General features: G+C 32.0%; 1 protein-coding gene and 1 long non-coding RNA gene across 4 annotated transcripts; both read right to left on the reverse strand.

Annotated features, from left to right (window-relative positions):
* Nucleotides 1-3,807: 3,807 nt before the first annotated feature.
* On the reverse strand, nt 3,808-67,308 carry LOC127736232 (neuronal acetylcholine receptor subunit alpha-10-like). Of its 3 annotated transcripts, none has more exons than XM_052246821.1 (6): nt 67,179-67,308; nt 12,343-12,387; nt 11,489-11,598; nt 7,177-7,712; nt 6,094-6,266; nt 3,808-5,099 (listed from the first exon to the last, which is right to left on the reverse strand). In XM_052246821.1, the coding sequence occupies exons 1-6, from the start codon at nt 67,209-67,211 to the stop codon at nt 4,938-4,940; spliced, it is 1,059 nt and encodes a 352-aa protein (XP_052102781.1). In that variant the 5' UTR covers nt 67,212-67,308; the 3' UTR covers nt 3,808-4,937. The 3 variants fall into 3 exon arrangements, with proteins under 3 accessions (XP_052102781.1, XP_052102780.1, XP_052102779.1); XM_052246820.1 differs by lacking the exon at nt 12,343-12,387 and adding an exon at nt 66,512-66,556; XM_052246819.1 differs by lacking the exon at nt 67,179-67,308 and adding an exon at nt 13,026-13,166.
* Nucleotides 59,298-62,948, reverse strand: LOC127736235 (uncharacterized). Its single transcript, XR_007998878.1, has 3 exons — nt 61,856-62,948; nt 60,804-60,958; nt 59,298-59,757 (listed from the first exon to the last, which is right to left on the reverse strand). It is a non-coding gene; the product is annotated as an uncharacterized LOC127736235 (long non-coding RNA).
* Nucleotides 67,309-124,489: the final 57,181 nt, after the last annotated feature.

Raw genomic sequence — 124,489 nt, forward strand, 5'->3', positions numbered from 1 at the left:
AAGGTAGATACGAAAAAAAAACACGATGTGAGGTTCTCGTACGAACTTTTCTTATGCATGTGGTATTAAAAATGAAAAAGTTAGCCCCATTCTTTAATTTTAACTTCTGTCAAACAGATGAGGTATATATAATAAAATTAAATAAACAGGTGTTTTAATTTAATATATCTTCATAAGGCAGAAATTTAGGACATGAAATGAATATCGGGGTTTGCTTAGTGCCAGGATATACGCTTATCAACAGAACACAGGATTTGCCTGCTGCAAACTTTATGGCAAATGTTATGACTTATCATTTTTACGGAAGTATAGTGCTGTAAAGACGAGCCGTCCTTAACTATGAAAATAAGAAACGTTTGGAAAAGTTGGTTGTTTGATGAAAGTTTGTTCATTTCAATTTCTATTAATTTCGTAGTTTTTGTCGCCATGAAATTGAAAATGGCATGGAATTTAATTATTACAGTTATTATTCTGAAAACATGTTCTGCATATTCGAATACTAACAGGGATATACAGAACGATTCATTGTCACAAATCGAGGACAAATTGAATGAACAATTCATACGATTAAAGAACGATCTGCAAATTTGATTTCTGCAAATGGAAGAAGATCTTAAGCATAAACTGTTCACTCTAGAAGAAGAAATGACTGTGAAAACCCGTCGTATATACCATTTGGAGGAAATAATTAACGATGTTGAAAAACGAAACAACAAACTGACCAATCAGCTGGAGCAGTAATCTAAATATTTGCAAAAACTAACAAATCAATTCGGTATCATTGCTAGAGAAGAAAGTAAATTAGAAAAAGATTTTGGAAAAATGAATGCTACTGTCTATAAGAATAAAATCAAACAGACAGGCTCTGGAAGTAAATGTTTAAAGGATAGTTCAAAACGAGGTAATTTTACATTTTACATATTAAAAAAACAGCTTTTACAGCATGACATGTTAACGAAACCTATTTTTGTTAAATACTGCATGCTCTCTCTCTCTCTCTCTCTCTCTCTCTCTCTCTCTCTCTGTCTGTCTGTCTCTCTCTCTATCTCTGTCTCTCTTGTTCAAACGCCCGCTGTATGGACACTCTGTTTCATGGGTTTTTTTTCATTTTGTTCTGTTGCTGTATTATTCGCGTACACAACATAGTTCATGACGAAAAAATCAAGTTTGGTATGGCAAATTCTTTGGAAAGTTTCACACGATGTCAAATATTTAAGAACAATTTTGACAATATATCTTATTTCTATTTTATGCGTTTTCACATGTTTTCAATAACTTTAGCTTCCTATTATCGATTAGTACTACATTTTTATAATTCCTGGTATAATGAAAAAATGTATCCGTTCACTGTGTTATTAATAATTATTCATTATAGTTTTAGCTATACTCTACAAGTATTTTATTTGATTTTATTCTTATTTCTGACACTACTATTTGAACATTAATATACACTGGTTTTAAACATATAGTCGGGATCAGTTCTAACTTTTCTTAATAAAAGAGAGGCGTAAGATACAAAAGGGACATTCAAACTAATAAGTCGAAAATAAACTGACAACGCCATGGCTAATAAAGAAAAAGACCAACAGACAAAAAATAGTACACAAAAACACAACATAGAAAACTAAACACGAACCCCACCAAAAACCGGGGGTGATCTCAGGTGCTCCGGAAGGGTAAGCAGATCCTGATACACATGTGGCACCTGTCACTGTCAGAATAATCTGTATTATATCTGTTTTAGACAGTAGAAACCGTTCATCCTGGAAGAGTTTCACCTGCTAGAATCAGTTTTAGAGTAGAACTGTCAGAATCGAATCAGTTATAGGGTAGAACTTTCTAAATATGTTCTAGGATAGAACTGTCAGAATCAGTTATAAAGTAGAGGACTGTCTAAAATTGACCTAGAGTAAAAATTCTGTAATTTTTTCTATAGTAGAACGACTATCCTAAAGATGAAAGAAGAACTATTCTCAAGTATGCGCTGGAATAGTTTACCTGACAGTTTCTGACAGATTTTAAAAGAAGATAGAACTGATTCCATCTTTAATATTCGCTTTGTCTTGTATCTTATTAGCAATTTTTGAAGTTGTCCCTTTGTCTCTGGTTTTCCTTCGTATCTTTAGGTTTCCATCTGAATATATGTCATATGTGAATAGCAGTTTAATGTACAATGCACTAACAAAAATAGCAATCGCTGTTTTCCATTCATCATGTTCATATGAACTGCATTGAACAATATAATAATCGTATTAAGAATATGCTGGCAAGGTGTAAATGTTAATATTATGTTAGAATTATATCACAGAAGATAAACTGTTCAAATTCTTTTTTTTATGATGATAATGTTTATATTACAGCTTCAAGAATACTCTACATAATCCAACCAAAAGCTCTATCACAACTTCTGTTGGACTTTATGTATATTTGAGTAAAAATAAAGCGAGTCCGAGTAGGCACCATACTCTTATACATGATGCAGAAAAAACAAACACTGTTACCAGAGTTTTATCTTGATATAATCAAAGTTTGGATTAAGAATAATAACAATAATCAAAAAAATAATCACCCAAATAACTACAGACTAATCCGCCAACAAGTTATTTGGGGAAATCAGTGGATAAAATTTCAGAAAAAAACAATATTATTCCAAAACTGGATAGATAGCAATATAATATACATAAATGATATCATTGATGAATATCAAATTGGATTACTGAATTCTTAAAATTAAAAAAAGCTATACCAAAAGAGTGGATTGATATATTAGCTGAAAACTGTTCAAGAACAACTAATGTTCTTACAGATAATGTTTTGTATGTTTATGACAAAGATAACTTCAAACTAAATATAGATAAATTAGAAACAAGTAAAATTTACAAAATATTAATAGAACAAGATAAAGAAATACAAATAGGCTTTTACAAATGGAAGAGACTTAAATTTCGAAAACATAGAGAATAAAGCTCAAAATATATTAAAATTTGTTCATTACTATTTGAAAGAAAATAAATTAAAAATGTTCAGATGGAAACTCTTACATTTTATTCTTCCAAACAAAGTTTTATTAAGACAATGGAAAATTTGTTCAAACTCAGACTGTAATCACTGTCGTATTACAGAAGATTATGAACACTTTTTTATTACATGCCACTTTCTTGAAAAGGTTTGGGAAGAAATATTTTATCTGTTAGAAAAAGTTAAACTTGGAAAACACATTTTAATTCTAAAGAATTTGATTTGGGGTTACAAAATAAATGATGTACAATACTGTGATATTAATTTTTTTCTCACAGTAATTATGTTTTCAATTCACAAAATACACTATCTGTCAGAATTTAGAACAAAGAATATTAATATTTTCTGTATTTAAAACAGAGCTTAGAAATGGGCTTATTCTACAAAACAAATATTTTAACACTGAAAAAAGTCATATTAGAAAAAATGTTTAGTTGTATTTGAATTATATGATCTGTCAGCATAGTTAGTAATGTTAACTTTGTGTAATAATTAATTTATTATCGAATTTTGTATATTTATTTAACTTACATACATGTATGATGTACATTGCAATATTTATATAATCTGGCAAGATGTATGTACACAGCACAATTATTTTCGATTACAGAATGACTATCAATCTTTCAAATATAACTTACCTACCTGAATAATAATGTAGATAATGCTAATATTCAATCTATTCCAATATTAATTAAAATAACCGTTACCCGGAAACACATGGAAATTGATAATAGGTTATAACCATCCCAAACTCGGATAAGCTATGAAATTCCGATAATAACGCCAGATGATATAAATACTTTATTATAATATAATAGCATTATTTATCTATTGATGTTATATTAATATTTTTTGTAAAAGACTAACAATATGCAGTTTATCTACCTGAAGATTCTGGTACTAATGAAACAGGGACCTTCACTGAGATAGCTGTGTCAGTGGAGTAATTGTTAACAGCGTGTGCAATACTGTTGTTGAATAAAAGAAAAACAAACAAACAAACACTGTAGGAAATAATCCCATTTCAGGAGTTTTTACAGTTCCAAAAGATGGGTACTATACTTTCACGTTTTCGGTTCACGTCTTCTGTCATGCTTATAGAGCTTTAGAAATAATCAAAAATACAGAAGTGAAAGGCGTCATAATTGCCGATTCAGAGGGACCCTGCAATCATGATTTTTCGACAGAAATCATCGTTATATTCGTCAACGCAGGGGAACTTGTTTATGTTCGTACGCATTCCGGACTTTTAACGCGTGGTGACGTTTATAAAAAACAAGCGACACACGTAAATATCTTTTCAATAAGATTGACAGAGTGTGAAATTTTGATAGAAAAGTCAGGAGCGTCTTGCTTTTGTTAGTCTTGATATTTGTTTGAATTTTGGTTCATTTATATGTTTCGGAATTTAGTGTGACGTCCATTTTCGCTGAACTAGTACGCATTTTTGTTTAGAGGCTAGCTTAAGCCCGCCTCCAGGTGCGGGATTTTGACGCTGTGTATAACCATCTGTGGCCTTGGGCTGTTTTCTGCTCTTTGGTCGGGTTGTTGTCACTTTGACACATTCCCCGTTTCCATTCTCAATTTTAACTTTGTCAATAAAGATAAAAATGGCATATAGACACTTTATAGACAAAGCACATACTAGTAAGGAAAAATGAAAGACAAGAATACAAAAAAAAAATACAATGGCACACTCACACAATGAAAATTAGTGAATTACATTTAAGAATCATTTCTACAATTAAACAGATATGGGTTAATATTATATTTTGAAGTGAAACATAATGGCATCTTTTAAGAACGTCTAAAATAACTGCAATAAGAAAAGAAAAAAAGATACGAATAAGTTTAAGATACATTAATTATTTTGAAAATTAGAAATGTGAAACAAAAAATGCAATTCAATCTTAAGTTTATGTAAAATGAGTAAAAATAACAATGCATCCAATGGTTAGTATAACTATGAACAATATCAAGCCTACTCTGTCGATACAGATTGATAGGGTTTGCCACTTTGTGGTGTTATCTAGATCATCTATAGAGTCGTCATTTGTTGTGTTATCATCGTCATGTGCCTAGAAAATACAAACACATTGTCATTCAATATCAAAAAATTGGATACAATATTATTAATTAATTCTTTATCTCAACTCATTTATTTCACAAGTAACAGATGAATGACTTGGTCCAATGAAGACATTGTTTTACTTTGAATGCTTATACGTAAATATAATTCCAAATTGCTTAATACAGTGATCCTGAGTCATTTCGCTCTATTGTCTTTTGATTCTGTTACATTACACATACGCTCGAGGTCAATTGTTTGAAAATCAATAAATACAGTTCCGAAAATTAACTCCCAAAAACGCTCGAGACCTATTATAATAAATTAAATTACAAATTTCAACTTTTATGACGATTTCTAATATGTTACACTTTGAAATAGACTTTGTATTATAGGTTAATGACGCCGTTTACCACAATTACAATGTATATAATACATACGCCCTATGAATAAAAGTGTCTTAGATACAAAAGTAGAATTCTAATATGACGAACTTCTTTCGCTTTGGAAACAAAACCATGTTCTAATTCGAATAAATCATGGGCTGCGCTTGATTAACGTCACAATTAAAATTGCAACGTCAGTTGTATTTTTAAACAACGCCGGGGATAAAAATGGCTGCCTGTCGAACAAGAATTATAGGTCCGCTTCAGAGGATAAAAGTTCTAAATTTTCCTATTAGAGTCGAAATAATTCTATTTTGCCATGACATGTGGTCATTTTAACATAGGTAGGCATTATATTTGTCAACATTTTACACCCCGCTTATGCTCGGTATAAAGATATTGACAAATATAATTCCTGCCCATGTTAAATGAGCATAGAGCATGGCATGAAAGAATCATTTTTTTAATCTAAATTTTCGGAAGAGTTCGCGTTGTAAAAATTTAAGAATTGTCAGATTATTAAATACTCTGCAACAATTTATTTTCATTTACTACGTGATCAATTTTTCAACTGTTTAGTTTTCCTTGCGTTAACAATTCATAGGAAAAGTTTCTTACCTTTTGATTCAGCAGGGTTGCTTTTGTAAGTGTTATTTTTGCCAACGGTTTCAAAATCAGTTTGTTCATCCAGACAGACATTTTTCTGTCACCCCGATAATATATGTTGATAACAGTCACTTGGACAAAGGTCGAAAGACCACACAGTATGAGAGTGAATGTGAAAAACTCTCCTGAAATAAATGTATATTAACTCTCGTCAGTTTGTTTGAATGATAATTGCATTTAATTCCTAAGGCTAGTAAATCGACACACAATAAAGATTAATATAAGAGCAAATAACTCATCAAAGATATTAGGCTAATATGCCACTTGTTAAAGCCAGTAAAGGGGCAAAATTACATGAATTTATAAGCACCATGGATTTGGGTCTTAGCCAGTTTTCTGAATGTTTTGTTTGTAATACTCTTCAACTTTGTAATCAATTTGAGCTTCCAACCGTTTTGCTTCCAGCAACACTAGTGAGACCTGTAGACGAAAAGCGCGCATCGTTCTAGGTTATAAGTCTTATAAATTAAATAATTTTTACGACGAAGATACATAATTTAAAGTTTTCAAAAACAACGTATGTACACAAATGACATACCAAATAGGGACTAAAGATACCAGAGGTACAGTCAAGTTCACAGATCGAAAACAAACTGACAACGCCATGGCCAAAACTAAAAAGACAAACAGACAAACCATAGTACAGATGACACAACATAGAAAACTAAAGACTAAGCAACACGAACCCCACCAAAAACTGGGGGTGAACTCAGGTGCACCGGAAGGGTAAGCAGGTCCTGCTCCACATGTGGCACCCGTCAATGTATAAGATATGTTATATTATTGTACACAATTTATGTGAAACACAACTCCAGTTTCGATTCAGTAGGAATTAAAGCAAATATTAAGATTGTCAGCAAATATTAAACTTTCTAGCTCACAATGCTTAAATAGAGTAGATAGCTATTTTCGTCTTTCTTACTCGCCCAGTTCAAATGCAGTATCCTGTCATTCGCTGACCTTAAACCTTTAAATCAAATTTACCCCCTCATCGCAGACAAAAAAGTGAAAATTATAACTAAGAAGTTTACAAACCTAATAATGGTCGAGCTTCGTCAGATGGTGGTAGTCTATCAGCAACCAATAGCTGGAAAACTGTCAATGAAAGCATGACTGTAACTTCTAATGAAACTTTTTCTCCAGAATCCACCGGAAGTAAAAACCCAAGGGTGGCTAAAAGTGTAATGATTATTGATGGCAATATAATGTTAGCTTCATAATATCTTGGCTTCCTTTTCAGGTATAGGTTGTATGTCAGATCAACAAAGGGATCTGGGTTTAATGAATATTTCGTTATGTGTTTTTCTGCAGGTACTTTAGATATTTCCCATTCCACGTTTTCTTTCAGTGCGGATAAATCGGCATGATCGTTTTCAATGTTCATATCCAACAAGTTTCCAGTGTAGATCCACGATCCGAATTGCAATGGACACATTTGCCTATCGAACGGAAAGTTTGTGACATCAACTTGGCATTGTATTTCTATAACTGTAGGAAAGTTGTAATTGATAGCACCATCGTAACTTACATTTGCTCTGAATTTTTCCAATCCGTAAAGTTCCTCTGACACACTGAATGACAAAAACAGTTAATTATATAAATGCATGATTTTATTTCAGTGAGTATATAGTTTGATTTGTGTAAACATTTTATTAAGTAAACCCTTTATCATATACAATCGAGAATAAACAGAAGACAAGTACATCCAACGTTTCGATCCTGTAAAATATACCGAAAAGTGCATCATTATTTGATGTAGATGCGGAAGCATTCAGTGGTTGTTCCATTAAAGGAACCCTATGAGATTATCATGTCAATGGTAGTAAGACAGATTTCATCAGAAACAAATAAAGGCAACAGTAGTATACCACTGTTCAATAGTCATAAATCGATTAACTACTGTTGCCTTTATATACCGTTGTCCGTCCGTCCGTCCGTTCGTCCATCCGTCCGTCCGTCCGTTGTCAACATGTCGGATAATAACCCAAAAACGCTTTAACCAATTTGCAAGAAACTTTGATGAATTGTTTATATCTATTGACGTGAGCTCCCTTTCATTATTTTTTATTAATTTTAGATTTTACGTTTCCGAGTTATGGGGTTTTATTCATTTAGAAAGGTGGTTTTCTCAGTTTTTTTACGACAAAACTCAAAAACACTTTCACCAATTTGCAAGAAACTTTGGTGAATTGTTAATATCTATTGACGTGAGCTCTCTTTCAATTTTTATAAATTTTAGATTTAACGTTTGCAAGTTATGGGGTTTTATTCATTAAAAAAACGGTGATTTTCCAGTTTCCGGACAATAACTTCAAAAAGCTGTCAGCAGTTTAATGAAACTTTGGTGAATTCTTTATATCTATTGACGTAAGCTCCCTTTCGATTTTTACAAATTTTAGATTTTACGTTTCCGGGTTATGCGATTTTATTCATAAAAAGGGGTGATTTTCCGGTTTTCGGACAATATCTTTAAAGTGCTTTGAGCAGTTTTCATGAAACTTTGGTGACTGGTTTATATCTATTAAGATAAACTCCCTTTAGTTTTTTATAAATTTCTGATATGACATTGACAAATTATCGAACTTTATTCTTTGAGAAAGCGACGGGTGTATCATGCGCTCATGACGCAACTGTTTATTTTAAACTCTAGAGTAACACGCGTGTCATAAAATATATTTAGATTTTTTGTTGTTAGACTGGGTGTTCCCCAGGCTTGTTATTTAATTGTCCAACATGTACTTAGCAGTTTAATATTTCCTTTGATAAAAGGAGTAGGTCCAATAAGACCCCTTTTTGGCCCCAAAACATAACATTTTAACAAATTGTTAAAAATGTAAACGTTTAGCTATTTATTGAAAAATAGAATACTTTTGTAACATAAATATAGGCTGCTTCTTACAATACAATGCACATGCATCATATACTAGCTATAGCATCATTAAGTCGATCAAATTTCTGAAATCTTCAATTTTTTAGCAATTGTGCCGGGTTTTGTCTTAAATAGAAGTGGCCGCACTTGTGTTCAGTCCTTATGTTAAAATAGATTTTGTATTTGATGATAAGACATTGCATATATAAAGATTGAGACTTAACACGAATGCGGCGAATCAGTTAAGACAAAAAACATCCAAAAAGTGACGTTTTATGGCATATATGAGAGATTTTCATATCAAAGCTTGAATTTGAATCAGTTCAAATCTTTTACATAAACTAATTGAATCGACTGAATGAGATACTTAAATGTTTAAAAAATGTTAAAAATCTTTTATCAGATGTACTTCAAATTTGAGGCCAAATTTGGCCCTTACCGGACCTTCACTTTTTCAAATTAAATAAGAAAAAATACCTTTCTATGCACTCTCGAAGTAAAAGTAGATACTTAAAGGTACTAGAAGATACAAGAAGATCTTATAAAATATTTAGCTACATTATTGTTATATTGGGTATTCTGCACACTTGTCATTTAATCGTCATACATGTATTTTACAGTTTTTTTCAATTAACTTTTATAATAACTTTTACATAAGAAAAAAAAGTGTTTGTGTACTATGGAAGTAGACGGAGATACTTAAATATAGAAGTAGAGTCTAATAAATATTTAGTATCTTATAAATGCTAACCATCAGTACCTGATGGGAAGCGTCCGGGGAGTTGATTAAGGGCGACGGAGTTTCCTAGTAGCTGTTGAATTTGCTTGATCATTAGAAGGAGCGAGTGGACAAAAAAATGAAATAAAGTTATGAAATACACGAAGGAAATAATGCGGAATTAAGTTGATTATATCGACAAAATTTATGAACCAAATTCGAATTGATCTGTTGAGGGATCTGCTTACCCTTCCGGAGCATCTGAGATTAACCCCGTTTTTTGTTTTGGTTGGGTTCTTCTTGGTCAGTCTTTGGTTTTCTTTGTTTTGTTTTGCAAACAGCTTTTTTTTCTCTTGGTCCTTTTCTTTTAGCCATGGCGTTGTCAGTTTATTTTCGACCTATGAGTTTGAATTTTTAGCCTCTTTTGACGTAGCTGATAATAATTAAATTGAAATTTTAGTGCGGGCATAGATGTTTGATCGATGAATAATTTTTTATAAAGGTTGACGATCTAAATAAACTTACGTTTAACTTCTTTCAAACATGACATATAATTTGATGGGAGGAAGAGGGAAGTGGGCTATTTAATTTGATATCTTTAAACACAAAATTAATAATCAGCTTGTTAATAAATACCATAACGGAAAAAATAGATATGGTGATTAAATTAATGAGACAAAATCTCAAAATGCACTTGACAACACTGAAAGTAAAAGCAATATTTATCATACTCAGTCCTTTAACACACAGCAAACTCTTTTATATTACGTTCAATACGACTCTTAGTACACTTGAGTGCTATTCTCTGTAAAGATTCTATTATTTTACACCAGCACCTTAAGCATGTTAAATAACACATGTGCAAAGTATTATTAACAAGTTACAGAAACTAACTATAACTTAATTTAAGTTAATTCCATGTTGTTGATTGATCATACTGGTAATTTAAGCAGTACTACTTTTAGGAGATCATATCTTTAGAATAAACATATCATATTTTGAGTTTGGCCAATTACAACTGATTTTTACAGTTTGTTCTAATGTTGAGTTGTTACAACAATGTTCCAGGTTAAAGAAAGGTTGAGCACTTACAAACATGTTTAACCCCGCCATATTCCGTATGTGCCTATCCCAAGTCAGATGCCTGTAGTTCAATGGTTGTAGTAGGTTCATGTCTGTCATATTTGTTTTTCGTAAATTGTTTTGCTATTAATTAGGCCGTTAGTTTTTCTCGTTTGAACAGCGGTATGCTACTGTTGCCTTGAATTGTTCCCTATTTTTCAAACCGGAACCATATTTAGCCGACTTTACCACATCCCTGCAATTTGATATCAATAAATTTACAAAAGCATCAAATCTATTAATTGCTGATGTAACCTCAAATTGTTTCATCCTTTAAGACATAATCAAAACATATTTGGTCAAAAAAGGAATACATGTTTATGGTTTATCAGATATCACCTTCAAAGCAAAATTTTGATTCAGTATATGAATAGCTGCTGTGGCATTTACCCTTTGACTTGGTAACCACAAAAACAATGATGCTTCCCCCTCCCTTTCCATCATAATTATCAAACGAAGTTTGGTAAAGATGTGTTTTTATGCCTCGGAACATTTCCCCTGGGAACCAAAACGTTCGCTCCGGAACAACATTCACCATATTCAAAGCTGTCTGCGCCTTTCCAACTAGCTCAAAAAATGACATCAACACACATAGTTTATCATAATACGACAAAAAGATTTTGAAGTAAAATCATTACCTATCATATATAGTTATGTCAGGTGTCCAAACCTTGTCAAATGGCACAATTAAATCTGTTATATTATCGTAATCGCTGGGATTCCATGTCAGCAAACAATCAATCCAACGCTTAAATAAACAAAATCTTTATTTTCAACTTGAAGAATGTTGTGTTAATCATATTCACTGCAATAAATATCATGAGCGTTTACTCTGTGCCTTTATTTTTTATTTTCTTACTGCTTTGCAGTTTTTATCAAATAGTTCGTTTCTATGTATGTTGGCGTTTGTTTTTGTTGCAGTGTTTCTGTTTTTCCTTTGTTTTCCTCTTAAAGTTGATGTGTTCGAATTCCATCGGTTTTAGTTTGTAATCGGGATTTGTTTTCGCGCAATCAATTTATGACTATTGAAAAGCGGTATACTACTGTTGCCTTTGTTTGCTCTGCTAGTGTAATTTATCAGAAAAATATAATTTGGTAAACCATCACGGAATTGGTGTTTGATTTACAATTTCGTCTACAGTCTAAAAAGCACAAGATGCATTTAAGATGTATATTTTGTAGCTTCTATTTAAAATTCGGCATTAAAATTTTAAAATTTGGTAGTTGTGGTTATAATAGTGGTTGTTGTATTACAATGGTGGCACCAACATAGTCAAGTCCGACCTGCAATCTTGGGGTTTTTGGCGGGCGACCTTGCGACCTAACGTCATATTCAAATGGTACACAAATTCTATATGAATGTTTTGCAAATTTTTAATGTTCTTTCCCGTTTTTTTTATTAAATTTGCTAAAAAGTGACTTGGTGATCCGAGACAAGCTTTAAACGTGACATTGTGACATACTAGAGCACATGATGTAATGTTAAACTTACAAGTCGAATCCAAAGATTAAGCTTTATTATTTGGTCAGGTTCATTCTGTGAATGAAAAAAAAATCAAATAACTTACTAAAAATTACAGCTGATCAATGTATACGTTCACAAATCAAAAATATGTTTTATATTGCACTGGATCATGCTACTTATCAGCGAATTTTCACTTCCAATCATCAACATAACGGATGTCACTAATTGAACCTGAACTGGTTACCCTTCCTAAGCACCTGAGTCTTTCCCCTGTTTTTTTGTGGTATTCTTGTTCCTCAATCTTTAGTTGTCTGTGTAGTTTTTGTGGACTGTTCATAATCCTTTTTTAGATGATTTTTCAGATTGGCAATTTTGATGTCGGTTTATCTTGGACTTATGGTATTTGTTGTCGCCTTCTTATTATCTTCTATCTCTTGTTACGGTAACTTTTCAAATGTAGTTAACTTAATTTACCATATTTCGACATTCTTTTCGTGGATCATATTTTGTAATCCTTCCAGTAGAATGTTAACAAAATATTTCTTTAATGAAATACTTTTTTTTATTTTATCACACATGTTACAGAATGATTTAAAGTCAGCTAACTTGTTTGTAAGTATTCAAATCTATCAATATAAATTACATTTGTCAATTTGTACGATACATGTATTATCAAGCATTATAGTTCTGATTTTTTTTTCAGACCTTACCATATCGATTAACTGTCGTACAGCCAAGTCCATTGTTACATTTACTTGTTCATGTCCCTGACAGTAAGGTCTAATTGATGGATCATAGTCATTGAAAACTGCTGTCGTTAGGTTGATCAGTGTTGATTTACTGCTTAAAGACAGTCCTTATAAACATGAAAATATAACATTTTGACAATCATGATATAATAAATTCAATCATAAAAGAGACTCTGTTGAATATATTGCTATGTGTCAGTCAACTCAAGCATGTGTTTCCTTCTTGGTTCATTTGTTATAGCTTTCACCACTTTTTTGTATTTTCATTACAAAACAAATATTAGAGAGACATTGACATCTATCTTATTTTCCACGGCAGCAAAATCCATCAGTAGAAAAATACGGATTTTTTCAGCAGTGCAACAGATGACTTTTTTATTATTTTCGGCATACATGCTTCCAGGGTTTTCTATTAGACACACACTGTTTTAGGTATCAACTCTCTGAATATTAGTGATATGGATTGATTCATTGTCGTGGGTACCAATTTTAGTGGATTGAGGTAAAATGGTATTTTTTATTTCGCGGTATTGCTTAAGTCTGTGACAAAGCTCATAGAATATTTGAACATTTTAATTCACTGATACACCTTTATCCACGAAATCCACGAACATTAGTTTTCCATGAAATATAATGTATCCACAGTTATTCTTATAATTGTAAACAAATGAAATTTAACCTCTGCATTTCACACACTAAAAGACATTTGATTCGACAAATATGCATGTGTGAAGGCGTTCATATCTAAAAGAGAGGCAAAAGAGGGACGAAAGATACCAGAGGGATAGTCAAACTCATAGATCGATAACAAACTGACAACGCCATGGCCAAAGGATACCAAAGGGATACCAAAAGGATACCCAAACTCATACGTCGAAAATAAACTGACATTGTCATGGCCAAAAACAAAAAACGACAAAAAGACAAACAAAACACAAAAAAAGAAAACTAAAGACTGAGCAACACGTAATAAATGTTGTTAAAATTTAACTATAATACATTGTTATTAGTTTTAACGCAATTAAACGACATGTGTCTATGATAAATTTTTTTGAACACCGACTGACTTGAACATAACTGGGTTATTTTTCTATTATTTTGAAAATCGTGATAAAGAGAGAAAATCTGACTGGAGTAGAATGTTTAAAATATTGATCTCTTCCAATTCTCTATATACGTCAAAACTGTCAAACGACTTCTTATAGGAGTTATTGCCCTTTAATGACAAATTTTAACTTTTTTTTTCATTTTTGCCCATTATCCTGAAAACTTTTATAGATAGAGAAAAACTTTAAAAAGCAAAAATGATCAGCAGGATATATAAATTGAATGGTCGAAATCGTCAGTCGAATACTTATTAGAGTTATTGCCCTTTGATGACGATTTTTACCATTATTTGTTTTGCGTTTTTCCCTTCTATCTTAAAAATTATAATAGATAAATACAAACTTAATTAAGCAAAACTGATCAGCAAGGCAAGATCTACAATTTAGACAAGTGGAGGAAATCGTCTGACAACTCTTTATTGAGGTGATTGTCCTTTAATGACGATTTTTACCATATTTTTTATTAGTTTTGCCTTTTAAAATAAAAATTATAAAAGATAAATAGACACTTTAAATACAAAAATGATCAGTAAGGCAAAATCTACTAACAAGTCAAATTTTGCCGATATAGTTAGTAGACTGTCACTCTTAATAGGATTGATTGCCCTTAAATGAGGATTTATTTTACTCACTTTTGTGTTTTGAGCAAAAGAAGATAGAGAGAAACTTAAAAAACTAAATGTTCTGCAAAACAAGATCAACAAAACAGAGATTTTTGTCATGAATTCCATTCTCGTCTACAATGTTGGAGAGTGTCCTTTGTTGAATATGCATATAGACCAAGGTGAGCGACACAGGCTCTTTACAGACTCTTGTTTATTAAGCAGTCAATGAAAAGCCACACATAAGCTGTTTTGCTATTGGTAATATATTTTTTTTCTGTACATGTATATTGTATTGGCAAAATATTACATATTATTTTGTTAAGAAGCAATTGATCAGGCTGGTTGGCAGTAAGAGTTAACAAAATATTGTGTATATGCAAAAACCTTTTGTGGAATGTCTCACTGAAGAACTTGGAATTAACAGCAAAATTGGGAATCCCACATTCACCCCTACATCATTCACGAAAGAGCAAATTTAAGAACTCAAAAATCCGTCCTTCTACCTTTTGGTATTAACATAAATAAAGGCAAAAGTGCAAAAGTAGTATATCGCTGTTCAAAAGTCATAAATCGATTAAGAGAAAACAAATCCGGGTTACAAACTAAAACCGAGGGAAACACATCAACTATAAGAGGAAAACAACGGAACAACAGAAACACTGAAATGCAACAAAAACAAACGCCAAAATTACATAGAAACGGACTATTTGATGACACCTGCCATATTCCTGGCTTGGTACAGGACATGTTAAGAAAATATGGTGGGTTAAACCTGGTTTTATTGCTAGCCAAAAATCAACGCAGACATTCTTATAGAGAACGAAATATAGCCAGGTCGTCAAGATGTTCGACTAAATATCTTTCTAAAGTTCTTAAAACATTTCTATACAGTAAAAGATTGCATGTAGAAACATTGTGAGTAGGTATATTCAACAGCAGTGTCAACGAGATGTGGTTTCTTAAAAGTTTTAAAGGTCTACTCCAAAATCAGCAATTACAAACTTTACAGTTATGCAGTTCATTGTGTTACGCTTTACACTAATATTCTCTATGCTAAATTGAAAGATCGTCTCATTAAACAGAGCATTTTCTCAAAAAATTGGAAATGTAGATACAAATTCCTTGTTTTATGTCATGACAAATCTTACTTTTTGAAGAACAACACTGATTCTAAAAACAAATATACCGTATATTATATCTTCAAAATGCTGGACATTTTTATCAACCACATATTTGTTGAGTTACATGGATTGGTATTTCGGTAGACAGTCGGTCATCCAACGGGTATTAATAGTGCACTCGCCGACTTCTTGTTATTTTCGTATAGAGCAGGATTCACACCGAACCTTCTCAAAGACAAACAGAAAAAGCATCTAGTTATTTTTTCAATACACTTTCATATAAATTGATGATGATCTGTTAGTCAATAACCCAAATTTTAATGAGTGCTTATCTCATATATCTTTGTAAACTTGAGAATAAGGATATTACCGAAAGTAGAAGGTCTGCTACATATATCGATTTTGTTTCCTCTATATTTACACAGATGGACGACCTTAATCTAGAATCTATGACAAACGTGATTATTTCATCTTTCTAATTGTCAACATCACATTTTTCAGCAGTAGCATACCCTCTGTTCCATTGTATTGCGTAAACATATCTCAGTTAATACGTTACGCTCGTGTATTTTCATAATATACGGACTTCATTCAAAGGCGTGTTCTTTCATACATGTGAGAGGTTTAGTCAGCTATCAAACCAGGTTTAATCAACCATTTTCTACATAAGGAAATGTCTGTACCAAGTCAGGAATATGACATTTGTTTTCCATTCGTTTGATGTGTTTGAGCTTTTGATTTTGCCATTTGTTGAAGGACTTCCCGTTTTGAATTTTCCTTGGAGTTAGGTATTTTTGTTATTTTACTTTTTCCTTACACATACACTGCGCCAACTGAAGTATGAGGAGGAACGATTGAAATTGATACTGCATATCTTTTACGGTCACCATTCCAGGAATTAATTGACCGTTACTATGTTTCGTTGTCTGAACTCACTAGCGACATGTTTTTGCGTTCTTATATCTTTAAATACCAGTTTAGTCGTCTGATCTGTCATTTTACCTATTGTATCATATTCTCGATTGTGTTATTTTGACTGACTATAAATTAGCAAGGCGGGGGATGCATACATATTAGGAGACGCTTAGCCTGTTTATGAACCCGGCTTCGCTCCTTTTTTAGTTCATTCGATTCCCTCAGTTTTTGTTTGTTACCTGATTTGTCTCTTCCTAATCGATTTAAGAGATTTGAACATCGGTAAATTACTGTCGCCACTAATTTAGCTCTGTATAAACGGATTGACATTTAATTATATATTTAGTGCATTTCATGCAGATATCATCTCATGTATTTTAGGAAGATTTACAATAGAAGAAGAAAAATGCCTTTAAGTACATGATGTTATATTACAGGAAGCAACAGTATAACAAGGACGTTATTAAGAAGCGATTTTAGATCAAAAGCGTTTTAAGTGCATATGTTTTATTGCCTCAACAAGAATTATTAACATTAAGGTTGAAAATAAATAACACTTTGATTTTAAACAATTAAATCGAACACCAACTAATTCATTACACAGATACATTTTTGAAGATAAATCCTTATTAATACCACTTTTTGGATAACACACCAAAACTCACTTTTTATTCCTAAAAAGTATCATACTTTACTATATAAATAACTGCATTTTAACAACTCACCTTATCCCTCCGAACTCATGGAATTTCGCCTTAAAGAATTGTTTACGCTAATGTTCATCATAACAGCGGCTATACAATACAAAATCGGAAATAAACTATGTATATTTCAAATTTTATTCGGACAATTAGGTATTAATGGCAGATGTTTGACCCTTTCTTTTGAATTTTAAAATAAACAAAAGAAGTGGAAAAATGAGGCGAAAGATATCTCGGGACATTTAAACCTAAAAGTGGACGAAACTCTGACAACGCCATGACATAAATTCATGAAAATTACAAGAACAAAAGTCGGGCACACATTTTACTGACACTTCCTTAATATATTGCGAAAAACCCTTGAAGACCGACTTTACTTTTTGGTCTTAAGATTTTTAAAAAAAAATCTTTTTTGTCTGTTATCTAGTCTTCAACCTCAGAAAATGTCAAGTCTGACCTCTGAAGAAATTTTATGAGTTTGAATGTACCTTTGGTATTTTTTTCCACTCTTTCAATATCAGTTTGCTAGTGTTTTGATGAAGTTTTGAAAATTTCCCCTGACAACCAATTAGACAATAGTTTTAAGTAGATAAAAAGTGTATTAGCTAGAAGAAACTTAAGAATCTAGTAAGGATCGTAAAGGTGCAATGTGAATACATTCATCGGTTTTCAAGAGGTAAATTGACAGCCTTTCATTCTTAAAATGGCTTTAATTAACATGATTGCAAACAATCTGTACGTGAAATTGGGAGACCATTAAGAAAAATCAGAAATTCTGCCTGATTTGGGACTTTTCAGAGCTTAGCATTGTATGAAGATCTGCTTATCATGTCAAAGAAAGTGTGTGCTCTCTAGATGTATTGTTTAATTTTGTCGTTGGTTGGATTTCTTATTATGTTTAGATTGATAATACATTCATTCCATGTTAAGCTAGTCGTTGCTATAATCAATATCAATCAAACATCGTCGAAAGAAGAGCATATCGATGCCATTTATATAAAAGTTCTTATTACAGAGGCTGAATTTATTTTTGTAATCTGCTTCTATTGCCTTGTTTTATAAGAGTGTGTCTGAAAAAGGTAGCCACATCTTTTTTATTTTATTTTAAAATAAAACATGTGAGTTAGATGTACGAAAGACAGAAATCTCATGAAATATTGAAAAATTACAACTACATCAAAGAAAAAGCTCTTTTATTGCTGGTCTTCATCATGCAGATTTACAAATGAACGAAAAAGCTCGCATCTATTTCAGTTCCTTTAGATAACGTTGTTGATTTGTTTGCTCTCCAGTATATATGGATATCAGTTGTCATTGAAATTATTATTAATCATATAAAGAGTGTGAATTGAATCATTAATAACGTACAAACACTTACCAAAAACAGAAATGAAGATAATCATATACATGTAGGTAATTTTTCTCATCATGTCTTTAGATAAAACGTAAGATATCATTCTCGTATCTCGGTATGGAGGAAATCTATGGAATTTTTACGTTTCCTCAAATTACGTGACGCGGAAGAAGTATAAGGTTAACGTAATTTTTGTGTTCAAGTTTAAATTATATATCATATCTGTATCTCATCTTAGAGTTAAGTTAGAATAAAAGTTGAAATCTAATTATGTAATGTCTGTTGAGTTTGTTAATGGACAAATTTGAGCCACAACAAAAAAACAAACAAATAAATTCTTTCCTTTTAAACAATATAAAACGAGGAAGTAACTTTCTTTGCATCTAACAGTTTAAAGTTTCAACGATTGCACCATTGAAATATATTTTTTCTTTGCATCTAACAGTTTAAAGTTTCAACGATTGCACCATTGAAATATATTGGGGATTTTTTTTCGTATGAACTATGTTTATATATACTCAACAACAAAGAGTAAATATTTATATTGCATAAAACTTTATTAAAAGTGATTGAAATGAGTCAAAATTTTGACACAACGTTTATGAAGTCATGAACACCAAATTCGGTGGAAATGAGAATTTTCTTAATTCAAACTTTTGACATCTAAAAAAACCCTACATTTTTTACAAAAAAAAAACAACAAATGTTGCGAAATTTCTAAAAACTAAAGTCTTGTGTATCTTTTCACCTGAAAACAACGAAAATAAATTCAGTTTCACAACCGGGTTCTTGCCTAATGACCAATTTGAAATCTCAATTGTCGCCAATAAAAAGAATATTTCTCTATAAACTCTGCATTAATTTTAATGCTATGTTTTAAAACGCTATATTTACACAAATGTGTAGCACAAACAAGAAAAGATGTGTTGCGTTGTTTGTGTTGCGTTGTTTGTGTTGCTAAGTATATGTTTTCTGTTAAGAAAAGTGCGTTTGTACCTATAGAAGAATAATTATAATTGTTTAAGATTTAACATGTAACAGTCGCATATTTTGTTGCATAAGATTATTATTTTAACAGTATTTTATTGCGTATAAAACTGTAAACATGATGACAGCGAGTTTTATTGCTTCGCGTTCATATTTAGTTGACAACTGAAGAGGTCTAAACTCGTTTAAAATATTAATTGATTATTCAAGATTTAATATTTTAACAGTACCTTTGATTTTTTAAGTGAGTTTAATAGACATATACGCAACCATTTATCAGATTATACCCTAAACATGTAGTGGTTTTTGTCCATTATTATATATGAGCAATTTACTCTCATATAAAACTTTTACAGTCATATTTCTTTTAAACGTCTAACCAATAATTAAACTAACAGTGACGCTTTGATTTAAGAGGCCTTTCGTGAGATATTTTATAAGATAACAAAATATTCAGGAGTTCCATTCGTTTATTCTGTACCTCCAGGCCTGTTAGGAAGTGTATACGGTTACCACTGTACTCTCGCAGCTTTTGAGGGGAGCTACGAATAACGGAGGTATCTACCAGTGCATGCATATATACATACTTGCGTCCGCATCGCACCTCTGGACCCACCTGCACCAGGAACTTTCAACGTCAAAAACACGATTGCTGGATGCATAAATAGCGAGTCACGTCAAGAGTCATAATGACCAAAAGCAACATAATAGCACAAAGACAAATAAAGTGGAATCTGTAAATGAGATATAAAGATACATATCTCCAGCATCTAAAATCTGTGTAGTGCAAGAACAAGCCTAATCCACATTTCTGAGTTATCTGTACACGACTGCATGTTCTCTACATCTTGAATGTTCTAGCTACAATTGCACCTACCTACTTTCTCACAACGTGTGCACAACTTGTTGGTATCCTGCAGGAGAGTATCGCAGATTTATAGTTCTAACAAATAATAAACAACAGTTATATTAATGGAATATTTCACAGTACTTTATTTCCATGACAAATTATTAAAGGGGCACTAGCTACGAGGTATATAAAAGATCTACAGTATGAATTGTTTTTGCTTAATCATTAATGATTGTGAAATAGTGAAATAATAATTCGCTTTCAGCAGCCAGCATGGTTCCATTTTGTCAAATTAAGCTAAGAAACATTGATGACGAATTATTCACTTGCAAGTGAATAATTCGACCTCACTGAATCCGTATTCATGTGAACTTCAATTTAACCCCTTAGCTAGAGATTTATAACGCATGAATTGTGCGTGTTAGGTTATTTAAAGGAAAAGAATCTCAACATTGAAACTGAAACAAAGGTAAATCATTTGATTGACTGATTCGATCCACAAAAAATCAATCTTATACAGGTAAAAACGATGATTAAAATATATTTTTAATCTATATAATGAAATTAAACAGACCTAAAAATAAATCCAATTGCACGAGTTCAATTTCTATTTATATCTATATTTATGTTTATATCGCTTATATGGCCATCGGAGGTGTTCGGAGGTCAACTCGATAGTAAATTAGACATGTTAGATGGCGTCAAGACTAATATGCACACGAAACGAAGCATCATATTATCGAGCCCATGCCCTGCAAATTGTTTATTTTAGACTTTTTAAAATTTGGATAAATGTTTTACATGGTTATAAATCAAATATAAGAATTTGAATCAAATTATTCCAGTGACTTGTAAAACATAAAATCGACATTTGAAATTAAACGTAGCCAAGAAATAAAGGATCTTGTTTCATAAAGAGGAATAAAACCGGTATATAAAATTACATTTTCAATGAAGGGATAAAAATTCTGAAATTGAAAAATCAAACGAATAAACAAATCCATGACAAAAGGGAGAAAAAAAACACAAATCAAACAACAATGCACAATCTAAAAGTTTCGTCTACGAGAGTGTCACTAGCCCAGTAGTTTCATTGATATATCATTGATATATCATTACCTGTTAATAATTTTCATAAAATGTTAATAGTTTTTCCTAATCCAAGGCGGTTCTGCCATCAAAAAAAGCAGAATATTTCACCGGCATGTGCGCGTGGGTGGATGTCCGTCTTATACTTAATATTTCAAATAATAAGTAGGAAAGCTAAATATCATCAACTCTCTTAAATTTCTGTTCCCAAAACAAGATTGTTCTGACTATGGTATCCGATTTTACTGCATGAAAACAATGCAGCAAAACTGGATAGCATTGTCAGAACAATCTTGGTTTGGGAGCAAAACTTTAAGGAAAGAAATGATATTTAATCACTAAAGTTAATATAGGAATTATCCAGGGCTTCGCAAATAAGATGTTCTTAAATACTCAAAACTTTAAAGTATATGTCGATATTTACTCCAAAAAAAGACTACAGTACTTGTTAAGGTGCACTAGAAAATATTTATATTTATAGATACAAACAATCTTCAATAACATTGCTTGAAGTACTAAAATTACGTGGAAGTCGTTTACTTTGTAAGTCCCTTTTACAAAATACACGAGAGATATTGTCATTATTCAAAACCAAATATTATTTTTCATACTATATTTACTCTATTGCGTGACGGTAAATATATAGTAAAAAAAATATAATTCTGTTTGGTTTTATTATACGAAACAGAAAGCAAGTGGATGAATCTGTGTCGTAAACTTGCCATAATGACGATCAACCACTCAAGATTAGCGTAAATATAAAGAACATAGCTGCAATATAAAAAAAAATCTTTTCTTCTATGTACCCACATTGATCCTAATAGGGTCAATTTAATACCTTAACGTTATATCTACGTAAAGGTAACAAACAAATGACATGTTGTTGATATTTGTACAAAAATCATTTAAATCTTTAATTTCAGAATAGTCTAGATTATGCTGAATATGCGATATGGGTTTTACTCAGTGTTGAAGGTCGTATGGTGACCTATAGTTGTTAAAGAGAGGCGAAAGATACCAAAGGGATTTTCAAACTCATAAGTCGAAAATAAAACTGACAAAGCCATGGCTAAAAAGGAAAAAGACAAACAGACAAACAGACAAACAATAGTACACAAAACACAACATAGAAAACTAAAGACTGAGCAACAAGAACCCCACCGAAAACTGGGGGTGATCTCTGTTAATTTCTGTGTCATTTGGTCTCTTGTGGGGATTTTTCTCATTAGCAATCATACCACATCTTCTTATTTTTATAATCATCAGAAAACGACTTCACCCTCTCGTTGATGTGTAGTTTTAACCAAAGACTACATTTTGCCTAATAAACTAACTGTCCAAACACATCCTATTGCCTTTTTATAAGAAATATATCATGTACATGTATATCGTAAGCAGTCTAATATCAGCATTATAAAATAACAAAAACGACTCCTTATTTACTGCGTATCAACCTTTTGTTGAGATACATATAACTTCATTACATGTTTTCATAACCAAAGTTTTAGAAAGCCACATTGGGAACAAGGAAATATGTAACCACGAATGTGAGGCTATGTACATATGTACTACACATGAACAAGGAAAGAAAGGCAGTTTATTGACATTCCGTTGTAAGCAATGAAACAGATATTGTATTACGAATAATAACCAAGTCATAACTTTTAATCTATTGATTATTATAGTATTTAAACAAATGAAATTATCGACTCACAATACATTATGTAGATGTTAAAATGTTTTCATGCAGTAAAACTGGACAACATTGTCAGAACATATTTTCTGATATAAAATGCCTAGAACCTGTTTAAAACTGTTTTGATAACATATTGAAAGCATATCAGAATACTATAAATGTTATGTTTAGCAGTCAATCACAATTTCGTTTTGGGGACAGAACTCTTTAAGGGAGTTGATGAGATCTAGCTTTCCTACTTATGAGTTTGAAGGTATTCTTTGCCTCTCTTTTACTCTTAAGAAAGAATACAGGACAATGAAGTTTCCATTTTAACATCTACATAATGTATTTTCAATCGATCGTTTCATTTTTATAAATTATTTTTAAAAGTTTTTTTGTTTTATAGTGATTAAGATTATAACACAATATTGACTGCTGTACCCCAATTTGAGACATTTTTACCTATTATGTCTGTTTGTTTTGCTCACCCATTGTTGTCAATATAACGGATTTCTATCCGACTGTCATACATGTGAGAGGTTTAGCTAGCTATTAAACCAGGTTCAATCCACTACTTTCTAAATAAGGAAATGCCTGTACCAAGTCAGGAATATGACAGTTGTTTTCCAATCGTTTGATGTGTTTGAACTTTTGATTTTGCCATTTGATAAGGAACTTTCCGTTTTGAATTTGCCTTGGAATTCGTTTTTTTTTTTGTTGTTATTTTACTCTATAATGTTTAAAAGAGGAAAAGTTAAGAAATTTGTTATTACTGTGACATATCACAAACTTTTTGAAGGAGAATTCATGCAATCCCAAATTCTCGGTATGCTTTTTTGATTCCGACTGGACAAGTATAACTGATATGGCTGCACTATCTATCAACGTATCGTTATATATATCTTTCAAGATAACTTACCTAAGTTGCTATTTCCTACAATCCATGTATATACCCTTTTCCTGCAAACCTCTTATGCATTTTCACGAAATTCCTATTCTCAATGTAACCAATTGTGAGTAATGTGGACATGTTATCTCGTCTTTAAATCAAAGGATTCAGGAGCAATATATTGATTATGTCAAAGTTAATTATATTTAATATGATTACAATGATTATAAAGTAAAGTAAAGAATTATAAACATTTGCACAAATAAAACCTGTAAAATAATCCATCTGAAATTTAAATTGGTCAATTTGTAGTTTCAGCAGTATAATTGACTTTTCATTTTTATTAAATATAAAAGCTTTTCAACAACAAATATTTTCAATAAAACATAAAAAATCTAAAAACTCAACATACAATATATGGTCATTCAAATAATAAAAAAAAATCAAAATTATATATTTAAACATGTAAACATGCTGCATTTGAACTACATTTACCATTTACATCGACGAGCATCTCGCTCGCTTACATATTATAGTGCATTGTTGTTTGTATTTTCATAATTGTTTCCACCAAAAAATTCTGACACATTCTTATACCTGATAGACTGTTTTCTAATGAGCACCTAAAGAATATCAGGCGAAACATTTAAAAAAAAAATTTATTTTCGAATTTAATATGAACAAAAATATGGCAATCATATCTTTTGCAAATGAAATCAAAAATACAAATAGTCCAACTCGATCTAATACTAAGGCAAACTGGATCCAGAATTCAGAATCATCATGATAATCTCCAACTTCAGCAAACTGTGCAGTTCCTTTTGAACCTCCGTTACCTCCTGCCTGGTATAACTGACATTTAATTTTATTCTTCAAAAATAAATATTAAATAATTATGATTTTGCTTATAACTTTTGGTTTGTTTTCATAAATAGCATATTATATAATTGCCCACTGTAACAGCTAAGCTAAATGATTTTCCAAATAAGAAATGTTTATTAACAAAACTGTCTTATGTAATAAATATACGCTGGATAAATAACTTGAGATTCTATGCTTTTTGCAATGTCTTAAGTCTGTTGTATGTCATGAACCGTTCTTTAACAGCCATACGCATTTTTGATGAACAAAACTGTTTTAAAATCATCTTTATAAACATTATTATTATGTATCACAGTTTACAAATAGTCTGCTTTTATTGAAATTACAATTATATCCAAAACTACTAGTAGATATGAAAAATAAAAATATTTTGAAAAGTCTTATTCCAATTGCTCTATATACACAGTTGAAAAAAATCCAGTAGTTATCTGAACTTAATATTTTCTGTAATTATGGCGAACTATACCAAAACAAGAGGCTGTCAGAGTGACAGCAAACCGAATTTTTTAACATTTATCTGTGTCCTGGCATTTTTCAATACCTCAAGGACCATAACTGCTGAATTTCCCATTCAAATTATTAAAATAATTGTACCTAATGAATGAAAATAACAATTTTAACGTCAAGATTTTTTCCTTTAATCTTTGGTACTACGAACAAAATATGTCTTTTAAATCATAGAAGTATTGACGTATACATAATGGGGACTAAACTTTGACCAAAATTGAATAATACGATTAAAGGAGATGTGAAACATACTTCCGTGAGACAACAATCACAAAACTAAAATGACATTTAAAGGTCATCGCAGATACTATTCATGATCTATATACTTACAAGAGTTTTTTTCTGACCTTAACAATAATAAGGAGTGGAGAAATCTCTAAATTAATTGTTAAACTCGTCCGTTGTCGGATACAAGTGAACATGATTTTCTCGCTGTGTTAAAGACCCATTGGTGGCCTTTGGCTGTTTTTGCTCTTTGGTTGGGTTGTTGTCTCTTTGACACATTCCCCATTTCCATTCTCAATTTTATTTACAACTCAAAAAAAAATAGTCAATGTCAAAATGTGTTGTCAATAAAGACCTGTTGTATAACGTTATGTCAGGTTTCCATATAAGAGATACTGGAAATACTATGGAATCGATATCGCCAAAATCAAACGGATCCCAAACAAGGTGGCAATCCTTCCATCCCTAGTTCTGCGACAAAATGGTTAAATGAATCAAAGTTTCACCCAGACGTTAGAAGAAAATTCATTATAACACATATTTGTATTTAAATAAACCAGGTTTTTGTTTGTTTTCAAAGTGGAATACACATTAAAATGTTTCAAACTCAGAAGTTACTGCCAAAAGATTGAGCAAGTCACCTTTTTTTTTTTATTTTTTTTTTTATTACATTGTTCTCTAAAAAATGAAATGCTTTAAAATAGTTTGGGCTGTTAATACCAGTAGTAACTACCCAACAACGGTCGGTATTACAGCCCAGAAGTCTGCACTCCTGTGCACACATGCCATCTCATCCATACAGTTGTTTCTGTATTTAACATGTGTTAATGTTTGATCACAAAATGTTAAAATTATTCCAAATAGTAACGTTTTGCTTAATGTATCACAAGGCACATATAGCTTAAATTAATTTTGACACAACTTCTTGAGAATGTTTTATTTTCAATGCCCTTAAGCTTCGTATTTGATATTAGCCTTCCAATAGTCTTGATTCAAGCGCCACCAATGACTCAAATGTAGACGAAACTCGAGTCTGGTGAACTAAAATATAAGCCTGGTATCCTTGATTAGTATTTACAGGGAAAACGTGTGTCAATTTAATAGACTCCGACAAACCAGAAATTAATGGACACACCCCTTTAATGTCAATCAGATTCAAAATATGAACAAATGGTTCGTTAGATGAACCTTAGATTACTGTTTCTTGGCTGTTTCTTGTTTCTGAGGCAGGCGGTCCCGTATTTTTTTAAATGCCAGATGTTAGATTTACCGCATGCCATAATGCCATACGTATGCTGTTCGATCTTATCCGAGAAAACTAAAGAGAACTTTGATCATTTAGAATGTGTTTTACACAAATCATTGTACCATCAGTTTACTAAAAATTAAGTTTGTATTTTAAATTTTGCTATTGTCATTGTCTTTTTTGTCGTACTTCGTAATTCTGCAGAATGACACATAAAATCATTGTCAATTAGGGATATTCAGGGACGTATCCAGCACTTTATTACACGAGGAGTTTATACTTGAGAGAAAGATTGAAAACTGGTTTAGTTTTGAAATTATAGGAAACCCTATGTCGGATTACCATTTACAAAAATAAATTAATAAATAGATAATAAAAAATTAATAACGTTCTTTAATTTATTTAGTCATATCTTAGCCGCCAAAATCGAAATAGTATAGTTGCAGTAAAAGTAACAAAGATGTTTTTTATATTTACTTTACTACTTTTGAATATTATACATATATTTTTGATTTTTTGAAAGCCTACAAGGCATTGTAATTTATTCCAATAATCTTAGTCCGCAGTCGAGAGAATTTAAAGCTCTTTCGGCTGATAATGAAACTTAATTTTGCACTATTTTTCAGATAAAAAGCTAGAGGATCAAAGAAATTAAGGTATTCTATAAATGTAATATCTTCTAAAGAGTACTGTTTTTTAAACTTGTGCCTCAATTTCTTGTTCATTTCTTAACAGTTTAATTTTCGTTTTACAGTTTTGACGTCCGGTAACCTTAGCTCATGTGTATCATATTAAGGGCATACGATACAGTTTTGATCCCACGGTGATTTGTTTACGAAAATTTGCATACAAGCTATTTTTCACCAATTTAATTCAAATATGTAATAAAAAAATATACCTTCATGTGCTACTTTTAGAGATAAATGGGGTCAGAATTTTAGACATTTTCTAAAAATTTCGGTTTCTTTGACATTTCTATCTTTTGGATAGACATACCTTACTTTTTTTTTTCAAAAGATAAACACAAGCGGGTTTTTGTAAAACCATTTGGAAAATCTTCTTTACATAAGTATGCTCTGAATTAGTGTAACAATTCTTTGAAAATAATTCATTTTTATCAAAGTTTCATGATTTTAGAAAAAAAACCGGCATTTTTTGTTGTATATTTATCTAATTTTAAAAAATTCATCGGTGATGTTTTCATAAAAATGGGTACAAATAATCTTCATACATAATCAAACCAGATGTCATTTTAAAAAAGATGGGTCAATATACTCGTTTTCAAGCTAAAGATTAAAATCAGTCAAAAAATGCATCTTTTCCCGATATGTCACAGTTTGACGTCGCGAAAAATAACATTTTACGTTAGCAACGTCATTATCTCCCCTGTAACTGTATCGTATGCCCTTAACAGTACAGGAAAACCAACCATTCTGTAAGTCATCTATTCCAAGAATGGTTTGCTCGTAAAGTAAATCGTTCCACATTCCAGAATAAATGAATATATATCGTTATATAAGCTCTGCACGCATTCTAGACTTACAAATTAAAATTAGGTGTATAACAATTAAACAGCTCGAATTACAATTTCAGACGAAACAAAATAGGAAACATAAACATATGAACCAAATGAACAAATTCAGAATTTATAAACAAGTACTTTTATGTGGTCTTTTTTTGCCTACTATATGAAATCATCTAACCTAGGCAAATTGTATGATAAATCATTCTTCTCTATTTGTGTATTGTCTATTGTAGTAATATTTTCTATATGTTAAATCGAGGATGAGTCTTCTGATTGGTTAAATAGTACATAACTGTAGAATATGAAATGGTAACTTCCAGCAAACTTATAACTTACAATTTGTTATATATTTTTTTAAAATGAAATTAACAAGTTTTTTACTTCATTTTCACCGTTTAATGTTCTATTAATTTCATATAGAGTTTTTCATATCCTTATGTTGAATATACAGTGGAAACTCACCAATGTCATCCATATGTTAAACAGTGCAACTTGCTCTGGTTCATTCTGAAAAATTGGTTGAAAAGGTGAAGCAAAATTACCAAATTAAATACTGCATTTCAATCATTTTAAAAGTTTGTACGATAAGAATGTGGAAGAAATTTATAGAAACGGTTTTAGCAAGTAATTTTATCGTGATAAGCAATTGCCACAAGCAAAGGGATATACTTCTTAATCATTGTGTGTCTGTGTGTGTGTGAATTTGTTAATCCTTGGTAATCGAATTATATCTAATGCATGCAGGATCAAGTAAATATTCATTAAAAAGGTTTTGTTAACTTACTTTTGCATGAACATTCCTGTACTGGATGTAATTTGTGTAAACTCTATAAATACATACCAAAGATATTAGCTGTCTAATGGCCATGCCAACTGTGACCTGAGCTGTTTCAAATCCTGAATACAATGGTCGCACACTTACGCATATCCCTACGGCAAAGTTCCAAACTGGATCTAGCTCATTTCAAAGGTGTTGACCCAGGCTATTCACCACTGAAATATTTTTTTGGGATTCGGGCCCGTCTGGCCACCACAGGGGTTCAAAGTTGCCCCGTAACGTATTTTCCTTACAAACCACATATTCGGTACTCCTCGGCATATATAATTTCTTATTGGCAGGTTAGTAATTTCTGCTTGCTGTCATTAATAGCGAAAGTTCTTTAGTTGTGTTTTTTTTTAACTTATGATACCGTTATTTCAGAGTAAAATCCTACATCACTTCTTGTTGTATTGTATAGAAGAAAAGAGATGTTTCATGATTTCTAATGAGACAACGTTCCACCAGAGGTTATTCTTTGATATACATTTTGTTCCTCTAGACGTCTACTGATTGAAATTAAAAATGGAAATGTTGAGATCTCATAGAAACAGTCCCAAGCCTTAAACCACGTCAGTTGTTTCTTATATCATATCTCAATGTTTATCGTTATTTTGATAATTTGGTTTTAAAAATCTGTTAAAGCAGTTCTCAACTTATATAAATTCGAGATAAATGAGAACTTGCCATATTGTGTTGACACCTGTTAATTGTTGGGACTGTATATTGCCCTGTAGATGTCTTTTTTGGTTATTTTTTTAATTTCAACGCTTTCTAATTGCAATATTTCCAAATCCCCTTTGTTCATATATAAGAATGAAACAATCAATTAAAACTTTGATACGAGGCAATCATACGGCATCTGTTCATTGTGTGTATGTTTTACCTTCATATTGATTATGGGTCCCAATCGTGTGTATAGAAATGACAAAAGAGATATGATTTTCACGAGAAAGCACGCAAAATAAACTATGAGTTCTATACTGTATAAAATAAGGGTATAGAAGGTTGTTTCTTGTAAAGTACAAAGAAGAAATATTGGAATTTGAGCTGAGGAGCATTCAACGGGACTTTCTTTGAACATGCAAAGTTAAAGTGGAAATACATATTATTTCAGTTAAACAGGACTTGTTAATGACTTCAGAGAGATAAAAGATACCAAAGGGACAATCAAACGCATTCGCCGAAAAAACTTGATAATGATATGGCAAAAAAAGGAAAAACGATCAAAACACAAACAACAGTATACAAAAACAACATAGAAAACCAAAGACTGAGTAACATGAATCTCAAAAAAAACGGGGGTAATCTTGTATGTTCTGGAAAGATAAACAGATCTTACTCCACATGTGATATCCATTTGTGTTGTTCTTTTAAGTACACACCCGAAGATAAGTCTAATCCTGTAGGTGACATTCAAGGGAAAGTGGAATGTTATTTCCCTAAAGTTCAAGTACACATTTGAAAAGGTGTATACCTTCTTGCAGACCTGAAATGTATTATCTGCTAAAACATTTTATAAATATATTATTTCAATTCATAACCCTTAATCATACTATTGTTTGATTATGTGTGCAATAAAAATAAATATACATTCATATCTCATAAGATGATAAATAAAATTGCGAATGGAAACGGGGAATGCGTCAAAGAGACAACAACCCCACCAAAGAGCAGAAAACAGCCCAAGGCCACAAATGGGTCTTCAACACATCAACAAAATCCCGCACCCGGAGGCTGGCTACAGCTGGCCACTAAACAATAATGTATACTAGTTCAGCGAAAATGGACGTTACACTAAAATCCGAAACATATAAATGAACCAAAATTTAAAAAAAACTTACAAAACTTACAAAGGCAAGAGGTTCCTGACTTGGGACAGGCCCAAAAATGCGGCGGGGTTAAACATGTTTTTGTGAGGTCTGAACCCTCCCCTTATACCTCTAGCCAATATTTAAGATTATATTTTTCAAATCTGGCAAATCGACCAAGACACTAACGCGAATTCAATAGGATTCTTTTTGTGAAACGTCTTGTTCTGACGCAGTCAGTATAATTTTGGTTTGTGACCCATTTATAAAGGACGCTTCACTATGATAACGGCATGCATGAAATAACGGAATTTAACAAAAACCAACAAAAACAGGAAAACGTTACGGACATAAAATCAAAATTAGAAATTAAACTGTCAAGATAAATGAAAAGAAATTCAGGTAAAGAAGGTGTCCGTCAAATTGTTTGACTTTTGTAGGTTTGGTCTTTAATACACGAGTAGGTAAATATCACTGACGGTTCATTAGATCTACCAGTTCAATTAGGCTATCAATAGCTCAGTGCTATAAATTATATCTTATTGACTAAAACTTCCAAGGCGTAATAACAATCTCAAAGAGTTCAAAATATTATACTTGAAATAAAGAATGTCAAACTTGATATATCGCAAATTAAATTACTTGTCAAAAGCTGTTTCAGATCATCTCTCTCTGGCGTCCGTCAGTCCCCGATATACACACCGAAATAGGTTGTATCTCTAATTGTTAAAGTTGTTCTTGACGTATAGTTATAATTGACATTTCTTCATGGGTCTACACTGATTCAAGTTTGCTATTCATTACAGATTGTAATCTACAAATATCTTATGTGTATGTCTATTTCACAACTATAGGTACTTGTTTATCTCTGAAAAATACCTATATATATACATTTAGTTAAGTACCATGCAGTATAAATTTTAATTCTTTAGAGAAAAGCGCATATACTCATGAGACTTTCAGAATTGTCATCCTTTTGCCGTCAAATTGTGTGCAATTTTTTTAAACTATGATTAAAATTTAAACTAGACGCTCACATCTGAATGTGTCAGATATCTTTTTAAAGATAGTACTTGTTTAATTCTCATTTCGCGGACTTTCGTGCTTGAAGCTCATTATTCACCGTGTTTCATGCAAGTTGGTAAAAAAAGAAACGTAAATATACAGGTAAGAAGATGTGGTGTAATTGACAATGAGACAACTCTCCACCAGAGACCAAATACATAGAAATTTACAACTATATGTCACCGTTCTATTTCGTTAATTAGTGACCGAACTGGTAGATATATAATAATATGGTGTGCTTATTTTTTCCGTTATAGCAAATAGAGTGTGCATAGACATAGTTATCAAAAGTGAGAGCTGTAAGTACATGGTTTTTCTCAATTTATAATACAATTCAATAATTATCCTTTACAAAACACAGATATCTAATTCAATAGTGGTAAATATATCTTGTTTACACCATGTGGCCAATACAAAGGGAGACTCGAACATATATTGTCCGTTAATATTATAATTGTAAACAAATAAAAAAACTACTAATTACGACTGATGAGATGTTATAGTTAAATGTCATTATCACGGTAGGTATAGTGTCCGTCGGAGATCGTGTTTTGTCGAGACAATCGGTCAACTTTTTTCGAGTGTAGATCAGGTTTTTTCGAGTGAATTTACATGCGATCAGATCGATTTACTGCTTTTTCGCGAGGATACTAGTTTTATTCGTAACTGTTCATCTTATTCTGAATGCTATACATCTTTTGAACACGAGCGACGCAGAATTTACTTGTAGTTCACTTACAATATAGTGTTTTATATTGTCGGTGTTTTTTCGAGAGCAACATTTAAAACGTCAGGGTTTTTTAACAAATTGTCCGGGTTTTTTGAAGAAAGTGTGAATAAGAAAGAAGACATTCTTAGGCTTAAAAACTGACTTTTTCTAGTTTGTAACTGTGATTTAGCGAAGGACAATATCATATATTCCGAATAAGACACAAAAACAGATTACTATGTTGATCAAATTTAACTATTTTTAATTTAATGATAACTTTCTGTTCCGAAAACATTTTAGTATAACCTAGCAGTATAACGATATATAAGAAATCAATGGGCCCGTTTTAAAACGGTCTTAAGAATCGAGTACAGGGACTCATAATCTTTTTTAATTTTATTGCATGCTGTCTTTGTTTTATCGTCAATAATATTTTATGATTGATATATATTAGAGTAACGAAAAAACATAAGAGCAAAATAAATAAGGAAAAGAAGAAAACAATTCAATATAAACCCAAATATTCTACTAAAAGAGAAACCCCCAAATAAAAATTAATAAATTACAATCAATGAAGTTAATACATTTGAATTAAATGGAATATCTAATAAAAAAAATGAAGACAACACTTCATAATTTTATGCTATATGACCAAAAGTGCCTAAAAAATAGCCAAATCCATCTAAGGTCAACTTTGCCTGATAGAGTTGAAACCTTAGCCTCTTTATAATTTTTTAATTTATAAACGGACAATTCTAAATGATTCATTGTTGGTTGCTTAACGTCCAGTGGCAAATGTGTCATGCATGTTCAGGACGAGAACATATTAACAATAAATCCAATAAATAGTTCCTGTAACAGAGGACGTTTGGGATAAAGGTCGGTTAATTTAGACTGCCACTGAAAATGAGAGTATATTGGATATGGACAGAAATTTTACCTTGCAACAGGCCGCCTACGGGCCCTTCAAACATTCAAGGATTCATAACATGCAATGAGCGTATCGCTCTCTCTACAGGCCCCATTCTGACCGGATGTGGCTGCGTATTTGAACATCCCACACAGCCAAACGGACGTCACACTTTGGCAAGGGTCGGTCGGAAGAGGACTTATACAACCACTTGATTTGAAATTTGGTGGATAGTTGTCTCATTGGCAATCATACTACATCTCCTCATTTTTATATTAAATGACCATATTTATATTCCCCTGTCTCCCTTGGAGGTAAATAATTTTAGAAAGATTTGTAATTAATCATATCAATACCGAAATACTGACTACTGAGGTGATGATAAACTCGGGGACTTGTCCAATGTATTCACTAAACAACGAAATAAATAATCTGTAAGCTTCAATACAATCCTTTTGAAATAATAGTAAAAAATAAGAACAAATGTGTATATAAAAGAGGGACGAAAGATACCAGAGGGACAGTCAAACTCATAGATCGAAAAACAAACTGACAACGCCATGGCCAAAAATAAAAAGACAAACAGACAAATAATAGTACAGATGACACAACATAGAAAACTAAAGACTAAGCAACACGAACCCCAACAAAAACTGGGGGTGATCTCAGGTGCTCCGGAAGGGTAAGCAGATCCTGCTCAACATGTGGCACCCGTCGTGTTGCTTATGTTATTATAAATCCGGTTAATAGTCTAATTCGGTAGGTCACATTCGTGAAAAGGGAAGGGTATTGTAGTTACGACATAAGGAACATATCCGATATCATCTGTGAAACGGTTATTCCAACTCGTGATGGCGTCCGTAAAATTTACGAAGGGATGATTTCAACTTCACCATTTTTTGGAACTCTTGGTTTAATAGCTTACTTGTGAGCAGCAATCCTCTATCAAGGAAATCATGGTAGGAAATACAAGCCCGGGAATATCGTATCAATTGGGAGATATATACTCCGTATGCAGGCGCTGCTGGAATGTTGCTACATAGAAATGGAAATTTCACAATTGGGAAGCTGAAATCATCTCTTTTGTCGTAAAGTTTTGTTTTCAACCGACCCTCATTGTCAATTTCTAGATGTAAGTCAAGATATGAGGCAGACTTAACTGTATCTGTAGTATCCTTTATCTCTAGTTCGATGGGATAGATATGCGTTCTCCTCACAAATATCGATTGTCAATTTTTTAGCTATGCTGGTGCTTTATTACTGTGTGACCAAGCATAGCATACGCTTGATCAGACTCCTCTTCACAGTAGGAGCAATCGAACATTGTTCTTGATTTTCATTTCTAGACCAATAAAACATTATTTCTTTTGAAGCAAGAATCTTGCAATCTGATTGGTTAATTATCCGGGTGTAAATAACACCCATTCACCAAGGGATAAATAGTTTGTTTGCCAAATTATGAAAATAAAGATTTTAGAAAAAATAATAATAAATAAAAAAAATTTAGATTAATAAAAAAAAACGAAATTTGCCAAAAAAAAAAATCAAAGTGAAGAAAAAAAACAATCCCCAATATTCCCCAAAGTTTCGAATTTTCAACAAATAGAAAAAAAAATAAATAGATAATATTTGACAATGAACAGCAACGTCGGTGTTGAAAAATGTGTAGAGGAAGTTGTTGGTCATAAGATTTTTTTTTCCATTTTATTCCCTGGAAGAAAAAAAGTTAACGAACGCTAAATAAGAAATAAATTCGTTATCTTGGTGCAATCAGGGGTGTACGGAATTTTACAACGGTGCTGAAAATGCAAACGACCTCAGGGTGTATAGATTTTCAACACCGGTTTAAAATTCTGTACACTCTTGATTACACCAAGATAGCTAATATTTCCATCAAGACAAATAGTAAATGAATCATTAAGGATATATTTTCTGTAAAAAAAACACATTTACCCGCTTTACACACTATGTGTACGTCCGTCTCAGTCCGAAGATTGTTTATATCACGAAATATTTACTGTATGAAATTCATATCGGTACACTAACATGAAGATTTCTGAATGCAAATGAACGATGACTATTTATGAAATGTACGTGTTAATACAGCATTATCAAACTGGTTTAATGCATTGTTTCGTGCTTTGAAATTTACTTTATTTGAACCTTTTCATTGTTTTTTAAACGTAAATGCACTGACATATTACATTTTAACCCATAGGAATTTAGTTTTTTTTGCACTCGATAAAACAAGGACACACTCGAAAAAAAAACGGACTGCTCTCGAAAAAATAAGGACATATAAAAATGAATTTACTCTCCAAAATGTCCTTTTCAATGCAAAAACAAGAATTTTTGTAAAGTGTCTGTATATCTAAGTATACATAGATTCCATGTATTCCATATTCTAAAACCAGTTGTTGGCATGATACGGGTTATGTTCTTCACATATATTTTATGATGGTATGATACTAAACCCCTTACGGGAGGGATTGTACTTGATATTCATATGATGAAGACATAATCTTTCAATCAATTAATTGAGATCTGGAGCTGGCATGTCAGTAACTGCAAGTAGTCCTTTGTTAATTTATGTATCATTGTCATTTTGCTTAGTTTCTTTTGTTACCTTTTCTGACATCGGACTCGGACTTCTTTTAAACTGAGTTTTACTGTTCGTATCGCTGTGTGTTTCTTTATTCTACATTGGCTAGAGATATAGGGGGATGGTTGAGATCTCACAAAACATGTTTAACCCCGCCGCATTTTTGCGCCTGTATCAAGTCAGGAGCCTCTTGCCTTTGTTAGTCTTGTATGTTTTTTTTTAATTTTAGTTCATTAATATGTTTTGGAGTTTAGTATGACGTCCATTTTCACTGAACTAGTACACATTTTTATTTAGGGGCCAGCTAAGGACCACCTCCGGGTGCGGGATTTTCTCGCTGCGTTGAAGACCCATTGGTGGACTTCGGCTGTGATCTGCTCTTTGGCTGGGTTGTTGTCTCTTTGACATATTCCCCCTTTCCATTCTCAATTTTATAGATATCATGTACACATTTCCGTTAACAGTTGCATTGGTATGTGTATAAAAATGGCTGTAATCTATATTTTGGAATAAAGCATTGTAAGGCTAAATTTAACGTTTTTAAAACAAAATAATGGAGGGTTTATAATATCTTTTTATCAAAAATACTAATTTACCTTCTATGATCTTGTATATATGGTTCTAGCATCTTTATTCACGTTTTACCCGAAAGGAAGTCTGTTTGTTTACATTTTTGATCATATTCATTCGAAAAAAAAGTGGTCACACTCGAAAAAAACCCGAGTCAAATCACTCGAAAAACCACGATCCTAGCCGGACACTATACCTACCGTGGTTATATGAAATTTAATATGAAAGAGCGGGCTGCAACAAGTTCATCCATTTAAAGGTTGCCTCTATGACTTTTATCTGTCGGTCGTTTTGATATTGTGACGTTTGTCAACACATATATATATATATATATAAGGAGGTATCTTACTTATTACAACGAGAATAATAAACATTATCATCTATAACTTGGACTTAAGAATAAAAAAATATCCGTTAAAATGAATTTTTACCTTCAAATACCTCTGTTTTTCACATTAACAGGTAATTCTTTTTTAATAATTTATATATTTCATATGAGAATTATCATTATAACTATTATAATGAAAATTTAAAGTAAATTTTGTAATAAATCATGTAAGTAGTAACGAACCAATAGCCTCAACTTGGCCAATGTAAACTGCTGGTCCCATACCCGGACAAAAAAGAGAAGGGAAGTCATTATATCTTTCCTCAATTAAATCGTTCATTTTTAGCCATGGCGTTTATTTTTGACTTATGAGTTTGAATGTCTCTTTGGTATCTTTCGCCTCTCTTTAATTGGCGCAAGCGTGTACTTCATTTTTGTCGAAAATGATTCTAGATCTTTTTAAAACTAGTGGCGCAAACGTAACATTGACGCAGATTTTTGGTGTAAACATATTTCTCCCATAATCATTTGCTGTCGTTTTCTTTTTTGTTGTTGTTATAATAAAATTATAAGCGGCCTTAAGCGGCCCCCAAACCCCCTGCCGTTTGACTTCTTCCTCCGGCATTGAGTACACATCATATTGGCCTAGCTACGCCCCTGACAGCAATCAGTGACATGTCAATTAAATATTATCTATTGATTTTTGTCATAACCTGAACGCTTCAACGTAATACTAAAATAGAAATAAATCACATTTACACGGATATTTGCTCCAATATGCTTTAAAAAATACTCTGTTATACCTTCACAAAAATTATCAAATTTTAGCGTGCCGCAATGAACATAATTTTCTTTCATGAACTAGACGTGTTTTAGTTTGTAGCAGTTATTTTGGACCTTTTAACTGTCAGTCAATCAAGTGTATGTTGTTTACTTTTTTAACAATACATAAAGTGATTTGTTCGCGTGTATTTTCAGTGAAAATGATACACAGTGAAAATTTAATCTGTCCATTTGGCTATCAAATCTCAAAAAAAAAAGGTGGACGCAAGAAATTAGGTACACAATATAATTGCGAAAGTGAATTTCCCGATAACACGGTGTGAGGTTCTCGTATGAACTTTTCATATACATGCGCTATTAAAAATGAAGAAGTTATCCCCATTCTTTAATTTTAACTTCTTTTATACATACTATACATATGAGGTATATATAATAAAATTAAATAAAGAGTTGTTTCATTTAATATATCTTCATAAGGCAGAAATATGTGACATGAAATGAATATCGGGGTTTGTTAAGTGCAAGGATATACACTTATAAACAGAAAACAAAGAGTGCCGGTGCAAACTTTATGACTTTTTATTTTAATGGAAGTAAAGTGCTGTAAACATGGTAAAACGAGCCGTCCTTATCTATGAAATTCTAGATAATAAGGAACATTTGGAAAAATTGGTTTTTTGTCAGAAGTTTTTTCATTTCTATTTCTATTAAATTCCGTAGTTTTGTCACCATGAAATTGTAAGTAGCATGGAATTTAAGGAATTGAATCATTACAGTTACTTTTTTGAAAACATGTTCTGCTTATTCTAATACTAACAGGGATATGCACAAAGATCCATTGTCACAAATCGATGACAAATTGAATGATCAAATTATACGATTGAAGAATGATCTGCAAATTCGATTTCTGCAAATGAAAGAAGATCTTAAGCATAAACTGTTCACTTTAGAAGAAGAAAATACTGTGAAAACCCGTCGTATATACCATTTAGAGGAAATAATTAACAATGTTGAAAAAAGAAACAACAAAATGACCAATCAGCTGGAGCAGCAATCTAAATGTTTGCAAAAAATATCGTATCAATTCGGTATTACTGCTAGAGAAAAAAGTAAATTAGGAAATGTTGTTATCGATGATGATTTTGGAAAAAGAAATGCTAGTGTCTATAAGAATAAAATCAAACACTTAGGCTCTGGAAGGAAAAGTTTAAATGACAATTCGAAACGAGGTAATTTTACATTTTTGATTATCCGTTAAAGACTTCGTGTAGAACGAAATAGTTTGCAAGTATGTTTTGTATTATTGTTTAGTATTTTTTTGTTTATTATTGTATGTTGTTTTATATAACTTTTGTACGTTTTTTGATCGAGATTCAAAAGGGGAGTTTAGATCTCAAAAACTGGTTTTTCTTAACCATTAATTCATGTACCTTTCAAAAGTAAAGAACCTTATAAATGGTTGTCTTGTGTGTCATATCCTCATACAAAAAAAACAGCTTTTAAAGCATGACATGTTAACGAAACCTATTTTTGTTAAATATTGCATGCTCTCTCTCTCTCTCTCTCTCTCTCTCTCTCTCGAATGCCTGCTGTAAGGATTTTTCATTTTGTCCTGTTGCTGTATTATTTGCGTACACACCACATCGTTGACACTGTTGCCCAACATAGTTCATGACGAAAAAATCAAGTTTGGTATGCCAAATTCTTTGGAAAGTTTCACACGATGTCAAATATTTATGAACAATTTTGACAAGGTATCTTATTTTCTTTTTTGTGCGTTTTCACATGTTTTGATAACTTTAGCTTCATGTGCTCTATTAATACTACATTTTCATAATTCCTGGTTGATTGAAAAAATGTACCCGTTCACTGTGTTATTAATAATTATTCATAATAATTTAAAAAAGAGGGACGAAAGATGCCATCGGGACAGTCAAACTCATAGATCGAAAACAAACTGACAACGCCATGGCCAAAAATAAAAAGACAAACAGACAAATAATAGTACAGATAACACAACACAGAAAACTAAAGACTAAGCAACACGAACCCAACCAAAAACTGGGGGTGATCTCAGGTGCTTCGGAAGGGTTAGCAGATCCTGCTCCACATGTGGCACCCGTCGTGTTGCTTATGTTATTACAAATCCGGTAAATAGTCTAATTCGGTAGGTCACATTCGTGAAAAGGGAAAGGTATTGTAGTTACGACATAAGGAACATATCCGATATCATCTGTGAAACGGTTATTCCATAACGGTCAACCCACTTGTGATGGCGTCCGTAAAATTTACGAAGGGATGATTTCAACTTCACCATTTGGAACCCTTGGTTTAATAGCTTCCTTGTGAGCAGCAATCCTCTATCAAGGAAATCATGATAGGAAATACAAGCCCGGGAATATCGCATCAATTGGGAGATATATACTCCGTATGCAGGCGCTGCTGGAATGTTGCTACATAGAAATGGAAAGTTCACAATTGGGAAGCATAAATCATCTCTTTTGTCGTAAAATTTTGTTTTCAACCGACCCTCATTGTCAATTTCTAGATGTAAGTCAAGATATGAGGCAGACTTAACTGTATCTGTAGTATTCTTTATCTCTAGTTCGATGGGATAGATTCGTTCAACATAGTAGTATTATTTAGTGAGAGAACATCATCTATATAGCGGATCGCAATATTAAAGGATATTGCTAACTTCTTATCTTTCTTCCGAAGAAGTTCCTGTATGAAGTCAGCCTCATAATAATAAAGAAACAAGTCGGCAAGAAGAGGGGCACAATTGGTTCCCATTGGAATTCCGACAGTCTGTTTAAAAACACGTCCTCCAAACGTAACAAATATGTCGTCAATCAAGAAATCAAGCATCTTGATAATGTCAGTTTCACAGAATTTTTTGTTTGAATCAGAGTGATTCTTTACAAAGTAGGATTTATCCCTCCCCAAGACAAGATACTTGTATCTACGTTCGCCATTCTTTTTAATGAAACAAAGTAATACCAACTCTTTCAATTTGTCTTTTAGTTTGGAATGGGGAATACTTGTGTAAAGTGTAGAAAAGTCAAATGTTTTAATACTATTACAAGATTAGAGAGTCTTAGATTATATATACTCTAAAAGATCTTTGGAATTTTTTAGTATCCACATCTGATTCACGCCACCTCTAGAATAGGCAGTTTCACAATAACTTTGGAGCCCGGCTTTGATCGCTGATAAAATAGATGTTAATAATTTAGAAAGAGGTTTCGTGGAGCACTTGGAAGACCCAGCAATATACCGTTGTTTGTAAGCTATACTCTACAAGTATTCACTTGATTTTTTTCTAATATCTGACATTACTGTTAATATTTGAACACTAACATACACTGGTTTTTTAAACAGATAGTTGGGGTATGTTCTTACTTCTTTTTATAACTGTCAGAATGGATGTAATATATCTATTTTAGACAGTAGAAACCATTCATCCTGGAACAGTTCCACCTGCATGAATCAGTTTTAGAGTAGAACTGTCAGAATCAGTTATAGTGTAGAACTGTTTAAAATTGACCTAGAGTAAAAATTCTGTAATTTTTCTATGGTAGATCGGCTTCTGTCAAAAACTATTCTGAAGATGTCAGGAGATCTGTCTTAAAGTATGTGCTGGAACAGTTTACCTGACAGTTTCTGACAGATTTAATCCCAGTTTTAATACTCGCTTTGTCATGAATCTTATTTGCAATTTTTGAAGTTGTCTTTAGGTTTCCATCCGATGTCATATGTGAATAGCAGTTTACATGTACAATACACTAGCAATCGCAGTTTTTCATTCATGTGAACTATATTGAAACAATATAATAAATAATTTACATCGTATTAGGAATATGATGGCAAGGTGCAAATGTTAGTATTATATTAACATTATTTCATAGAAGATAAACTGTTCAAATTCTGTTTTTATGATGATGATGTTTATATTACAGTTGCAAGAATACTTTACCAAATGCAACCAGCTCTACCACAATTTTGGATTTTATGTATATTTGAGTAAAAATAAAGTGAGTCCGAGTAGTCACCATACTCTTATATATGATGTAGTGAAAACAAACACTAGTGGATATCATCGCTTTTCAGGAGTTTTTACAGTTCCAAAAGATGGGTACTATAATTTCACGTTTTCGGTTCACGTCTTCTGTCATGCTTATAGCGCTTTAGAAATAATCAAAAATACAGAAGTGGAAGGCGTCATAATTGCCGATTCAGAGGGACCTTGCAATCATGATTTTTCGACTGGAAACATCTTTATATTTGTCATAGCAGGGGATATTGTTTATGTTCGTACGCGTTCCGGACTTTTCACGCATGGTGACATTTATAGCACATATGAGGAGAGGTCTTTACTCGCTGGATGGGTGATTGGATCTTGATATTCCTTTCAACATACAAAGCCTGTCATGGAATATGGATAAAATTGTATTGTTATCTTAGTATTTTTGTTTTGTATCAATATCACAATACGTACTTTTTCAGAACAGAACTACAGTGCATACATATACCTCGTGAAACTAGTACATCATCCTTCAATGAATTGATAAGAACATATGTTACTAATCTAATCAAAATCGGTTTATAGCTGCATATTTGCTATTATATAAAGGGAAAGAAGATAGCAAGGGGAATAAAAAATCATTTGTCAAAAAAAAACCGGCCACACCTGAACAAAAAAACGACGAAAAGACAAAGCTACAAAACATTACATAAAACTCTTAAGATTGAGGAAAACGAACCCAACAAAAACGGGGATGAACTTATGTCCTTCAGAATTCACTTCAAATTGGCTGCTCTACTGGTGACACACACTGTGTAACTCTTGTTAAAATCCGTTTAAAATCAATATCAGATGAAAATGCGCCATATAATAGCAGATAAGTGAATGTCAATTTTTAAACCTTGAGCCATCATCAAAATATATTGACTGGGTGTGAAACTTGGTAAGAAAAGTATGATTTTTTAAACAAAGGATAGATCAGATTGTTACCTGTAAAAATAACAAAGACATTTAAAACAAAAATAGGACAAAATATAACACTGCAAACAAAAGCAACACGAACCCGTAATTAGACTCATCATCGGGTTTGTACTAACATGAGCAACACGACAGGTGCAGGATCTGCTTACCCTTCTCGAGCACCTGAGATCACCCCCAGTTTTTGTCGGGGTTCGTGTTGCTCAGTCTTTGGTTTTTCTATGTTGTGTTTTGTGAACTGTTGTTTGTTTTTTTCTTTTTTAGTCATGGCGTTGTCAGTTTATTTTCGACTTATGAGTTTGAATGTCCCTTTGGTATCCTTAGCCTCTCTTCTAGCACAATGTGTGAACTCATGTGCTCCGGACATGTAAGCAGTTCTTACACCATTAGTGGCATCTGTCGTTTCTTTCATGCAAGTAATAGTCACGTGATAATTTGTTTTCGGAAATGTCGCATTCGAGGAAAAGATGACGGGAAAGTGGTCAAGACAATTCAAACATATTCGTGCTCATTTGTGGCACAGATATTCAATAACGGTCAACCTGCTCGTGAGGAACCTCGTAAAATTTTACCGGATAAAACCCTTGATCCAATAGCCGCCTTGTTAACAATAACCTTCTGTCAATAGATATATTGATAGGAAACGCAAAGACTTTGAATATCGTACCAACTTGGAGATATACACTCTTTATGCAGGCACTGTTGGAATGTTGGACTCTAAAGTGCGATGGAACTCTAAAGTACGATGGTCACGCTAAAGTGCGATGGTCTACGCTAAAGTACGATGGTGTCTCACGCTAAAGTGCAATGATTGCTAGTTTGCTAAAGTACGATGGTATAGCACGCTACAGCGCGATGGAACAATAGGGTATTAAAGGTTCGAGGGCTTAAAACATTCAGTAAAGTGCATGGATGTTAAAAACAAGTCTTTTTGCAAAAGCTAGTATACTAAGGTATAACATATGTGATAGGCTTTATAATTTACCGGTAGGCTTAAGTGATTGTTTCTAAATCTAGAAGACCGACCACGTAATAATTGCTAAAAGGGTAATTTATTTAGGTGTCACAAAATATTGTATTTCCTGTTAAATGAATTTTTAACAGTTCGCGCGTATCAAATATTTGGATAATTGGTGTAACTTGCCGCTCACACAGTCTATCAATGATTTGAACCCCCCCTTACAGTCGTCATTGTAAATTACAAATACAAAATGCGTTCATTGTCGGAATAAGTAACATTTATTTGTACAAGGCGTGAAGCTTTAATTTACATGCGAGACAAATGTGATATTCGCCGAGCTTTCTCCTTTTTCGTAACGAGAACAAATACATGTTATATATTTCCTACACTGTACAAACTATGTTTTAGCCGACAATTTATAATTTACGCTTAAAACATGTACCTTTATTTTACCGACGTTACTTTTCAATAAAATCGACAATATTTTAACGGGGACCGCAAAGTAAACTGCAACGTAAACAATGATTTAAATGTATCTATTCGCTTCCAATAGAAGCAGGATACAGGATACCTATGCGTATACTATTTTGTATCTATATAGTAAAATTGTCGACTACAGGACACAAGTTCTTCTTCCAGCACCCGAAAAAAACATATTTGCTTCAGCCGACAAAGCACGGTTAGGTCTGAAATTAAGTCAGGGACATTCGGTTTAAAAGTTGTTAATCAAATATTCTTAATTTATCTTCTGGCATATTCATTTTTGGTTTGTATAAACGACTGTTAACGTCATAATCTAACTACGTTTCTTACGTCTATACTTTCGCGGACCATCGGACTTAAGCGTATGGAGGCATCTCACTTTAGCGCAGACCATCGCACTTTAGCGTGACCATCGCACTTTAGCGTCCCCATCGCACTTTAGAGTCCTACATATATATAAATTGTAAAACATAAAAACATAAAATAGAAATTTGCAGGAAATCATCATTACCTGAGGCAAGTCATCATTATAAGAAATTAATTCCTATTCCTCAATCTCATGAAACAAAGGACCAGATGGTGATAGTTTACAATGGGATGTTAACATCATCTCTTTTGTCGTAAACATTAGTTCTCAACAGACCCTCACTACAAATTTTGAGATGCAAGTCAAATATGAGACTCATTTAGCTGTCTCTGTGGTATCCTTTATTAATGAAGCGTGTTTTGAACTTTATAAGTAAGTAACGAAATTTCTTTCGAAGTTATACATCAAATAGCTACCGAATACGATTTGATAATTTGCACAGATTTCATATCACAAAATGTATAAACATAAACAGTAAAAAAATGAAAACAACAAACTCCAAGGAAAATTCAGAACAGATAGTCCCTTATCAAATGGTAAAATCAAACGCTCAAACACATCAAACGAATGGAAAGCAACTATCATATTCCTGACTTGGTACAGGCATTTCCTTATAAAGAAAATGGTGGATTAATTCTGGTTTATTAGCTAGCTAAACCTCTCACTTGTATGACAGTCGCATATAATTCCATTATTTTGACAACAATGTGTGAGCAAAACAAAACGGACATAATAGTTCAAAATGTAAAAAAATCGGGTACAGCAGTCAACTTGGTGTTATAATTTAAATCACTATAAAAACAAACAACTTTGTCAATAAAGAATAACGAAATGGCATATAGACACTTTATAGACAAAGAACAAAGGCGAAAATGAAAGACAAGAATACAAAAAAATGACCATAGCACAATAACACAATGAAAATGCGTGAATTACATTTAAGAATCATTTCTATAATAAACAGATATGGGTTAATATTATATTTTCAAGTAAAACATAAAGGCATCTTTTAAGAACGTCTAAAAACAGCAAGAAGAAATGAAAAAAAGATACGAATATGTTTTAGAGATATCAATTATTTTGAAAATTAGAAATCCTAATCACAAATGCAATTTTATCTTAAGTTTATGCACAATTAGTAGGGACTCTGTGGGAACGTCACGTCAACAAACGCATATCTGCCGTAATGCATATTTGGTGTTATCGACGTTGGTAATAATTACAAAAACAAACCTATTTCACTCGATGTCATTTAAAAATAAAATATCACAAGAAATATTAATTTCAGCTCTTCAAACTAGGTTAAAAGTTGTAGACTTTACTTTTTGTACCTATATTTTACAACCATGTGAAATTCGGTAATATTATCCACAACGTTAAATTTCGCTATCATTTGCAACATTTTAATATCCTGTCGGGACCTCGCGCTATTTATAGAAATGTAAACAGACATCAAAATTTTGCATGTATCATCCAGAAGTTTAGAACAGTAAAATTTTGTGTGTATCTCAATCCAATTTTGTCAATAAGGTGTCTAATTTTGAAGAAAATCAACAAAATTTTTAGTTTTTCACCGAAAAGATACCTCATTTTAAAATATTTTGGATCCATCGCTCCACGCAATCTACAACATATTATCTTTACAACAATGTCCAGTTGATGTAAATGTGTAAAGAATTGGCAAAGCGCCAGTTCGTCAAAGACGGCATGGTTCAACAACAAAAGAACTACAAAAGCGCCGAAACGTCATATGCGTTTAATGCTCGAATACGGCATAGATTCGCTCGAAAACAAACTTCACGAAATATTGTCATATCAGATACCCGAGAAGGGTTAATTCCCTTTGTTTATAAGAATAGTTTGAGGTACTGTGCAGGATAATCTGTACACTTCAATTAACGAAACTTAATGAAAAGTGTAAAGGTATAGAGTAAAGTTTGAATAATTAATTTACTCAACCATGTATTACTTTCTTCAAAAGAAAACCTCGCTATTTTAAAAATAAGAATGAACCAGTTTTTTGTAAAAAATGTCGTAAAACATATATTATTAACCCCTCAACCTCCTTCCCCCCCTTTCCCCCTCCCCCCCCCCCCCCCCCCAAAAAATAAGAAGAAAAGGAAAAGTCAAAATAAAATAAGCAAAACAGAAGCAAGCAATAACTCCAATAAGGAGAGTCTACTGACAATTTCGGGAATGTTTGACTTATTTGTAGATCTTGTCTGTCTGATCATTTTTCCTAATTATAGTTTCTCTCTATCTATTATTGTTTTCAAAATAAAAGGCAAAACTGAAAAAATATGTAAAGTTTTGCATTTGAGGGCAATAACTCATATTCATAAGAAGCCGTCTGACAATTGTGATGTTAATAGACAGAAGGTAGACCTTAACAGTCTGAACATTTCTGTCCCTGTCAGATTTTTCTATTCATATCGGTTTTCAAGATAAAAGACAAACTTTCATTTTACCCCTTTATTTGATTTTTAGCCATGTTGGCCATGCTAGTTGGAAGGCGGGTCATCAGACACATATATGAAACTAGATACCCTAATGATGATTGTGGCCAAGTTTGGTAAAATTTGGCTCCGTAATTTCAGAGGAGAAGATTTTTGTAAAAGTTAACGACGACATACGATGACGGACGACGAATGCCACGTGATGAGAAAAGCTCAATTGGCCTTTTGGCCAAGTGAGCTAAAAAAAAAACGAGTTGTATTGAATTTAGCTGTCTTTTGACCCAGATATAATGTTACTAGGCTTGAACATTTTATAACTTGAATTGAAATATTCGTGGCTATACTATCCCCTTTTCAAATAAATTGTGACGAGGTTAAGAAATATGGTCAGCTGTACTTTTCCATTTCGAATGTATGACCCTCGTTGAGGTGGCTGTACTTAAGTTCGGGATATCGGAAGCATAAATACGCAGCAACATGATGTCAACTTTAAATTTGATTCCCCATTTGCGGAGAGCGTTCATCTTTCTGCAAGGTAAATCCATACACATATACTTAACAGTCCCGCTTTAACGTTTGAAGTCTAAATTTTCTACCCTTCATCCCGCGATCGTCTATTTTTGAAAACCATAAATAGTCGAATAATTTGCTTTGCTATCTACCTGAGCATATATGAAATACTTGCGACTGGACATTAAGCCAAGCATAATCAATAAATCACATATCCGGTTTTATGAATAAAGATCAATCTACAAATGAATAAGCGTTTCTCAGCTGGTTTGACCCCCTTATGTGAAATATTTGGCATTTTCTTCCACCATTACACAGCTATATTGAATTTCATAAAACATGCATTGTAATATTTCGATTGAAAATAAAAAAAAAAATAACCTCTTTTTATTTAACGAGTTTCTTTTACTTTGAGGTTACAAATCCGAAATTTTTTCTGGATTTTAATTTTCTAAAGTCAGAAATAATAATTAGATATTTAACCAAAATTTTACACATATATCATGTATATATCTATTAATTGAAAAGGTTATTCGGTGCTATATATTGTTGGTGGAGACAATATCCGCGGCAAAATATTATAATTTATATTCAAAATTTTGCATTGAAAGACATCCTTAAATACCAAAAAAAAATAATAATTTTACTGTCAATACAGTTTTTGTTTTGATAGAGTATACTATTCTTATTCGTTTTTGTGGTACATGTGCATATTTGTTTACAATCTACCTAAGTTGCAGTTATGTCCCATAATTATAGGTGGTATGTTTTTAAAGAAATGTCAGAATGTTGTGGTTAGACCTTCGAAGTATACACAAGAAGTTATCACACTGTAAAATTTAGTAATGATGAAGACTCTTTGAAAATTGTCCGGTTGTCTAATATATTCAGGGAAATTTAGCCCCATCTTTTTCAGAAGAAGATACCAACATAATAATATCTGAACATATACTTGAATGGCCTAATTAAATTAGATTAATTCATAACATATAAAGAAAATGTTCATATTCTAAGTCCATATTTTGAACAGATTGTATGAAAGAGTGGCTGTACATACATTTGTATATATGTTACGTATTTTCAGGTCTGTGTTATTTTCATGTTCTATAAATACAAGACATGTACATTACATGTCTTCATCCTGGAACCCCAATGGTGACTGGATTCAGAAATATCTTCCGATAGACAGTTAACACTTGCCAAAGTGGGGCATCAGTTTGGCTGTGCGGGATGTATAAATACGCAGCCACGTCCGGTCAGAATAGGGACGAAATTTGAGGCCTCGTGTAGAGAGTTTTACGCTTCCTACACGTTTAGACCTCTTGCAACAGCTCTTTTAAGGATCCGTTGGTAGCCAGTTGAAAGGGAGAACATTTCTATCCCTATCAAATATATAACCACATTTTTCAATTTTCCCTCCTTTTTCTCGGTCAATCCCTATTACAGGACCTACCTATTGCATCTATTTATATTTTGTTCTCGTCTTGAACATTTTTGAAATATTTGCCACTGGACATGAAACAAAGTATTAATAAATCAATCATTCTGGCTCATGAATGAAAGGGAGATGTATGCAGCAACAAGACAGCAACGTTATCACAAAAAATAAAAATAAAAAAAAACAAATTAAAATTACAAATCCAGGCATGAATCATATTTTGTTTTTCATACTTACTGCAAACTCAAAAGCTTGACGAAGAAAGACACGCAGCATAGCATCAAGTTATGATTGTTTATGCTTCCTTATTTAGAATTACTGCCTGAAATTTAGAAACCTTTTACGATGATGTAGAGGGTTTCACATTGAAAGGTGGATTGAAACTAACTGATTGAAACTAACTTTCCTCGATTGTTATCATATGAAAACAAAAATGGTAGAAAGGGGGGGGGGGGGCAGTTCTTACCCCAGACCCACAAACCGACTTCTGCATCCAATAATGGTAGCCTTATTAAACATGTGATGCACTTCTAAAACAAGAAATTGCTATTTGTTGAAATCATATCGTCAAATAGTACATTGAAGTTAACAAATTCAAATTATTTGCAATATCGATTTTTTGTTCTGACTGGTAAAATTTCCCGTATTTTCCTGTGCAAAACAAGATTTTCATGTACAATGATCATATGCTATAAAAATACGTAAGTTTTTGCATCCACTCGGCTAATTGTGTGTATGAAGTGTTCTACGGTAGTAATATTACTTAGTTTTTAAGTGTTTTTGTATTGTAAATTGGAATATAGGCAGAAACAATGTATAATTCATGAGTATCAGTCAGTTGTTTGGGGTCAAAGGTCAAACATGAAAATGAAAACTCGTGTCCTATCATGTTTCTACCATATATATATTTCAAATAATAAATGCTTTTTGTGTATTTATTTTATGAAAAATAATCCCACAGAGTCCCTACAATTCGTAAAAATAACAATGCATCCAATGGTAAGTATGACTATGAACTCTGTCGATACAGATTGATAGTGTCTGCCACTTTGTAGTGTTATCTTGATCTTCTACAGAGTCGTCATTTGTTGTGTTATCATCATCATGTGCCTAGAAAATACAAACACATTGTCAATATACAATATTGGATACTTTGTTATTATCAATTCATTTATTTTACTAGTAACAGATGAATGACTTGGTCGAATGAAGAAATTGTTTGACTTTTAATGCATATCTAATTTCAAATGACTTATTACAGAGAACCTGAGTCCTTTCTCTCGTCCTCTTGTCTTTTGATTCTGTTACATTACACATGCGCTCGAGGTCAATTGTTTGAAAATCAATAAATAAAATTCCGAAAAATAACTTCCAAAAACACTGGAAACCTATGACTATAAATAAAACTCCCAATTTCGAAATTATATAACTTTTATGACGGTTTCTATTATTTTACACTATATTTTCCAATAGACTTTGCATTATATGTTAATGACGCCGTTTACCACAACTACAATGTATTTTATACATACACTCTATGATTGAAAGTGTTTTAGATACATAATTCACAGTTACAAATTGAATTTTCGAAAGAGTTTGCGTTGTTAAAATTTAAGAATTGTTACAACTTATTCTCATTGTACCACTTGATCAGTTTTTAAATGTTTAGTTTTCTTTGCGTTAACAATTCAAATAAAAAGTTTCTAACCGTTTGATTCAGCAAGGTTGCTTTTGTAAGTGTTACTTTAGCCAACGGTTTCAAAATCAGTTTGTTCATCCAGACTGACATTTTTCTGTCACCACGGTAATATATGTTGATAACAGACACCTGGACAAAGGTCGAAAGACCACACAGTATAAAAGTAAATGTGAAAAACTTTACTGAAAATATATATATATATATACACTCTCGTCTGCTTGTTGGAATGATAATTGATAAGTGATAATTTTTAAAGTTCATAAGACTATTTCATCAAAACAACAAAGATTGCTTTCAGAGCTACCAATAAACACACAAAGATTTGGATGATCAATAATGTTATATTTTTAAAACTTCGTTTTGATTAATGAAAAAAGTAGAATGCTACACCATATGTAATATTTCCTTTGATAAATTTTGAATTAGAAAAAAATACTTTCTATGCACGCTTGGGATAAAAGTAGATACGTATTAGATACAGAACAAAGGTAACAAAAAAACTTGCCAGTAAAAACCGTTGCCGTATAGTTTTTCTGCACGAGTAATCAGGTCAAGTCCGAGGTTATAGCCTAGGTCCTTGACCTGACTACAAGTGCAGAAAAACTGTACGGCTGGTTGTTACCATCCCGTTCCTTTTGTTACTTTTGTTTTGTATCTGACTTGTACGGCGTTTTTAATTAGAAAGTAATACATTTTGCATTAAATAACGATTGCACAATTAAAAAGATTGAACACAAAAAATTTGCATACCGGTTTATGTACTACTATGCTTGGAGATATTTAGTCTTTGATAAATTAGCCATTTTGCGTAAACACTAGCGTTTTTCAATTTTATAAGCTGTGTGTGAGTAAAATTATTGCTTATTTCTTTGATTCATATCAGTGAAGTAGGAGTAGATTGAAAAGATGGGAGGGAGGGGGACTTCTTAAAAAAAGACCTTTAATCTATATTTTCTTTCATAATAGTCTAATAGTCTAGAAATAAGTTAATGTCCTCTTTTTTTGTCATTTTATATTTTAATAGCAAATACATTGCTAAAATTGAGAGGGGGTGCTTTTAGTTTTGCCCCTCATTTTTGCAAGTGTGAAATGCGGGTATAGTTCCCTTTCCCGGCTCCTACTCCCCTTCATTTATATATACCCCTCCACACCAAGGAAAATGCATACATACGTACAAACAAAAAAAAACAAACAAAAAAATATGTTTTGCCTCCGCCATCCCCTCTTTTGAAAGTGGTTCAACCCGACCCCCCCCCCCCCCCCCCCCCCCCCCCCCACCCACCCACCACCATAAAATAATAACAAAAAAAAACAAATAACAAAAACAAATAAAAACAAAAACAAAATTATTCAACAAAAATATGAATAACAGATTTAAGATATTTAGAAATTCAATGACCTTAAATACAACATGTATAAGTATGAAATCATTAAAATAATAAACAAAATATATAAATGTAAAAAAAAATTTTTTCTCTTTTTTTATTGGGAAAAAATATGTAATGAAAAATAATTGATTTTTTTCTCTTTTAATTTTTTCTTATCAACTTATTTTGAAAATCAATTTTTTGTTTAGTTTTATGCTCCTGACAGTTATGTGATATTCGAGTAGACCCAAATATTGATCACGTGAAACATTTTTTTTTTCATTTTTCATCCCTATATCCAAAATGGGTGGTAGTTTATTTGACGTTGAGACTGATTTTGCGCTATCACAATTCGACTTAAATGAATTTCTTGAACACGAAGAGAAAAGGGGAAATCCCCCGTTTAGTTCGATTTACTAGACGATTCGAAAAATTTCATCTTAACTGCTAAGCAAACCTACAAAAGGTTTGTACATGGAAACATTTTATGGTTGCAGCTATTCTTGCCGTCAGTAACTTCGTAGACACTTCATTTAATTTCAGCATTTTGGGACATAGTTAGCTTTTTTATAAATATAATTTTTATAAACACTCTTCATATAAATTATATTTATAAAACTCGCAGGTAATTATGTTACAAGGTGTACGATAAAGTGCCTATGAACTGAATGCACGAGTGACTCTATTCATGAAAAGTGTCCGTGTAACACCCGTTAATGTACTGGGTTTTTTTTCTATAGCTCTGCTGGGGGCAAAGTCGTACAATTAAGTGTACTAGAAGATGCAAGAAGATTTTATAAAATATTTAGATACATTATTGTTATATTGGGTGTTCCGCAAACTTGATATTTAGTCGTCATACATGTATTTTACAGGGTTTTTTCTGTTAACTTTTATAATAACTTCTGCATTAGATAAAACTTGTTTGTGTATGTACTACGGAAGTAGACGGAGATATTTAAATGTGGAGTAGAGTCTAATAAATATTTAGTATCCTATAAATGCTAACCAGCCGTACCTGATGGGAAGTCGTCCGGGGGAGTTGATTAAGGACGACGGAATTCCTAGTAGTTGTTGAATTTGCTTGATCATTAGAAGGAGCGAGTGGAAAAAATATGAAATAAAGCTATGAAATACATATGCTGATGATAATGGAATTGAATTATTAGTGCGGGCATAGATGTTTGAGCGATAATTAATTTTTATCAAAGTTTGACGATTTAAATATTATTAAGTTTATTTTTTTCAAAGATGACGTATAATTCGATGGGAGGAAGAGGGGAGTGGGATATTCAATTTGATATCTTTAAAAACAAAATTAAATATCAGCTTGTTAATTAATACCATAATGGAAAATAGGAATATGGTGTTTTTTAATTGATGAGACAAAATCTCAAAATGCACTTGACAACACTGAAAGTATAAGCAATATTTGTCATAGTTAGTCTTTCAACATGCAGCAAACTCTTTTACATTACGTTAAATACGGCTCCTAGTAGACCTGAGTTATATTCTCTGTCAAAATTCTATTATTCTAAACCAGCACATTAAAGAACACATATAAAGAAAATCCATAAATAACTACATGTAGCGAGTTCATTCCATGTTGTTGTTGATCATACTGGTAATTTAAGATGTTAAAAACAGTAATACTTTTAGGAAAACATATCTTTAGAATAAACATATCATACCGATATTTTGAGTTTGACAAATTACAACTGATTTTTACAGTTTGTTCTTATGTTGAGTTATTACAACAATTAACCAGGTTAGGGGAAGGTTGAGCGCTCACAAACATGTTTAACCCCGCCATATTCCTTAGATTGAATTTCATAACAGTGTGGACATGGACACCTGATATTTAAATGATATCGTGTCGGTCACTTCCTGTCGACAACAAAGACTAAATTACAGTATGTCTGGGGCCTCTCAATGTGGATATACATAATTACTATTTTACACATGTCCATTCGAGTGAAAAATTAAGTAGTGTGTCAGTTATAGACAAGTAGCCCATCACGCACTGCAAATCGTTCAGTGGATTGGTCAATCGCAAAAATTAAAAAAAAGCTTTATTTGTAAACAAACACTAATACATGCATTGACGGGACATAAGTATGCTAAATAAGACATCTCCGTATAAGGAAATGTCCCCGACCTGTTAAATGTAGCTGTTCTGTTGATTTGAAAAAAGATTGAACGGATCACAGCGATTTAATTTAGAATTGTAATTATTTTTTTTAATTTGTGTTTCAGTATCTATCCATGAATTAAATATTTACATAACACCTTGTATACTAGAATAATTAAACGAGTGCACCAAGTTTAAAGGTTATTATTACACTGTTACTGTTATGTTGATATAATAACCTGTACATTATCTCGTGTTACAGTTGACCAGTTTAGTCTTGTGCACATGATTTATTATTCCAAAACAGATGTTTTGTGAACATATCATTAAATTCATGGATATAGATTGAAACCGAAAAAGAAGTGAGTACAAATTCAAATTGTAATGGGGCGACCATTCCTGCTTCAGTTAAAATAAGGGAGGGTTGGCTATGCAAGAGGCTTTTGAAACCAGCATGAAAAAAATTGCAAATAAACGTTTATGCAGAATTGTCTCAAATATGTGTCCTCAAATAACAAAAAACAATATTTGAGTAAGACCAAATATATTGAAATTACCTGCTTAATTTGTAGTAAAAGAATATAAATCCCTTAACTTTTGTTATACATGTTCAGGTATAACAAAATCTAAAAAAATATCAATGATTTCACAAAACTACAATCAACGTAATTTTTGCACACAAGACCGGATTCATATGCTTTTTGATATTTTCACGAGTTATTTTTTGCTAGAATGATATTTAAATGTTCACGAAAATCTGATCGTTGGAGTTTTCGATGGGAATTCAAATTTGTTCCGTGCAAAAATTTAAGCAGCCCAGAGGACTAAAATGATTTTTTGGAAGGTCCGGGGTGCTTGTTACAAACAAAAATAATCTTAGTATGAAAGTTGATCGTAGGTTACTCGACATCAGCTCGTACGAATAAATGATTTCTTATTTTTTTAAGGAGCCACAGAACGTTTGTGCAAGAAAAAACATAGCTTTTTATTTTCTCTATTACTTGGTGATATCACCTCTGAATATGGTCCTTCTGTCAAAAGAAACTTTTGTTGTGAGTATATAAAAATATTCAAAACAAATTCCTATACACTTTCATTCAAAAAATTTTATTTTATGAATGGAAATGTGTAAAGATAGTAATTATGTATATATCGCCATTGAGAGGCCCTGTAATTGCGTGAAGTCTTTGTTGTCGACAGTCAGTGATACACACGATAACATTTAATTACTATGTGTCCATGTCCACGCTGTTATGAAATTCATTCTATGTGCCTCTCCAAATTCAGGAGCCTTTAGAACAGTGGTTGTAGTTGGTTCATGTCTGTCATATTAGTTTTTCGTAAATTGTTTTGCTTTAAATTAGGTCGTTAGTTTTCTCGTTTGAATTGTTCCCCATTTTTCGAACCGGAACCATATTTAGCCGACTATACCACATCCGTGCAATTTTATATCAATAAAATTACAAAAACATCATATTTATTGATTGCTGATGTTACCTCAAATTGTTTCATCCTATAAGACATAATCAAAACACAGTTGGTCAAAAAAGGAATACATGTTTATGGTTTATAAGATATCACCTCCAAATCAATATTTTGCTTCAGTATATGAATAGCTGCTGTGGTATTTACCCTTTGACTTGGTGCCCTAAAAATCAATGATGCTTCTCCCTCCCTTTCCATCATAATTATCAAACGAAGTTTGGTAAAGATGTTTTTATGCCTCGGAACATTTCCCTCCGAAACAGAAACGTTCGCGCCCAAACAACTTTCACCATATTCAAAGCTGTCTGCGCCACTCAAAAAATGAAATCAACATACATAGTTTATCATAATACGACAAAAAGGTCGTTAACTTGCATTACCGCTAGAAGAACGTCTCTAACTTTAAAAGGTTAAAGCAAAAAGAAAAGCAAACGAGGCGTTAAGGAACAAAAAAATTCCCAACCCAGCTCTTTGCTAGATTGAGATATTTTCGTCACCCCATCCCCCTAGTCCCGGTTTTTTTTTTTTAAATATTTTTACATTTTTACTTTCTCCCCAGATCACATAAAAGTACTCCCGCTTGGTTTTATCACTCATCTTAAAGCCTGTACTTCTCACATAGGCTCCTTCCAACGGTTCATTTTCTCTGTTGAGTCTGCTGCAAGCCCACACCCTAACAGTTTCTCCCTCTCTGTTTTTCAAGGTGAGAACCTTACTCCTCCCAAACTTACCTTCTACTACTGCCACTTCCAAAATTTTGTGAATCACTCCGGATGGAAGTTCCTTCCATTCAGGGTTTCCTGGTTCTGGTCCTTTGCCTTTTCCTCAAAGACATTATCGTTAATAAAATCTTCATCTATGTTTGATACAAAAGCCATTCTTGTTTCTACCCCTAGGATTACATCCCTTTTAAGGTGTCTCTACAATTGTTTACAAAAAGCCATATTCTTGTTTCTACCCTTAGACTAGTTGAATCACAATGAATTTACATTTTATGTTTGAGGTTGGGGTCCCTATGCAGAATTTGTGCTTAAAATTGGGGAGTGGTGTAGAACTCTCATTTTTACACTACTCATGTCCTTGACAGTAAGGTCTAATTGATGGATCATAGTCATTGGAAACTGCTGTCGTTAGGTTGATCAGTGTTGATTTACTGCTTACAGAGAGTTCTTATAAACATGAAAATTTAACATTCTGACAATCATGATATAATACATTCAATCATAAAAGAGACTCAGTCTGTTGAATTTAATGCTATGCGTCAGTCAACTCAAGTATGTGTTTCCGTCCTTGATTCATTTTTTATAGCTTTCACAACTCTTTGTATTTGCATTCCAAAACAAAATATTAGAGAGACATTTACATCTATCGGTGCAACAGATGATTTTTTTTTTATTATCGGCATACATGCTTCCCGGGTTTTCTGTTAGACACACACTGTTTTAGGTATCAACCTTAATGCATGTTTTTTCTGAATACTTGTTATATGGATTGATTCATTTTTGTGGGTACCAATTTAAGTGGATTAAGGTAAAATTGTATTTTTCATTTCGCGGTTTTGCTTAAGTTTGTGACCAAGCTCATAGTATATTTGCATTTCGTTGAACATTTTAATTCACTGAATTCGTGGTACACCTTTATCCACGAAATCCACGAACATAAGTTTTCCATGAAATTTAATGTATCCACAGTATTTCTTATAAGTGTGAACAAATGAAATTTAACCTCTGCATTTCATACACTAAAAAAACATTTGATTCGACAAATATGCATGTTTGAAGGCTTTCATATTTAAAAGAGAGGCAAAAGAGAGGCAAAAGATACCAAAAGAATATCCAAACTCATACGTCGAAAACAAACTGACATTGTCATGGCAAAAAACGAAAAACGACGAAAAGGACAAACAATACACAAAACACAAAAAAGAAAACTAAAGACTGAGCAACACGTACTAAATATTGTTAAAATTTAACTTTATTACATTGTTATTAGTTTTAACGCAATTAAACGACATTTGTCTATGTTAATTTTTTGAACACCGACTGACTTGTCCATTACTGGGTTATTTTTCTATTATTTTGAAAACCGTTATAAAGAGAGAAAATCTGACTGGATCAGAATGTTCAAAATGTTGAGCTCTTCCAATTCTTTATATACGTCAAAACTGTCAAACAACTTTTTATAGGAGTTATTGCCCTTAAATGACAAATTTTACCATTTTTCTTTTCATTTTTTCCTATTATCTTGAAAACTATAATAGATAGAGAAAAACTTTAAATAGCACAAATGATCAGCAGGACAAGTTCTACAAAAGAAATAAATGGTCGAAATCGTCAGTCGACTCCTTATTAGAGTTATTGCCCTTTGATGACGATTTTTAGCATTTTCTTTCGTTTTTGCCTTCTATCTTAGAAATTATAATAGATAAATATAAACTTAAATAAGAAAAAATGATCAGCAATACAAGATCTACAATTAAGACAAGTGGAGGAAATCGTCCGACGACTCCTTATTGTGGTTATTTTGCCTTTTATGATAAAAATTATAATAGATAAATAGACACTTTAAATTCAAAAATGATCAGCAAGGCAAGATATACTAACTGACTATGTGGTATGGGTTTTGTGCATTGTTGAAGGCCGTACCTATAGTTGTTAATTTCTGTGTAATTTTGTCTCTTGTGGAGAGGTGTCTAAATTGGCAATCATACCACATCTTCTAATTTCTATATTTTGTGTTCAAAACTAAAATGCCAAGGAAAATTCAAAACGGAAAGTCCTCAAACACATCAAACGAATGGAAAACAACTGTCATATTACTGACTTGGTAAATGCATTTCCTTATGTAGAAAATGATAGATTAAACTTGGTTTTATAGCTAGCTAAACCTCTCACTTGTATTACAGTCGCATAAAATTCCAATATATTGACAACAATGTGTGAGCAAAACAAACAACATAATAGGTAAAAATGTCAAAAATTGGGGTACAGCATTCAACATTGTGTTATAATCTAAATCACTATAAAAACAAACAACTATGTCAATAAAGAAAAACAAAATGGCATAAATACACTTTATAGACAAAGCACATAAGCAAATATGAAAGACAAGAATAAAAAAAAAGAGCAAAGCACAATAACACAATGAAAATGCGTGAAATACATTTAAGAATCATTTCTACAATAAAATAGATATGGGTTAATATTAAATTTTCAAGTATATCATAAAGGCATATTTTAAGAACGTCTAAAAACAGCAATAAGAAATGAAAAAAGATACGAATATGTTTTAGATATAGAAATTATTTTGAAAATAAGAAATCCTAAACAAAAAAGCAATTTTATCTTAAGTTTAAGTAAAATTAGCAAAAATAACAATGCATCCAATGGTAAGTATGACTATGAACAATATCAAGCCAACTCTGTCGATACAGATTGATAGGGTTTGCCACTCTTTAGTGTTATTTTGAACATGATCTACAGGGGAGTTGTCAGCTTGTGTGTTGTTGTGGTCATGTGCCTTAAAAATACAAACACATTGTCATTCAATATACAATATTGGATACTTTATTATTAATTAGTTCGTTATCTCAACTGATAAGTATCAATTAATTTATTTTACAAGTAACAGATGAATGACTTGGTCGAATGAAGAAATTGTTTGACTTTTAATACATATCTAATTGCAAATTGCTTATTACAGTGAACCTGAGTCCTTTCTCTCACCTCTTGTATTTTGAGTATGTTACATTACACATGCGCTCGAGGTCAATTGTTTAAATATCAATAAATAAAATTCCGAAAATAACTTCCAAAAACGCTCGAAACCTATCACGATAAATAAAACTCCCGATTTGGAAATTATGTAAATTTTATGACGATTTCTACTGTGCTGAGTGTTGTTGCGTTTGTTTGTGCTGTATTCCTGTCACGTAGTGTTGTCATTTTAGCGATATATTTTTTAACATTGCCATATAAGCGGGAGGTGTGGCTAGCCATAAAACCAGTTTCAACCCACCAATTTTTTTCTTAAAATGTCCTGTACCAAGTCAGGAATGCGGCAGTTGTTATCAAATAGTCCGTTTCTATGTATGTTGGCGTTTGTTTTTGTTGCACTTCAGTGTTTCTGTTGATCCGTTGTTTTCTTTTATAGTTGATGTGTTTCCCTCGGTTTTAGTTTGTAACCCGGATTTGTTTTCTCTCAATCGATTTTTGACTTTTGAACAGCGGTATACCAGTGATCCCTTTATTTAGACCTAGATGTTTTCCAATAGACTTTGCATTATAGGTTAATAACGCCGTTTATAACCACTTGATGAAATAAGTAATTATATTATATATAAAATACATACGCCCTATTAATGACAGTGTATTTGATACATAATTCACAGTTACAAACGTGGGAATAGATAGCTAATAAAATTTTACAAAGAGTTCGCGTTGTTCAAATTTAAAAATTGTCAGATTGTTAAATACTCTGCAACAATTTATTCTCATTTACCACGTGATCAGTTTTTAACTGTTTAGTTTTCCTTGCGTCAACAATTAAAATGAAAAGTTTCTAACCGTTTGATTCAGCAGGGTTGCTTTTCTAAGTATTAAAAACAGTTTGTTCATCCAGACTGACATTTTTCTGTCACCACGGTGATAAATGTTGATAACAGCCACCTGGACAAAGGTCGAAAGACCACACAGTATAAGAGTAAATGTGAAAAACTCTCCTGAAAAAAATGTATATATTAACTCTCGTCAGTTTGTAAGATTGATAATTGCATTTTCAAAATTTGTAAGACTATTTCATCAAAACCACAAAGATTGCTATAAAAGCTACCAACAGACACACACAGATGTGGGTGATCAGTAATGTAATACTTTTAAAACTTCGTTTTGATTAATGCGACCTTCACTCAAACATGATTTATATCCTCTGATCTTATGTACATATAGATAATCCAATATACCAGGCTTATGTGCCACTGGTTATATCCAGTAAGTGAGCCAAAACACTTTAGCAAACTTGTATTTAATAATTTGATTTGTTGATCTTGCATCATAAAACAAGAAGGATACAAAAATCTTCAAAACTTAACATAACTATATTGCAACTATGCCTTCTATGATTTTCAAAGTATATAAATCTTTTCCTTTGGTGAACATTAAATATAAAAGAAACACGAGTATATGATCACCATGCAATTGTAGCCTTAGCCAGCTTTATGAATTTTTTTGTTTCAAATCCTATTTAACTTTGTAATTAATTTAAGCTTTTAACTGTTTTGTTTCAAGCAACACTAATGAGACTTATTAATGCAAAGCGGTTCTTTTGTTATCGATGAATTGTCTTGTAAATTACGACGTAGATAATAATTGTACAACATTTATGTGAACACAATTCTAATTCAGGTTTGAGTAGGCGTTAATTGAATTATTAAAATTGCCATCAAATATTAAACTTTCTAGCTCACCAAGCTAAACCGGAGTAGATAGCCAAAAAACACTCTCTTGCTCACATGATTGAATGGCAGTATCATATCATTCGCTGCCCTTAAATCGTTGAGGCAAATTTGACTTTAATCGCAGACTTAAAATTGAAAATTATACTTAAGAAATTAACAAACCTAATAATGGTCGATCTTCATCTGATGGCGGTAGTCTGTCAGCAACCAATAGCTGGAAAACTGTCAATGAAAGCATTACTGTTACTTCTAGGGATACTTTTTCACCAGAATCCACCGGTAGTAAAAAACCAAGTGTTGCTAAAAGTGTAATGATTATTGATGGCAATATAATGTTAGCTTCATAATATCTTGGCTTCCTTTTCAGATATAGGTTGTATGTCACATGAACAAAGGGGTCTGGGCAACATGAGTATTTTTTTATGTGTTTTTCTGCAGGTACTTTAGATATTTCCCATTCCACATTTTCTTTCAGTGCGGATAAATCGGCATGAGAGTTTTCACTGTTTAGATCCAACAAGTTTCCAGTGTAGATCCAAGATCCGAATTGCAATGGACACATTTGCCTATCGAACGGAAAGTTTGTGACATCAACTTGGCATTGTACCTCTATAACTGTAGGAAAGTTGTAATTGATAGCACCATCGTAACTCACATTTGCTCTGAATTTTTCTAATCCGTAAAATTCCTCTGACACACTAAATGACAAGAACAGTTAATTATATAAATGCATGATTTTCATTTCAGTGAGTATATTGTTTGATTTTCGTTAACTCTTTATCAAGTAAACCTTTTTTTATTTACAATCGAAAATAAACAGAAGCCAAGTACATCTCACGTTTAAATCTTGCAGACTTGACCCTCTAGATAAAACTCACACAAACTTGCAAGGGTCAAATTTGCGATTGATCATTGTTACCAAAGTTTGAGTACAGCTATATGATTTAGGCAAATATACCGAAAACTATATCATTAATTGATGTAGATGCCGATGCATTCAGTTGGTTGTTTCATTACAGGAACCCTATGAGATTATCATGTCAATGGTAGTAACAAAGATTTCGGCAGAAAAAAAAACGTGTATCTGCTATACCCTTCGTGTAAACAATTGTATGAATGTAGTTATTTTTTTATAATAACTTTGTTTTCTTCAAATATTTAAAGCTGCTATGTCTATAATGATTGTATTATCTTTTATTCTTAAATGTCTAGTGTTTTATTAAATTTTGTTCATGTTATTCATTAACCAATCCAAGTGCGTAATACTTATAATGGACATATTATCCGAATGATAAACGTTTCAAATTTTAGTACTTAAAATAGCTGAAAGAAAATGAATGACTGAAGAGGTCATTATAAAAGATAGAATTATATTTGTCGAACGTATTACATCATCTTCAAAATATGAAATTTTTTTTGCAAATACTTCAATACTGTTCAGGTAACAAAATTATCGTTTAAATCGCCCATGTGCGTGTCATGAAAATATTTAGATTTATTGTTGTTAGACTGGGTGTTTCACATGCTTGTAATTTAATTTTCCAACATGTACTTAACAGTTTAATATTTCCTTTGATGAATTTTGAATTAGAAAAAATATCTTTCTATGCATGCTTGAGGTAAAAGTAAATGCTTAAATGTACTAAAAGATACAAGAAGATTTTCTAAAATATTTAGATACATTATTGTTATATAGGGTGTTCCGCAGACTTGTTATTTAGTCGTCATACATTTACATTGTATCATAGATCAAATTTATTTGTTCAGTGTATGTTCACTTGTGTTAATATGTCTTTTGATTGAGTTAATCCATTTCAATTGATATTTTATAGTGTGTCTTTCTATGTTGTGATGTTACACTATTGTTTCAGATAAGGGTGAAGGTTTGGTACCATTAAAACGTTTAAAACCGCTGCAATTGTTTTCACCTGTCATAAGTCAGTAATCTGATGTTCAGTAGTTGTCGTTTGTTGATGTGGTTCATAAGTGTTTCTCGTTTCTCGTTTTTTATATAGATTAGACCATTGGTTTTCCCGTTTGAATGGTTTTACACTAGTAATTTTTGGGGCCCTTTATAGCTTGCTTTTCGATGTGAGCTAAGGCTCCGTGTTGAAGACCGTTATTTGACCTATAATAGTTTACTTTTATAAATTTTGACTTGGATGGAGAGTTGTCTCATTGGCACTCATACCACATCTTCTTATATCTATTTTACAGGGTTTTTTCTGTTAACTTTTATAATAACTTCTGTATTAGATAAAACTTGTTTGTGTACTACGGAAGTAGACGGAGATACTTAAATGTAGAGTAGAGTCTAATAAATATTTAGTATCCTATAAATGCTAACCAGCCGTACCTGATGGGAAGTCGTCCGGGGGAGTTGATTAAGGACGACGGAATTCCTAGTAGTTGTTGAATTTGCTTGATCATTAGAAGGAGCGAGTGGACAAATATGTTGATTATATCGACCAGATTTAGGACCCAAAAACGAATTGATCTGTTACGTAAACGGGATCTGCTTACACTTCCGGAGCATCTGAGATTAACCCCGGTTTTTGGTTGGGTTCTTGTTGGACAGTCTTTGCTTTTCTATGTTGTGTTTTGTAAACAGTTGTTTTTCTTTTGGTCCTTTTCCTTTTTTGCCATGGTGTTGTCAGTTTATTTTCGACTTATGAGTTTGAATTTTCCTTTGGTATCTTTAATCTTAAGCCTCTTTTGACGTAGTTGATAATAATGGAATTGAAATTTTAAAGCGGGTATAGATGTTTGATCGATAATTAATATTTTATCAAAGTTTGACGATTTAAATATACTCACGTTTTACTTTTTCAAAGATGACGTATAATTCGATGGGAGGAAGAGGGAAGTAGGATATTTAATTTGATATCTTTAAAAACAAAATTAAACATCAGCTTGTTAGTTAATACCATTATGGAAAATAGGGATATGGTGTTTAAATTAATGTAACAAAATCTCAAAATGCACTTGACAACACTGAAAGTAAAAGCAATATTTGTCATAGTCAGTCCTTCAATACTCAGCAAACTCTTTTACATTACGTTCAATACGGCTCCTAGTAGACCTGAGTTCTATTCTCTGTTAAGATTCTATTATTCTACACCAACACATTAAAAAACACATGTGCAAATTATTTTTGAACAAATTACAGTAACTAACTATAACTTGCAAAGAAATCTTGCAACTATTGTTTTACTTTGATAATCAATTTCACTGCTCATATCAAGGGGAAAAAACATTTAGGTAACTACGAGGCTGTTACATGATGTCTTTTTTTTAATCAAAATCCATAATTAACTACCTGTAGCGAGTTCATTCCATGTTGTTGTTGATCATACAGGTAATTTAAGATGTTAAAAACAGTACTACTTTTAGGAAAGCATATCTTTAGAATAAACATATCGTACTGATATTTTGAGTTTGGCCAATTTCAACTGATTTTTACAGTTTGTTCCTTTGTTGAGTTGTTACAACAATGTAGCAGGTTAGGGGAAAGGTTGAGCGCTCACAAATATGTTTAACCTGCCATATTCCGTTTGTGCCTGTCCCAAGTTAGGAGCTTTACGTACAGTGGTTGTAGTTGGTTCATGTCTGTCATATAAGGTTTTCGTAAACAGTTTTGCTATCAATTAGGCCGTTGGTTTTTTCGTTTGAATTGTTCCCTAATTTACAAACCGAAACCATATTTATCCGACGTATACAACATCCGTGCAATTTTGTATCAATGAAATAGCAAAAGCATCATATCTGTTAATTGCTGATGTTTCCTCAAATTGTTTCATCCTATAAGACATAATCAAAAAACATTTGGTCAAAAAAGGAAATGTTTATGGTTTATATGAAATCACCTTCAAAGCAATATTTTGCTTCAATATATGAATACTTGCTGTGGCATTTACCCTTTGACTTGGTGACCTCAAAGTCAATGATGCTTCCCTCCCCTTTTCCATCATAATTATCAAACGAAGTTTGGTAAAGATGTTTTTTATGCCTCGGAACATTTCCCTCCGGAACAGAAACGTTCGCGCCCGAACAACATTCACCATATGCAAAGCTGTCTGCGCCATTTCAACTAGCTCAAAAAATGACATCAACATACATACTTTATTATAATACGACACAAATGTATTGAAGTAAAATTATTACCTATCATAAATAGTTATGTCAGGTGTCCAAACCTTGTCAAATGGCACAATTAAATCTGTTATATTATCGTACTTGCTGGGATTCCATGTCAGCAAACAATCAATCCAACGCTTAAATAAACAAAATCTTTATTTACAACTTAAAGAATGTTGTGTTAATTATATTCGCTACGATAAGTATCATGAACATTTATTCTGTGCATTTATTTTTTATTGTCTTAATGCTTTGCTCTGCTAGTGTAATTTATAAGACAAAAATATAATTTGGTAAACCATAACGGAATTGGTGTTTGATTTGCAATTTCAGCTACTGTCTAATAAGCAAAAGATACATTTTAGATGCATATTTGTATTTCAAATTCGGCTTCAAAATTGTAAAATATGGTAGTTGTGGTTATAAAAGTGATTTTATATTACAATTGTTGCTCCAACATAGTCAAATCCGACCTGCAACCTTGGCGGGCGACCTTGCGACCTAACATCATATTTAAAAGGGACACAAGATCTGTATGAATGTTTTGCAAATTTGTAAAGTGGATTCCCGTTTTTTTTTTATTTGCTAAAAAGTGACTTGGTGATCCGAGACATGTTGTAAACGTGACAATGTGACAATAGTGGTATCCAACTGGAGCCCATAATGCTATGTTAAACTTACAAGTCGAATCCAAAGATTAAGCTTTATTATTTGGTCAGGTTCATTCTGTGAATAAAAAACAATTTCAAGTGACTTACTAAAAGTTACAGCTGATTAATGTATACGCTTACAAATCAAAATTATGTTTTATGTTGCACTGAATCATGCGACTTATCAGCGAATTTTCACTTCCAACCATCAACATAACGGGTGTCACTAATTGAGCAGTAACTGATTACCATTCCTAAGCACCTGAGTCTTTCCCCTGCTTTGTTCCTCAATCTTTATTTTCTGTGTAGTTTATTTGGACCGTTCATAATCTTTTTTTAAAATGATTTTTCAGTTTGGCAAATGGATGCCGATGTCCGTTTATCTTCAACTTATGGTATTTGTTGCCTTCTTATTATCTTCCACCTCTTGTTACGGTAACGTTTCAAATGTAGTTAACTTAATATACCATATTTCGTTATTCTTTTCGTGAATCATATTTCGTAATCCTTCCAGTAGAATGTTAACAAAATATTTGTTTAATGAAATACTTTTTTTTTTTATCACACGGGTTACCGAATGATTTATAGTCAATTAACATGGTTGTAAGTATTCAAATCTATCAATATAGATTAAATTTGTCTATTTGTACGATGCATGTATTATCAAGCATAATAAATCTTTTTTTTTCAGACCGTACCATATCAATTAACTGTCGTACAGCCAAGTCCATTGTTACATTTACTTGTTTATGTCCTTGGCAGTAAGGTCTAATTGATGGATCATAGTCATTGAAAACTTCTGTCGTTAGGTTGATCAATGTTGATTTACTGCTTACAGAGAGTCCTTACAAAAATAAAAATATAATATTCTGACAATCATGATATAATAAATTGTTGAATTTAATGCTATGCGTCAGTCAACTCAAGTATGTGTTTCCGTCCTTGATTCATTTGTTATAGCTTTCACAACTCTTTGTATTTTCAATACAAAACAAAAAATTAGAGAGACATTTACATCTATCGGATTTTCCACGACAGCATCATCCATCAATAGAAATCTTACGGAATTTTTTCAGCGGTGCAACAGATGATTTTTTGCATACATGCTTCCCGGGTTTTCTATTAAACACACAATGTTTTAGGTATCAACCTTAATGCATGTTTTCGATGAATACTAGTGATATGGATTGATTTTTTTTTTGGGGTACCAATTTTAGTGGATTGAGGTAAAATTGCATTTTTTATTTGCGGTTTTGCTTAAGTCTGTAACCAAGCTAATAGAAATTTGCACTTCGTTGAACATTTTAATTCACTGAATTCGTGGTTCACTTTTATCCACGAAATCCACGAAAATTAGTTTTCCATGAAATATAATGTATCTACAGTAATTCTAATAAGTGTACACAAATGAAATTTGTCCTCTGCATTTCACACACTAAAAGACATTTGATTCGACAAATATGCATGTGTGAAGACGTTCATATCTAAAAGAGAGGCGAAAGATACCAAAAGGATATCCATACTCATACGTCGAAAACAAACTGACAATGCCATGGCAAATAACGAAAAACGATGAAAATACAAACAGTACATAAACACAACAAAGAAAACTTAAGACTGAGCAACACGAACTAAATGTTGCTAAAATTGAACTATACTAGTTTACATCGTTTTTAGTTTTAACGCAATTAAACGACTATTGTCCATGTTAATTTTTGAAAACTGACTGTTTTTTTTCTATTATTTTGAAAACCGTTATAAAAAGAGAAAATCTCACTGGAACAGAAATGTTAAAAATGTTTAGCTCTACCAATTGTCTATATACGTCAAAACTGTCAGACGACTTTTTATAGGAGTAATTGCCCTTTAATGGCAAATTTTACCATTTATTTTCATTTTTGCCTATTATCTTTAAAACTCTAATAGATAGAGAGAAAGTTTAAACAGCAAAAATGATCAGCGGGATAAGTTCTACAAATGAATTACGGGGTCGAAATCATCAGTAGACTTCTTATCAGAGTTATTACCCATTTTTTTGCGTTTTTGTCTCATATCTTAAAATTATAATACATAGAAAGAAACTTAAATAAGCCAAAATAATCAGCAAGACAAGATCTACAATTAAAACAAATGGAGGAAATCGTCCGAAGATTCCTTATTGGAGTTATTGCCCTTTAATGACAATTTTTACCATTTTATTTTAGTTTTACCTTATATGATAAAAATTACAAGAGATAAATAGACACTTTGAATAACAAAAATGATCAACAAAGCAAGATCTAATAACAAGTCAAATTTTGCCGATATAGTTAGTAGACTGTCACTCTGTATAGGAGTGATTGCCCTTAAATGAGGATTCTTTTTACCCTCTTTTGTGTTTTGAGCAAAAACTGAAAAAGATAGAGAGAAACTAAACAGACTAAATGATCAGCAAAACAAGATCAACCAAACAGAGATTTTTGTCATGAGTTCTTTTCTCGCCTATAATGTTGGAGAGTGTCCTTTGTTGAATATGCACATAAGTACCGAACGTGACCTATTCCCGAATATGACTGTTTTGCTGAGTGTGAATTCGCATTGCTATTCGATGTGTTTCTGTATTTATACATCCAACAAACATGTATTAAGTTATGATGTTTCTTTTGTAAGTCCTGTTTGATATTGTGTTATGTCTTATCGTTTGCGGTTTCAATTCTTTATTTTCGGTACATTTCACATATGTCTTATTTGTCAGTATAGTCGAGTTACTCGTGGTTTGTCTACAGTGTCTTTGTCTTGTGTTGTTTGTTTTCAAGTGTGTTTACTATTTGGTCTTACATGACCTTGTCCTTTATTACAGTTATTTTATTTTTATTTTCTATATGTATGTAAAAGTTAAGATAAAAAAAAATCAGCTATTCTATTTATATCATTTTAAGTTTCAAGCAACTATGTGCCCAGGATTTTTTTGTTTATACACAGTTTTGATTTAGAAGAAAAACCGACATGGTTAGAAAATACAAATAATAACACCATTACAAACACAGTTCCATTTTAATATGCTTGTCATGGTTAGAAAATACATAAAATAACACCATTTCAAACTTAATCCCAATTTAATATTCTTGTACGTATCAATAAAACAAATTTATTTTATTTTTAGATATTTACTTATGATAATATAAACGTCACAAAAAATACGTCACTTTTTGTGGCGTTGACCAATTTATGTGACGCACAGTTTATACTTCGTTTGTGGTGTCCTGGTGTGCTGTCGTAAATTCATGGGAGGTGTCCGTTGTTATTCTGCGGTTTACATGTTGTAATGTACTATTACTAATGCCTGTAGTTCAGTGGTTGTCGTTGGTTCATGTCTGTCATATTTGTTTTTCGTAAATTGGTTTGTTATTAATTAGGCCGTTAGGTTTCTCAATTTAATTGTTTCATATTTTTCATGTCGGGGCCTTTTATACCCGACCATACGGTATGGGTTTTTCTCATTGTAGAAGGCCGTACGGTTGCCTATAATTGCTTACATCAACTTCATTTGAACTTTGGTGGATAGTTGTTTCATTGGCAATCATACCACATCTCTTTATTGTTATATTATATTATTTATTTATGTATTTCTCTGTACTGAGTGTCCTAGCGTTTGTTTATACAGTATTCCTGTCACGTAGTCATTTTAGCGGTATTTTTAACATTGCCATATACGCGGGAGGTTTGGCTAGCCATGTTTTAGTCTCTGATGCATGATTTTTTATTATTAATTGTTTTTGGCTTTTAACTAGCTGTCAGTAACTGCGAGTACTCTCAAATCGTACTTTCTTGTTTATTTGACCTGTTGATACTAATTGTAATGCTTTTTTGTTATTTTACGTTTACTTATTCAGGGTTATATCTGTTTTATATACCAGCTTTGAGAAATGTTTGGTATTACTATAAATTTTCACTTCTTCGTACTATGAACATCAAAATCATTTATTTTGTAAAAATATTTCCTTTCTCCATTTGAACTGTACACGTATACCTAATAACAAAATTACATGTATTTTCATTTACCTGTGTTTAAAGTAATTGCAAATGGCTGATATTTTTGTTCAAGCATATTGTTTTTCTTAAATTGTACAACATTTCACATTGGTATAACATGTTACTTTAATTATTCTTCTCTTAGTTTATTTATTTTGTATTTACATTGTATCATTTGTTCAGTGTATGTTCACTGGTGTTAATATGTCTTTTGATTGAGTTAAACCGTTTCAATTTTATAGTGTGTCTTTCTATGTTGTGATGTTACACTAATTTTTGGGGCCCTTTATAGCTTGCTGTTCGGTGTGAGCCAAGGCTCCGTGGTGAAGACCGTACTTTGACCTATATTCGTTTACTTTTATAAATTTTGACTTGGATGGAGAGTTGTCTCATTGGCACTCATACCACATCTTCTTATACCTATCAACCCACCATTTTTTCTTAAAATGTCCTGTACCAAGTCAGGAATATGGCAGTTGTTATCAAATAGTCCGTTGCTATGTATGTTGGCGTTTGTTTTTGTTGCAGTTCAGTGTTTCTGTTGTTCCGTTGTTTTCCTCTTATAATTGATGTGTTTCCCTCGATTTTAGTTTGTGACCCGGACTTGTTTTCGCATAATCGAGTTATGACTATTGAACAGCGGTACACTACTGATGCCTTTATAGACCAAGGTGAGCGACATAGGCTCTTTATAGCCTCTAGTTTATTAAGCAGTCAATGAACAGCCACATCTAAGCTGTTTTGCAATTGGTGATATTGTGTTTCTGTATATTGTATTGGCTAAGTATTTTATAATATTTTTATTAAGAAGCAATTGATCAGGCTGGTTGGCAGTAAGAGTTAACAAAATATCGAGTATATGCAAAACTGTTTCTGTTATGTCTCAGTGAAGAACTTGGAATTAACAGCAAAATTGGGAGCCCCACATTTACCCCTACATCATTCACGAAAGAAGATATTTAGGAAATCAAAAATCCGTCCATCTACCTTTTGGTAATAACATAAAAAAAAGGACGTTGAAAATCAACCACCTTTTAACTGGATATCTAAAACTCGCAAACATTATTATAGAGAACGATATATAGCCGGGTCGTCAAGATGTTCGACTAAATATCTTTCTTAAGTTCTTAACACATTGTTATACAGTAAAGGACGGCCTGCAGTTACATTGTGAGTAGGTATATTCAACAAGCGTTGTCAACGAGATGTAGATTCTTAAAACGTTTAAAGGTCTATTTCAAAATCTCCAATTACAATCTTTACAATTTTGCAGTAATATCAAAACTTTTAATTGTTAAACGCTTTACACTAATATTCTCCAGGCTAAATCGAAAGATCGTCTCATTAAACAGAGCATTTTCTCCAAAAATTGGAAATGTATATAAAAATTCCTTGTTTATGTAATGAAAAATCTTACTTTTTGAAGAACAACACTGATTCTAAAAATGAATACACCGAATATTATATTTTCAAAATGCTGGACTTTTTTTTATCTACAACATATTTGTTGAGTTACGTGGATTCATATTTCGGTAAACAGTCGGTCATCCAATAATAATACTATATTACAAGACGTTATTAAGAAGCGCTTTTATAGCGTTTTAAGTGCATATGTTTTATTGCCTCAGCAAGAATTATTAACATTAAGGTTTAAACTAAATTACACTTTGATTTTAAACAATTTAATCGAACATCAACTTATTCATTACACAAACATTTTTGAAGATCAATCCTTATTAATGCCACTTTTTTGATAACTCACCAAAACTCACTTTTTAGTCCTAAAAAGTATCATACTTCACTATGTAAATAACTGCATTCCCCCTATCCCTCAGAACTCATGGAATTTCGCCTTTAAAATTATCGTTAACGCTAATGTTCATCATAACAGCGGCCATGCAATACAAAATCGAAAAATAAACTATATATATTTCAAATTTTATTGTGAAAAATCGGGTATCAATGGCAGATGTTTGATCCTTCCTTTTAAATTTTGGAATAAACAAAAGAAGTTGAAAAATGAGGCGGAAGATACCTCGGGACATTCAAACCTCACAAGTCGAAAAAAGTCGGACAACGCCATGGCATAAAGCAAAAAACGGACAAAAGTATGAACAGGTCCACAAAACACTGTATAGACAGAAAACGACTGTTGAAGGCCGTACAGTGGATTACAGTTGTTAACTTCTATGTCATTTGGTCTCTGCCGGAGAGTTGTATTAATGAAGATAAACATGTCAAAATTGTTTTCGATTTCGGTAGTTGAAAATACTTTTGTATCTTGAAGATGCAAAATCATAAATTCCAATGAAAAATACATTTTAAAAAATCTTTTAAGAGAAATAATTTGCAAGTCTGTCCCCTGCAAAAGTATTACATTGAAATTAATCTTGAAAATTAGCAATGATTTTTTTAAAGCAAAATAAGGGTACCGGAGTTATATAATTCATGAAAATTACAAGAAGGACAAAAGCCGGGCACACATTTTACTGACACTCCCTTAATACTTTGCGAAAATCCCTTGAAGATCGACTTTACTTTTGGGTCTTGAGATTTTCAAAAATTGCTGTTTTGTCTGTTATCTAGTCTTCAACCTCAGAAAATGTCAAGTCTGACCTTCGACGAATTTTTATGAGTTTGAATGAACCTTTGGTATGTTTTCCACTCTTTCAATATCACTAGTGTTTTCCCCTGACAACCAATCAGACAACAGTTTTAAGTTGATAAAAAGCTTATTAGCTTGAAGAAACTTAAGAATCAGGTACGGATCGTAATTGGCAATGTGAATACATTCATAGGATTTCGAGAGGTAAATTGACAGCCTTTCATTCCTAAAATGGCTTCCATAATTATGATTGAAAACAACCTGTGCGTGAAATGGGGTGACAATTAAGAGGAATTCTGCCTGATTTGGGACTTTCCAGACCTTACCATTGTAAAAAGATCTGCTTGTCATGTCAAAGAAAGTGTGTGCCCTCTAGATGTATCGTTTAATTTTGTCGTTGGTTGGATTTCTCGTTATGTAAAGATTGATAATACATTCACACATGTTAAGCTAGTCGTTGCTATAATCAATATCAATCAAACATCGTCGAGAGAAGAGAGTATCTATGCCTTTTATATAAAAGTTCTTATTACAAAGGCTGAATTTATTTTTGTATTCTTCTTCTATTGCCTTGTTTTATAAGAGTGTGTCTGAAAAAGGTAGCCAGAGTTTTGATTTGATTTTAAAATAAAAGATGTGAGTTAGATGTACGAAAGACAGAATTCTCATGAAATATTTGAAAATTACAACTACATCAAAGGAAAAGCTCTTTGATTGCTGGTCGTCATCATGCAGATTTTCAAAGCTGAACAAAAAAGCTCGCATCTATTTCAGTTCCTTTAGATAACGTTGTTGCTTTGTTTGCTCTCCCGTATATATGGATATCAGTTGTCGTTGAAATTATTATTATTAATCATATAAAGAGTGTGAATTGATTCATTAATACGTATAAACACTTACCAAAAACAGAAACGAAGATAATCATATAGGTCATTTTTCTCATCATGTCAATTACAAGTAAGATATCATTCTCGTTTCTCGGTATGGAAGAAATCTATAGAATTTTTACGTTTCCACAGTTTCCTAAAAAAACGTGACGTGGAAGAATTATAAGGTTAACGTAATGATTGTGTGCAAGTTTAAATTATATATCATATCTGTATCTAATCTTAGAGCTTTGTTAGAATAATAGTTGACATCTAATTACGTAATGTCTGTTGTGTTGTTAATGGACAAATTGGAGCCACAACAAAATAAAATAAATTCTTTACTTTTAAACAATAGAAAACGAGGAAGTAACTTTCTGTGCATCTAAATAGTTTAAAGTTTCAACGATTGCACCATTGAAATATTTTGGGATTATTTTTTTTTTTTTCGTATGAACTATGTTTATATATATACTCAACAATAAAAGAGTAAATATTTCTATTGCATATAACTTTATTAAAAATTATTGAAATGAGTTAAAATTTTGACACAACGTTTATGAAGTCATGAACACCATTCGGTGGAAATGAGAATTTTCAAATTCAAATTTTGACATCTAAAAGAACCCAACATTTTTTACAAAAAAAAAAAAATGTTGCAAAATTTGTGAAAACTAAAGTCGTGTGTATCTTTTCACCTAAAAACAACGAAAACGACTTCAGTTTCACATCCTTGCCTAATGACCAATTTGAAATCTCAATTATCGCCAATAAAAAGAATATTTCTCTGTAAACTCTGCATTAATTTCAATGCTATGTTTTAAAAAGCTTTATTTACACAAATATGTAGCAAAAACAAGAAAAGGTGTGTTGCGTTATTTGTGTTGCTAAATATATGTGTACTGTTAAGAAGAGTGCGTTTGTACCTATAGAAGTCTACCTATAATTGTTTAAGATTTGATATGTAACAGTCGCATATTTTTTGGCATTTTAATATTATTTTAATAGTATTTTATTGCGTATAAAACTGTAAACATGCTTCTTGTTCATATTTAGTGGTAAACTAAAGAGGTCTAAATTCGTTTAAAATAGGAATTGATTGTTCAAGATTTAATATTTTGACAGTACCTTTGAATTGTTAGGTGAGTTTAATAAACATATACGCAAACATTTATGAGATTATACCCTAAAATTGAAGTGGGTTTTGTCCATTTTTATATATGAGCAGTTTACTCTCATACAAAACTATTACAGTCATGTTTCTCTTAAACGTCTTACCAATAAGTAAACAAACAGTGATGCTTTGATTTAAGAAGCCTTTCGTGAGAGATCTCATAAGATAACAAAATATTCAGGAGTTCCGTTCGTTTATTTTGTACCTCCAGGCCCTTTATCTTTTACTCATCTGTAACCCATTAATGAGGTTCATTGAAACCTTTCATTGACTCTTCAAGTATACCTCCTATATATTTTTCTATCTGAATGATTTTTAGAGTTTTCAACATCAAACAACAAAATATACCTTATCTTTTTACTTAAAAGATAATTTGTTATTTCTAGTCAATTAAACTGTTGTTCAAAAAAATATTAAAAAAAAACGAATTCCTAGGTAAATTCAAAACGAGGGAATTCAATAAAAACTGATAAAATCAAACGTGAAACTTTATCAACAAACGGAACGATTGGAAAACAACCGTTATATCCATAACTTGGTACAGGCATTTTCCAAAACAAAAATGGTGGGCTTAACCTTGTTTTAAAAGCTAGCTATTAAAACCTCCCACTTGTATGACAAATGTTCATAGTTCCGTTATATTGACAACATCTGGTGAGCAATCCAAACAAATAGGTTAATGTAACAATAATTTGGATCCAGCGGCCAATACTGTGTAAATATACATCACGGACATAACACACAGCTGACTAAAATTTTCAAACAAACCTAAAAATAAATCTAACTAAGACGCCAATAACAAACAATTGTAGTTGATAGTAAATTTGACAAAGACGCCAACAAAAAAGTTTTTGTAGTTGATAGAACATACAGTATATAATATAAAAAAAGTATACTGAAAAATAACAAACTCAAAGGTAAATTCAAAAAGGGTTAACACTTTCTCGATAAGGTACAAATTAAGTGAAATATAGATAAATTAGTAAACAAAATGAAAATAACACTCTAACAACCACTTGTGTTGGTTCGTGGTTTAAAGGTTAGTACGGATGGCTACAGTCCTGAAGGTCCCGGATTCAATCCTGATTTGGGGCGCTGGACATTTCAGTACATTAGAACGGTGATTGTCACCCTCCCACACACATTTTGTGTACCCAGACCGGAGTTTAAACTATAATGGGTACTTTGGAGGCCTCGGTTGGTCAAAGTGGCCCCGCACTTCGGCTTTCTCCAGCATAATAACAGACTTCCAGGTGTCCTTGTCGTTGGTCTCGGGATTTGTTTTTGGTGGCGGGTTGTACATAAGTTAGTGAAACATCTCCATTAATCCTGTTAGGGAGTGTACACGCATACCACGGTTCCCTCGCAGCTTTTGAGGGGAGCTCCGAATAACGGAGGTATTTACCAGTACATACATATATACATACTTGCGTCAGATTCGCTCCTCTGGACCCACCTGCACCAGAAACATTCAACGCCAAAAACACGATTACTGGATGCATTAATAGCGAGTCACGTCAAGAGTCATAATGACCAAAAGAACAGCACAAAGACAAATAAAGTGGAATTTGTAAATGAGATATAAAGATACACATCTCCAGCACCTAAAATCTGTGTAGTGCAAGTTCAAGCCTAATCCACATTTCTGAGTCGTCTGTACTCAAATCTTTTCCACACGGCTGTATGTTCTCTAAATCTTGATTGTTCTAGCTACAATTGCACCTACTTACTTTCTGACAACGTGTGCACAACTTGTTGGTATTCTGCAGGAGGAACTTGTTGGTATTCTGCAGGAGGGTATCGCAGATTTATAGTTCTAACAAATAATAAACAACAGTTATATTAATGGAATATTTCATTGTAATTTATTTCCATACTATTAATATTTTTATGTGTAAAAAGTAAGATAACAAAAATACCGAACTCAAAGGAAAATTTAAATCGGAAAGTCGTTTATCAAATGGCAAAATCAATAGCTCAAACGTATCCAACGAATGGAAAACAAACTGTCATATTTTAGTGTTTCTGTTGTGTCTTTGTTCTCCTCTTATATTTGATGTGTTTCCCTCAGTTTTAGTTTGTAACCCGGATTTGTTTTTTTCTCAATCGATTTATGAATTTCGAACAGCGGTATACTACTGTTGCCTTTATATTCCTGACTTGGTACAGGCATTTCCTTATGTAGAAAGTGGTGGATTAAACCTGGTTTTATAGCTAGCTAAACCTCTCACTTGTATGACAGTCGCATAAAATTCATTATATTGACAAAACAAACAGACATAATAAGTAAAAATGTCAAAAATAGGGATACAGCAGTCAACATTGTGTTATAATCTCAATCACTATAAAAACAAACAAATCTGTCAAGAAAGAAAAAACAAAATGGAATATAGACAAATCACATATTAAGCAAAATGAAAGACAAGAATACAAAAAATGACCACAGCACAGCAACACATTGGCGGGATGCATAAGTACCGAGCCACACCAAAAGGATATTACCAAAAATGGACTAAACAGTAAAGGTTAATAATTTACAAAGACAAATAAAAGAACACTATAACACGTAATTTAGATGATAAACAACGTCAGTTCCTAGAATCTATACTTCAAGACCATCATGTATTATTTGTGAAGTTGATACAGAATATTTATCAACAGGGTAATGGTATCTTCCGAACTTTTTTAGAAAAAGGACTGGTGACGTTTTGTAAAGTCTGGGTAGCAGCTGCAAGCTCTGGAATACCGCATAAGTTGGAAAATGTATATCCCATATGCAGGTAAAGTTGGTATATTGCTACTAAGGTGGGGGAAATTGATAATTTCAAAATTAAAATCGTCTCGTTTGTCATAGATTCTGGTACTGAGATAGCCACTTATGTCAAATTCGAGGTATAAGTCTAAAAATGAGGCGGAGGAAGCCGTGTCTGTTGTTTCTTAAATTTCTAGTTCTGGAGATATTAATGGAATTGTTCCAGTAACTTATAAAACATAAAATCAACATTTTAAAATTAAACGTATCCTATAAAAAAGGATCTTGTTTCATAAAGAGGAATGATACCGGTATATAAAATTACATTTCCAATGAAGGGATAAAAATTATGAAATATAGAATTGAGAAATCAAACGAATAGACAAATCTATGACAAAACCGTGAAAAAGCCACAAAACAATCAACAATGCACAATGTATTACACACAAAACTAAAAGTTTCGTCTACGAGGGTATCACTAGCCCAGTAGATTTATTGATATATTATTATCTGTAAATAGTTTTCATAAAATTTTAATATTTTTGAAACTCTAAGTTTTTTTCTACTCCAGGGGGGGGGGGGGGGGGGGGGGTTCTGCCATCAGAAAATATTTCACCGGCAAGTGCGCGTGGGTGGATGTCCGTCTTATACTTAATATTTCAAATTATAAGTAAGAAAGCTAAATTTCATCAACTTCCTTACAATTCTTTTTCCAAAACAAGATTGTTCAGACAATGATATCCGATTTTACTGCATGAAAACAATGCAGCAACATTGGATCGCATTGTCAGAACAATCTTGGTTTCGGAGCAAAACTATAAGGAAAGGAAGGATATTTAAACACTAAAGTTAATATAGGAATTGTCCACAGCCTCGCAAATAAGATGTTTTTAAATACTCAAAACTTTAAAGGATATGTAGATATTTCCTTAAAATAAAAAGACTATAGTACTTGTTCAGATGCAATAGAAAATATTTTTATTCATAGATACAAATATTTTTAGAGAATCTTCAATATCATTGCTTGAAGTACAAAATTGCGTGGAAGTCGTTTACTTTGTAAGTCCCTTTTACAAAAAACTCGAGAGATATTCTCATAATTCAAACCAATTATGATTATTTGTCATACTATATTTACTCTATTGCGTGACGGTAAATATATAGTAAACAAAACTTATAATTCTGTTTGGATTTATGATACGAAACAGAAAGCAAGTGGGTGAACCCGTGTCGTAAACTTGCCAAAATGTCGATCAATCACTCAAGATTAGCATAAATATAAAGAACATAGCTGCAATATAAAAAAATTATATGTTCTTCTATGTACCAACATTGATCCTAATAGGGTCAATTATTACCTTAACGTTATTTCTACGTAAAGATAACAAACTAATGACATGTTGTTGATATTTGTACAAAAATCATTTAAATCTTTTATTGTAAAATAGTCTAATTATCAGAAAATGAGTTCACGCTCTCGTTGATGTGTAGTTTTAACCATAGACTACATTTTGCCTAACAAACCACCTGTCCAAACACATCCTATTGCCTTTTTTATAAGAAATATATCATGTATATGTATGTCGTAAGCAGTCTAATATCAGCATTATTAGAAGAACAAAAACGACTCCTTATTTACTGCGTTACAACCTTTTTTTAGATACATATAACTTCATTACATGTTTTCATAACCAAAGTTTTAGAAATCCACATTGGACACAAGGAAATATGTAACCACGAATGTGAGGCTATGTACACATGTACTACACACGAACAAAGATTGAAAGGCGGTTTATTGACATTCCATTGTAAGTAATGAAACAGATATTGTATTACGGATAACCAAGTCATAACTTTTAATCTTTTGATTATTATAGTATTTAAACAAATGAAATGATCAACTCACATTACATTATGTAGATGTTAAAATGTTTTAATTATAAATTATTCTAAATAATAAGGATGTTCTTGTCCCAGGCAGAAAACCCTGGCCGTGTTAGGCGCAACTTTTTGGAAGTTTTGGTCCTCGGTGCTCTTCAGCTTTGTACTTGTTTTGGCTTTCAAACTTTTTTCATCTAAGCGTCACTGGTTGGTCTTGTGTGGACGAGACGCACGTCTGGCGTATTGAATTTTAAGCCTAGTACCTTTTGTTAGCTATTATTCGTGTGTTTCTTTGTCCTATATGTTCTCCCATTTATTTGTATTGTGGTCCTGTCATGTGATGTTGTCGTTTTGATGTTGTGTTTGACGTTGCCATAAAAGCGGGAGGTTTGGCATGCCACAAAACCATGTTCAACCCACCATTTTTTTCTTAAAATGTCCTGTACCACGTCAGGAAAATTGCCATTGTTATATTATAGTTCGTTTATGTGTGTGTTACATTTTAATGTTGTGTTTTTGTTGTGTCGTTGTTCTCCTCTTATATTTGATGCGTTTCCCTCAGTTTTATTTTGTAACCCGGATTTGTTTTTATCTCTATGGATTTATGAGTTTCGAACAGCGGTATACTACTGTTGCCTTTATTCATGCAGTAAAACTGGATAACATTGTCACAACAAACTTGTTTTGGGAACAGACCTTTATGGGAGTTGATGATATCTAGCGTTCCTATTTATGAGTTTGAATGTACCTTTGATATCTTTTGCCTCTCTTTTACCATTAAGAAAGAATACAGGACAATGAAATTTCCATTTTAACATCTTAATAATGTATTGTGAGTCGATCGTTTCATGTCTTTTAAATTATATATAAAAGTTTTTGGTTTTTTTCAGTGATTAAGATTATAACACAAAATTGACTGCTGTACCCCAATTTTTGACATTTTTACCAATTATGTCTGATTGTTTTGCTCACACATTGTTATCAATATGATGGAATACAAGTGGTTTAGCCAGCTATAAAACCAGGTTCAATACACCACTTTCTACATTAGGAAATGCCTGTACTAAGTCAGGAAGATAACTGTTTTTTCCATTCGTTTGATGTGTTTGAGCTTTTGATTTTGCCATTTGATAAGGGACTTTCCGTTTTGAATTTTCCTTAGAATTCGGTATTTTTGTTATTTTACTCTATTATGTTTAGAATAGGAAGAGTTAAGAAATTTGCTATTACTGTGACATATAACAAACTTTTTGCAGGAGCATTCATGCAATCCCACAACCTCGATATGCTTTTCGATTCACGACTTGACTAGTATAACTGATATGGCTGTACTATCTATCAATGTATCGTTATAGATATCTTTCACGACAACTTACCTATCAATGTATCGTTATAGATATTTTTCACGAGAACTTACCTATCAATGTATCGTTATAGATATCTTTCACGAGAACTTACCTATCAATGTATCGTTATAGATATCTTTCACGAGAACTTACCTATCAATGTATCGTTATAGATATCTTTCACGAGAACTTACCTATCAATGTATCGTTATAGATATCTTTCAAGAGAACTTTCCTAAGTTGCTATATCCTACAATACCTTTATATACCTTTTTCCTGCAAACCTCTTATGCATTTACACGAAATTCCTTTTCTCAATGTAACCAATTGTTTGTAATGTGGACATCAAATCTCTTCTTTAAATCAAAGGATTCAGGAGAAATATACTGATTATGTCAAAGTTAATTATATTTAATATGATTACAATGATTATAAAGTAAAGCAAAGAATTATAAACATTTGCACAAATACAACCTGTAAAATAATCCATCTGAAATTTAAATTGGTCAATTTGTAGTTTCAGCAGTATAATTAACTTTTCATTTTTACTAAATATAAAAGCTTTTCAACAACAAATATTTTCAATAAAACATATAAAATCAAAAAACTCAACATACAATTAATGGTCATTCAAAAATAATAAAGCAAATTCAAAAGTATGTATTTAAACATGTAAACTTGCTGTATTTGAACTACAATTACCATTTACATCGCCGAGCATCTCGCTCGCTTACGTGCACTTTTATTTATATTTTCATATTTGTTTCCACCAAAAATTCTTTTGTACAACAAAATTCTAACACATTCTTAAATAGACTCTTTTCAAATGAGCACTTAAAGAATATCGGGCGTAACATTTTAAGTTTTTTTTTATTTTCGAATTTAATATGAACAAAAATCTGGCATCATATCTTTTACTTAGTGATCTAAGCAACACGTAAAGGTAAAATTGAATATAAAAAAAACTATTGCAATGTACTAAAATATATCTCCCTTTCATCTTGTCCATGCAAGTAGGAATATTCATGGTACATGGAGGGAGGTCGTAACTGTTTTCAATACAATTTATGATGTGATGGAGATTGACTTTTTTCCGGGGATAAAATGTATAGTGCATTGCAAGGTCTTTGCATGGCAATTGAAAATATACTAGTATATGATTTAGGAGCAGAAAATCTTCACAGATTTATAGATCTTTTAAATCAAACAAATTATGATATGACATGGTGGGACATGAAGTCCCGGAAACAAACCATGTGACCATTTGAAAGTTGTTAAATTGTATGAGAATATACTCAATAATAATCACATTCAAATCTTTTTCTCTGAGACTTCTGCATCAAACTTTCGAGAAATAACTTTTAAAAGGCATTATAAAAGGCTGATATTGCCAAACTGGTTTCTAGCTGCAAAACTAAGATTAGCTTTACACCTTTTTTCAGAATATGTAGCATTTATGTTTATCAATATCAAAAAATAAAGATGTGCTATGATCTTTTCTGTATTATAAAATTGACAATGGAAATGGGGAATGTGTCAAAGAGACAACAACCCGACCAAAGAGCAGAAAGCCCCTTTAACAAAAATGTATACCAGTTCAGTGAAAATGGACGTCACACTAAATTCCGAAACATATAAATGAACTAAAATAACATACAAGACTAACAAAGGCTAGAGGCTCCTGACTTGGGACAGGCGCAAAAATGCGGCGGGCTTAAACATGTTTTGTGAGATCTCAATTATATATATATAGTTGCTGACTCTGAAGTATTGGACTACAGCATAATTGTCTGTGATGTACACTTTTGATTGCCGGAGCTTTTTTTTATAATAATAGAATTCTTACAATACATTTTCTTTTATTTTGAAAAGCCTGTCGCAGGAATGTAAAATTATTTTCCTAACTGTTTGACAGTACTAAACAAATGACAAATAATGGACTACAACAGTATAAAACATTCATGTTCAATATATTTGGTCGTTCATTTAATGTTGTCAAAGATTTTTACATGATTGTGCAGAATTTCGTTATGTTTTCCTAAAGCACTGCATTACAATCACTTTTTATCCCAAGAAATATATATGAACATCCTATTGCAAATGAAATTAAAAATACAAATAATCCAACTCGATCTAGTACTAAGGCAAACTGAATCCAGAATTCAGAATCATCATGATAATCTCCAACTTCAGCAAACTGTGCAGTCTCTTGACCTTTGGAACTGCCATTACCTCCTGCCTGATATAACTGGCATTTAATTTTATCCTTCAAAAATAAATATTAAATAATTATTATTTTGGTTATAAATTTTGGTTTTATTATTGTGTATTTGATCTCAAAAATAGCATATTAAATAACATCTATATAAGTAAAATCTATATGCTGGCTAATAAACTGGAGATTCTATGTTTTTTTTTTAACTTCTTTTGTCTATTGTGTATCGTGAACCGTTCTTCAACAGTCAAACACATTCATGATCAACCAAACTGCTTTAGAATCTTCTTATATATTTTTAAGAATTTCCATTCATCATATGATAAAATGTTATTCCTTTTATATTGATTTTTCAACCTATAATACTGCCAATTTGAATGTTTAAGTATTTATGCTTTCCCTGCAGTTCAGACTAAAACTGTGAAAAATTATCACATAGAAGGTAAAACAACATGTCGACAGATGAATTATAGGAATTTTAACAGACATATATTCTTTTAATATGAATTAGAAAATCATCAAATTTAAGTTCTATTCACAAAGGGAGACGAAAGATACCAACGGGATAGTCAAAGTCGAAAAAACTAGCAATGCCATGACAAAAAAAAGACAAACGGCGAAAAGACAAACAACAGTACACAAAACCACATCGAAAACTAAAGAATGAGCAAAACGAAACCCACCAAAAAACCAAAGGATGTTTGATTCTGTAACTTTAAATTTAGTGATAATATTTTAAAAGAGTTTCCGTACATCAAAACAAATATATATTACCTGCTTATTGGAATGTCGGTATGGACTTTCAATCTTTGGCAGCGATACACATGTAACGTAGGCAAGTGGCCTTAATATAAATGATTTCAACCAAGTTGGCATTTTCCTATGACCCCGATGATGTATGTTCAGGACTATCACTTGCCATAATGATGATCCGCCACTCAATACCAATGTAAATGTAAAGAACATAGCTGAAAAAAAACAAAGAAGTAACCTTGATCAAACGAGATTTTTACCTTATAGATTATTTCTATTAATCATATATGTGTTTCATGTGTCAGAATAAGAGAATGAAAAGAAATTGGTTATTATATACTTTTTGTAAGTTTGATTTTTCAAATTAAAATTTTGTTATAATAATTAGTATGAATTGCTAAAATTTTATATATGAACCTATATACTTGTAATCTATTCTATAAAGTATTACTTTTATCTCACTGATGTTCGGAAAATATTATTCTTCTCTTTCAACTAGCAATATCTCTTACCGATCCATGGGGTAGAATCGGCGGATGGTGGTAGCTGATCGGCGACCAGTAATTGGAAAACTGACATGGCTAACATGACTGTCAATTCTAATCCAACCTTTTCTCCGGAATCAACAGGAAGAAGAAACCCAAACGAGGCTACTACTGTTACCAATACTGATGGAATAATAATATTGGTTATGTAGTAATCGGGTTTTCTTGTTAAATGAATGTACACGGTGACATCTGGAAATGGGTACGCGCAACATCCATAATATAATTCATGTCTCACTATTGGTGCATTGTCAATTATAAATTCAACGTTTTCTTTCACTGATGATAAATCAGCATTTGATTGCTTGGATGTAACATTTAATTGGAAACCATTGTATACCCAAGATCCAAACATTAAGTCACAAACTTGATGATCAAATGGAAATCTCGACACATCTATTGGACACGAGGCTTCCACCTTTGTAGGAAAGTTATAGGTGACATTGCCATCAAAATGAATGAGAGCTCTGTAGCTTTCAAATCCATAAAATTCTTCAGAAATGCTGAAAATATTAAAGTGTCAGCAGTGACATGATAAAAAAAACGTTTTTAAAGAGGCATTTATAGCTGCAAATTGGACAACAAAATATAATGACTTGCAAGTCCATTATTCAATTCATTTGAATCTGTATTCATGTAACTTTCTATTTGATCTTTAGAGGATATGGGTTGTGCATGTACTAAGCATATGGTTGTCAGCATCATTTATTCATTAAAAAATGTATGTCAACATTGCAAAGTGAAACAAGGGAGACTCTAGGAATAACCATTTCGTTGATTGGTCTGGCTTATAAAAATCATTTTTATAGATATAAGAAGATGTGGTATGAGTGCCAATGAGACAACTCTCCATCCAAGTCAAAATTTATAAAAGTAAACCATTATAGGTCAAAGTACGGTCTTCAACACGGAGCCTTGGCTCACACCGAATAGCAAGCTATAAAGGGCCCCAAAAATTTACTAGTGTAAAACCATTCAAACGGGAAAACCAACAGTCTAGTCTATATACAAAACGAGAAACGAGAAACACTTATGAACCACATCAACAAACGACAACTACTGAACATATGATTCCTGACTTAGGACAGGTGCAAACAATTGCAGCGGGTTTAAACGTTTTAATGGTACCAAATCTTCACCCTTATCTGAAACAATAGTGTAACATCACAACATAGAAAAACACACTATAAAATATCAATTGAAATGGCTTAACTCAATCAAAAGACATATTAACATTTATACATGAAAAACCAATGATTATTATATATTTTTAATCTTTGACATGAAATCAAACAGACCTTAAAAAAAAATCTGATTTCATGTGCACGCAATTTATATTTATAATTATTTACATATCAGATTATATGACCGTTTACAGTCTTTGGAGGTTATATCGATGGATAATTAGATGGCGTCTGGTCTATAATACGCATGAGTTGGTGATTTATAATAACGCGCCCATGCATTGTTAATTGTTTCTTTTGGACGTTTCATAATTTGGATATACGTGCACGTGTTAGTTTGTTATAAATAAAACATGAAAATTTGAGTCAAATCGATGAACACGAATTTTATAGCTATTGTCCCTTTAAAAGTTTTTACTATTCATTTGTATCAATACATAGACCAAGATGTAAAAATGTGCCTTTCATGTACTAGTAATTTCCCATTCAAAATATAAAACATAATTCAGCCTAATAAATAAAAATGACAATTATAACATCAATCTTTTTCTTTATTCTTTTGTACTACAAAAAAAATGGGTTTTTTTTTTAAATCATAGTAGTATTGACGTATGCTTTATGAAGACTTAGCTTAAAAGACATGTGTAACATTATACTTCCACGAGACAACAACAACAAAACTAAAATAACATCTAAAGATCATCTCAGAAACTATTCATGATTTATATATACTTACAAGAGTGTTTGTTTCTGACTTAAACAATAATAAGGAGTGCAAAAATCTCTTAATTAATTGTAAACTCGTCCATGGATTGATACACGTGAACATAGCTTACAAAAAGAAAAATATGATTTTTAAAAACTACGAAGACGTTTCAAGTTTATGTCAAAATGTGTTGTCAATAAATACCTGTTGTATAACGTTATGTCAGGTTTCCATATAAGAGATACTGGAAGTACTATGGAATCGATGCCGCCAAAATCATCGGGATCCCAAACAAGGTGACAATCATTCCAGCCCTAGGTATACGATAAAATGGTATAATAAATCAAAATTTCACCCAGACGTAAGACGAAAATTTATTAAAGCACAGATTTTTATTTAAACAAACCTGGTCTGTGTTTTTTTTGAAAGTGACATACAAATTAAAATGTTTCAAACTCCGAAATTACAGCGTAAAATTGAGCTAGTAACCTTTTATTTTTTATTATTCTGGAAAGGTGAAATGCTTTCAAATAGTTTTGGCTGTTAATATCAGTAGTGACTGTCCCATAACTGTCAGTATTACATCTCAGAAATCAGCACTCCTGTTCACACATTCCGTTTCAACCATGCAATTGTTTCTGTATTTAACATGTGTCAATGTGTGTTTATAAATGTTAAAATTTATTCCAACTAGCATCTTTTTGCTTTTACAAGGCACATATAGCTTTAATTAGTTTTGACACAACATTTTTGGTATTTTTAATTTTCAATGCCTCGGAGTTTGGTAGTTTTGGTATTTAACTTTTTATGCTTCGTATTTTTTTTTATATCAGCCTTCCAAAAGTCCTCATTCAAGCGCCACTAATGACTCAAATGTAGTCTCGAGTCTGGTGAGCAAAATTAAAAGCCTGGTATCCTTGGTGAGTATTTAGAAGGAAACATATGTCAATTACTCAATGACTCAGACAAGAGTAATAGACGCACCCCTTTAAGGTCAATCAGATTCAAAATATGAATAAACTGTTCGTTAGGTGAACCTTAGAAGATAACTGTTTCTTGGCAGTTCTGAGGCGTCCCTGGATTTTGTTTTACTGACATAGGAGATTTTTAATCTGTTATGTAATTTTTTAGATGTTAACAAGTTTTTTACTCCATGTTCACCGTTTAATTTTCTATCCATTTCACATAGAGTTTCCAATATCTTTATATTGGATATACAGTGAAACTCACCAATCTCATCCATATGTTAAACAGTGCAACTTGCTCTGGTTCATTCTGAAAAATTGGTTGAAAAATTAAGAAAAGTACAAAATTTAATACTGCATTTCAATCATTTTAAAAGATTGTACGATAAGAATGTGGAAACAATTCTAAAAAAAGATTTTAGTTAGCAAGTTTGTCATGATGCGCAAGCGCCACAAGCCAAGGGAGATACTTCTTAATCGTTGTGTGTAAGTCATGTAAGTGTGTGTTTGAATTTGTTAATTCTTTGTAATCGAATTATATATAAGGCATGCAAGATCAAGTAAACATTCATGAAAAAAGGTTTTGTTAACTCATTTCTGTATGTACAGATGAATAGATGTAATTCGTGCAGACTTTACAAATACATACCAAAGATATTAGCTGTCTAATGGCCATGTCAACTGTGACCTGAGCTGTCTCAAATCCGGGACACAATGGTCGTACACTTGGTTCATAATTGTTGAAAAGTGCAGTTGTCAGATAGTTCAGGGTTGATGAACATCCTATATTGGTGCATACGTAATAACGGAAAAGAAAATTTATAATTACTTAGCAAATGATAAACTTATTTTTTTTATATTCTTCCTTTGGACCAAATGGACATGTTCAAAACGTTAACAAACATTCTCTGTTGATGCTTTGAAATGAAGAAATAGCATTCTTTTGCAATGGGTTTGTGATGCAAAAATAAAACAGGGGGAAAATAGTTTAATTTGTAACTCCGTTTCTGAAGTAAAGTCTACGTACCGTAAATAGCCATAGCGGTGACTTATATACAAATTTATTACTTGTTCTTTCATTTTATTGGTTACTGTGAAAAACTGAACGAAACTGTTAAACATTAAGAATGATAAAAAAATTCAAAAAAATAGTTCAAAGTTTCATTCAGATTTACACAAAAAGGTGAATATAAAACAATAGATTAGAACAGGTAAACAATATACCACAACAGTTTAATAAAACTGATTAGAAATGAAAAAAAAATCTCATATAACATATACATTTTTTTTACTTATATATAATCGTTTTTCCTTACAAACAATTTTGATAAAACTAACCTAAACGGCATATTCCAGTTATAACGTACAGTATTAATCCATGACGTTTTGACATGATTTATTCTTCTCCTCAAATGATGCTCTATGTAATAACTCTCAGATACCATGCCAATCTCCTTACAAAAAATTAGAACAATGAATTTTTAGTTGTCAATAATCAGGCGTAAATAATCGACCATATTATTATCTACTTATATTCAATATCACATTAATTATTTCAAATCAAAGGTCAACATATTTTAGGAGAATGATATAACACCTTTTAGGATTTCAGGACTCTTAATTAAAAAATCTATACTAAAATATCTTGTTCCAACATTGTGATTGCCATTTATTTAAAAAGGAAATGAGTTTTGAAAAGGACATTACTATGTTTTCCTATACGGCGAAAGTCAATATGTTGCAAACAATATGGGGAAATATATTGGGGTATACGTGTGGGCTTTGGAAGCTTAAGAACTAGCTCAATCACGTAAATCATAAGGAAACGAAAACAAACAGTTACCCAATTTACTATTCGTCTTGTTTCTCGTTAAGATTATTCAGGAGCGTCATGTAGGCGGGTGACATTAACCATAAAATTTCATTTTTAATGCACCCTCCTTACATACGACTAAATCATATACCATTCGAAAGCACATCATCTGTACTATCTTTTTTGCCCGGTCGTCAAAAATTCGTATGGTGCAGTTGCCGTCAAATCACAATGAAAGGTCAAGGACAGACAATTTCTATTTTTACAAGATGCTAGCATTTTTGCATATTCTGTCTTCTGAATAATAATATTTTGTATGGACATATGAAAATCTGTTACTTATCAAAAGCACTTTGAAATATTAATATCTGATTTTTAATAAATAGCGCCGTTTTCCCGGAATTCCAGTAAAAATGACAAAAATGCGTGAAAACCAAATTTGTTGTCTGTGATTCAATTGTTATTCACCATTAAACCAAATAACATATTTTATTTAGTGCTAAGGATGTTTTTGACATCATCAAAATACTGCAATTACGCTTCTTGTTAATTAAACAGCCAATTATAACAACCCATGGAGTTGCCAAAAATACCGCCATCTGCAAAACGATAGCGTTTTAGCTGTTCTATGTTAAAACAATTTGTATGTAGTCAATATTAGGTTGAAAAACACAAATCTTAAAAGTGCAAAAATGTTAAAGGATATAATAGACAGGAAATTCATGCTTTTAGGGGAAGGTTTGGGAGCGAAACTTTGATATTTTAATATTTCAGTATTTATATGTTTTCTTGGTTGCTTATACTGCATCTCGCATTTACTACGGAAGTGAAAATTATTATAAGCTAGCCACTGAAAATGTTCTTCATGCATGGCCGAGGTATTTAATCCTATCAAACTACATAATTTCTTGTAAATAAATTGAGACATTTTGCAATTATATTTACTTGCATTAATTTTTGAGTTGGAAATTCAAGCAATTCGCAATTACAATATTATACATACACTTCCCGAATAGTTTACATACAAACATTGTAATATAAAGATGATTGATTGATTGTTGGTGTTTGACGCAAATTTCAGCACTTTTGGCTACTAAAGTATTTTGCGGTGATCAGTTTTTATGGGTTTAGGCCCACAGAGTGTCCAAGGAACCACCGACCTTCGATCATCAGCATCAATCGCCTTTTGTAAAAGTAGGCAACCTCTTACCAAACAAAGCAGTTTTGACATGGATGTTTACCTCAGCTACATGTTATAAATAAATTTGCTTAATAGAAACAGAAATGTAAATTCATTTGAACCACTTTTATTTCAAATTTAATTGGCCATGATTTTGCATTAACATTTCAATGTAAATGTGCCACATAATATTTCATTTACGGCAATTCGAAAAACAGAGCGCTATTGTAGTAGATCACCTGTTAAGCATTGATCGTAATTTGACATATTAAAGATAGTACATGAATATTAAGAATATATATGGTTAAAATGAAGTTATCTTATTCTAAAATATCTATACAATTGTGAGAAATGAAAATTGTGGTTGAATTTATCCAGTTTTTTAATTGGTTTATGTCATCTAATCTTAAATTATGTTTGTGGATATCTATTTTGCACTAAGTCCTCTCTCTGTTGTTGATCTGACATCGACTTTTGGCGATTTTCTCACTTTATTTTCTTTTATTTTTCATTTTGGGTTTCTAATGGTGCGAAGATCTCACAACAATAATAAGTGATGTAAGTTGACAGGAAAAAAAACGAACAGAATGGTATGTATATAAGTGTTAAAAACATGGGTTAAAACAATCTGACTAAAATTCAGATCTATCACGACTCGCCTGCTCATATATCGTATGAGGATAACGAAAACGTTAACTTTATGAGATAGCTTAAAAGCAGGTATGTTATGGTAAATTTAAAGCGCTTACTATTTTTAACTCTATTTGAATATGTCTATCATGAAACAAATCCCTTCATGTACAACCTCCATATGCGTCATTAGAACTTCACTAAAATCTACCAAGCAATGTAGGAGGAATAATGATCATTACAAATTTGTTTTTGAATAACAGATGGATATATGAATGGAAAGAACAAAGAAGAGGACGTAGGGACAAGATGATTCCTACATTGCCGCTATATCTTATAAAGAGAGAAAGGGAGAGAAGAGCGAGGTTTATGACAATTGTATTCCATTCGTTTGATGTGTTTCAGTTTTTGGTTTCGTCATTTGATAAGGGACTTTCCGTTTTGAATTTTCACTTGGATTTTGGTATTTTTGTTGCTTTACTTTTTTATATTTTGCATCGATATCTAAGTTTTAAGTTTTTTTTTGTCTTTTATTCGATCTACTTTGAACCTTATGGTTTTCTTTTATTTGGTTGAAAGAATGAATAAAATAACAAGGAGCCAGTCTCAACAAACCATAGTCGATGAAAAACAGATGACAGCATTACCAAGGCAAAAAAATAGGACAGACAAACAACACTCCTTAATACACTTCACCGAAATGTGCGAACACTACCTAACCCATATGGTGATTACATTTGCTCAGGAAAGTATATAATAGTGGGCTAACATTAAAAGAAATTCGCTGGATTTGTTATTGAAAAGTGCATAGTACAAACAGTGTTCATTCGAATATTGAACGAGAATAAACTTCTTAACATTTCTTTCCACATTGGAAAACTAAATTTTACTAAATATACCTTGTTTGTTCCTTAAATCTCTTCCATTACACTTTTTCAAATATGGTTGATCATTGTCTGCCGATATTGACAATATTATCTAGCCAATTAAAGTAAAAAGATCCATATTCATGCTATTTGCAGATGATGTGTTTTAGGGCACCTGCAAAAGCTTCATTAGGAGGCTGCATCTTGACCTATATCTTATTAATTGCAGTTTAAAATTATGAAAAAATTCCCTTGGCCTATAAATGATAAATCCATTCAATTTTTGACATATAAAAATTCAAATCTCAGAAAACATTTAGATTTTATTGCAATTTTATCATTTTTGGAAGTTTTTTTAAGAAATGCAATTTTCATTAAATATTGCGCAACCAACGTTTAAGTTTGCATTTGATTTGGAATTATGGTAGTTTGTTTAATAAGGTTTAGATAATTCTTAGAGAAAAAAAAACATACAAGTACCAGAAAAATGTGAGATGACATGCCCTTCTCGCACTATTGTCAGTTCTCAGAGAATCGTTAAATTTGTGTGAAAACTGTAATTTGGCATAATTTTAACATTTGGCCTCACAATGAACATCTATACTAACTTCATAGTAAAATACCACAATCAAAAACTTAAATTATCAAAAACTTAACCTTAGAATTGGCCATATCAAAATAAAAAGTGGCATGGTTGCAAATCAGACAACTATAAATCAAATGTTTATGTTCAGTGAACCGTCAAATCAGTGTCAAAATCGTTATTTGACATAATTTTTGAGATTGGCCTCACAATGAACATAAGGTTTCAAGTTGATGTGACCACAACGTTAAACTCAGAATAAGTTTATTTCACACCAATACTAAACTTTGACCTGATACGAGAGAGACTAATTGACAGATGGACGCACGGACGCACATACCAGAAAACATATTATCCTCTACTATGGTACAAACAGAATGCGTTGACTTTAGCATTCAAAGTGGATTGTACGTTGACTTGTATCATGATGATACGTTGGTCGTTATTAAAGTTGATGACATGTGGGTCTTTTTTATTGTTGGTAATAGATTTACCTTAATAATGGTTGGCGATATTTTGCTTCAATTTTACACTTAACAAAAAAGACAGTCAATAGATAGAAATGCGTTGCCATTTTTTTAACAGTTTTTAACATAAACGTAATCAAACTTTTCTCAAATATCTGAAAATCAATTTTTCTATTTTCAAAAAGCTAAACACGAAACGTTAATGTTTTCTGTTTTAGTTTATTATTATTGATGGTAAATCAACCTTTTTTGTGATACTGAATACTCCTGAATCTTAATCATGATAGTAAGATCATAGTGAAAGTGTGTTAATTTTTTTATCAGTAAACATGTTCTTTGATTAATTTGCACTTCTTATGAGTGCAATTTAGAACCACACTTTTTTAAAGGGAGAATCATCAAATTTGGCAATAATGTACCTCTGGGGATAGGTAAAACAATACAAAAAAAATTTTGGTGTAGCTCGCCTGGTTCGACAACTGGAGTGAAAACAGTGACAAAATCCTGTAGGATATTAATTTCTCCCATAGGATTTTTTTTAAATCCTACAGGATTTTCAGAAATCCTACAGGATAAAGTCATAATCCCATAGGATATTTTTAATATCCTACAGGATATTAAAATCCTATGGGATTTATAATCCCTTAGGAGAATAAAAATATCCTACAGGATATATTTTCTCCCTTATGACTTAAATCCCTTAAGAGAAATTAAAGCATTTCCTACAGGATATTGTTTATCCTATAGGATATTTGTCTAATAAAATTATCCTGTGGGATAAAAGATATCCGATAGGATTAATAAAAATCCTAGGGGATTTCATTACAGAAAAAATATCATATGGGATATTAAACAAAAATCCTAAGGGTTAAAAAAAATCCTATGGGATAAAAAAAATCCTAAGGGAGAATAAAACTCCTATGGGAGATTAAATCAAATTATAAGAGAGAAAAAGATCCTATGGGAGAAAGACATATCCTATGGGAGAAAGAAATATCCTATGGGAGAAAATAAATTTATTTGAGAACAAAACCAAAGAAAAGAGAATATCTTTATATGTTCTGGTACTAAGTGAAGGTATTATTTTATTTGACCAAATATCTCCAGATTTCATTGTTCAAGAAATGCAAATTTTACTACCAATGACACAAATTCCCGATAATTGTACTTCAAGCCTGGAGCTTGCATGTTTAGTGTTTAGTTATTTTTAGTATTGCCATGTGCGTAGTTTCTTCTGTTACCTATCCTAACATCGGACTCTGCAGTGTGGTTGTTTATTCCTCATTTGCTGAACTAGTATACATTATTGTTTAGGGCCAATAGAGGCCCGCCTCAATGTGCGGGATTTTCTCCCTGCGTTGAGGACCCATTTTAAACTTATCAGGGCACCTGTACTCAACCCTGTTGTTATACTGAGACAAGACTGTGACACCATCTAAACCAGAACTTAATCTGTGAAAAAAAAACAGAAGCAAATTCAAACAACACATGATGTTGAGGCTAAGAATACCATCAACAGAATTTGATAATAACCCATATTTTTTTAACCTAAACCCTAGATGTTTTAAAAAGAGTGTGTTGTTCTCCTAGGTCTATGTGCATCTTCAACAACGGATACACCAACACGTTAGACTAGAATATTATTCATGACTAAAATCTCTTTTTCTTTTTTTTTTTTAGATTATATTGCTGATAATTTTTTTTATTTCACAAAAATGTATGCACTTGTTGATCATTGGTTTATACAGATAAAAAGTTACGGAACTATAGATAGTCACAATTTAAAATATATGTTGAAAGTAAGAGAGAAAATAATCATATAAATTGCATGCATTTCGCATATTTCTGTACATAATAGGAACGGGGTAAATACACACGTGATTTAGTTTATGAATATAAATATAATAAATACACACATCTTATAGGAATAAAGTCTCACCAACTATAGCATTACATATATAATTGTCATTCTTGGTTGAAATAGTGGAAGGAATCATTTAAGAAATGTTCATGTACGCTGTGATTAGTAGTAGTTATTCAACTTTCTAAAAAATGTGCTGCATAGCCGCAGTTGCATTGTACACAGCATAAATATATTTCCAGTCTATGTCTGTCATTTTTATATGTTAACTCAGAGACATATATATATATATCTTGTTAACAACAACAAATATTTCAATATTTGAATTTGCTGTGACTTACTGTTCATCTTTTTTTTTTTTGAAATAAAAAGCATCGTTCCAAAGGGGAATTAAAAAAAACACTTCTATCGAAATTTACAGATAAAAACGTAAATTTACAAATAAAAATAGTTCCTGAATGTAATTTAAAAACTAAATGATTGTTTTAGTGATTAAAGTTGAGTAAGAAATTATAACATTATCCCACCTAGGACACCTCTCAAAAGATGACTGATGATGCTTTACAATCGTGATAATTTCTGAGACATGGTACATTCTCTATAGGTAGGGATTTACTTCGACATTTTCGGGTATTACAACGGAGCTACATGTTTATTACCTGTATATGGTAAGGTACTCTCCAATGAAGTCTCACGTATATGTTCCAGACCATATGAGTATTTGGACCGTACGCGTACGGTCCGGACCGTATGCGTATACTTGTACGGTCCGACCATACGCGTACGGTCGGACCATATGAGTATAGTCATACGGTCTAGGACGAACTCGACCATATATGTATTTGGACTATATGGGTTAATTTTAGACAAACATTTATCAAATCTTTTATTGAGTTTTAAAAAATTAATATTATTACAATTAGATGAATAAAGTGAAATAGTGAACATTCAATCAATTGAAATTAAATATTTATTTAATTGTCTATCTGAATCCAAATGTGGCACTCTCACCCAGCGGGGTGGCACTTGCTGCCACAAGGAACGTCAGATATGTTTTACATTTATATGTTTTGTTCATGCATGTTCCTTTGCCAGCAAGAGAAAAGCTTGCTTGTTTTGCGGCAGTCGATGTAATGAAAATCCTTCTGTTTTCCAATGTGCAGTTTTCAATTTTGCGTGTCAAAAGTTTTATATCACCCATCATAATTTGAGTTAAATATGCCAAATTCACATGATAGTTTGTACAAACTTGCATCTTTACCAATTATATCATCAACCTTACATAATAATCGGGAAAGATCCTATCAACAACTGATATTATTACAGTAACAAATTAAAGCTACCTTTTTCAATCATTGCATTGCAGTAGTTTTCGACACGTTTTTATTATATTTTCTCATTGTATTTTCAACAGATTTTTATATAATTTCTGTCCAGTATCTTTGACGGATTTGTAGTGAAGTTCCTAAATATTCTAAAAACTTTTCTTCCAGCATTATTTTTACTTCCGATAACTTCAATTTCAGCGAGCATAATTTAATTAATGAATTACTGACATGCTAAATACAGGAGCTTATAGTCTAGTCAATTTAGTGAACAACCTGCAACTAATTGCAACACAAAGTTTTTCTCTGAAAAACAAGTCTGTTACTATCTATGAACAACGTACTAAAACTATACAAAAATATATTTTGTGGAAAGTGGTGTAATTTATAAAAATATTTTGAAGTAAAAGTAAGGTTATATGAGTTGCTTCCCCTTATTTGCAAAAGTTGAAAAAAATAAAATTATACAAAAAATATTCTGTATTTTTTAAAACAGTTGAAATAATACAATACAATACATAATTATTTCAATTTAAAAGAATAATATTACAAATGAATCACTTTCCTGTCTCAAAATTTGTATATTTGAATAAAGATATAGACCGAGATTGTGTTCTGCTATTTTACAATCTAAGAATCTAATTCTCCAAAATAGTGTTGGTAAGTAACCTATAAATGAAAAACTGTACTGAATTAGAGTAATCAACTTAGTCACATTCTTACTTGGTATTTGAAAGAATTCTGCCCCTGTGTTAAAGGCACAGACAGTTTATTTTTTTGTTGGGGGAGGGGTTCCAGAAACACATGTTTTGTTCTTTAAAAAAAAAATGTTATTGCAAGATTCAAAGTCTTTAATGTATTTTTTCTCCACAACTTTAGAAAGAAAACAATATATTTTTTTTCATTTACCTTCTGGAACAAACATGTTTAGATTTAGAATCCAACAATGTTTCATAAAAAAATAAGAATGATGAGTGTTAAATGATTTTATGTTAAATATTTTTTCACAAATGAAAATTTCAGGCTCCTCGAAGCAAATAGCTACTCATGTAATTTGCGACGATCTCAGTACTCACACACCATATAAATAAAGCTTTGACTGTAACACTGAATCCACTTTTCACTTTGGTTACTAATCGGATGTGTACTTATTTATATTTTAGTCGGTGCCAACAGTATTTATTTATCAACTGTAATTACTAAGCTTTGAACTAGCTATGAGAACTCAGTGTCTTTTTGTTAATTGGTTATTTACTCCGTGCTGATCTTTTTGAGTTGAGTCCTTTCCAACTGGGTTTTACAATTTGTTCTTACGTTGTTTGCTATTTAAATAAAATTGAGAATGGAAATGGGGAATACTATATGTCAAAGAGACAACAACCCGACCAGATCAAGAGCAGATAACAGCCGAAGGCCACCAATGGGTCTTCAACGCAACGAGAAAATCCCGCACCAGGAGGTGGTCCTCAGCCGACCCCTAAATAAAAACTGTTCCTGATTATTGGAGGGTTGAGTGCTTGCAAACAGGGTTAACCCTGCACACTATGAATATGATTATCACAAGTCAGTGGCCCTTTATTACTTGGTTGTTATTGTTTGCTGTCTGTCATATTTGTTTTTTCCGTTTATTGTTTTAACATTAATCAGGCCTTTGAGTTTCTCGTTTGACTTGTTTTATATTTTGACGATGAACAATTATAATTGTTTACATCCACACCCACATCATTGATATCTCTTGTGGAAAGTTTTCTCATTGGCAATCATACAACATCTTATGTTTTTAAAGTGGGGAGATTTTATAATACATGTAAGTGATGGTTTCATTGGACTACCAAGAGATCACTGATAGAGTTTAGTGGACATTGAAAGCTAAACATTTATATTCTTTTGGCATGAGGTGTATTTTTTTAAATATTTTTATAGTTTCGTTCAAATGAGTTGAATACAGGTCAGCATTCCACAAGCAGAAAACAGCGTCTTTAACATTGATATATCTGTAATAGAGTATATTTATGAATAAAGAGAGATTTGAGGTTTTTAAAGTCAACGAGAAAGCAATCCAAACGACTAACAAAAACCAACAGACATACTTTCAGATTAGACATGACTATCTAAACAATATATCTGGCCATCAAAGTCGCCCACAGACACTACAAATTTTAATTCATACACAGATGATGCATGATCATTTTTTTACAGTTCTTAGGCTAAAGCTGATTACCTTTTATTAAATTAATTCAATGAGATATATTAAATAAAGAACTTGGTAATGCTTTTCTTTATATACTAGTAAGTATATATATCTTTGACCATAATATTTTCATATAGCAGACAACCCATGTTAGTCCTTTGTCATTACCATTTGGTTGATGTTTCAGACCACCACATACATGCAGGTTTATAGGGTACACACATAAGGCGCTGTTGCTATTAACACTTCCTCCAGGAAGTGATCCCATTAATTCATTCAACACTCCTTATCTCATTTTCAACATCCAAAATTGGACCACTTTAGTACAATTACTATTTAAATTCAAGATCTTGATGTAAACTTATAATCGTATTGACAAAGCTGCTCTTGAAATTGCTTTAAACAATATCAGATCTACATTTAATTTTCGATCTATGAGTTTGACTGTCCCTCTGGTATCTTTTGCCCCTCTTGTAATGCTAATTCAGTGAACTAGTATATGTTCCTAAATTTAAAAAGCTTATATATCTGAAATTAAACGTGGATATTGATAGAGCTTGCTAAATAAAATTAGCAACACATTAAGAGAAATCTGCAATCACATTGTCTGTGTTTAACTATGACTTTATGCAATTTAAATATTGTAAAAAGTAGCTAATGAAAAAATACACAAAAAGGACTACAGTCAATGACGATGCAAGGACACTAGAAAAATGACTTTTCCAGCAATTAACATGACAAAATCAAAGTCAGTAACCAAACTGATTTGCAGTTATTTTTTAACACAATAATTTTTTGTTTATTATACCTACACGTATAATTACTATAAATACATAACCGAAACATAAGATAAAATTTAAAACTTCCACAAAATGCACATATTTAAAACTGAGTTTTACTGTGTGTTTGTTTAATCTATATTGTCTAGAGAAACTAGGGGAGGGTTGAGTTCTCACACAACATGTTTTACCCCTGCCACATTATTGCACCTATCCCAAATCAGGAACCTCTAGCCTTTGTTTGTCTTGTGTGTGGTTTTTTTTTGTGATAATTTTGGTTCATTTGTATGTACTGGAGTTTAGGATGGTGTCCATTTTGCTGAACTAGTGTACAAAATAATTAAGGGGTCAGCTGAAGCCCACCTCCGTGTGCCGGATTTACTTGCTATGTTAAAGACCCATTAGTGGCCTTGTTTTCTCTTTGACACATTCCCTGTTTCCATTCTCCATTTTTTTGTTTTTAAAAATCAAACTAGAAATAACCAAGATTTTAAAATTTTCATTTTATATGCCCCTCACTTAGGGGCATTATGTTTTTCTGTCTGTGCGTCTGATCGTTCGTCCGTCTGTCCTGCTTCAGATTTTTTTGTTAAAGTTTTTGGTCAAGGTATTTGTTGATGAAGTTGAAGTCCAATCATATTGAAACTTAGTACAAATGTTCCCTATGATAAGATCTTTCTAATTTTAATGCCAAATTAGAGTTTTGACCAAATTTCACAGTCCACTGAACATAGAATAGCATCTGTGTACTATGGATATATTCTTGTTTTGTAGTTAGTGTGTAAAACAAAATATTTCACACAACAAATTGATTATTATTGATATCAATAACAAGAGGAATACATATGCGATAAACATAAGATGATATAGTCTGTCTATAAAGATCCTATGTTAAAAGTTTTAACCATGAATAATCGAGTTTTTTATTTCCATTTTTCACAATTTTTCTCTACAAATCACATTTTACACAAGAATTACAATTTTTTAAATACTAATAACTATAGGACTTCTTAAGATAAATATCAGATAGTATTCTCTTTTTTCTGTTAAGATCCCAATTTGAAAGTTTTAATCATCAGTAACCGAGATACGGTCTCTAAAAACACCGCAAAGGACCTCCTTTGTGCACAAAGGAGCACAAAGGATCACAAAGGAGTATGATAAGTGCACAAAGGACCTGAAATTGTTTATTAAATGGGGGGAAAGGCATTTCTCACGAAAAAATATTAATTTTTATTAAAATACTCGAGTTAAATCGGTATAAATTTGAAGATTTACGAAACCGTGTTCCGTAACCGGTACGGATATGCATATGATTACGGCCATTTTCGATAAGATGTTAGTATACCTATAATTATATATTGAAAAGTATTGAGAAAACATGAACATATAAATAAAGACTGGACATTAAACCGGAGAGAAAAAATTAAGCTAACACTGTTTGTAAAGATTTCAATTTCACAATTAATAAGTTTTGTATAATGAGGACTTGCTTGGGATGAACAAAGCGTTATATATTCTTTACAGTTAATTATCAGCGTTCAAAGACCGTCTTTAAAAACAATAACATTGTTGAAAAAACAATTAGTTGAAATATAAACCATTTTACTCAAAATTTTATCAGAAATAAAATAATATAAAATAAGAGAGTTCTTCACTGAAACATTCAAAGCTATACAAATTCAACATGAATCACTCTCAATACGACTACGTGTCAACTCTAGGTATATTTTTTTTCAAGTTTGTTTAAAATAATGTTTAATTTCAAACCAATTTATAAATTTTAAATTAAATATTTTATTTTCATCAGCATTGCTTTAAGGAAATTGAACTCCTTCTTATTTTTTTTTTATCAATTATCTCAATATATGATCTAATCAACAAGCTACTTAGCGTAGATGATTCTTTATACGGTATTTATTTCTTTTCGTATAATTATTTTAATAGTTAACCATATGCAAAATATCTACTTGCTATTGCAAAAAGTCTAAATTTTATTTCAAATTTAGATTATCCATTAATCAGGCTGATAAAATACAAATAAATGAATTGAGAAGATGTATATATGTCAGTAACAAGCAACCCAACGACACAAATAACTAAATGACAGCTCTACAGACTTTTCTTCATTGTGCTGTGTATACATTTTTGTTCTGATTAAGATTCGTCAAGTAAGAACATTTCGGTAAATACTTTGTTTTTGTGCAGAATAAAATTTGATAAAACAAAGTATATATATTGAAATTTCTGAAAAACGGATAGCAAAATTCAACCCCATTTGCTACTTTTAGAATTACTGCCATACCGTTCCCCATGGTGCCTTTAGATTCTTTCCGTCATAGCACTTTAAGATTCGTCAAGTAAGAAAATTCGGTACATACTTTGTTTTTGTGCAGAATAAAATTTGACAAAACAAAGAATATATTGAAATTTCTGAAAAACGGATTGAAAAAATTCAACCCCATTTCCTATCTTTAGAATTACTGCCATACCGTTCCCTTTCGTCATAGAAATATATTATTCGTCAAGTAAGAAAATTTCGGTAAATACTTTGTTTTTGTGCAGAATAAAACATTAAAACACACTTGCAAGCTAATCCTAGTACAGTCCTTGGTGTTGGCAGAACTTTCAATTTAGGTTCAGTTTTTGTGACAAACTTTGTTTATAAAAACAAAAAGGTCATTTCGAAGTCAACTCGTGACCATCCAATATTCATTGGGCCAGTGTTTTTCCATTGGGACGGTTCCATGGAGACTTACCACACTTTCTTTTCACACTTCAAAGCTCGGATACTAACGGAAGTGCAATGTTTCGACGTCAAACTTGGTAGCGACGATGAAGGTGGTTTGACAGTTGCATAAGACAGCGTATTTTCAAAGCCGGACAGATTACTCTGCACAAAGCACATAAAAGACAATGTAACAGATTACATAAAAAAAACAAGCTGCCTCTAACATCTAATCAAAGATCGCAGATTATGTCCGACATTTTTAACGACAATGGCATAGCAACAGCTGATGACACCATAGATTTCGACACCAAGTCCAATGAACTTTGTAACAGCTTTCCGTGTTTTGCCAATTATTATGAGATAAGACTTAAAAACCGCTTGTTCAATTATGTTATGGTCAACGTCACCGGCCAAGGACAGCTGCAGTGAGGACAAAACCAAAATTTTAAATGTTATTGTTAAATCATATGTATTTATTTATCATGTTTGTTTTATCTTAATAAATCATAATTGGAAATATAAAGTTTTGACTTTTTTGTTATAATGCAAGTATTCTTATACTTCACTTAAAAATATTATCATACGTAAGAAAACAAAGTGATGATACATGAGACAACAAAAAACAACAACAACACATTGCTATCCTATATAATTTTCGAAGTTTTGGTAATGCTTTACCCTTGAAAAATTACAACAATAAAATATCAAGAATAATAATAGACATTTTTATCATTTATGTACAATATCTAAACTATTTAAAAATTCACATACACGAACTTTCACTTAACCCGGATATAAAGTCGGTTCCAAACCGATACCGGTGATAACTAAAAATCGTACATTATTAAAATCGCAATTTTTATTGAAATTGATTTTTTTTTTTTACATTTTTCTTCATGAATTATAATATTTTTATGTTTTTAAATGAATTTCAGGTCCTTTGTGCTCATATCAAACTCCTTTGTGGTCCTTTGTGCTCCTTTGTGCACAAAAGAGGTCCTTTGCGGTGTTTTTAGAGACCCACCGAGATATTTTCATTTCCAGTTTTCCGGGTTTTCGGTCTTAAAACATATATTCAACCAAAATTACACAAATATTAATATTGATAACTAAGGGACTTCACAAATAAAACATAAAATAGTATGTTCTTTTTTCTATATAGATCAAATTTCAAAAATATTAACCATTAACAACGGAGATTTTCTACGTTTCCAGTTTTCAGCGTTTTTTCACTAAAAATCACTCATTTCACCTCAAAATTACTTCAATATGAATAAAAATAACAAGAGGACTACATAATACTATATTAAGATAAGGTTTCCTGTCTTCAACAAGCTTTAGGTCTAAAAATGTAACCATAAATAACAATTTTTCTTCTTTTCCAGTTTTCCATTTGAATGCCTTAAAAAATTTGCCCACTAACCCCCATTTTTCTTTTTATAAATCTTTTACATGTATAATTATAAGCCATCTGTAAAAGTCTTATAAAATCTTTGTTACTTTTTAATAGTTTTTGAGAACTTAAACTTGTCAATGATAAAGCTATGAAAAAACATTTTCCCGGAAACATTTCAATGGCTAACATCTCGAAAACAAGCACACGGACCTATATTTTTTCGCTCTTTTTGTTCCTTTATAAATCCCCTATAAATATATACTATGTTATGAAAAGCTTGTTATTTTGAAACTGAATAGCGAACATCCTTAATAATGGTGCTCAAAACCTGTTTTAAAATCAAGTTTTTATTTTTCGTGTAAACAGCCAAACTCTTATTATAACACTTAATTATTGGTGTTCCCAAGATTATTTCTTCGTTTTTAAACTAATTAAATAGAAAAATCATTTTGATTTTAATAACTTCCTCTTTAGATTTATAAATTTGAACATTATTTATCATTTTTATAACATCGGATTTATCCATCCTACATGTATATGAATTCAGAGACATATAATACATATAATACAAGAGATTCGCAACTCGGCGAAATCCCGTAATAACACGCGGCCACTAGTTAAACCTCGCGAGATCTCCTTAGGTAATAAAGTCATTAATAAAAGTATTAAAAGTACTCGAAGTAAGGACGAATGTTTAAGCATAACATAAACTGTTTCAGTGTTAAATTTATCATAATTAATTAAATATAATTTGAGTACATATATAATTATTTATTTTAATGTTATTTTGATTTTAGATTTGTATTATTAATTAAAAAGAGACATAATTTGATATTGTATAAAAAAAAAACTGATATTAAATAATTAACACTTGATAAATTGTGTCAGAGTTCATTTTATTTGATAGTTACATAATGGGTTTCTATTGAATATACACCTGTCTCGGAGACATAATTTCACAGTGTGACATGTATATTAGGTTTGAATTATTCGATGACCAGGTAAATCACAAACATGTTATAAATAATGAGTTTTAATTGACACCTTGTAAACAAGAAGTTGTCACACCACAGGTGTCCACACTCTTTCCAAAAATACAAGTCACAAAATGTATAATTAATTAATATGGAAAAAACTTAATTTATTTGTTAATTAATTGTTAATCATGATAGGCTTTCTTTTTTATTCTTGATATTTATAAATTATTTAAATTTTATTTATTTTTATATTCCTCATTTATTGGGCTTTCATTGAGTTTTTTTTCCGTAGGATTGTCGGTAAATGTTCGATTTCTAAGTGTTGTTTGACAGTTTTATCATATAGGCTTGCATTGAGTTGTTTTTTTAAATGATTGTCGGTAAATTTATGGTTTCTTCATGTTCGAAGTGTGTATTGAGAATTAATATTTAAGAAAATTACAATTAATTTCTCATTTGAATAAAGCTTCATTCATGTGCACGCAATATGGAAAATTCCGATTTTATTTCGTGGGATGACAATCTTAATTTCGTGGGATGACAATCTTAATTTCGTGGGATGACAATCTTAATAGTTACGACTTAGACATACTCCTAGTTGAATATACTGATAACGAACTATTTGTTGATAGTGAAAAGGACGAAAACATAAGCGAGAGACCCACCAACAAAAACAATTGACAATACTGCATACATAGATGGATATGTGTGTCCTCGAAGCAACAAAAAATCTATAAAAAAAACACAGGTCATACATCAAAGCAACACGGAAGACACTATTTAAAAAGTATGTTATAACCTTGTTTCCACGAGACAATAATTTGTAGTGGTTTTTGTCTTTTAATCATTTGTAGCGGTTTTTGTCTTTTTATTTTGGGGTAAAGAGATGGCAATTTAAAAGTAAGATTGTTTATGTGTATACATATACAAATCCTTGGTGTAAATAAAATCTTTTATTATCAAATATATATATATATATATATCTTTTGCAGTCACCATTGAAATGTCCTCAATACGATTTTAATTTAAAAATGAATTAGGTTCATGTTTTGAACGAGAAGCGTAGTCTGAAACGACAACAGATGAATATGAAGCTCGTTCATAATATTACGACCGATGAAGGTTTCCTTTACTAGGAAAATTTTACTCCTTTTGTAAATTTACTGCATTCGTTCATCTTTGGCACCCTAAAAAGAAGAAAAAAACAATGACTTCAGAATAGGAGAAAATAAACAACTTTGCTATAAACAGAATGAAAAATGAATAAAATGTCTAACAAAATGCAGGCTATAAATTTCATAGTGCACAAAAAAGAAGGACTGATTTAAGCAACACGACGGGTGCCACATGTGGAGCAGGATCTGCTTACCCTTCCGGAGCACCTGAGATCACCCCCAGTTTTTGGTGGGGTTCGTGTTGCTTAGTCTTTTAGTTTTCTATGTTGTGTCATCTGTACTATTATTTGTCTGTTTGTCTTTTTATTTTTGGCCATGACGTTGTCAGTTTGTTTTCGATCTATGAGTTTGACTGTCCCTCTGGTATCTTTCGTCCCTCTTTTAAGGAAATTTGTCCATGAACAATTTCAATATTTAGCCAGTTTAATAAAAAATTTCGGGTATCAATCAGAAAAAATCGCCACATTGTTGGATCAAATTTTACGAAAATAGTCTTATTTTCACGAAACAACATTTGGGAGTACTATTGGCCCATAAAATTATATATTTATTAGCATATTTTCAAGTTTTTAAGAAAAAAATTGGGAGATCAAATGGTTTCTACGGCAATAGGTGAAGTAAAATGGGCCGAGTTTTAACTTTGTTTGTATTTGATTAATCTCATCATTAGAACACATTTTATCAATAACAAATTATTAGAATTAGTTTTTTGTAACTTTTAAATATACTTGCATGCTTTAGCTGTGAAAGGTATCGGCATTATCCATTAGAAAAATCGTGAGGCGTAGAACTTTTTACACAACAATACGGGTTATTACCCATAAATCCATCGGATTAATCGGCTTTCCGGTGGCCACGTCATTTCATTGGCTGTTATATCACTGTATCTAAACTACCCCGGCGAAAAATGTTTGGACTCAATAGTATCTAATGTCCGGTACGGTGACGGACAATCAACAGACAGAGAAATGTAGAAATTCTGTTTATTTATATGTTGTTTTAATGATATTGAAGAATATACATACACATATAACTATTTTCGATAGTGTGATGTAATATTTTCTACCACCGTTCTAGATTTATGGAGAAATAAGTAAAAATGCACATCAAAATGGTGAATTGAGTGAACCCTGCCTCGAATTTGTGTAATTTCTCTTTAAATTGAGCACATTGTACAGAAAGAAAGGTACGGTAAGAAAGATATTAACACGGAGATTTCAAGACTTTTCACTATGATCGCCTCAATATTTGCATGTCTGTGCATGGAATGAAAGAAGTGGGTCATGTCAAAATTGAAGCACCCGGTTTTGTCAATGTGTACGACCCGGTTTTGTCCTTAAATTTCACAAAGCAGACCCGGTTTTGTCATAGAAAATAAGGCATAATCGCAAGACGAAAATTAAAATATGGCGTTCAACAGCAGTTTGAGGGATCGTTGAAAAACATTTTCTTTCAGAGGATAACTTATAACCTTTTTGAATCCGTAAACACTTGAATTCCTGCTATATTAGAACAAAGCAAATTTCAATTTTGTTTTGTATAAAAAAAGAAGGAAAAATTAAAAAGAAATGAAGGTTTTGAAACGGAATTTGATTTTTTTATATCATCTATGTAAATTTAAGTGTTCAAACTTAATAAGTGTACGGCCTTGAAAATTTAGGGACGCACATTTGATATGTAATTTTCTGGGACAACAAGATGGTTATCTTAGTGTTCCGCTCTACTTAAAGGGAAGATAGTATAATCGTTTGAAAATAAATATTCTGAAACAAAACGTTCATTATAAAGCAAGAGAATAAGACAAATGTATGTAGATATAAGAAGATGTGGTATGAGTGCCAATGAGACAACTCTCCATCCAAGTCACAATTTATAAAAGTAAACCATTATAGGTCACAGTACGGTCTTCAACACGGAGCCTTGGCTCACACCGAACAGTCAGCTATAAAGGGCCCCAAAAATAACTAGTGTAAAACCATTCAAACGGGAAAACCAACGGTCTAATCTATATAAAAAACGAGAAACGAGATACACTTATGAACCACATCAACAAACGACAACTACTCAACATCAGAATCCTGACTTAGGACAGGTGCAAACAAATGCAGCGGGTTTAAACGTTTTAATGGTACCAAACCTTCACCCTTTTTCTAAAACAACAGTGTAACATCACAACATAGAAAGATGCAGAATCGCCCAAGAAAAGGAGATTCCATGCGGCGCAAAGGATCACAATAATAGTGCGTTAAAAATCTGTTTACCCCTCCTTGTTACAATAATACTAAGTATAAATTAGTATAAAAGTCTTAGGCCATCCGGAAATTGCAATAATGATTATTTGATTAGTAATTTTTATAAATAAGCGATGTTTTATCTCTCTTTTTTTTTTTTCTTTTTTTTTTTTTCTTTAACATTAACAAATTCTTTAATGCACTAGTATCAAGTTGTTAACAACTGCCCTATATAGTACAACTATTATATATAGGTTTATCTCTTCATTGTATAATGATTAATGTTCTACAATTTAAGCAATTTGGTCAAGTTTAAAATTGTCAATATGCAAGGGCGGACCGAGGCCATGATTTTTGAGAGGGGCGTATTCATAAACGGATTTTATACCATCGAGCGTAGCAAGGGGAAATTTTTTTTACGATTTTATGCTAAATAAAAAATCATATATAAATCGTCAAAAACATGATAAAATAATTATTTCTAGCCACCAAAAAGGGGGGGGGGGGTCGGCGTACTCCCTCTACTCCCCTGGATCCGCCACTGATATAATGTAACTATATCGTATACCATCATAAAATTTAATAAAAGACGAAAAAACAGAGACAGCCGCTAATCGCATATTTACTATAGGGGCTCTGTAATCAAATGAGTTAAGCCTTTTTCAACTCACTGAATTTTATAGTTTGTTCATATGTTGTGCTGTTATACCACTTTTTTCTTCTTTTTTTTTTGGAGGGGGAGCGTGGGGTTGGGGGGGGGGGGGGGGGGGGGCTTACACGTTCAACCTCGCCATTCTGTATGTACCAGTACCGAATTCAGGAGCCTGTAAATCGGTTGTTGTCTTTTTTTGCTATATATCATACATGTATTTGTTTTTCGTTTTTTATTTTGTACCTAAATCTAGGTAGTTTGTTTCAACATTATCTTTTTTTTACAGTTTTCATTTCGGGGCCTTTTTTAGCTTGCTATGCCGTATGGACGTTTTTCATTGTTGGATGCCATACGGTGTTCTATATTTGTTAACTTTTACGTCATTTGGTCTCTGATGGAAAGCTGTCTCATTGTCATTTTTCACGGGCTAAATTGCCAATTAGGTTGCTCTACGAAGACGAAGACGAACGAAGATATTGGACGTTATAATGTTGCAAACCAACTTTTATTTATAAAAAGAAATAATTCTTTCATGCCATGCTCAATGTTCATTTTAACATAGGAAGGCATTATATTTGTTAAAATTTTTAAACCAAGCGTTAGCCAGGTATAAAATATTGACAAATATAATGCCTACCTATGTTAGAATGAGCGTAGAACATGGCATGATAGAATTATTTTGTTTCTAATGGGGAAGTTTAGAACTTGTGTATTTCGAAGCGGACATAAAATACACGTTCGAAAGGCAACCATTTTGATTGAGATATCCAAAACGTTCTAATAGATATAAGAAGATGTGGTATGAGTGCCAATGAGACAACTCTCCATCCAAGTCACAATTTGTAAAAGTAAACCATTATAGGTCAAAGTACGGCCTTCAAAACGGAGCTTTTTCTCTCACTGTCCGTCAATGGATGAACGAATGAGTAAATATATTGTAAACATAGCGTATAGTGTAGTGAAGCATACTATCCTTACTCTTTTGATAAATTGATATGGTAACACAATCATTCCACATCTTCTTATTTTTACATCATTACAGTAGTATAGAAAACAAACAAACATTTTTGAGATGTATTTCTATTTGTATCCATCTGATAACTTAAGCCTTTTTTAACTGATTTTTATAGTTCGTTCTTATGTTGTACTGTTACACCAATTTCCTAGGTTAGAGGGAGGGTTGGGATCCCGCTAAGATGTTTAACCCCGCCACATTCTGTATATATTTACCTGATCCAAGCCAGGAGCCTTTTTTGTACATAAATTAGGCCGTTAGTTTCCTAGTTTGAATTGTTTTACACTTGTCATTTCGGGGCCTTTTATAGCTGACTATGTTGTATGAGCTTTGTTCATTGTTGAAGGCCGTACGGCGACCTAAAGTTGTTAATATCTGTGTCATTTGATCTCTTGTGACGAGCTGTCTCATTGGCAATCACACCACATCTTCTTTTTTCTATCATAAGGAATTAATGTAAGTACATGATATAAAGTATGTTTTTCCATTTAAACGTAGTTCGAAGATAAGATCAATAAGGTATACGTATAGCATTCAAAAAATGTCTTCTCCCTATTTCGAAAAGTTCCCGTTTGAAATATATGTTAACACATGTTTGTATTGCAATAACATCTTTATAACATCTTTTTGACTCGAATATTTAATTTCTTCCGATGGGCAATGTCCAGATCCGTGCTAACGTAGCTTTTCATAAATTTGTGGTTTCAAAACAAAACAAAACCGGGTCCTATACTGAGACAAAACAGGGTCCTTGTGTAATAAACAACATTGACGAAACAGGGTCCTTCCATTTTGACATGCAAATATCGAGGTGCCCATAGTGACTAGCCATGCAATCTCTGTGTTAATATCTTTCTTTCCTTACTTTTCTTTCCGTACAATGTGCACATTTTAAAAAGAAATTAAACAAATTCGTAGCAAGGTTCACTCAATTCACCATTTTCATGTGCCTTTTGACTTATTTCTCCATTAATCTAGAACGTTTGTAGAAAATATTACATCACACAATCGAAAATAGTTATATGTGTATGTTTATTCTTCAGTGTCATTAAAAAACAAATAAATAAACAGAAATTCTACCTTTTCTCTGTCTGTTGATTGTCCGTCACCGTACCGGACATTACATATCCAACTATCGCGGTCATCACGTGACTTTTACAATTCAGTTGTATATCATTAATGGCCGATTGATTATCAATGAAAATGAACGGGCTACATAGATTAAACGATCATAACTTTTTTGTTACATTGTGTATTTTACCTTCCAACCCCGCGTTTTATAGTATTTTCATTTTTACAATTAAAAATGTTTTAAGTTTCAGTTCAGAAATATGATTTCTTGCTTCAAATTAAGTTTGAAAATGGAGGTGACATAACCACACAGCCTCCGTTGACTTCTTCGTTAAAACTCAATAAAATTGCAATGGGACCTTCTTATATGATCAATTTTCTCAACTTATTATTTGTTTATAATATCCTTCTAACCCCTAAAAAGATCGACAACACATTCATTTAAATGAAATCGAAACCCAAATCAGTTTAGGTAACAAACTTTTTGCTTCAAAATTTGATTGAAAAGTTTACATTTTGGCATTCGTAAACAATATTTTGAAAATGGCGGCCGATGTCGGAAGTAAACAAAGACACGAAATGTATATGTGAAATATTTATAAAAGTGTGTCTTATTGTTTTTAGAAATTTCTTATTTCACCTTTAATTTAATAAATTTATTAGAAACAGTCTCTCGCACTCAAAACAAAGATTTATATGCATCAACCATGCATTGTTTACATTGACCATGTTGACAGCGTAGGTCGACTTGTGAAAATATATATTGTAATATTTTTACGATGAAAATCAAAAAAAAACTGTTGGATGCATGCGTTTTCAGTTTTTGTCTTACCTTAAAGCAGCATAGAATCAAATATTTTGTCTTTTTGATAAAGTAGATACATGCTTTTTGTTTTGATAAAATTTCGAAGTTACATAAAAAAAATGGCGACCAACCAATTTTCAAAAGTAGACGATGTTCGACACTAATTTTGCCCATGCAAATAACACAATTTAATTTCACTGTTTATATTGCAATTAAATATGACACGTTATTGTCACTCTAATAATACACAGGGACATAGCTTGATTAAGGAGATATAAAGTCATCAACGTGATCAAAGAAAACAAACACGGCACCTAATCACAATGTAAGATCATGTAAGTTTTGACCAGACTTATGTAGATTAGTATGGTCCGATTCTTATAGAAATAATTTAATGGTATTATTTTGTATTAATAAAAAAAACCTCGAAACCCCGAGGTGAAATATCTACATTTTTCAATTTTCTAAATCATTCATCACACGGGTTACCAGTAAATTTTTCATAATCCTAATTAAACCAGTAACATGCAGAGTTATCGAACGTAATTATGACTGGTATAGTTGCATATGGATACTATCGAGTCCAAACATTTTTTGCCGGGGTAGTTTAGACACAGTGTATATAGACTCTACTAGAGTTGCGAATCTCTTGTATTATATGTCTCTTGTATTATATGTCTCTGATGAAATACATGTTCAAAATCATCATTTGGTAAACAACGGACCTAACCCTAAATATAATTTAATATTCCACGTCGATCTATTTGTATTTGCCACCTCCTTTAATATGTATTTTAACTTTGTGTATTAAACTCGACCTTCTATCTTATGATCCATTCGAATTGACAGTCACACCTGACACGTGTGCCCTGGAGGCCCGGCTAATAGCCGATCTGTTAATTAGCGTATACCTTTTTACAAGCTTTCCATGAGTTTTGTCAGACAATAATACACACATCGTATATACCTAGTCCAAGCGTAGAAGGAAGGGGTGAAAGGCGTTTTTAGAAAAATGAGAGTGTTATTAAAGAATGAAACAATATTTTTTATATAGGGGAGGAGTGATTAATTAGAATTATTTGATTGTGGATGTGAATCGATTGCTACTTATAATAAAGTTTTGCACAGCTTTGAATATCAGTATGTTTTGTTCTACTGTGAGTCTATCGGAGCCAAAAAGTATGACATTAGTGGAAATTTTGATTGGAATCTGTAGGTTGTTAATGTGTCTTTGGCGAGTTACATTGAATATTTTGCATTTTAATAAATAGTGTTCCGTTGTTTCAGGGTCTCCACAAACACACTTCGGGGATTGTATCAAGTTTCTGTCATAGAGGTGTTTGTTGAGTCCATTACAGTTCATTCTTATTCTCGCATGATATATTTGACCGGATCTGGAACCAGAATAATAAAATACCGGCTTAATTTCTCGGTTACTTTTAAAATTATTTTTGAAGGTGAGAAGGGACGGACTATTTTGTAGTTCAATTGTCTGCGAGTTCCAGGATTTTACTGTTGATGAGAGAAAATAGTTAGAGTATAATGTTGTTCTAGCTGCAATAGGTTGAAAATCATTCGCATTACGCGTATTATATTCATGTATATTACGGAACCGTTCAGGTGAAATATTATTAAGATAAGATGGAGTACACCAAGATGCTTGTGTTCATTTACAGAGTTTAAAGGGAAATTATTCATGAAAAGCTGTGGATGGAATGGTTTTTTAAGTTTCCGGGATATGGTCATGTTCTCAGTTTTATTTGCATTAAAATTAACCAACCACTTCTCAGACCAGTAGTGAATTTTCTTTAAATCTTCATTTAACTTTTAATGCATCATTTACTGGATTGTCCACTATAAGATACAGACTTGTGTCATCTGCAAAACGTTTTATTTCTGACTGAATTTCAGCTACAATATCATTAATAAATATTAAAAAGAAGAGAGGACCAAGAATTGATCCCTGAGGGACACCGGCATTAATGTCTCGCCATCCTGACGTTTTATTGCTAATAACCACTCGTTGCTTCCTGCCTCTTAAGTAGTCTTTGACCCAGTGAAGCAACTGACCTGATATACCAATTGCTTCTAATTTACGAATCAACCCCTTATGCCAAACTCTATCAAAAGCTTTACTTATATCAAAAAATATAACCCGAATTTCCTCGAATTTCCTTACCTCATCTAAAGCCCTCCCAAATTCGTTTGTTAAATATAATAGTTGATTGATAGCCGAGTCACCAGGTGTAAATCCTGACTGGTTGACGGTCAAAATATTATTTTCAAGTAAGTAATTGTACCTCGTCATAAGCAGATCAAAACAGACAGTACTTATAGAACAACATATAAAAAGATGCAATCTTGATAATGTCATACAAGAATATATTGAAACATTTTTTGATAGTTGGTGCAATATTTTGTCTCTCCTGTTACCATGTTCAAAAGAAATTTCGGGTTATTTAGAAAAGGTTTCGATAAAATTTTAAGCTTGTTTTTCGTAGCCAATAAGATGGTTTTCAAGAGTATATATATATATATTCATTCTGTGAAATAATAGATTATTTGCCAATTTTCCATGTTGTACTGAAAAATGCCTCTAAAAATTGGTTTTCAAAGGTTATAAAAATAACCACCAGTAAAACGTTTAATCCCGCTGCAAATGTTTGCACCTGTCCTAAGTCAGGAATCTGATGTACAGTAGTTGTCGTCTGTTTATGTAGTTTATACGTGTTTCTCGTTTCTCGTTTTTATATAGATAAAACCGTTGGTTTTCCCGTTTGAATGGTTTTACACTAGTAATTTTTGGGGCCCTTTATAAATTAAATGCTTGCTGTTCGGTGTGAGCCAATGCTCCGTGTTGAAGGCCGTACCTTGACCTATAATGGTTTACTTTTATAAATTGTTACTTGGATGGAGAGTTGACTCATTGGCACTCATACCACATCTTCCTATATCTATATATGCAAGTCTAAGATAGCAATTCATAATGTTCAGCATTTGTTCTCTCTTTCAAATAAACCCAACATCAAGTAAATCCCTCGCACGTTGGTTTACTTTTGTCTTTATTTTATTGGCAACAGGAACGTACGTTAATGATATATCACTATATTAAGTTCTATCCTGTTACCTTTTTGTCTATCCTGTTACCGATAGCAGTATTGCACCTGCAAATGCTTAATTGCGAAGATTAAGACGTTATAACCTTTAGATGAGTTCAAACAACGAAACATTTCATTATGTGTGCAACTATATGTTATTATAAACTTGTTAAAGACGTTTCTGTCTACTACTGTCTATCCTGTTACTGTAACCATAGTAACAGGATGGACATAACAGGATAGACAAATTTCTTCATTTTTGAATGCTGTTGTGAAATAACTACTCCCTTTGATGAAGTGATAATGTTTTTCTGTTGTGATTTTGGTTTCCAACACGTTATTGCACTTTTTGCAAGTATAATATTGGTGTAATTAATCAATATGTTGGTAACAGCATAGACATGACAAAAAAGTACCCACTATTTTTTTCACTAAATGTCTTCAAATTTCTTTTCTCTACATTGTTATACAAGAAACGTGCTGTGTTAAATGTTTAGGTTACTTTGCGCTTTTGAAATCAACACTGACTAGTTCAATATTAATAGGGAGAAAAATTTAACGGCTGATTTAGGTAGCGGTAACAGGATGGACATGAACTTCATGTACGCTGATTGAATTTAGTTTGTAGAAAAAATGTTGCATATAATAATAAAGAAGCTACGATTTTTCGTTAGAGTTATTATTACGTTCTATAAAAGTTCCTTATGCAGATATCAAGGCGATCAGAAAATAGGACAAAAATCATTTGAAATGTGTTACTCGGACACTGTACGCACATAAATTACGCAAAAATCGGACTTACATACATTTTTATCTTATCAAAATAGATCTAAATCGTGTTTATTATTAATGTTCTGACTCATAAATTCTACAAACTTTCATCTAAACACTTACAACTGCATTTTCCATTAGAAATAAAAATTTTAGCATGGGTGTACTGAAAATTCGACATTTTTTGAAAATGACCCATATACACATCTTTCCATAACTTTACCGGGTTTTCGGTCTTAAAACATATATTCAACCAAAATTACACAAATATTAATATTGATAACTAAGGGACTTCACAAATAAAACATAAAATAGTATGTTCTTTTTTCTATATAGATCAAATTTCAAAAATATTAACCATTAACAACGGAGATTTTCTACGTTTCCAGTTTTCAGCGTTTTTTCACTAAAAATCACTCATTTCACCTCAAAATTACTTCAATATGAATAAAAATAACAAGAGGACTACATAATTCTATATTAAGATAAGGTTTCCTGTCTTCAACAAGCTTTAGGTCTAAAAATGTAACCATAAATAACAATTTTTCTTCTTTTCCAGTTTTCCATTTGAATGCCTTAAAAAATTTGCCCACTAACCCCCATTTTTCTTTTTATAAATCTTTTACATGTATAATTATAAGCCATCTGTAAAAGTCTTATAAAATCTTTGTTACTTTTTAATAGTTTTTGAGAACTTAAACTTGTCAATGATAAAGCTATGAAAAAACATTTTCCCGGAAACATTTCAATGGCTAACATCTCGAAAACAAGCACACGGACCTATATTTTTTCGCTCTTTTTGTTCCTTTATAAATCCCCTATAAATATATACTATGTTATGAAAAGCTTGTTATTTTGAAACTGAATAGCGAACATCCTTAATAATGGTGCTCAAAACCTGTTTTAAAATCAAGTTTTTATTTTTCGTGTAAACAGCCAAACTCTTATTATAACACTTAATTATTGGTGTTCCCAAGATTATTTCTTCGTTTTTAAACTAATTAAATAGAAAAATCATTTTGATTTTAATAACTTCCTCTTTAGATTTATAAATTTGAACATTATTTATCATTTTTATAACATCGGATTTATCCATCCTACATGTATATGAATTCAGAGACATATAATACATATAATACAAGAGATTCGCAACTCGGCGAAATCCCGTAATAACACGCGGCCACTAGTTAAACCTCGCGAGATCTCCTTAGGTAATAAAGTCATTAATAAAAGTATTAAAAGTACTCGAAGTAAGGACGAATGTTTAAGCATAACATAAACTGTTTCAGTGTTAAATTTATCATAATTAATTAAATACAATTTGAGTACATATATAATTATTTATTTTAATGTTATTTTGATTTTAGATTTGTATTATTAATTAAAAAGAGACATAATTTGATATTGTATAAAAAAAAAAACTGATATTAAATAATTAACACTTGATAAATTGTGTCAGAGTTCATTTTATTTGATAGTTACATAATGGGTTTCTATTGAATATACACCTGTCTCGGAGACATAATTTCACAGTGTGACATGTATATTAGGTTTGAATTATTCGATGACCAGGTAAATCACAAACATGTTATAAATAATGAGTTTTAATTGACACCTTGTAAACAAGAAGTTGTCACACCACAGGTGTCCACACTCTTTCCAAAAATACAAGTCACAAAATGTATAATTAATTAATATGGAAAAAACTTAATTTATTTGTTAATTAATTGTTAATCATGATAGGCTTTCTTTTTTATTCTTGATATTTATAAATTATTTAAATTTTATTTATTTTTATATTCCTCATTTATTGGGCTTTCATTGAGTTTTTTTTCCGTAGGAATGTCGGTAAATGTTCGATTTCTAAGTGTTGTTTGACAGTTTTATCATATAGGCTTGCATTGAGTTGTTTTTTTAAATGATTGTCGGTAAATTTATGGTTTCTTCATGTTCGAAGTGTGTATTGAGAATTAATATTTAAGAAAATTACAATTAATTTCTCATTTGAATAAAGCTTCATTCATGTGCACGCAATATGGAAAATTCCGATTTTATTTCGTGGGATGACAATCTTAATTTCGTGGGATGACAATCTTAATTTCGTGGGATGACAATCTTAATTTCGTGGGATGACAATCTTAATAGTTACGACTTAGATATACTCCTAGTTGAATATACTGATAACGAACTCTTTGTTGATAGTGAAAAGGACGAAAACATAAGCGAGAGACCCACCAACAAAAACAATTGACAATACTGCATACATAGATGGATATGTGTGTCCTCGAAGCAACAAAAAATCTATAAAAAAAACACAGGTCATACATCAAAGCAACACGGAAGACACTATTTAAAAAGTATGTTATAACCTTGTTTCCACGAGACAATAATTTGTAGTGGTTTTTGTCTTTTAATCATTTGTAGCGGTTTTTGTCTTTTTATTTTGGGGTAAAGAGATGGCAATTTAAAAGTAAGATTGTTTATGTGTATACATATACAAATCCTTGGTGTAAATAAAATCTTTTATTATCAAATATATATATATATATATATCTTTTGCAGTCACCATTGAAATGTCCTCAATACGATTTTAATTTAAAAATGAATTAGGTTCATGTTTTGAACGAGAAGCGTAGTCTGAAACGACAACAGATGAATATGAAGCTCGTTCATAATATTACGACCGATGAAGGTTTCCTTTACTAGGAAAATTTTACTCCTTTTGTAAATTTACTGCATTCGTTCATCTTTGGCACCCTAAAAAGAAGAAAAAAACAATGACTTCAGAATAGGAGAAAATAAACAACTTTGCTATAAACAGAATGAAAAATGAATAAAATGTCTAACAAAATGCAGGCTATAAATTTCATAGTGCACAAAAAAGAAGGACTGATTTAAGCAACACGACGGGTGCCACATGTGGAGCAGGATCTGCTTACCCTTCCGGAGCACCTGAGATCACCCCCAGTTTTTGGTGGGGTTCGTGTTGCTTAGTCTTTTAGTTTTCTATGTTGTGTCATCTGTACTATTATTTGTCTGTTTGTCTTTTTATTTTTGGCCATGACGTTGTCAGTTTGTTTTCGATCTATGAGTTTGACTGTCCCTCTGGTATCTTTCGTCCCTCTTTTAAGGAAATTTGTCCATGAACAATTTCAATATTTAGCCAGTTTAATAAAAAATTTCGGGTATCAATCAGAAAAAATCGCCACATTGTTGGATCAAATTTTACGAAAATAGTCTTATTTTCACGAAACAACATTTGGGAGTACTATTGGCCCATAAAATTATATATTTATTAGCATATTTTCAAGTTTTTAAGAAAAAAATTGGGAGATCAAATGGTTTCTACGGCAATAGGTGAAGTAAAATGGGCCGAGTTTTAACTTTGTTTGTATTTGATTAATCTCATCATTAGAACACATTTTATCAATAACAAATTATTAGAATTAGTTTTTTGTAACTTTTAAATATACTTGCATGCTTTAGCTGTGAAAGGTATCGGCATTATCCATTAGAAAAATCGTGAGGCGTAGAACTTTTTACACAACAATACGGGTTATTACCCATAAATCCATCGGATTAATCGGCTTTCCGGTGGCCACGTCATTTCATTGGCTGTTATATCACTGTATCTAAACTACCCCGGCGAAAATTGTTTGGACTCAATAGTATCTAATGTCCGGTACGGTGACGGACAATCAACAGACAGAGAAATGTAGAAATTCTGTTTATTTATATGTTGTTTTAATGATATTGAAGAATATACATACACATATAACTATTTTCGATAGTGTGATGTAATATTTTCTACCACCGTTCTAGATTTATGGAGAAATAAGTAAAAATGCACATCAAAATGGTGAATTGAGTGAACCCTGCCTCGAATTTGTGTAATTTCTCTTTAAATTGAGCACATTGTACAGAAAGAAAGGTACGGTAAGAAAGATATTAACACGGAGATTTCAAGACTTTTCACTATGATCGCCTCAATATTTGCATGTCTGTGCATGGAATGAAAGAAGTGGGTCATGTCAAAATTGAAGCACCCGGTTTTGTCAATGTGTACGACCCGGTTTTGTCCTTAAATTTCACAAAGCAGACCCGGTTTTGTCATAGAAAATAAGGCATAATCGCAAGACGAAAATTAAAATATGGCGTTCAACAGCAGTTTGAGGGATCGTTGAAAAACATTTTCTTTCAGAGGATAACTTATAACCTTTTTGAATCCGTAAACACTTGAATTCCTGCTATATTAGAACAAAGCAAATTTCAATTTTGTTTTGTATAAAAAAAGAAGGAAAAATTAAAAAGAAATGAAGGTTTTGAAACGGAATTTGATTTTTTTATATCATCTATGTAAATTTAAGTGTTCAAACTTAATAAGTGTACGGCCTTGAAAATTTAGGGACGCACATTTGATATGTAATTTTCTGGGACAACAAGATGGTTATCTTAGTGTTCCGCTCTACTTAAAGGGAAGATAGTATAATCGTTTGAAAATAAATATTCTGAAACAAAACGTTCATTATAAAGCAAGAGAATAAGACAAATGTATGTAGATATAAGAAGATGTGGTATGAGTGCCAATGAGACAACTCTCCATCCAAGTCACAATTTATAAAAGTAAACCATTATAGGTCACAGTACGGTCTTCAACACGGAGCCTTGGCTCACACCGAACAGTCAGCTATAAAGGGCCCCAAAAATAACTAGTGTAAAACCATTCAAACGGGAAAACCAACGGTCTAATCTATATAAAAAACGAGAAACGAGATACACTTATGAACCACATCAACAAACGACAACTACTCAACATCAGAATCCTGACTTAGGACAGGTGCAAACAAATGCAGCGGGTTTAAACGTTTTAATGGTACCAAACCTTCACCCTTTTTCTAAAACAACAGTGTAACATCACAACATAGAAAGATGCAGAATCGCCCAAGAAAAGGAGATTCCATGCGGCGCAAAGGATCACAATAATAGTGCGTTAAAAATCTGTTTACCCCTCCTTGTTACAATAATACTAAGTATAAATTAGTATAAAAGTCTTAGGCCATCCGGAAATTGCAATAATGATTATTTGATTAGTAATTTTTATAAATAAGCGATGTTTTATCTCTCTTTTTTTTTTTTCTTTTTTTTTTTTCTTTAACATTAACAAATTCTTTAATGCACTAGTATCAAGTTGTTAACAACTGCCCTATATAGTACAACTATTATATATAGGTTTATCTCTTCATTGTATAATGATTAATGTTCTACAATTTAAGCAATTTGGTCAAGTTTAAAATTGTCAATATGCAAGGGCGGACCGAGGCCATGATTTTTGAGAGGGGCGTATTCATAAACGGATTTTATACCATCGAGCGTAGCAAGGGGAAATTTTTTTTACGATTTTATGCTAAATAAAAAATCATATATAAATCGTCAAAAACATGATAAAATAATTATTTCTAGCCACCAAAAAGGGGGGGGGGGTCGGCGTACTCCCTCTACTCCCCTGGATCCGCCACTGATATAATGTAACTATATCGTATACCATCATAAAATTTAATAAAAGACGAAAAAACAGAGACAGCCGCTAATCGCATATTTACTATAGGGGCTCTGTAATCAAATGAGTTAAGCCTTTTTCAACTCACTGAATTTTATAGTTTGTTCATATGTTGTGCTGTTATACCACTTTTTTCTTCTTTTTTTTTTGGAGGGGGAGCGTGGGGTTGGGGGGGGGGCTTACACGTTCAACCTCGCCATTCTGTATGTACCAGTACCGAATTCAGGAGCCTGTAAATCGGTTGTTGTCTTTTTTTGCTATATATCATACATGTATTTGTTTTTCGTTTTTTATTTTGTACCTAAATCTAGGTAGTTTGTTTCAACATTATCTTTTTTTTACAGTTTTCATTTCGGGGCCTTTTTTAGCTTGCTATGCCGTATGGACGTTTTTCATTGTTGGATGCCATACGGTGTTCTATATTTGTTAACTTTTACGTCATTTGGTCTCTGATGGAAAGCTGTCTCATTGTCATTTTTCACGGGCTAAATTGCCAATTAGGTTGCTCTACGAAGACGAAGACGAACGAAGATATTGGACGTTATAATGTTGCAAACCAACTTTTATTTATAAAAAGAAATAATTCTTTCATGCCATGCTCAATGTTCATTTTAACATAGGAAGGCATTATATTTGTTAAAATTTTTAAACCAAGCGTTAGCCAGGTATAAAATATTGACAAATATAATGCCTACCTATGTTAGAATGAGCGTAGAACATGGCATGATAGAATTATTTTGTTTCTAATGGGGAAGTTTAGAACTTGTGTATTTCGAAGCGGACATAAAATACACGTTCGAAAGGCAACCATTTTGATTGAGATATCCAAAACGTTCTAATAGATATAAGAAGATGTGGTATGAGTGCCAATGAGACAACTCTCCATCCAAGTCACAATTTGTAAAAGTAAACCATTATAGGTCAAAGTACGGCCTTCAAAACGGAGCTTTTTCTCTCACTGTCCGTCAATGGATGAACGAATGAGTAAATATATTGTAAACATAGCGTATAGTGTAGTGAAGCATACTATCCTTACTCTTTTGATAAATTGATATGGTAACACAATCATTCCACATCTTCTTATTTTTACATCATTACAGTAGTATAGAAAACAAACAAACATTTTTGAGATGTATTTCTATTTGTATCCATCTGATAACTTAAGCCTTTTTTAACTGATTTTTATAGTTCGTTCTTATGTTGTACTGTTACACCAATTTCCTAGGTTAGAGGGAGGGTTGGGATCCCGCTAAGATGTTTAACCCCGCCACATTCTGTATATATTTACCTGATCCAAGCCAGGAGCCTTTTTTGTACATAAATTAGGCCGTTAGTTTCCTAGTTTGAATTGTTTTACACTTGTCATTTCGGGGCCTTTTATAGCTGACTATGTTGTATGAGCTTTGTTCATTGTTGAAGGCCGTACGGCGACCTAAAGTTGTTAATATCTGTGTCATTTGATCTCTTGTGACGAGCTGTCTCATTGGCAATCACACCACATCTTCTTTTTTCTATCATAAGGAATTAATGTAAGTACATGATATAAAGTATGTATTTCCATTTAAACGTAGTTCGAAGATAAGATCAATAAGGTATACGTATAGCATTCAAAAAATGTCTTCTCCCTATTTCGAAAAGTTCCCGTTTGAAATATATGTTAACACATGTTTGTATTGCAATAACATCTTTATAACATCTTTTTGACTCGAATATTTAATTTCTTCCGATGGGCAATGTCCAGATCCGTGCTAACGTAGCTTTTCATAAATTTGTGGTTTCAAAACAAAACAAAACCGGGTCCTATACTGAGACAAAACAGGGTCCTTGTGTAATAAACAACATTGACGAAACAGGGTCCTTCCATTTTGACATGCAAATATCGAGGTGCCCATAGTGACTAGCCATGCAATCTCTGTGTTAATATCTTTCTTTCCTTACTTTTCTTTCCGTACAATGTGCACATTTTAAAAAGAAATTAAACAAATTCGTAGCAAGGTTCACTCAATTCACCATTTTCATGTGCCTTTTGACTTATTTCTCCATTAATCTAGAACGTTTGTAGAAAATATTACATCACACAATCGAAAATAGTTATATGTGTATGTTTATTCTTCAGTGTCATTAAAAAACAAATAAATAAACAGAAATTCTACCTTTTCTCTGTCTGTTGATTGTCTGTCACCGTACCGGACATTAGATACTATCGAGTCCAAACATTTTTTGCCGGGGTAGTTTAGACACAGTGTATATAGACTCTACTAGAGTTGCGAATCTCTTGTATTATATGTCTCTTGTATTATATGTCTCTGATGAAATACATGTTCAAAATCATCATTTGGTAAACAACGGACCTAACCCTAAATATAATCTAATATTCCACGTCGATCTATTTGTATTTGCCACCTCCTTTAATATGTATTTTAACTTTGTGTATTAAACTCGACCTTCTATCTTATGATCCATTCGAATTGACAGTCACACCTGACACGTGTGCCCTGGAGGCCCGGCTAATAGCCGATCTGTTAATTAGCGTATACCTTTTTACAAGCTTTCCATGAGTTTTGTCAGACAATAATACACACATCGTATATACCTAGTCCAAGCGTAGAAGGAAGGGGTGAAAGGCGTTTTTAGAAAAATGAGAGTGTTATTAAAGAATGAAACAATATTTTTTATATAGGGGAGGAGTGATTAATTAGAATTATTTGATTGTGGATGTGAATCGATTGCTACTTATAATAAAGTTTTGCACAGCTTTGAATATCAGTATGTTTTGTTCTACTGTGAGTCTATCGGAGCCAAAAAGTATGACATTAGTGGAAATTTTGATTGGAATCTGTAGGTTGTTAATGTGTCTTTGGCGAGTTACATTGAATATTTTGCATTTTAATAAATAGTGTTCCGTTGTTTCAGGGTCTCCACAAACACACTTCGGGGATTGTATCAAGTTTCTGTCATAGAGGTGTTTGTTGAGTCCATTACAGTTCATTCTTATTCTCGCATGATATATTTGACCGGATCTGGAACCAGAATAATAAAATACCGGCTTAATTTCTCGGTTACTTTTAAAATTATTTTTGAAGGTGAGAAGGGACGGACTATTTTGTAGTTCAATTGTCTGCGAGTTCCAGGATTTTACTGTTGATGAGAGAAAATAGTTAGAGTATAATGTTGTTCTAGCTGCAATAGGTTGAAAATCATTCGCATTACGCGTATTATATTCATGTATATTACGGAACCGTTCAGGTGAAATATTATTAAGATAAGATGGAGTACACCAAGATGCTTGTGTTCATTTACAGAGTTTAAAGGGAAATTATTCATGAAAAGCTGTGGATGGAATGGTTTTTTAAGTTTCCGGGATATGGTCATGTTCTCAGTTTTATTTGCATTAAAATTAACCAACCACTTCTCAGACCAGTAGTGAATTTTCTTTAAATCTTCATTTAACTTTTAATGCATCATTTACTGGATTGTCCACTATAAGATACAGACTTGTGTCATCTGCAAAACGTTTTATTTCTGACTGAATTTCAGCTACAATATCATTAATAAATATTAAAAAGAAGAGAGGACCAAGAATTGATCCCTGAGGGACACCGGCATTAATGTCTCGCCATCCTGACGTTTTATTGCTAATAACCACTCGTTGCTTCCTGCCTCTTAAGTAGTCTTTGACCCAGTGAAGCAACTGACCTGATATACCAATTGCTTCTAATTTACGAATCAACCCCTTATGCCAAACTCTATCAAAAGCTTTACTTATATCAAAAAATATAACCCGAATTTCCTCGAATTTCCTTACCTCATCTAAAGCCCTCCCAAATTCGTT

This window comes from Mytilus californianus, unplaced genomic scaffold (genome assembly GCF_021869535.1).
Source record: "Mytilus californianus isolate M0D057914Y unplaced genomic scaffold, xbMytCali1.0.p SCAF_3, whole genome shotgun sequence".
NCBI classification, from domain to species: domain Eukaryota; kingdom Metazoa; phylum Mollusca; class Bivalvia; order Mytilida; family Mytilidae; genus Mytilus; species Mytilus californianus.

Excerpts from the sequence above, each read along its gene's own strand:
- LOC127736232 (XM_052246821.1), bottom strand. The coding sequence starts at position 67,211 with ATGGACTTGGCTGTACGACAGTTAATTGATATG. Across the intron at positions 12,388-67,178 it reads TACGACAGTTAATTGATATG|AATGAACCTGACCAAATAAT; the intron begins GTACGGTCTGAA and ends TTTCATTCACAG. Across the intron at positions 11,599-12,342 it reads TTAATCTTTGGATTCGACTT|CGTTGGATTGATTGTTTGCT; the intron begins GTAAGTTTAACA and ends TGTTTATTTAAG.